This window comes from Astatotilapia calliptera, chromosome 23 (genome assembly GCF_900246225.1).
Source record: "Astatotilapia calliptera chromosome 23, fAstCal1.2, whole genome shotgun sequence".
In the NCBI taxonomy this organism is placed as follows: domain Eukaryota; kingdom Metazoa; phylum Chordata; class Actinopteri; order Cichliformes; family Cichlidae; genus Astatotilapia; species Astatotilapia calliptera.
Window position 1 is genome coordinate 43,163,542 of NC_039323.1, and position 109,682 is coordinate 43,273,223.

General features: G+C 44.2%; 3 protein-coding genes and 1 long non-coding RNA gene across 4 annotated transcripts; 2 read left to right on the top strand and 2 right to left on the bottom strand.

Moving 5' to 3' along the window:
- Positions 1–4,471: 4,471 nt before the first annotated feature.
- slx9 (SLX9 ribosome biogenesis factor) lies at positions 4,472–17,353 on the bottom strand. Its single transcript, XM_026158247.1, has 7 exons — positions 16,841–17,353; positions 16,183–16,303; positions 12,804–12,836; positions 8,566–8,634; positions 6,494–6,668; positions 4,836–4,901; positions 4,472–4,743 (listed from the first exon to the last, which is right to left on the bottom strand). The coding sequence occupies exons 1-7, from the start codon at positions 17,009–17,011 to the stop codon at positions 4,617–4,619; spliced, it is 762 nt and encodes a 253-aa protein (XP_026014032.1). The 5' UTR covers positions 17,012–17,353; the 3' UTR covers positions 4,472–4,616.
- A 6,725-nt stretch (positions 17,354–24,078) lies between these two features.
- plcd4a (phospholipase C, delta 4a) lies at positions 24,079–95,036 on the bottom strand. The gene is given in 17 exon segments (XM_026158256.1): positions 24,079–24,310; positions 34,798–34,947; positions 35,407–35,539; positions 35,652–35,830; positions 40,911–41,027; positions 41,112–41,268; positions 61,652–61,819; positions 61,963–62,115; positions 66,009–66,153; positions 74,055–74,256; positions 74,402–74,633; positions 75,186–75,315; positions 82,773–83,001; positions 83,207–83,365; positions 83,872–83,919; positions 94,861–95,009; positions 95,011–95,036. Coding segments are annotated over 17 exon segments (2,469 nt in total). The 3' UTR covers positions 24,079–24,218.
- LOC113015870 (zinc finger CCHC domain-containing protein 18-like) lies at positions 24,473–28,031 on the top strand. The gene is made up of 2 exons (XM_026158227.1): positions 24,473–24,821; positions 25,449–28,031. Exon 2 carries the CDS (start codon positions 26,182–26,184, stop codon positions 27,877–27,879), a length of 1,698 nt encoding a protein of 565 aa, XP_026014012.1. The 5' UTR covers positions 24,473–24,821; positions 25,449–26,181; the 3' UTR covers positions 27,880–28,031.
- On the top strand, positions 32,043–34,063 carry LOC113015889 (uncharacterized). Its single transcript, XR_003271171.1, has 2 exons — positions 32,043–32,944; positions 33,572–34,063. It is a non-coding gene; the product is annotated as an uncharacterized LOC113015889 (long non-coding RNA).
- Positions 95,037–109,682: the final 14,646 nt, after the last annotated feature.

Genomic DNA, 109,682 nt, shown 5'->3' on the forward strand with positions numbered 1-109,682 from the left:
CTTTTATGTCGGTCAGGGAAGAGGAAAGAAATAAAACGGAGAGTGGAGCAAGTGAGGAAATGAATTGACTGAAGTATTTCCTGTGGCACAGCACTGTGTAACCCTTTGAAATACTGTTTGAAAGTTTCTCTGGGTTTGTGCAGGTCCAACAAGTCCAGAAGGTTTTTGTTGATTGCATGTTTTGATCATATTTAGAGGCAGAGAAAGTATATTCAGTTTTTTACAATCTCATAAACTGACTCCAGTGTTTCCTCTGGTTCTGGGAGTTTATCTTAGAATATTAATGACAGCTGGTGGTTGTTCGAGCTGAAGGGTAAAGCTGGTGATTAGCTTTTTCACATTAACAGACAACAGATTCAAAGTAAATATATTTACTCTATGCATTTTCTGTTTCTCTCCACTTCCTTTCTGCTACGAGTCCATTTGTTGTTGGTTTGACAACAGTAACAAATTTAAAGCAGCATAGAAAATGGCAGCTATGACCGCATTCATGTGAGAGTGAAATAGAAACACTTTTCCTGCTTATTATAGGAAAAGTGTTTCTATTTTTAACAGTTTAACAGTTTTAGTGAAAACTGTTAAACATTAAGCTCGGTGAGGAAGAAAGAACATGTTCACTGATACTCAGCAGAGTAAACAAACGTTTGTTCCACTAAAGTGCTGTCATTTCAGTTTACTTAACTACACTGTGTGGAAGCTGTGGGCATATCCTGGTGTAGTAAGTCAACTTAAATATTCTACGGTTATACCACTTAAAACGGGTTTAGTAAAATAAAACCCAGCGACTGCCTCACTAGTGTCAGTCAGGTAAGTGTGAGCTGCAAGGTTTCACTGGTTTAACTAAAGTTGTCTTTACATAAGTGAGTTAAGCTAATGAAATATATTTATGTCTGGATTCATCAACACTTTATTTATGTGAACACAGACTTCAATCAGAGCTGAGCAGGTCCGGCTGGGATGACCTGATCTGGTTATGTTGGTTACACACACACACACACACACACACACACACACACACACACACACACACACACACACACACACACACACACAGGGAGTGCAGAATTATTAGGCAAGTTGTATTTTTGAGGAATAATGTTATTATTGAACAACAACCATGTTCTCAATGAACCCAAAAAACTCATTAATATCAAAGCTGAATGTTTTTGGAAGTAGTTTTTAGTTTGTTTTTAGTTTTAGCTATTTTAGGGGGATATCTGTGTGTGCAGGTGACTATTACTGTGCAGAATTATTAGGCAACTTAACACAAAACAAATATATACCCATTTCAATCATTTATTTTTACCAGTGAAACCAATATAACATCTCCACATTCACAAATATACATTTCTGACATTCAAAAACAAAAGAAAAACAAATCAGCGACCAATATAGCCACCTTTCTTTGCAAGGACACTCAAAAGCCTGCCATCCATGGATTCTGTCAGTGTTTTGATCTGTTCACCATCAACATTGCGTGCAGCAGCAACCACAGCCTCCCAGACACTGTTCAGAGAGGTGTACTGTTTTCCCTCCTTGTAAATCTCACATTTGATGATGGACCACAGGTTCTCAATGGGGTTCAGATCAGGTGAACAAGGAGGCCATGTCATTAGTTTTTCTTCTTTTATACCCTTTCTTGCAGCCACGCTGTGGAGTACTTGGACGCGTGTGATGGAGCATTGTCCTGCATGAAAATCATGTTTTTCTTGAAGGATGCAGACTTCTTCCTGTACCACTGCTTGAAGAAGGTGTCTTCCAGAAACTGGCAGTAGGACTGGGAGTTGAGCTTGACTCCATCCTCAACCCGAAAAGGCCCCACAAGCTCATCTTTGATGATACCAGCCCAAACCAGTACTCCACCTCCACCTTGCTGGCGTCTGAGTGGGACTGGAGCTCTCTGCCCTTTACCAATCCAGCCACGGGTCCATCCATCTGGCCCATCAAGACTCACTCTCATTTCATCAGTCCATAAAACCTTAGAAAAACCAGTCTTGAGATATTTCTTGGCCCAGTCTTGACCTTTCAGCTTGTGTGTCTTGTTCAGTGGTGGTCGTCTTTCAGCCTTTCTTACCTTGGCCATGTCTCTGAGTATTGCACACCTTGTGCTTTTGGGCACTCCAGTGATGTTGCAGCTCTGAAATATGGCCAAACTGGTGGCAAGTGGCATCTTGGCAGCTGCACGCTTGACTTTTCTCAGTTCATGGGCAGTTATTTTGCGCCTAATAATTATGCACACCTGATATAGGGTGTTGATGTCATTAGACCACACCCCTTTTCATTACAGAGATGCACATCACCTAATATGCTTAATTGGTAGTAGGCTTTCGAGCAAATACAGCTTGGAGTAAGACAACATGCATGTGGAGGATGATGTGGACAAAATACTCATTTGCCTAATAATTCTGCACTCCCTGTACACACACACACGCATGTATGCATGAAGAGAAAAGATTAAGGGTAAAATCACACAGCGCTTTATACAACGTGCCTCATTCACACACATCGCTTGAAACAAACAGAGAGAGGCAGTCTCACAGTTTGGGTGCAACAACCTCAAAAGCACATCTGGTTTTAAGATCAGAGCGAGGGACAGTTAAAGAGAGGCCAGCAGCACTGATACAGGCTTAGAAAGAAGCTCTGCTGTGTCAGCAGCGGTGTTCAACTCCAGGCCTCGAGGGCCGGTGTCCTGCAGGGTTTAGATGTGTCCTCGATCCAGCACAGCTGGTTCAAATGGCTAAATGACCTCCTCAACACGTCTTGAAGTTCTCCAGAGGCCTGGCAAGGAATGAATCAGGCCCTCGAGGCCTGGAGCTCCCCACCCCTGATGTAGAGAGTTATACTGCAGTAGTGAGAGAAACGTACCTTCAGGAGTTCTAACCTTGAAGTAAGAACACCTGGATATTTCATATTCTGAAAGTATTTATACTGAAACTTAAATCTTTTCCTAAACTGAACTAGGTTTGGTGCCTGAATCTGACTGTAACTTTAAAATAAGTCATTAGCACATGGGCTACAGACCCAGCCTCCACTAAATTCTCCTAACGCATTGGATCACTTTGCTTTGTCCTAGTGAACCCAGCATCTGTAGCCTTTCAGGCACTATTATTATTGTTGTTGTCACAGTTCATTCACTGCCACACTTGAATTGCGATTGTGTTCTTTCATAGCTGCGTTTGTGTCTGTTGGTCATGAAATATTTGTGCTTGCAGTTTAAGGCTGTGAGATCTGAGAACAGTGGATTCACAGATACAAGCCTGGGAAGCGCCGTGCTTCATATATTCACTTCATTTGGAGGCTGCTAACAATGAGCTCTGGTTACTTTAATTCAACACTGCGCTCGTCCCATAGATCCATTATTAATGAGTTCTAATGGCAGCACCGGACTTTGTATTGATTAGGTTTTTCTTGCCTCTAATTATAAAAGGGCTTCGGGTGGGGGGTGGGGTGCGATTCGATGACTCTGGAAACAAAGGAATACATTTATTAACTGGATGGCTTTCATACAGTAGCATTGTCTCTCTAACTGATCCATACTGTGAGAGCCTTCATATGGGTCACATGAGGTCAGACGGCTCTCAACATGATCCCTACGCTTATCCCCAGCACAGGTTCTGCAGCACATTGAACATATGCTGTAAATGTAATTGAATTATGAGGTGGTGCTTTTGGATTGAAACTCTAAATATAACCCGTTTAAGACCCGGTTTAGTGTTAAGCATAAACGACTAATGTGATTTAGCTGTTTAAATAAAAGCAGAAAGCAAAGCTCTGACTTACCATTAACCCCAGTTTGTAGTACAGCCGTGTACAGAATGACATGTAGGAGTTTGTTTGCATTTTGAACCACAGACAGAATCCTGGCATCACTGCCCAGGCCGTTTCCTGTTCACTGTGCTCTTCTTCTTTCTGTCATTCACTCCTGTAATGTTTGGTTTGTCCTTCGGTGCATTCAGAGCCTTGATCGTATGTTGTGGCTTCACATAAATGTCTTTAATTGCAAATTAAATACTTGGGAGTCAAATCCAGACCTTCATTCGTTCATTTCATTTATTAAGAATTAATGAAGAAGAGTCTAAAAAAGAGCAGAAGCTAAAATCACACATCAAAGCTAGCACGTTGCCTTGACATTACTTATGTCTTCTCTCTTCTGATTTCTGCATTTCCTGTAAGTCAGACTTGGGTTTCACACTGTTATTTCATTTGCATCTACAGCGGAGAGTCAGCACGGAGACATGTGCCACATTCCTGGGAACACACCAGGCTGAGAGAAAGGGGAATTATCAGAAGCATCCACATTTCTGTATGTTAGAGGTATGTGCATGTGGTGACAGTCTGAACACTACTGTCAGGTCACGGCCTTATTCACAGGCAAGCAGCTGAAAGTACACATCCTGGGATGTTATTATTATTTTTAATGAACACAGTGATTAAAGTTTGTGACCTTGTAGGAGAAATGAAACAGAACATGTTGGGTCTGAATGTTGTGATTTATTATTTCAGAGAAACCCTGCTGTGTCACTCACAGGTATCAGGGTTGTTGCTGTTCGCTGACAGTTAGAAATGTTCGTGTGTGGATACTCTTCAGCCTCCCACAGTCCAGCTTTGGGATCTTGCTAAACGCAGCTTTGCTCTTCCTCCTGTCTCATCTTCTTCCTCAGCAGCTCACCGATATCAGCCAGAGGGTTGGTTTTACCTGAGAGCGTCCTTACTGCTTTGCTGAACCTGCTGGTCTCAGTCTCCCTGTAAAAACAATAAAGAAGAGTGGCAGAGGATTTCCACACAGGAGTGTAGTCTGGCTCTCAATCACTGTAAGAAAGAAAGAAAACTCTTACAGCAGTCTGCGTTTCTGTGAGCGTTTCATCTGACTGAAATCTGTGGGCTCTGGTCTCTTCACCGGGCTAAAGGGAGGACATCGGACAGAGACATGGGGACACTTTAACACATCAAGAACAGTGGACAGTTTCTTCTAATGGTGTCTCCTACTGGTCTTCCACACAGCAGGGAAACGCTGCGGGGTTTATTTATCAGGCAGTCACTACTTTAATGTTGCTTTGACATCAGTGTGTGGTGGTCACATGACCACAGAGTGTAAATCAAACTAAAGATGTTTTTATCACAGTCTGTGGGAGAAGCTGCTCCTTCAGGTAGCTCCACCCAAACTCTGCAAGACATCTGACGTAGGCCAGGAAAAAGAAATGGAGCTGATGGGCACAGACAGGGACGGACGGGGACAGATGGAGACAGACAGAGACAGGACAGGGACAGATGGAAACAGACAGAGACAGGACAGGGACAGCCAGGGACAGGACAGGGACAGTCAGGGACAGGACAGGGACAGTCGGGGACAGGACAGGGACAGTCGGGGACAAATGGAAACAGACAGAGACAGGACAGGGACAGATGGAAACAGACAGAGACAGGACAGGGACAGATGGGGACAGACAGAGACAGGACAGGGACAGATGGGGACAGACAGAGACAGGACAGGGACAGCGGGGGACAGGACAGGGACGGACGGGGACAGATGGAAACAGACAGAGACAGGACAGGGACAGCGGGGGACAGACAGGGACAGTCGGGGACAGGACAGGCACATATGGGGACAGACGAGGACAGACATTGAAGCTCATTTAATTACTAAAGGTTCCCTCTCTCAGACAGACCTGTGGTCATGAGTCAGCTGACTGTACTTAGGAGATATCTGACACTGATCCAAATGAAAGCATCACTTAGTGTTTGCTTTTGATATTCTTCTTCTTATCATTGTTGTTGTTATTACTGAATAGTGTTAAAGTTGAACTTTGACCTAGATGAACCCAGGCCTGATTACTGCTGCTTGAATAACAAATTTACAGTTCAAGGTTTGTTTTTTTTGTCACTCATCATGAACACGACAGAACAAAGTGAAGTACAAATTCTCTAAAATACAAAGAAAGTGATTGAGACTAAAGATGTGAAAACCAGCACATCAGTGTACAAAGATGACAAAGTTTCTGAGGACTGTGGTGAACCATGGTGACAATGGAAAAAACTGACTGGACTGACGACTCATCCGAGTCCAGCAAAAGATGTAAGTGCAGGCCTGTGTCAGCAGTAAAACAGTGGTGCTCGTGCGATGGTCCATAATTCATTTTGTGTCAGTATAGCAGGCACTGATGGACACGCCTGCGGAAAACAGTTAAGCTTAGAAAATCTCTTTATTATTGAAATAAAACGTCTTATTTTGGCCTGATCAGCCCAAAGTAAGCTCCTTTTTCCAACCTCTGCTCATTTCTACTAAAATATTTGGTCATTAAGAAACGGACAGCGAACACAAGTGAGAGCAGCCAGTAGATGAAGCCTCATCAGCCACAAACATGCCATTAGTCCTGATTTGCTGTCTTCAAGGACAAAAGAAACGGGATCACTTTGGGACGCTGCACTTGATAATCAACAACTGTCATGTTGACACTTGATGCCTGGCTTGCTCAGCGGTCACCTTGGCACTTACACTTTGATTTTCCTGCTTTTGCGGCAAGCGACGGGGGCTGTGGAAGCTGGGGAGATGAGCTGAGAGAGATCCGGTAAGGCGTCAGCCAGCGGCCTCATGTCTCCCACTACAGGAGTGGCCTGTCTCCGGACCTCGGCTGCTTGGAGCTCTTTCGCCTGCTTAATGGAGCTGATCTCTGAGAAACAGCAGCAAAATTATTACAGTGAGACATATAGTAACAGGAAATGTCAGTACAAGATGTGAGGTTTCTATATAACATACACTTATTCTTCTTCATTTTATTACTGAAGTCACTGTGATGTGCCGTCGTGGGACAGTTATCAGTGTCGTTGTGCTATTGTACCACGTAGGACTGTGCAATGACACCGTTATCTCTCACATGTGAACTTAAACATGTCAAAGTTGATTTAAACTGAGATGTTACATTGAGTAACACACGCAGACAGTGTTTGCAGACTACAGAATAAAGACGAGGGACGGCTGACAACAACAAGCCGAACCTGTGAGCGACGGCGTTCTCAGCCGCTCTGTGATGGCAGCTCTGTGACATCACACATGCAGACCGTTGCACATGAAGAAAGCCTCTGTGGTACTTTAACAGGAGGGTTTTATCCATTTTACTGTCACTTAATTCTTTTCAAACTATTTTCTGGCATCACAGTGAAAATGAGCGGCGTGTCTACCAAAACAATAAGAGGTATTGATCCCAAAGGAACCTTCATGCCAACTAAACTCTCCACAGCTGACGACCAAGTACCAGGATTCATTCTCCTGTCAAACAGCTGAGCCCCAGTGATGTGGAAACAAACCATTAAAGTATGTACTGCATATTACAGGGGCGATCGTGGCTCAAGAGTTGGGAGTTTGCCTTTTAATCAGAAGGTTGCCGGTTCGAGCCCCGGCTTGGACAGTCTTGGTCGTTGTGTCCTTGGGCAAGACACTTCACCCGTTGCCTACTGGTGGTGGTCAGAGGGCCCGGTGGCGCCAGTGTCCGGCAGCCTCGCCTCTGTCAGTGCGCCCCAGGGTGGCTGTGGCTACGATGTAGCTTGCCATCACCAGTGTGTGAATGTGTGCGTGAATGGGTGGATGACTGGATATGTAAAGCGCTTTGGGGTCCTTAGGGACGAGTAAAGCGCTACATAAATACAGACCATTTACCATACTTCTTACTCCCCAAGCATCAGAATTACTTTAAGTTTAGCAATTCCTGGAAATGAATCTTCTTTCCCTAACGTGTCCATTCAAGCTGTACATTTAAAGTGAAAGCTGGATGTCCTTGGCCAGTGGAGCCCAGACTGTAACACTGGGACGATCCACTGTGGAGCTGGTTTAGGGTTTCAGCAGGGCTGAGACATGAAGCCATTAGTAACTAATTATACGCCTGAAGAGGAGACGTGTTGTGTTACTGACGAATTGATTGGCTCATCACAGGGCTACTGTTACAGGCTAATCCCAATTAGCTGAAATGATCACGGAGAGAAGATTCCTAATTGGAAGAAGATGTCGTTTTTAAAACCTTTAATAATCTGTGTTACATGAAAACAACTAAGATCACACAAACACACAGTTTCCAAACACGCGTGTCCACGGTGAGTGGAGTGTGACGGGTTCACCTTCTCCACAGAACGACGCGTCCGACTGTTTTTTCACGAGCTTTGAATTCAGTTCTAGCAGCACTGATGCGACACCTGGACCGTACACAGGTCCCTCTGGACGGCGGATCGAAACCTGCCATTGTTGTTTCTGATGTTTTTGAAGAGTTTGTGGACCACAGTGGGGCTCGAGCACAGAGCGATCAGACACCAGTACCTTCACCTCAGCCTCCCTGCAAACTAACCCTAACTCAGTAATTAAAACAGTGTAATAGTGAAGTGACACTGACAAAAATATTACATTAATAAGAATGAACACAGGTCCCAACGTGGCAGACTCCAGAGTGTGTTTGGACTGTTCACTCAGATGAAAATACGTGTTGGCCTGAGATTTTTGGTAAGAAATGGAGCTGTACGACTGAACCACAGCTGCCAGACTAAATAAGAGCAGGTTACATTGTTGTGTCCATGTGAACTCACTGCTGAGCCACCGCTCCCTCCTCTCCTTCATCTTTTCTTTCTTTGACTGCATTTTCTTGATTTCTGTGCCTGTAGAAACACAAACACACACAAACAGGAATATCAGTCGATATAACAGCACAGTGGGAGGGGCCTATGAGAGGCAGCTTTATGTGACTCATCATGGCTGCAAACCTTCCTTCGTGAACAGAAAACAAAGCTTCGTGCTGCATAAACCAGCGCTGACACTCCGTGCATGTGTCAGGACCAAAACCCATGCAGGGTTAACCCAACGTAGAAACACAGTTCTTTCCTTTTGGAAATGAAAGAGTGAAGACAAAAGGCTGTAGAGGCTCTGAGCAGTCCTGTCCCTGTAGCTGCAACAGCATCAGAAATATATTGAAGCTTATTGATCCATGCTTTAGCAGCAGCTTCAAACATGCTGTTCTTTGCTCTACGTCCCTTTTTTAAAATCATAGCAGTGCCCAGCACTAAAGTAAAAGCTAGGTCAACACTGACCCATGAAGCGCCCACACAGGCAGCTTTACCCAGTCAGTGTGTTCTGGTATACGGTGCACTACTGCTCATATTGGGGTTAATTACATTAGAGATGCAGTATTCTGTCAATATAAACACTTTTAAATAAAATCTACTGACTATATGTTGGTGTTTTAAATTCCATAACAACTCCCTCTTGTTTAACATTAAGGCTGAGTGAGTCCACATTTGTTCTGTGAAGACATGCGGCGAAATACGAAGCAAATTAAAAAAGACGAGGAACCATCATGGAAGGACAGGCCCCTGCATGTATGTACCACCGGCAGATAGAGGAGGTGGCTGATATCCAGAAATCCTACCAGTGGCTGGACAAAGCTGGACTGAAAGACAGCACAGAGGCACTAATCATGGCAGCACAAGAACAAGCTCTGAGTACAAGATCCATAGAGGCTGGGGTCTATCACACCAGGCAAGACCCCAGGTGCAGGCTGTGTAAAGATGCCCCAGAGACAATCCAGCACATAACAGCAGGGTGCAAGATGCTAGCAGGCAAGGCATACATGGAACGCCATAACCAAGTGGCCGTCATAGTGTACAGGAACATCTGTGCCGAGTATAACCTGGAAGTCCCGAGGTCAAAATGGGAGATGCCCCCAAGGGTGGTGGAGAATGACCGAGCTAAGATCCTGTGGGACTTCCAGATACAGACGGACAAAATGGTGGTGGCTAACCAACCGGACATAGTGGTGGTAGACAAACAGAAGAAGACGGCCGTAGTGATCGATGTAGCGGTTCCGAATGACAGCAATATCAGGAAGAAGGAACACGAGAAGCTGGAGAAATACCAAGGGCTCAGAGAAGAGCTCGACAGATTGCAGATTGGACTACTGCAATTCATTGTATTATGGCCTAGATCATGCCACCATCCATCGCCTTCAGATGGTTCAAAATGCTGCTGCTCGCCTGCTAACCGGTACCAAACGGAGAGAGCATATAACCCCAATTTTAGCCTCTTTACACTGGCTCCCTGTCCCCTACAGGATCCAATTTAAACTCTTACTTTTTGTTTTTAAGTCACTCAACGCCCGAGCCCCCCCTACTTGTCAGAGCTCCTCTCTGCCTATGCTCCAGGAAAACCCACGAGATCTAGTTCAAAACTATTGTTGTCCATTCCACGGACTAACCTCAAATCTCGTGGTGATAGATCCTTCTCTGTGGCAGGTCCCAGACTTTGGAATAGTCTCCCCTTTAATATTAGATCTGCTCAAACTCTTGAGCAATTTAAATCTTTACTAAAGACACACTTTTACGCTCTGGCTTTTAACACATTATGACCCAAGCATTTTGGATTTATTTGAATTAGTTAGTATTGTTTCAATTCTTCTATTTTATTGTTTCTATTGTTATTATTGTATTACACTGTAGTTTTTAATTTTATTGTTATTGTTAAGCACTTTGTGCAGCATCGGCTGTTGGAAATGTGCTATATAAATAAATTTGACCTTGACCTTGACCTTGACCTTGACAGGATGTGGAGGGTGAAGGTAAAGGTGGTCCCCGTGGTAATCGGAGCACTAGGTGCGGTGACTCCCAAGCTAGGCGAGTGGCTCCAGCAGATCCCGGGAACAACATCGGAGATCTCTGTCCAGAAGAGCGCAGTCCTGGGAACAGCTAAGATACTGCGCAGGACCCTCAAGCTCCCAGGCCTCTGGTAGAGGACCCGAGCTTGAAGGATTGACCGCCCACAGGGGCAAGTGGGGAATTTTTTTATATATTTTATATAACAGGAACTGCCAAGGACTTGTTTAAGCTAGCGATGGGGAGACATGCCTAACTCAACATCTTGTACGTTTGCTCACTTACAAAGAATGAGCTGTCTATCATTTTTATCATGTTTAAATGTAATGGAGAGACAAAATACCAACCAAGGCAACAACAGACAGGCTAAGGAAGAGGCCCATTAAAGGCTCCCCAGTCTCCAAACGTCAATGCTCCAGGACATCTGTGGAGGGAGCTGAAGCATGGAGTTGTTTGTCAAGTGGAGTGGGCCAAAATCCCCCCTGAGATGTGTGCAAACCTGCTGCTCATCCAATAATTATTTACCCCACTGTATGTCAGCCAGTGTTGTTCAGACAGGCATGTTATCTCCACACTGTGAACAGTGCAGACATCCTAGCAGGCCTTTATCTACCAGCACAGCACCAAACAACACAAGTGTTTCAACAGAACAGGCAAAGATAAGCATCTGCCACTGGCTACAACTGTGAGCACAGGTGGAGAAATCCAATCTTTCACAAGTAGGTGGGGGTTTCCAGTGTGTTTGTTAGGCAGGGGGCATGCTTTACCACCACTGTTCCCACTGGGAGCCTCATTTTTCCACTGTCAGATGAAATGGATCTCTGTGATTGAGGTGGGCAGAAGACGAGTTCTCCACCTAACCGTCGTACATCCACCACACCGCACACACTGCAGAGTAAGTGATATCGAACAGCTGAAGGCAAATGAGAAAACAACACCACAGCAGGGAGAGAGAAGACTGGTTCAGCACATCACAGCTTTGCAGCTGCTTTAGACGACTCTAAGTAGTGACGAGCATTTCAACAGTTTCATGGAGGCCTTCATATACACGGAAGAACCAAAACAGGCTCATTAAAGACACTAGGGCTGCCACAAACAATTATTTTGATAGTCGACTAGTCACCGATTATTTTTGCGATTAGTCGACTAATCAGATCATCATCCATTGGACGTACAGCGTACAGCTTATTGCACCAGCAGCATCTGCTCTTATATAACTATCATTAGCTTACAGCTTTAAGTGTTTAAGGTCTGTGCTAACTAAAAATAAAGACAAGATGGTAGTTTATTAAATTTTAATGAAATTTGCAGATTGTTTCGGTGAAGTTTAATAAACTCCTTGCTATCTAAAATATAACAGGACACCGGAGTATATTCTGGAGCATCTCACACTTCTGATGATCAGCTGTCTGCTTGACAGTTTTAGCTGTGCAAAAACTTTAATCTCAGCCAAACCGATTTACTCAGGAACAAATAAAACACTGAAAAAAGCCAAACAATAACATTGTTAAGTTATCTAAGTGACTTATATATATGTTTAACCTGAGTAGCGAAAGACGGCGGTGGGTTTGAAAAAGATTTGCCGGGAGTCCGGTGTTCTCACGGCTCTAGTGAGCCTAGCCCCCGGCTAGCTATCGAGCTAGTGGGTAACAGACGTCTCCGAAAACGTCGGAGCGCTTTTGAAAATATGTGGTGTCCTGATAAACTGAGCAGATATTTGAGGTTTACACAGCTACATTCTCGCCTGAAAATATGTTAAACGTTTATTTTGTGACCCAGAAAGAATAATAAGAGTAAAGTTAAAACTAACTAGCTGCTGCCATTGTTGACAACTGCGCTGGGCTGCGCTATGAATTCTGGGACACAGCTTCTTCTTCTTCGGGGTTTAACGGCAGCTGGCATCCTTGTACATGCAGTGCTGCCATCTTCTGTTTCAGTCCGTTATTACACTCTTAAATCCTGCTACTTATTCCTGCGTCCTTTGTGATCTTACAAAGCTTCAAACGATGCGTCGACTATTAAATCAGTCGTCGACGATTTTAATAGTCGACATAATCGTGACTAGTCGACTAATCGTGGCAGTCCTAAAAGACACACACAATTATGCTGTTTTTCTGCCTCTGTACAGTTCAAACTTGAAACTGCTCTATTCTCAAATTACAGAGATTCTGAAGTCTTCTTACCTGTTGTTGCTTTTTCTCTGTTGTTCTCAAATGCTGAAATAAAATCAAAACACTGAGTGAAAACCAGCATTTACACTCCGGGGCCTGAGCACATAAACCTAAGATTAACTGCAACTGGCTTCACAGCTGAGCAAGAGAGACACTCAGTCAGCTCAACAACTTGACTGAATTTCATTTTATTTCTAAATCACATCAACAGTTTACAGAGATTCAAGCATAGTTTGTTCCTGTCACACCATTTTTTAAAATTTTGTACATTTCTTAAGTAACCATATCGAGCAGCTCTGTTAGGTCCCAAACACAAAATATTTCTCTCATCAGCATTTTAATAACACTCATTTTAATAAGTCAGACACAAGGGGTGGGCGATAGAAACGATATAAATTTGGCCAACGATAGAGATTTTGACTATACCGCTCTATCGCGATAGCGCATGTTGATGATGTCATCAAGCTGCGCCTGTTTTGGTCAAAGCATGGCAGCGGCTAAAACCATTATCATCTGCAAATGATGGCGGCCGACGGTCACGGCAAAGAGATGAAGCACTTTTGAAATATGGGGGAAGCCAAAAACTGCGCTTCCTCCACTTCCGTAACATTGATTCATTAATGTTGAATTCTCTGCAGCTGCTCTGTTCCCATGTTGTTGCAGTATATTAATGACTAACCTCGTATTGTGGATGAATGATCTCAGTTGTTCTCCTGACTGAAGTTTGACCCGTGTACAGCATCCTGCTATGCGACTGCATTTGTCCCTGACCACCAGAATCCCTCACGTTAACTTTTATCGAGTGGAAAAAGTTGGTGTTCATCCTCCAGCTTCACTGTGCTAATGTTATGCTAACATGGCTGTGTCACTAGCAATCACGTAGCACAACATTATATACCAGCTAGCCAAACTTCAGTAACGCTACAAACATCACTGCTGTTTATTTTTCTGTCTTCATTTATGTTGGAAGTGGCAGCAGAGCTGTACGTTTGAATTAAAAAAATCTCAGTCAGAACATGGTATGAAATGTTTAGGTGGAAACTAGCGAGCTAACTTCCTGTTAACTTCTAACTCCGTTAAATGTCATAAATTCTGTTTTCATGGATGTTAAACTTAATTATTAGACCTGGTAAAGCAGCAACGCTGATGATTTAATTAAAGATGAAAGAATTTAGAGAGTTTTTAACTCTCAGTGTTCGTTTGACTTTGGGACCTGAAGTAGACGGAGTTTTGGACCCAGATTACTTCGCGAAGCTCCTCACTACGGCAGCCGTAATGCTCTGACGATCCATCAAGCAGTGCGACTTACCAAAGTGTGCCTTATAGTGTGAAAAATACGTTATACAGAAGAAAAGAGTATGTCGTGATATTAGGGGTGCAACGATATTCGTATCGATATTGAACCGTTCGATACAGTGCTTTCGGTTCGGTACGCATATGTATCGAACAATACAACATTTGTAATTTATTTTATCAACTTTCCTTCTGACGATGCTGTCTGTGTTGAGCGCTCAGTGAATCTGCGTTCGACTACTCCGCCTAGGCTGCACTGTCCAGCGCAGATCCACTGAGCGCTCAACACAGACAGCATAGTCAGAAGGAAGAGCGCAGGGCAAGCTAGCAAGACAGAAGTTAAGCTCTCCTTGCAACATGGACCCCCCCCACTCTCAGATCTGGCGTTTGGAATTATTTTGGTTTTCATGTGACGTATGACCCTGAAGGTAAGCGAGTCATGGACTAAAGTAAAACAGTATGTTGGATGTGCCGTGTAATGCTCAATTACATGGGTGGGAGCTAGTGTGTTAGCGCAGTTAGCTCATTAACGTGTTGGCCGTCTAGCCCCATGCACGGAGCGATCGGCGGTAGCTCGTTAACGGAGATTTGCCGTGTTGTGGCGTTAAGGTCATTTCAACGAGATTAACCTGAAAGCACTAGTGGGAACACAACGAATATGACTGCACATTTACGCTGACATCATCCTAGTGCAAAGACAAAAACAACAAGCATGCTACTAACTTTAGCCGAGTCATTTAGACAGCTGTTAGCACATGATTCTCCTCATGCTGCTGAGATTATAGCCCAGAAGAAACGGATAGTATAGCTTTTATTTTGGAAAGAGACATTTCTCTGTAATAAACTCTCTTTTCCAAAGATGAGTGATTCCTCAATCAGATACAGGGCTCGCAATATCGCTAGCCCGACGTCCTGGGGCTAGCGATTTTTTCAGTCGGGCTACCAAAATCTCTCTGCCCTGCCCGTCCGGCTATTGTAGGAAGGAAAATATATATCAATGCTTTTGCATTCTTTCAGAAATGTAGCTGGGTAATTATGTCATTGGCATCGGTGAGCCACTGTCAATATGTGACATATTGAAATCGCGTTTGAATTTGCGCTTGTTTTTTTGGTTTCACTTTGCAATCGCGCGAACTGTGTATAGAGAGCGACAGCACTGATCTGTGAGTGATGATAATTTGTGCACCAATTCCTCTGACATCGTCTTATTAATCGTTAGCTCACTATGCAAACATGACAAGTGAAATCTCCCGCAGCTTAAACATGTGAGAGGTTGATCGCGCAGAGAATCGCTGAGCTTATGTGAGTGCGTCTGTAAAAGCATTTTAGTTCTGCTGAGCCAAATAAGACAGGTCAGGGTGAAGAAGTGACAGCCAAAGAAAAGCTTACCACAAAATGGAGAAGTTATGACAAATCAGACTATAAGGCAAAAAGAAAGTGCAGCTTTATGGTTTCATGGACAAAATAATTTCTGTGGCTGCAATATGACGAGCTAAATAACCAGGGCTGCACATAAGTGGTCCGCAGGTGCGCATTCGCTGTCAAAATAAAAAACACGCACAAGGGTTAGGGTTAAATTTAAAAACTGTACTTTTGAGTTAAAATATATATTTATAATTTTAATAAATGACAAATTAAAAAGGCATGAACATTTTTTTTGTATCGAAAAAATATCGAACCGTGACACCAAAGTATCGAACCGAACCGTGAATTTTGTGTATCGTTGCACCCCTACGTGATATATATCGTTACCGCACATGCTTCAAATTATATCGCAATATGAATTTTAGGCCATATCGCCCAGCCCTATCAGACACCTTACAAATGTCACTGATATAAATAAATAATGAATCGTTTTCATTTAACTGTAGCAGTTTACCCGATTAGGAATACATTTTCTGAATTATTTACATGTAGGTTAAGACTCAGGCACAGAAGCAAAGGACACAGAGCTTTGTGTGCTTCAGTGCAGCTTTAGACCTGAGCCACACTTATACCGTCTTTACAGTTGATACCTTAATTTGCTTCACTGACCTCTGTGGGTCATAATACAATAATCAAATAAGCCATCACACTGACATGGACAAACGTCTCTTACCTTTCGTGACAGGTGTGGGCACATCTGGAGCTTCATCAAACTTGAGTGTCTGTACCAGAGCTTCAGGAGAGATCTTGGTGCCAGCAAAAACACTGGAGGGGAAGGATGCCAACGCAGGCGCCTGCAAGGGTTTGAAAGTGCATCTATAACTCAAAGACTTCTATCCACCACATTTGTGCTAGAATGGAGCCTAATGTGTGATTCTGTCTGTCTCTAAGTGTAATGGTCTCGAGCTGGTAATTAGTTACTCAGTAATTCAGTAATTACTTCCTCCAAACCATCAACGTGTCTTTTAGACCCATTCCTACAAAACTGCTCAAAGAAGTCCTGCCATTAATTAATGCTTCAATCTTAAATATGATCAACCTATCTCTAATAATCAGCTATGTACCACAGGCCTTCAAGCTGGCTGTAGTTAAACCTTTACTCAAAAAGCATCTCTAGACCCAGCAGTCTCAGCTAATTATAGGCCAATCTCCAACCTTCCTTTCATATCAAAAATCCTTGAAAGAGTCAAACAGCTAACAGATCATCTGCAGAGGAATGGCTTATATGAAGAGTTTCAGTCAGGTAAAGGTTGATATTGTCACGTCCGTCCCAAGAAAGTGGCAGTGACGGATTTGGACTGTTCGTTATGTCCATGGTTTTAAACACACACCTGTCTGTGAGGCTTGCTCCCCAGTCTTAGATTTGCTGTGAGTAGTTCACCAGGATCCTTCCGTACAGTAGAAGACACCAGTGAGCCGTGCTGCGCGAAGCCGATCGGCCCATCGACCTTTACGGCCTCGTGGTGAAGCTTCTGCCGAACATATTTTATCTTCCCAACCATTTTAATACCGCCGAACCAACTTTAAGTCCACTTCTTACACGAACTCCCTCGTGTTGATATTTCCATTAGAGAGCGTGCAATGTAGGTCAAGTCGTCCAAGCTAACACCGGAAATCGTTCTGTTTTGCCTTCAAAAGTGTTTTCTCTCCTTTGAACATGTTGCCTCAAACAAGGTTTTGGTATTTCCTTAATGGGAAACACGCCGCGTACTTAACTTCCCCCCTGTCATCGCAGCTGCCATCGACGGTGTTAACATTTTAACTGACTTAGAGAGCGTATAAGAAGCTTGAACATATTTTACTTTGGTAATAACTACCGGAAGTAGTTATAGTAGTTCTGAGGCGACTGGTGTACCAGCTTAGTGCCTCGGTGTAAAACGAGGAGGAGTGAAAGTTCCTAGTGATACTAATTTCCAAAAGTTGTTCTCCAAAACTTTAATATATATATTGGTATAATTTCCAAAAAAGGTTTAGTACCAAGTTATGTTATTTATTTATTTTTACCTTTTAGAAAATGGGAAAATAATTACTTCCTTAAATTTGCTGAATAACTTGGTTTGATGAAATAAAACAAATAGTAGTTAACATTGCAACTCGAGGAGAGTGCACAAAATATTTATTCTGATACATCTTTTTATATTTTATTTTCTATTTATACAATAGTTGGAAGTAAGCCACAAAGGTAGCCAACCAATTCATATTCACATCATCTGCACATTTAAATTCAGTATGACAAAACATTTATTTATGTGAATAATTTTAGTCTTCTTAAATATAGCTCACGAAACAAGTAAAAGTACAAATGCGTATACGTTACGGACGTCCTATTTAATAATTTGTGCATGACTATTTTGGAATGGTTTGAACTGTGGGTTAAAGGAGAAAGAGATTAGGGACTGAACGCATGTAAGTGTCAATGTGAGCATGTTTAACTGCCTCAGTGATAGACTGGTGTGCTTTCTCTCTATGACAGCAGGACAGGCTCCAGCGCCCCCACAAACCTAAAATAAGATGCAAGATTTAAAAAAGAAAAATAAGCGAATTATTACTGCCCTGAGTCTCTTATTAGAGTTTTCTCAGGATTTATTTGGTTAGAAGCAGGTTTTCCCTGTAAACCTCTGGCTGTTCAGCTCTGCCACTGTCAGGAATAATGATTTTGGACATTGCTTTATGCGAGTTGGCCCTTCATGTAATAAGAGTCAAAAGCATCGATTCAGCGCTATGACTGAAGTGAGTTATTGAGAATAACAAGTAGAGACCAGAAGGGATTTTGCAAACATACTTACACATCATAGTTAAAGTCAGGGTGATATTTCCTCTGGGCCGAACAGAATGCCCCAGACTTGGATTAATAGGTAATAAGATCATCAGCATGCAAGAAAATGAAAGATAAAATAGTTCCATCATTACGTGAAAACGATGTTTATTTGTTGCTGGATTTAGCAATAAAAAATAACCAGTCTTTTCAGCACTAGTGTGCTACACTGTACATTATGTGCCTGTGTAAACAAACACAGACATGGTGAAACACAGCTGGATAATAAGAACTCAAGCAAATCGTCTACAATCATTTTGACTTTTCTGAGAAACTCGTGCAGCTGGATGTGGGGGAAATGCACACAAGCAGTCGTGTTGGGAGGTGTGCTCATGCTTCTTCATTTCCAGCCTCCAGCTGGTTCACAGTGGGACAGTACAAAGCTTTACCAACTCAGTCTAGTCACTTACTGTTGTCAATAGAAAATAAAATAATTCAGCAGGTTTTTTATAATGACTCGTTTACTTTATAAGAAGCATTTCTAACGGGATCAGCTCTGCTATGATTCTGCTGTTATAAAGCTTTTACTTACACAAAGTGTCTTCCTAAACATTTGTATGTTGGCACTGGGGACAAAACATTAAGAACACGCATTTCAGTAATAGGTGTAAAGTAAAATATTCAACTTTACAACATATAATAACATAATAATCAGTTTATCATGAGCAGATGCTCTCTTCAGCTTCCACCCGCAGTCAAACACATGCATCCACATTTATGAGTGATTCCAAATCAATGGCAGGTGTGAATGGTTGTCTGTGTGTTAGCCTGGGACATACTGGCCTATGGTGTTATTTTTGTGTTACTACTCTGAGCGCACGTGAAAAGAATTTGAAAGTACAAGTGCTGCGTTTTGAGGAGAAATTTATTTTGAGCGAAGACAAGCTGAGTGAACAAAATTCATTGTTGCGTGCAAAAAATGTATTTCAGTGTTTGCTATTATCCACACACACACACACACACACACACACACACACACACACACACACACACACACACACACACACACAACAACCTCGCTCAGGTTTTGTATTTGCTCTTGCTTAGAAAAAGAAATATGAACATGCAGATGGATACACAAAAGTATTGCAATGTCTCCAAGTGTCAAGAGCTGAACTGATAAGTATCATTGAGATGCTCAAAGGAAGCCACACAATTAAGAACAAGCCTGGCAGAAGTAGGGGAAATAAATAGTGAGAGATGTATCTAAAGACTCCAGAACAGCTGCCAACACTGAATGACTTCAGGAACTGTAGTCTCAAAGCCAATGATCACCCAAACCCAGCAAAACTGCTGGTTAAGGACAGAAACTGATCGAGTAAAATCAGAATTCACGTCAACACCCACTTGTGTCAATTGGCGGTCTTCTTAAATAAGAAAAGATAATTCTTCTTATTAGGAAAGATTGGATGGAGAACATTTGATGTTTAGAAATCTGATGAAACTTATTAAACCCCCCAAAAACTATTGAGAGTTGAGACCAGGAAGCAGAGATGCAAAACCTCTTTTCAGCTTCTCGCCTCCTGCCATCCCCACAGAGACTGTCTGGGCCCAGACCACCAAAAATGATCACAAACAATCCAAGCATAAAATATCACCACAATTTAGAGAGAGAACAGTATTCAAAACAAACCAATAAAGAAAGTAAGAAAAAAGTTGAAAACACAGGAGCACCTGAACCAGGCTGCAGGCCGGCTGACTCGGGCTTGTGACACCCTGTGGGAACCAAAGACTGAAGCAGTTAAATGTGGACAATTAAACATCATGTCTCTGTCTTCTGATGACCTGTTAGTGAATGATTGATGTATTCTGCCTCACAGAGACCTGGTTACACCAGGATGAATCAGTTAAAGCACATATGCTGTAAAAGGAGGAGGAGCAGCAGTCTTTCAAACCTACGTATAGATTTACCAAAACATCCATCCATCCATCCATCTTCATCCGCTTTATCCGGGGCCGGGTCGCGGGGGCAGCAGCCTAAGCAAAGAGGCCCAGACCTCCCTCTCCCCAGCCACCTCCTCCAGCTTATCCGGGGGAATACCAAGGCGTTCCCAGGCCAGCCGAGAGATATAATCTCTCCAGCGTGTCCTGGGTCTGCCCCGGGGCCTCCTCCCGGTGGGACATGCCTGGAACACCTCACCCAGGAGGCGCCCAGGGGGCATCCTTGTCAGATGCCCGAACCACCTCAGCTGGCTCCTTTCGATGTGGAGCAGCAGCTGCTCTACTCTGAGCCCCTCCCGGATGGCCGAACTTCTCACCCTATCTCTAAGGGAGAGGCCAGCCACCCTTCGGAGGAAGCTCATTTCTGCCGCTTGTATCCGCGATCTCGTTCTTTCGGTCACTACCCACAGCTCGTGGCCATAGGTGAGGGTAGGGACGTAGATCGACCGGTAAATTGAGAGCTTCGCTTTTACACTCAGCTCCCTCTTCACCACGACGGACCGGTGCAGCGTCCGCATTACTGCAGCTGCAGCCCCAATCCGTCTGTCGATCTCCGGCTCCCTTCTCCCATCACTCGCGAACAAGACCCCGAGATACTTGAACTCCTCCACTTGTGGCAGGAACTCATCCCCGACCCGGAGTGGGCACTCCACCCTTTTCCGGCTGAGAACCATGGCCTCAGATTTGGAGGTGCTGATCCTCATTCCCGCTGCTTCACACTCGGCTGCGAACCGTTCCAGTGCGAGCTGGAGGCCCTCACCCGATGAAGCCAACAGAACCACATCATCTGCAAAAATCAGAGATGAGATTCTGAGGCCACCAAAGCGAAAGCCCTCCGCCACTTGGCTGCGCCTAGAAATCCTGTCCATAAAAATTATGAACAGAACCGGAGACAAAGGGCAGCCCTGGCGGAGCCCATCACCCACCGGGAACGAGTCCGACTTATTGCCGGCAATGCGAACCAAGCTCTTGCAACGGTTGTATAGGGATTGAATGGCCCGTAGCAATGGGCCAGACACCCCACATTCCCGCAACACCTCCCACAGGACACCCCGAGGGACACGGTCGAATGCCTTCTCCAAGTCCACAAAACACATGTAGACTGGTTGGGCAAACTCCCATGCACCCTCAAGTATCCTGGAGAGGATAAAGAGCTGGTCCAGTGTTCCGCGACCAGGACGAAAACCGCATTGTTCCTCCTGTATCCGAGGTTCGACTAACGGACGAACTCTCCTTTCCAGCACCCTGGCATAGACTTTCCCAGGGAGGCTGAGGAGTGTGATCCCCCTGTAGTTGGAACACACCCTCCGGTCCCCCTTCTTAAAGATGGGGACCACCACCCCGGTCTGCCAGTCCACAGGTACTGCCCCTGATCTCCACGCAACATTGCAGAGGCGTGTCAACCAGGACAGCCCTACAACGTCCAGAGCCTTCAGGAACTCGGGGCGGACCTCATCAACACCAGGGGCTCTGCCACCAAGGAGTTGTTTAACTGCCTCAGTGACCTCGCCCCCGGAAATTGGCGGGTCATTCCCCTCATCCCCAGACTCTGCTTCCTCCTCGGAAGACGTGTCAGTGGGATTAAGGAGGTCCTCGAAGTATTCCTTCCACCGCCTGACAATTTTCTCAGTCGACGTCAGCAGCGCTCCGCCAGCACTATACACAGTGCAGGTAGAGCACCGCTTTCCCCTCCTGAGACGTCTGACGGTTTGCCAGAATCTCTTCGAGGCAGTCCGAAAGTCTTTTTCCATGGCCTCTCCGAACTCCTCTCACACCCGAGTTTTTGCTTCAGCCACTGCCCGAGCCGCATTCCGCTTGGCCTGTCGATACCTGTCGGCTGCCTCCGGAGTCCCACAGGCTAACCAAGCCCGATAGGACTCCTTCTTCAGCCTGGTGGCTCCCTTCACCTCTGGTGATTTACCAAAACAGTTATTTGAAAGTGTGACAGACAGAGCAGCTGGTTAAACTCTGTTCCCACAGAGGTGGATTATATTGGTCATAGTGTTACATCCTCACTGCACACGACCCTGCACATTGTTGCCCGTCTGGAAAGAAAAGCCTCCGTTCAGAAGTGCTTGACTCCCTGTTCACAAATGTGCACCTTTAAAAACGTAACCTGTAAGCTGGAGAAGAAATGGTGCTGGACTAACCCAGAAGATCTTCATTTAGCCAGGAAAGAGTTTCTTCATCTATAAAAGAGGTCTAGGGTGGTGTGGGGTGCTGGTGGATGCTGCAGGGGAGTCTGGGGCCTTGGTGTTCAGGGTTACCCATTTCCTGGTTGATTCCCTCCCTCCATGGGAGTGATCTACCTCTCGGTCTCAAATATCTTTGTGTGTTCTTGTGTCATTCGTTTGTGTGTGTGTGTGTGTGTGTGTGTGTGTGTGTGTGTGTGTGTGTGTGTGTGTGTGTGTGTGTGTGTGTGTGTGTGTGTGTGTGTGTGTGTGTGTGTGTGTGTGTGTGTGTGTGTGTGTGTGTGTGTTTGTGTGTGTGTGTGTGTGTGTGTGTGTGTGTGTGTGTGTGTGTGTGTGTGTGTGTGTGTGTGTGTGTGTGTGAGACTATGCCTGGGTGGTCGTTTAGTGTGGGGAGGTCGTCCCTCCCTATTTCTCTCCCTGTAGGAGCCGGGTGACTGCAGCTCAGGAGCAGAGAGTGATTCTCTCGCCGCTGCCTCCCAAAGGATCCTCGATGACCCTGATCCTTTGTTTACTTGTGCTGCAATATGCCGAGGCTGCCGGGGGCTTCCCATGATGCACTTCTTCATCAGCCTCTTTTCACTCTGTGTTTATACACCACTTTGTATTCAGTCATTATTAAACTCTAGCTCTGCTTCACACTGTGTCTTCCTGCGCTCCCCCCAGACCGGTCAGGGCAGATGGCTGTCCCTCCCTCACTCTTCCTCCTGTTAAAAGTTCTTTCCATTCTTCTTTGGTGCAATGACTGACCAAAGAAGAATGGGCTGGGATTACTCAGGAGATGTGTGTGAGACACAACAAATACCTGCAGATACCTGTTATCAGCAATAAGCAAACTTGATTTTATTTTTGTGAACTAATTTTGTTTCTGTGTGCAAAGTAAAACGATACAGTAACAAAAATATAACTATGGTAAAATAACAGCAGTAGGAAAATAATCGTTAAAATAATATAAAAAATGAAATTTTCAAAGGGGGGCGAATAATTTTGTCCTGATCTTTGACCAGAGTTAAACCTGAGGACTGGAGAGTAGTCATGATTGTCTAAGTAAAAATCTACAGTGCACTGATAGAAAGGAGCACATTCACCTGTACAGCAGGTGCACACAGTCCACCCAACAGGAGCAGTAATGTTGGGCAGGGAGCAAAGAAGAAATATGCACATTTACTTACTAACCCTACGACCCACACTGGGCAGTGTATCAGTGATGTCAAATAAGACAACAAATACAAATGGTTCTATGATTTGGACGTATTCTCTCATCTCATCAAAGCACGAGTACAATAACTGCAGCTATAAAGTGAAGCCATCATATTATCCATGATTCCTTTCATATCAACTATTTTATAATGTGGTCAACATCATTACATGAACGTAGGACCATTTAAAGTTGAACTGGAAATGTTTCCTCCAGTGAAGGATCAAAAACAAACAGTACAACAGTACTATTACATCAAAATAGTTCTGATCCACCACTGAAACTATGATTTCTCATGATATCGATGTTTATATTTGTTCATAGAAAAAAATTCTGCACAAAATCGATATTTTGAGATTTTTTTTTTATTTCAAACATTAAAAGTATGACAGAGTAAGAATAATGCAAAAATCCTGTAACTTCATATTTTTCTCATCATGAATGTTTTGACATTTTGTGCAGCTTCATTAAATAAAGTGATTGTTAAAAAAATGATCTGAATGTAACAGGATCAGGTGGGAACTGTTTTCAGATTAATGTTATAGTATGAAGAAAGAATCCCACAGCTATTCCAGATGTTTGATCCTGAGGTAAACAAATAAGGAGGAGGGAGGTATACTGGTCCCATCTTTGGATAACAGGTGAATGTGACGATAACCTAAGAACACAAGAGGAAACAATTAGGAGGCAACGAGGTATATTTATACACGCCGACAGATGACAGACAAAATACTGCAAATGTCATGTTATGGTTCTACTAGTATCCTGATAAGTCTAATTGTTGAATGTTGCCATTGTGTTTCTTAAATTTGTACAACGTTATGTAACCCATGTGAAATACAGGGCTGCAAAATCCCTTTTTGTAATCTAAGGCTATAGCCTGTTATTGTCACAAGGGGGCGCTGTGATGCAGTCTTGTGTTCTGACGACCTTGCGTCTAGTGCGCAGGAAGTATTACCTCTCTCTTCCTGTGAGATATACCCTCTGATGGCGGTCAAGTACGTGTCGGAGCGCATGGAAAACGTATCTTGGTATGCAATACTGCAACCCGGTTAATGAGACCAGATTGTTTTACGTATAAATGCTAATAAGGTACTCTTTTATTAGGCCCCGAACTCTGACCACAAAGGGAATAACGTCTGTCAAGTTATTTGTGTCTGAAAATCCCGGTGAGTCACGTGTTTTCGTTAGCTACCTGTTAAGTTAGATAATGTATTTCACTAGCCGATTCAGCTCAGAAACCTTTGAACAAAAACCAATCGGGAGCTATGAGAATCTGGCGTGTTGTTTCACTTCTCCTGTTGTTCTTTACAGTGTGTTATAAGTGTTGAATGCTTTGAGCTAAACGATGCCGATGCTAGATGCGATGCTAGCTGCTAATAGCTGTTAGCCACCCCACCCCGCTGAAGCCATATTCCGATCGGGGAGGTATTCAAGTAGAAGCAATAGCTCTGTTTATATTAGAATGGTTATGTCTTAATAGATATGAGCATATTTCAAGTTTAATAGTATTTGCACTGAATTAAGTTACATTTTCTTGTAAGCCTTAAGGATGAATGTCGCTTTCATTGCTATGACTGTTTACATTACAGTTTAAGCTGCTGATGTTCTTTGTTGTGATGTAATTTTGATAAAATTGTTGATACTGGTACAAACAAATTACTGTAACTCTTGTAACTTGGTAAAGCTAAAGGGAATGCCATTTGTGATTAATACATTTGGAAAAGAAGTTAATGAGCTCATGTTAAGAACACAAAATGGGAAAAGAAATTGATTGTTCTGCACTGTTTGTGTAGATTGGTTTTTTTGAACTACTAGAAGAATTCTGGAGAACCACTGACGGCGAGAACAGCCCAAATGAGATCCTGGATGATCGTGAAATGGTGTGGCCAGCCATGCGATCGGATTGTGGGATTTGCCTGAGAAACTGATTCAAGCAACCCTGGATTACAGATAAGCCCTATGCACTACTTTTCCTACCCGGATAATAGGGTTTGCACACTGACAATTCCCCTACAGTACACCTGTTTGGGTTTTCAACGACTTTAAAGGACAATTCAGACTGGACAATTCAAACTTCGCAACAGGAACACTTTAATCTGTTTCATTCATTCCCAAGAGCTCTGATACTGTTCAGTATAAATCTTCCATTTAAATGTCTTTATTTTGTTTTGTTTTACATGTATTCACCTTTAAAAATGCACTATTAGCGTGCAATTTGGGTTATTGTGTTGTATATGTGTATAAATGGTACTGAGGCAATAAAGGTCCCAGTTATTCACTTCCAAGCCAACTCCTTTTGTGAGTCTCCAAAACAAAACCTCCTCCTGAACCTAGAAAGATGTCTAGGGTCTCTATTTGAAGTGAGAGTGTACTGGTCCTGAGTAGAGGCGCTACACAAAACGTGGCGAGCCAGCCAGGAGGTTTAATTCCTTTTATTTTGGAAGTTGAGCAACTGGTGCTTTCATGCCTTTTGGGTCAAATCATTACAATTGTCCATGACATTCTGGGTTGGAGCAATAAGACAACATGGATGTAATCCAAAGTGAAGGTGTCAAAGTACCTAACTCTGTCCTAGTAGGAGGGTTAACAGGCGATGAGGTTGACAATGAGGTTATTGATTACTTAGGGCAGTTTGGTTCTATTGGAAGAGTAATCAAAGTAACTAGCACAGAGGCACAGTTTAAAAACACAGCCATTGTGGAGTTCCAATCAGGTGAACCAGTCCAGTTCCTTAAGGATAGCTTGCCTTGCAAAAGACAAAGCCGTAACCCAAGTGTTGTCCATCATATCCAGCTTCTGTCTGCGCTGTATGCTGCAGACAGGGGTTCATGTTTAAGCCATTCTTACCTAACTGAACTGAAAGGGCTTGCTAAACTGAGTGGTGCAGATTTTGAGAAGGTTTTACTAGATGAGCTGGCCAGAATGAAGAAGTCCACTGAGAGTGATCCCGCAGTTGGACCAAATGTAACAGTGCCTAATCAGAATCTGCAGCTCACTAGTGACACAGACCAAGATGAACCAGCCATCATAGAGCATCAAAGTCCTCTTAAACTGGGCAGTGATTTAACCCACTTGCCTGAGCATGACTCTCACTCATCCTCTCCAAGTGTAGAAGTGACTCCCTCGCACAGAAAAACCACTATCTACTTACCACCTGAACAGCTCACTACACCTGAAGTACAGAGAGTAGTAGTTGAGCATGTCATTAAGAACAATGAAATGCCTTCTCAAGGTCATGCAAAGCTCAGGCCCTTCTCGGGGAAAACCCCTTGCTCTACTTTCGAAGCTGATTATGATACGTGGCGCAACAATGTTGAATTCCACCTCATAGATTGTACCATATCTGACAAACATATGGTAAGGAAAATAGTTGAGAGCCTTCTTCCACCAGCTGCTAACATTGTAAAGCACCTTGGTCATAACGCTTCTCCCCATGACTATCTCAGCCTTCTTGACTCAGCGTATGGTACTGTTGATGATGGGGATGAGCTTTTTGCCAAATTCCTGAGCACAAACCAGAACTCAGGTGAAAAGCCTTCTGCCTATTTACAGCGGTTGCAGATAACCCTGAGTAAAGTCATTAAAAGAGGTGGCATCACTACAAATGATTCAGATCGCCAACTGCTTAAACAGTTTTGTAGAGGTTGCTGGAACAACAGCTTGATCACAACCTTGCAGCTTGAGCAGAAGAAGGACAAGCCACCTTCATTTCCAGAGTTGCTCCTCATGCTACGTACTGAGGAGGACCGGCAAGCGGCAAAGTCCAGCCGAATGAAACAGCACTTAGGCATTTCTAAACCTAAGGCACATTTGAACTCCCTTGAAGTAGGAGAGTATGTCACTGATGATACAGACGTATCAGCTGTTAATGATAGGCTAGTGCCTTTTGATGCACATAAGTTAGAAAGGAAACTTGCAAAGCTACAAGCCCAAGTGGCTTCACTGAAAGCATCAGCTATTGACAGTTCAAGCCAGAACTCTGACAAGCCAAATAAGAAAACCAAACCTAAGTTCAAGATTCTTCCTAAAGAGAAATCTGACCCAAGTGAGACTAAGCCCACTAAGAAGCCACGCCCATGGTACTGCTTCAGGTGCGGCGAGGATGGTCATATTGCTCCCTCTTGCAGCAATGAACCAAACCCTGAACTAGTTGAAATGAAACGTAAGGAGTTCAACCAAAAACTACAAGTCTGGGAGGAACAGAATATGTCAGCTTTAAACTAAAATCAGTTTCTGGGGAGGGACTACCAGGAACTGAAAGTAATCATGAACGTCCCAAACCGGAACCTCAGAGCAAAGTATCTTCTCTCTCTCGTGCAGCACGACCCCAGATTAGGTTACCCAAGGGACTTGTAGGACAGAAATGTACAGCAAATGTTACCATGTCGGGAGTCAATTGCAGTTGTCTCCTTGACACTGGGTCTCAAGTGACCACAGTGTCCGCTTCATTTTACAACACCAATCTTTCAGAACATCCCATTCAGCCTATCAGTGGCCTGGATGTTGAGGCTGCTAGTGGCCAAAATGTTCCTTACTTGGGATACATACCCATCAGCCTTAAGTTTCCAAAAAGCTTTATTGAAACTGAGCCTGAGGTTTCTAGCCTTGCTTTAGTAGTACCTGACTTACGCTCTAACTGTGACTTGCCTGTGCTGATTGGGACAAATGCACTTGATGTTCTGTATGACGAATATTGTCAAGGTAAAGATCCCAATGATTTGTCGTCGGTCTATGGCTACAGGCAGATCCTCCGTACACTCAAGGTCAGGAGAGAGATAAACCTAGCCGGAAACAATGGCTTTGTAACTCTTAAGGGCAAGGTGCAACACGTAGTACCAGCTCAAGGGAGGGTCCTCCTTGAAGGCTGTGTCAGATCCAGCAGTGCTGGTGAATGTGCCATTGTTGAACAGCCAACGACATCCACCTTACCAGGGGGAATTTTTGTGGAGTGCTGTCTTGTCACTTTGCCCAAGAAGCATCCTCATAGGTTACCTATATGGGTGAGAAATGAAACTGAGCATGACGTAACACTGCCTTCTAGATGTGTCATTGCAGAGCTCCATAGTCCTGCAAAGATATATGACGAATCACCCATTTCAACCAAAAATGATGACACTGTGAAATGTTGTAATGTTACTGCACAGCCAGTTGATGAACCTGCTCACCCAGATTTGACATTTGACTTTGGCAATTCTCCCCTCCCGCAGGAGTGGAAAGAGAGGGTTACCCAGCGTCTAAGTGCCTATGCTGATGTTTTTGCCCAGCATGATTTGGATCTTGGACATGTATCTAAAGTCACACATCACATAAACTTAAAGGACGAAGCACCCTTTAAGCAAAAGTCCAGGCCAATCCACCCAAATGATTATGAAGCTGTGAGGAAGCACTTGCAAGCACTCCTTGATGCAGGAGTAATCCGTGAATCAGAGTCCCCTTATGCTTCACCGATTGTGGTGGTTAAAAAGAAGAATGGAGAGGTCCGTCTTTGTATTGATTATCGTAAGCTCAATGCGTTAACAATACGAGATGCGTACGCACTTCCAAACCTTGAAGAGGCTTTCTCAGCCCTTGCTGGATCCAAATGGTTTTCAGTAATGGATCTCAAGTCTGGTTATTACCAGATTGAGATGGAGGAATGTGATAAGCCCAAGACAGCTTTTGTGTGCCCCTTGGGATTTTACGAGTTTAACCGTATGCCCCAGGGGATCACCAACGCTCCCAGCACCTTCCAGCGCTTAATGGAACGGTGTATGGGCAGCCTCAATCTGAAAGAAGTTCTGGTGTTCATAGATGACATCATCGTGTTCTCCAGCACTTTGGAGGAACATGAAACCAGGCTTCTACGTGTCCTTCAGCAACTGAGAGAATATGGGTTGAAACTTTCTCCCAATAAATGCTCCTTCTTCCAAAGTTCTGTGCGATACCTAGGACACATCGTGTCTACCAAAGGTGTAGAGACCGATCCTGAGAAGGTCAGAGCTCTCAAAACCTGGCCAAGACCCCAGACGCTCAGTGACCTCAAGTCTTTCCTAGGCTTTGCAGGGTACTATCGACGGTTTGTGAAGGACTATTCAAAAATTGTCAAACCCCTGAATGATCTTACCAAAGGCTACCCACCATACAGGAAGGGCAGAAAGGTGACACCCGGTCCTAGCGGATACTTGAACCCTAAAGAGCCTCTTTCCAGCCGTTGGACACCTGCTTGTCAGGAAGCTTTTGAGGTAATCATAGAGAAACTGACATCAGCTCCAGTGCTTGGATATGCTAACCCAAAATTACCATATGTCCTCCATACTGATGCGAGCACCTCTGGGTTAGGGGCAGCCTTGTATCAAGAACAGGATGGTGAAGTGAGGGTTATTGCCTACGCAAGTAGAGGACTTTCACCCAGTGAAAAGCGGTATCCAGCTCATAAACTGGAATTTCTTGCATTAAAGTGGTCCATTGTAGAGAAGTTCCAAGATTATCTCTACGGGAACACATTCACGGTTTTAACGGACAACAACCCATTGACCTATGTTTTGAAGTCAGCCAAGCTCGATGCTGCCAGCTACCGCTGGTTGGCCGCTCTCTCCACCTTCGACTTTAATATTAAGTATCGTGCTGGTAAGAGCAATCAAGATGCAGATGGCCTCTCTAGGCGGCCACATGATACTGTGGATGATGACTATGCTTCTCTTGAAGAAAAAGAGCGAATGAAACAATTCGCTTCCCATCATCTCTCTTCATCTCCCAACAGACAAGATGTGACAGCTGACACATTCAGTGTCTTGTGCCACCGTCATCTCTTAGGTGAATCTGACAATAGCCTACCTTCTATCACTTTGGTAGAGTCCCTTGCTCTACATACCGATGCGGTGCCAGACGTCTACGCAGATGATGGAACATTAGGTTGTTCTGTCATACCTACCTATAGTGAGGTAGAACTCCAACAGCATCAGAGGTCTGACCCAATTATTGGGTATGTGGTCAACATGTTAGAAAATGGAGGTGAAGCAAATTCCAATCCGAACTCTGCATCCTTAGAGCTTAAACTAATGCTCAAAGAGTGGAAACGTTTGGAACTGAAAAATGGTCTCCTCTACAGAACCCGCAAATCAGGTGAAAATGTCACCTTTCAGCTTGTCGTCCCTGAGTCTTTAAGGTCCACCATTCTCACTTGCCTTCATGACGACATGGGGCATATGGGTTTGGAAAGAACCCTCGACTTGGTTAGGTCAAGATTTTATTGGCCTAAAATGGCAACTGATGTAGAGAGAAAGATTAAGTCTTGCGGACGTTGTGTTAGAAGGAAGACCCTTCCTGAAAGAGCAGCACCTCTTGTGAGTATCCAAACAACCCGTCCCATGGAACCCGTATGCATGGACTATTTATCCTTGGAGCCTGACAGTCACAACACCAAAGACATTCTGGTCATAACTGATCATTTCACCAAATACGCTGTTGCTATGCCAACAAAAGACCAAAAGGCTACAACAGTTGCGAAGTGTCTTTGGGAGCAGTTTCTGGTGCATTATGGTTTTCCTGAGCGCCTGCTTAGTGATCAGGGCAGGGATTTTGAGTCACAACTCATTAAAGAGCTCTGTGCCCTAGCTGGTATCACGAAGGTGCGCACCAGTCCTTATCATCCACGGGGAAACCCAGTTGAACGGTTCAACCGAACTCTTCTTGGCATGTTAGGAACTCTACAAGACAAAGAGAAAACTCATTGGCGCGATTATGTGAAACCACTAACTCACGCCTATAATTGCACCAAGAACGAGACCACTGGGTTTAGCCCATACGAGTTAATGTTTGGTCGCCAGCCGAGGCTTCCCGTGGATATTGCATTCTGCCTGCCAGTTAAAGATGGCTCTCCTACATCTCACTCTCAGTATGTGAGGGCTCTGAAGGCTCGCCTTCAAGAGAGCTATCAGATCGCTGCCAAAAACTCTCAGAAGGTTGCTGAATGGAATAAACGCCGTTTTGACAAAACTGTCAGGGAGTCAACTTTGGAGAAAGGTGATCAAGTGCTAGTGCGGAACCTGCGACTTCGGAATAAACACAAACTTGCAGATAAGTGGGAGTCAACCATGTACAGAGTGGTGGAAAAGATGGTAGACCTACCTGTGTATGTTGTACAGCCTATGAATGGAGATGGTCCTATTCGAACTCTTCACAGGGATCTCTTACTCCCTTGTGGTGACTTATCTGAAGCTGAGGAAGTTGACCAGGTCAAGCCAAAGAGTTGCAGGCCAAGAACGAGGCGCAGTCAGCCTCTGTTACTGGAGGAGCAATCAGAATCTGAAGACGACTCACCTGTCTATCCTAGGCAGTCTTCTGTCATTCCTGGAAAGTTGGTTCAGGTGTTTGAAATCCCGAAGAGACGACAGCAAACCGGAAAAAACAGTACCGGAGGGTAGTTGTATACCAGCTACGCCAGCAGACTGTGTAAACCCTCAGCCTCAGAATGAGCCTTGCAGAGGCAGCTCCCCTTTGCTGCCTGCAGAGCCTGTAGGGGTACCTCCTGAAGTAGCTGAAGGAGAGGAGCCAGATGTTGTGGCTGAGCAACACCCTACTGAAGACGATGTAACTTTACCAACTATGACTAATCAAAAATCAGCTGTGGCCGAAGACAGCATTGATGTACCGTCCATTGATGTAGAGGCTCCTATAGCTACGGAAACCATTGATCTGAACCCACAAACCCCTGAGGTAGCTCTGGAGCATAAGGAAACTGTTGACAGTGGAGAAAAAAATGACCATGTTCGTAAGTCAGAAAGGACACGTCGACCACCAAGGCGCTTCCATTATCCTGAGTTGGGAAATCCCTTAATTTCCTTTGCGCAGAGCCTCATAGAGAGCTTTAACCAAGCACTTTATACAATAGGTGACTATGAGAGTTCATCTGTAGACCACAGCGTGACGCATGAAGGGGCTCATGCTGGGTCAAAGGGGGAGGGTGTAACCCATGTGAAATACAGGGCTGCAAAATCCCTTTTTGTAATCTAAGGCTATAGCCTGTTATTGTCACAAGGGGGCGCTGTGATGCAGTCTTGTGTTCTGACGACCTTGCGTCTAGTGCGCAGGAAGTATTACCTCTCTCTTCCTGTGAGATATACCCTCTGATGGCGGTCAAGTACGTGTCGGAGCGCATGGAAAACGTATCTTGGTATGCAATACTGCAACCCGGTTAATGAGACCAGATTGTTTTACGTATAAATGCTAATAAGGTACTCTTTTATTAGGCCCCGAACTCTGACCACAAAGGGAATAACGTCTGTCAAGTTATTTGTGTCTGAAAATCCCGGTGAGTCACGTGTTTTCGTTAGCTACCTGTTAAGTTAGATAATGTATTTCACTAGCCGATTCAGCTCAGAAACCTTTGAACAAAAACCAATCGGGAGCTATGAGAATCTGGCGTGTTGTTTCACTTCTCCTGTTGTTCTTTACAGTGTGTTATAAGTGTTGAATGCTTTGAGCTAAACGATGCCGATGCTAGATGCGATGCTAGCTGCTAATAGCTGTTAGCCACCCCACCCCGCTGAAGCCATATTCCGATCGGGGAGGTATTCAAGTAGAAGCAATAGCTCTGTTTATATTAGAATGGTTATGTCTTAATAGATATGAGCATATTTCAAGTTTAATAGTATTTGCACTGAATTAAGTTACATTTGCTTGTAAGCCTTAAGGATGAATGTCGCTTTCATTGCTATGACTGTTTACGTTACAGTTTAAGCTGCTGATGTTCTTTGTTGTGATGTAATTTTGATAAAATTGTTGATACTGGTACAAACAAATTACTGTAACTCTTGTAACTTGGTAAAGCTAAAGGGAATGCCATTTGTGATTAATACATTTGGAAAAGAAGTTAATGAGCTCATGTTAAGAACACAAAATGGGAAAAGAAATTGATTGTTCTGCACTGTTTGTGTAGATTGGTTTTTTTGAACTACTAGAAGAATTCTGGAGAACCACTGACGGCGAGAACAGCCCAAATGAGATCCTGGATGATCGTGAAATGGTGTGGCCAGCCATGCGATCGGATTGTGGGATTTGCCTGAGAAACTGATTCAAGCAACCCTGGGTTACAGATAAGCCCTATGCACTACTTTTCCTACCCGGATAATAGGGTTTGCACACTGACAATTCCCCTACAGTACACCTGTTTGGGTTTTCAACGACTTTAAAGGACAATTCAGACTGGACAATTCAAACTTCGCAACAGGAACACTTTAATCTGTTTCATTCATTCCCAAGAGCTCTGATACTGTTCAGTATAAATCTTCCATTTAAATGTCTTTATTTTGTTTTGTTTTACATGTATTCACCTTTAAAAATGCACTATTAGCGTGCAATTTGGGTTATTGTGTTGTATATGTGTATAAATGGTACTGAGGCAATAAAGGTCCCAGTTATTCACTTCCAAGCCAACTCCTTTTGTGAGTCTCCAAAACAAAACCTCCTCCTGAACCTAGAAAGATGTCTAGGGTCTCTATTTGAAGTGAGAGTGTACTGGTCCTGAGTAGAGGCGCTACAGTTAGTTCAAGCAGTAGGATCAAAGCCATTCCTTTGATCCTGACCACCTCTCCAACCATTCTGTGCTGGGGAGGTTTTATTGTAGATACATCCTATCTGAAAGATCTGTTTCTTTTGATGTAAGCTTCCAGGGTTTACGACCCTTTGGTCAGCAGAAGGTCTGACACACACACACACACACACACACACACACACACACACACACACACACACACACACACACACACACTCTTACAGAAGTTCACACATATACATACAAATGCTTTGTCTCAGAACCAAGGGGGCGTGGCTTTGTTCTGACATGTTTTGTGTGAACTGTGTCTCAATAAAAAGGGCAGCGAGGGAGGTCGTGGTCGAGGTCATTTTCGTGGTGGACACAGATGCGGCCTCCCTTGCGCAAGTGTTTGATCGATCGACTGTCTTGTTTTCTTCATGATGAATAAGTCTCTAGAATTAGCGGGGCTTGTGGAAACACAGACCCAACATAGCCTTGTAGGGTCTAGCTCACAATATTAACCACCTTGAGGCAACTGTTGTTGTGATTTGGCGCTATACAAATAAAAATTTGTTTTAAATGTTAATGTGAATATGAAGACAAAGTTTAAAGAAGAAACTGATCCGTACCTTGCTGCATGCAGCTCAGAGGGAGTGTGTACTGGCCCACAAAGTCATTCTTAGATGTCTTGTCATAGTCTTCCACTACAAAGCGCACCATGGCCAGCTCAGGCGTGTGAATGGTGAAATGCAGAGTGTCATACCACATGGGGTTAAACCCTGTGAAAAGGATGAACTGCTCAGCACCAGCGCTCAGACAGGGTCTAATATATCACATTTAAAATGGTTTCTGATGAAGCTTAAACATAAGTGCAGTAAAGAAGGCCTGTAATCACTCATCTACCTGCTTTCCTGTTCTTTACATGACTACTGCTGTACCACGCTGTCAGTGTCAATGCTGACATCATTACTAGTCTAATCTGAGCCAATCAGCCTCCGCTTTGCACGGTTTAAATCTGTGCTCTCCGTCATTCTCCCTTTAAGACCCACCTCTTCCCCATCTCCACCTCATACACCTCAGCCAGAGCTCCTGGGGGGTCCGGTCCTAAACCTACCACGGCTGGGTTTCCATTCTGCCACGATGGGTAATCGCAGTCTAACTTTTCTATCTCTATAAATGATGTCCAATTCTTCCAAGTGATCTCTCCTTATCAAACTGAAGTCAGTGTGAGTATGTACCGTTGTTCTCAATATATCTCGTCTCTTGCTTGGCCTGGTCCATAGGAACTCCATGGACCTCCACTCTGACCAGAGGATCCACTATAGAGTCTTCTTTGATGTTGACTTTGGGTAACTGCTGACCACTGATCACCTTCATTACATTTAATGAAAACACACATTTTGTTCAGCGTGGTAAAGACGTCACTTTTAAAGAGATCCATCGATTTTTTAATGAAAATATATATAAAAAATCTCTCTTTCACCTGTACGGTGAGGACAACAGGATGGTAGTGATCCCGTTTCTGAGGCATCTCAGGGTCAAACCTTACGTCCGCCTCTCTCATGAAGCTGGGCTTCAACACATAGCCACAGCAGCCGTTCTGACTAAAAAGTCCATCGTTCACATCCATCCCCTCCCCTGCTGTCTGGAAGTTTAAAGCAACTGAGGGGAAGAGGAGAAAAATCATTTTTTGTGGGGATTTTGGGGAAATGTTTGGGTCTGTTCAGTTCTGATTAAGTGCATGATGTGCTGGGCCACTTGGCATTTTGTTGTTTTATTATTAAAGCTGCACAGATTTTAGCTTCAGCCAGGATCATTCAGTATAATAAGTGGTGACATTATGTGGACAGATATTATTTATGTTTTATTTGAAGGAAAAATATTTGTTTCATCTTAAAGTAATTTTAATTTTCCTTTCTGGATCTCCTTCCTCATCTGTCACTGACATTTGAATTTAAATGAATAAAAAGTGTTTTACGAAAGTCTCCTTACATTTGTAACAGTTTCTTCCTGGGACGCCTAACTGTCACATTTTGTTTGTCAGCAGGCTTAGTTGTGAATTTAATTATATTAATATAATATAATTATATTAATTATGAAAAAACTGAACAAAAATGTGAAATAAATAATTATTATATCCAAGCATATTTGTTAGAACTCAGAAAATCACAGTTTTGTGTAAATAATAATAATAATAATTCAATACAATTATTTGTTGGTGTCAAAGAAAAACACAATAAGATAAATAAAGGGTTCATTTTGCAAAGCTGAGTTTCTACTATGGAAACTTAATGACCATTGACGCACAAACAATACTTTAGACTGTGCTGAGCCTGCTGACCAACCCTGTTTCTAACCCTTCAAACACGTCATCAGTACGTCATTATAAAAAGCTGAAAAAGAGCATCTTTGTAAATGTACACACAGAACTCAGATTGTTAGGATGCCTGGGTCGTTGACCCAGGGTATTTGAGTTTATTATATTATTTATACTTTTTAGTCTTTGGTTTCTTTGAGTTCTGTCTTATGGTTTATGTCTCTGTCTTCTTTAGTTGCTCTGTCTCCCCTATCACCTGCATCCCCTTGTCTAGTTCGCGTCTCTATGTATCCTTAGTTCCTATATCCCCGTGTTCAGTCAGTGTTTGTATCTGCCCTGGTCCCACGTCTCTGTTCCCTCTGTAGTGCCTGCATGTGAGTCTGTGTTATGTGTTTCCTGTTTTACTTTGAAGGTCTCTGTCTTATCTCAGTGCGTTCAGTTTACGCTTCCTTTTGTCTCGTCAGTTCTGATTTGTCCCCAGCTGTGTTTCCCTCCTGTTATTCATTCCCTGATTGCTCCTTCTGTGTATTTAAGCCCTGTGTTTCTCTGTGTCCGTGTCGCGATCTACCGTTTATTTTGCTGTGTGTTTTGTCAAACCGCTGGTGTTAGTTTATTTTTGACCTTTTTCCCCAGTTATGTTATGTTTGAGTTCAGCATTAAAGCTGTTTTGGTTTAAGTTCTGTCTCCGGAGTCTGCACCTTGGGTCCTATTCCTGTCTGCACACAGCCACACCTAACAGAAGATCGCGACCAGAACATGGACCCTGCAGACTCTCAGAGTTCAGCGGCGAGATGGAGCGGCTGGTGAGCCTGCTCGACCGCATCGCCCAGTCCTCGGATTTAAGGACCATGGCAGTGGGGCTGAGCGCGGTGGAGGCCATCATTCGGCATAATCCCCGGCTTAGGCAGTTTGCTAAGGACACTGAGTTGGGGAACACCATAACTGCCTGGAGAGAGCAAGTCAGGGCTAGTGAGCTTGCTCTCTCCCTCACTACAGCTTCCCCACCGCTGCCGCAGGGCAACGCACACTCTGCCTCATCGCCACTGCAGGCTTCCTCCCCTTCCTCACGCCAGCCGGGACCTTGTTCGCCTGTCCGTTCGCCTGCCTTTTTCTGGCGGCTGTGTGGTCAGAGGATGAGGAGGAGGTCTCCGTTTCTCCACCGGTTCCTGTTCCCTCGTCTAAAAGGAAGCGACGCCACCGTCGCTCCTCTCCTCGGTCATCCGTTCAGCCTCACGCCACGTGAGCTGGAGGGCCCGGGGAGCCCGTTCAGCCTCACGCCTCGTCAGCTGGAGGACCCGAGGAGCCCGTTCAGCCTCACGCCACGTCAGCTGGAGGGCCCGAGGAGCCCGTTCAGCCTCACGCCTCGTCAGCTGGAGGGCCCGGGGAGCCGGTTCAGCCTCACGCCTCGTCAGCTGGAGGGCCCGGGGAGCCGGTTCAGCCTCACGCCTCGTCAGCTGGAGGGCCCGGGGAACCGGTTCAGCCTCACGCCTCGTCAGCTGGAGGGTCCGAGGGGCCCGTTCAGCCACCTGTCTCCGCTGGAGGGTCTGAGGAACCGCTTCAGCCACCTGTCTCCGCTGGAGGGTCCGAGGAATCCGGTCGTTAAGTCTGACGTCACTAGCCGTGTCTGGGTCTAAACTCCGCTGCAGGTCCATATATCAAACGATCACTATGGCATTACTGAGAGTTGAAAAACTGTCTAAAGTCTTTCATCTTTAATAAAATGATCAGCGTTCTGCTCTACCAGGTGTAACAATTGAGTTTAACATCCAGGCATCCATGAAAACGGAATTTATGACATTTAACGGAGTTAGAAGTTAGCAGGAAGTTAGCTCGCTAGCTTCTATTTAAATACAATATAGCATGTCCTGACTGCGGGGTTTTGGAAACAAATTAAAACGTACGGCTCTGTTATCACTTCCAGCATAAATGAAGACAGAAAACTAAACAGCAGTGACGTTTGTAGGGTTACTGAAGTTGGGCTAGCTGGTATATAATGATGTGCTACGTGACCGCTTGCGACATAGCTATGTTAGCATAATATAAACAAGCTAACTTTTTTCCACTCGATAAAAGTTAACATGAGTGTTCTCGGTGGTCAGGAACAAATGTAATCGCATGGCAGGATGCTGTAAAAGGACCAAACTTCAGCCAGGAGAACAACTGAGATAATCCATCCACAATACGAGGTTAGTCATTCATATACTGCTGCATGGGCTGGGCTGTAGTTACATCCTAAGGTTTTAAAAACTGAGCTTAAATAAATGATTAGCGGTAATAAAAGCCGAGGGAGGTCAACAGGGATCACTGACTGTTTTAGGAGCTTTTTGAGATCAAATAGAAGAAAATACATAACATTAAACATGTTAACAACACAAAAGCCATATTAAACGCAGACTGCTTTAGGCCCGGAAGTAGGATTCGTCGCGTCATCACTGAACAACCGGATTGCTTCAGCCGTCTCTTCCTGCTGGAGGATCCGAGGGGCCCGTTCAGCCACCTGTCTCTGCTGGAGGGTCCGAGGGGCCCGTTCAGCCACCTGTCGCCGCTGGAGGGTCCGAGGAACCGCTTCAGCCGACTCTTCCTGCTGGAGTATCCGAGGGGCCCGTTCAGCCTCTTGCCTCGTCAGCTGGGGGTCCGGGAGGACCCAGCCAGCACGTCCCAGTGTCTGCTGATGGTTCTGGCGAGGCCGTTCAGCCACCACTGGCTCCTCCGCCTGGTCCGGCCTCAGCCTCTGTAGCTCCGCCTGGTCCGGCCTCCGAGTGTTCAGCTTCGTCTGCTCCTGAGGTCTCCATGCTGTCTGTTCCTGCACGTCCTGCACGTCTTGTCCGGCCTGCACGGCCTGCTCGTCCTGCACGTCCTGTCCGGCCTGCTCGTCCTGCACGTCCTGTCCGGCCGATGACTGGACGTCATTGCCGTCATGGACGGCCCCCTGAACTACGTCGCCGTCGGTGCCTCCCGCCCGGCTGGCCTCCTGATCTGCTCGGTCGCCGTCGGTGCCTCCCGCCCGGCCGGCCCCCTGATCTGCTCGGTCGCCGTCGGTGCCTCCCGCCCGGCCGGCCTCCTGACCTGTTTTCTGGGCTCTTGGACCATCAGCCTCCGGGCCGCCCCCCTGACCTGCCCGGGTTTGGACTGCTGTGCCGTTAGCCTCCGGGCTGGCCCCCCTGAACTTTTTTGAGACTATTGCCTGGGCCTCTGCGCCTTTCGTGAGCTCTTTTGTTTGTTTGCTTTTGGACTGTGCCTGGGCCTTGGTGCTGTTGTTTTGGACTTTGTTCCTGTGTTTTGTTCTGTTGCTTTCCGGGCTCCAGTGTTTGTTGTTTTTTTTTTTTTTTTTTTTTTTTTTGTTTCTGGCTCCTTGTTTGGTTTTGTTTCGAGCCCTCCATCCTGTTTCCCCCGCCGCCCGCCCTGGTTGGGTTGTTTTTGTTTTGTTTTGTTTTTTTGTTTTGGTGTTTTGGTTTGGGCTGTCTGGAAGCCAGCCCTTAAGGGGGGGGGTACTGTTAGGATGCCTGGGTCGTTGACCCAGGGTATTTGAGTTTATTATATTATTTATACTTTTTAGTCTTTGGTTTCTTTGAGTTCTGTCTTATGGTTTATGTCTCTGTCTTCTTTAGTTGCTCTGTCTCCCCTATCACCTGTATCCCCTTGTCTAGTTCGCGTCTCTATGTATCCTTAGTTCCTATATCCCCGTGTTCAGTCAGTGTTTGTGTCTGCCCTGGTCCCACGTCTCTGTTCCCTCTGTAGTGCCTGCATGTGAGTCTGTGTTATGTGTTTCCTGTTTTACTTTGAAGGTCTCTGTCTTATCTCAGTGTGTTCAATTTACGCTTCCTTTTGTCTCGTCAGTTCTGATTTGTCCCAGCTGTGTTTCCCTCCTGTTATTCATTCCCTGATTGCTCCTTCTGTGTATTTAAGCCCTGTGTTTCTCTGTGTCCGTGTCGCGATCTACCGTTTATTTTGCTGTGTGTTTTGTCAATCTGCTGGTGTTAGTTTATTTTTGACCTTTTTCCCCAGTTATGTTATGTTTGAGTTCAGCATTAAAGCTGTTTTGGTTTAAGTTCTGTCTCCGGAGTCTGCACCTTGGGTCCTATTCCTGTCTGCACACAGCCACACCTAACACAGATGGTGGCTGCTGCTAAACATAGTGTTAAAATAAGGACAATACCGACTTTCTGCTTTAGTTTTGCTTCAGAAAAGATCTAAAGACGCTGAAAGGAGCCTGATTTAGGGGATTCCTGCCAGCAAACCTGGTATTTCTGTATTTTACCTGGACTACCATGAAAATAAAACTCCTAATCATTCCAAATTAAGAGTGAAATTATATCATCAAGCAAAACATATCACAGTGAGAAGTCAGGCATTAATGTAAATGATCTGAGAGCAGCGTTGAAAAATGCTTGATATAGACTTAAATCTGTCTTATTGTTGCATCACCAATTTGGCAACCAGCATTCCACATTTCCTGAGGATTAAAATTGGAAGAGTCTGTTCGAAAACCACTGGGATAAACTCTGCTCAGCTGCCGTGAGTTATGGTGCACAAATTCAGCCCCTGAAATAGATATCAGAAAAGTTACACTCTCGTGTGGTCAAAAACAAAATCTGTATCAGAAAACAAGCATGTGAGTGAACTAACCGGCGTCTCTAAGGTGTTTCCGGGCTTTAGACTCTGTGAAAGAAGCCACCTCATAGAACTTGGAGTGAATACGTGAGTGTTTGAAGCTAGTGAAATGGACACTTTTGCAGTAAACAACACAGTCTGACAGCTCCTTAGAGAGGCGTTGCTTTGACTTCTGTGAAAAACACAAAGGACAAATGAAGTAAGACACTGAATGAAGGTATATATAGTCTTTGCTATGGAGACGATACCCCGTTATATGAAACCAGAAACCTATCACAAATCAGTCAATTGAAATATATAGCATTCTTAAAGCCGTGGGTAAACTGTAGTTTTCTAAATTCAGACAAAAGTTCTTATTGTTCTTGGCCTTAAAATTTTTAGCAACCTGATGTGTAGCCAGATGCTAACTGTGGATGACCTTACCTTAGCCTCGAGGAACAATGTGAGGAACCTTGGAGTCATTTTGATCATTTTGGTCCTTCAGTGCACATATTAAACAAATATGTAGGACTGCTTTCCATCTCCATCATCTGTTCAGTTGCTAGTTTTGCAATAGTTTGGGGTCCTCATTATTACACAAAATTAGAAGCATCTCCAAGTGTTGCTGAAAAAGTAGTTCATGCATTTGCTACTTCTAGGCTGGAGTCCTATAATTACTTTATTATCAGACTGTTTTAAAATCATAATTAAAATCAGCCTAAAAGTTGATCCTTAACACTCCAGTGAGAGTAATAACTACGTGTAGAAAGAATCACCATATTTCTCTGATGTCAGTTTCTTTTCAGGGGAACTACATGTATGTGAATGAGAGGGAAACGGGTCGAAAGGTGAGCATCAAGGACAAAAAAACGGGGAAGATAGGTGAATTTAAATACCTGGGGTCACCCATTCAAAGAAACGCACAGAGCACAATAGATGAAGAGAGTGCAGGAAGGGTGGAGTGAGTGGAGACAGGTGTCAGGGGTAACATGTGAAAGAAGAACAACAGCAGGAGTGGAAGGGACTGTTTAAGATGGATATACTAAATAAAGGATTTTACATATGGAGTTGGCAGGCAGGAGGAAAACAGGAAGACCGCAGAGAAGATTGATGGATGTAGTGAAAGAGGATATGCAGAGGCTTGGAATTACAGGAGGGTGACAGGGATACGATGAGATGTAAGGAGATGATCGGCTGTAGTAACTCCTAAGAGGAGCAGCCTTTTAGGGGAAGAAGCTACTTCTCCTTGTTGGCATCTGTAAAGTTCATTTAAGATTATTTTCCTCCCAAACTAAATCTTGAATAATGACTCTAAAACACTATATTATCCAAATAAAGCACCCTAGGAAAAACTGATGCAGGCTTATTTGTTTGTAGAAGTAGAATGGGAGGCGGAGCCTTCAGCTATCAAACACCTCTCCTGTGGAACCGGTTACAATTTGGGAGAAAAACACAACTGCTACATTAAAGATTCGACTGAAAAAAACTTAGAACAGGACAGGCTGATCCTGAACCATCTGTTTGTTATGCTGCTAAAGATTGCTTTATCCTTGTCTCCTTATATTCTCTTTTTTCTATTTTCTTACCCATCTTCTCTTTGCTGAGCCTGGTTCTGCTAGAGGTCTCTTTGTTTTAAAAGGGAGTTCTTCCTTCCCACTGTCGCCAAATGCTTGTTTAACAGGGATCATGATTGCTGGGTTTTCTCTCTTGCATTATTAAATACTATGTTTCAGTAAAAACCAGTCAATATTCATTCCTTCATCCTCCATGCTCGTGAACAGCTCCCAGTCTCAGGTGGATACTCCTGCTACATGAGGCCTAGCTGGTTGAGGTCTAAGCATCCCCCCCAAGCATATTTCTTCCCAGATAATTAATGCCCCAACACAAAACATCTCATGCTGAACGACGTTACAGGCTACATGACTTTGGGCTTCCCCTGACCCTTTCATGTCTGTCACTTGTGCTCAGGGTGAACCTGCTCTCCTCTGTGACTCTGTGAAGTCTGTTTCTGATTGTATGGTCAGAGGCAGGTCCAGCACCTCCTGCCCAGCTGTCCTACAGTAACTGCTGTCTCCTCGAATTTCCTCCATGCTCTTGAGACTGTGCAGGGAGTGAAAAACTGGTGAAAGAAAAAAAAAAAAAACAACAACCCCAAAATCCAGAAAAGATGATGTGGAAAAATGTGTTGCCTCCACCTGTGAAACGTTTCCTGTTTTGGGGTTGTTTCATTGCTGCTCCTCTGGTGCACTTGTTGTTAATTTTATTAACACCAAAGCAGCAGAAAATGAAGCAAGCTCCTGTGCTACTTAACTACCAGGTCAGTATCCCAACAGTTTAACTGACTTGATGCTATACTTTTTTAAATAGTGCTCCTTTTCATCTTTTTCTTTTTTCTTTTTTCTGGAGCATTTTTTCAGTTGCTTTTTCTATGTAGGTGATTTCTATCTACTGTTACTCTTCTAACAAAAGCCTAGCTCCATCTGTGAAACATGGTGAAGGCAGTTTCATGGTTTCAGCTTTGCTGTATCCCGGCCACTACGTCTCAGCATCAAAGACAGAACAAAACAATGTTGAATTACAACCACTTCAATTTCTTACATAAAAGCTGTCTGACAAAGCAAAGCAGGCTAAGCGATCTCAAAAACAACATATCAAGTCATCATTTAAAGAAGCTATAAACTATAGAACAGAAAACGATAAAACAAAGTAATTGAGATCAACAGTCTGGAAAAGCTTACAAACCCACTGCTAAGACTCTGATCCTCCAGTGAACCATGGTAAAAGCCATTATCCACAAAGAGCGTAAACTGGAACAGAGGTGAACCCTCGTAGGCCTACAACAATTATTCCAAGAGTGCATCAGCGACTCATCCTGGAGGTCACAGAACCCAGAACAATATCCAGAGAACTGCCCCTCTACTTCCCACTGTTAACACAGTTAAAGGTAAGTGTTCATGAATAAGAAAGACTGGGAGACTGGGCAAGAATGGCATTCAGGAGTTCCAAGACGAAAACCACAGGTGACCAATAACACAAAGGCTCATTGGCCAATAAAACAACTTAACAATCTCCAAGACTTCTGGGAAGATATTATGTGGACTGATGAGACAAAAGCTGAATTTTTTGGAAGGTTTCCATCTCATTCCATCCGGTATGAAACTAACACAGCATTTCATAAAAAGAACATCATACCAACAGTCAAACGTGATGATAGTGTTATGGTCTGAGCCTGAATAGGTGTAAATGATGGATCATGTAATCCAGCCAATATTTGTCCTGGTTGTGAGAACTGGAATCGGATCCTTCTGATTGACTTACAGACTTTTAAGGATGACCAAATCTGGATATTTGGTACTCTAACTGAGATGCAACGAAAACGCTAAAAAAAAAAGACAAACAGATGGCAGCAAAAATTTGCTTTCTTAAATCTGCACACTATCGAAGTTTTAGAACACCCCAATCTTTCCAGTTATTTATTGCAATTCAGGTTGTTTCCCGTCCAATGAATAACTTGAAATGGTACAAAGGTAAGTGGTGAACTGCCAGAGGTTAAAAAAAGGTAAGTTTAGTTCTTACCTTTGCTTTAGGGCAAAGTGGGGTGATTTGTGCCAGCGGGGAAGTTGTGCCACCCCTGTTTCTAGGGAACCATAGAAGAAATTGGTCATGTGACCACACATTTTTGCAGAGCCAGCCATTTCACTCATCCTGCAAAGAAGAGAGCCTCATTGTAGCTCAGAGTAGCTCACAAGAGATTTATAGTTTCATTCCACTTAACAACAACATTGACTGTGAGAGTTCAGACACCCAGAATGATGATGATTGTGACAGGAATCTATCTGCTGGGAGTTTGCCATGATTTGCTGGTGGCTAATTGCCAATGTTTTCAAAGTATATTTTGAAATGTTTGAGTGTCATGCACCACTCTTTTGAAAAAAAAAAAAAGATGTTTGGCTTCAATTATTGTGGTCTAAATGTGCAGCAGGGCCCCAAAGCAGAGTTGGATAATGTTTTGCATAATGATGTTTAGGTTGAAGCCTAACATCAGGAAAAACCTCTAGCACTACCTGCCTATGATCATTGATTTTACACTCAAAGCAGCACAGTGCTGTAATTTTTGCCTCACAGCAAGAACGTCCTGAGCTTGATTCCACCCTCAGGCCAAGGCCCTTCTGTGTGGAGTTTGCATGTTCTCCTCATGTTTGCATGGGTTCCCTCCGGGTACTCCAGCTTCCTCCCACAGTCCAAAGACATGCAGTTAGTGGGGTTATGTTAATTGGAAACACTAAATTGCCCATAGGTGTGAATGTGAGTGTGAATGTTTGTCTCTTTGTGTTAGGCCTGCGACTGACTGGCGACCTGTCCAGGGTGTACCCTGCCTCTCGCCCTAAGACAGCTCCAGCACCCCCACAACCCTAACAAGGATAAAGAAGAGAATAGATGGATGCAAGTTTCATCAGTACTTCCATCAGCAAATGTAGGGTGCAATGCCAACTCAACCACAGCCCGGTACTCTGTTTCGTTCACCCTCACTGATGAGTCCAATCACCGCAGAGTCATCAGAAAACTTCTGAAGATGGAGGTCTCTGTGCAGAAGCTGAAGTCTGTGGTGTAGAGGGTGAAGAGGGAGGGGGAGAGGACAGTCCTTGTTGCTGATCACCTTGTCAGGCACACAATGTTGAAGACACATATTGTAGTCAGCAATGCAGGCCACGGAAAAGGCATCCACCTGCATCGCTGTCAGCTTATCACCCAAGAGGGTCAGGCTGGTGGTGTTCAATACACTGGACAAAAACATGACACTCACAGTGGTCACCAGCTGGTTCAGCTGGGTGTAGATTGAGCCTCCTTAGCTCGAGGAGACTAAATAGGATCCTGATGTGGTCTGACTATGGGTCGGGGCTGGTCCAGGATGAGTCTTTCCAGGGTCTTCATGACGTGGAAAGTGGGGGCCACTGGGATGTGGCGTATTTGGTACAGGAATCAGGCATGACATCTTCCACAGCACTGGGACGCTCGGACTCATCATGAACACTTTGTGAAAGACTCCATAAAACTGGGGTGCACAGGCCTGGAGGACTCACCCCGTCTGGTCCAGCAGACTGGCCTGATTGGAGTCTTCTCATTAGTCTCTGAACCTGGCCATGAGTAAAAGTGACCGGTGGGGGAGGGGTGTCAGGACTCTCACAGGAAGCTATGGTACAATATGGAGAGAGAGGGAGAGACACTGGAGCGGCTGTGGAGTGCTGGCTGACTGCAGTATTGAATCTGTTGAAAAATACATCCATGTTGAAAATTCAATTCAATTCAATTCAATTTTATTTATATAGCGCTAAATCACAACATAAGTCGCCTTAAGGTGCTTCATAGATACAGAGAAAAACCCAACAATCATATGACCCCCTATGAGCAAGCACTTTGGCAACAGTGGGAAGGAAAAACTCCCTTTTAACAGGAAGAAACCTCCAGCAGAACCAGGCTCAGGGAGGGGCGGGGCCATCTGCTGCGACCGGTTGGGGTGAGAGAAGGAAGACAGGATAAAGACATGCTGTGGAAGAGAGACAGAGGTTAATAACAGGTATGATTCAATGCAGAGAGGTCTGTTAATACATAGTGAGTGAGAAAGGTGACTGGAAAGGAAAAACTCAATGCATCATGGGAATCCCCCGGCAGCCTACGTCTATTGCAGCATAACTAAGGGAGGATTCGGGGTCACCTGGTCCAGCCCTAACTATATGCTTTAGCAAAAAGGAAAGTTTGAAGCCTAATCTTGAAAGTAGAGATAGTGTCTGTCTCCTGAATCCAAACTGGAAACTGGTTCCACAGAAGAGGGGCCTGAAAACTGAAGGCTCTGCCTCCCATTCTACTTTTAAATACTCTAGGAACAACAAGTAGGCCTGCAGTGTGAGAGCGAAGTGCTCTAATAGGGTGATATGGTACTACAAGGTCATTAAGATAAGATGGGGCCTGATTATTTAAGACCTTGTATGTGAGGAGCAGGATTTTGAATTCTGGATTTAACAGGAAGCCAAAACAGGAGAAGTCTGCTCTCTCTTTCTAGTCCCTGTCAGGACTCTTGCTGCAGCATTTTGGATCAGCTGAAGGCTTTTCAGGGAGTTTTTAGGACTTCCTGATAATAATGAATTACAGTCGTCCAGCCTGGAAGTAATAAATGCATGAACTAGTTTTTCAGCGTCACTCTGAGACAGGATATTTCTAACTTTAGAGATGTTGTACAAATGGAAGAAAGCAGTCTTACATATTTGTTTAATATGTGCATTGAAGGACATGTCCTGGTCAAAAATGACTCCAAGGTTCCTCACAGTGTTACTGGAGGCCAAGGTAATGCCATCCAGAGTAAGAATCTGGTTAGATACCATATTTCTACGATTTTCAGGGCCGAGTACAATAACCTCAGTTTGATCTGAATTAAGAAGCAGAAAGTTAGCAGCAATCCAGGTCTTTATGTCTTTAAGACATTCCTGCAGTTTAACTCATTGGTGTGTGTTATCTGGCTTCATGGACAGATAGAGCTGGGTGTCATCTGCATAGCAGTGTAAATGTATGCTATGTCTTCTAATGATACTGCCTAAGGGAAGCATGTATAATGTAAACAGAATTGGTCCTAGCACTGAACCCTGTGGAACTCCATAATTAACCTCAGTGTGTGAAGAGGACTCTCCATTTACATGAACAACCTGAAGTCTATTAGATAGTTGCAGTGAAGACGAGCACACCTGCGGATGACCTGGAAAAGTTTTATCAGATTACAGTGCAGTACCTGTAATACCTACAGCATGTTCTAATCGCTCTAATAGGATATTAAGGTCGACAGTATCGAACGCTGCACTGAGGTCTAGCAGGACAAGCACAGAGATGAGTCCACTGTCAGAGGCCATAAGAAGATCATTTGTAACCTTCACTAAAGCTGTTTCTGTGCTGTGCTGAGCTCTGAAACCTGACTGAAACTCTTCAAATAAACCTCTGAAGATGATCTGTTAGCTGTTTGACAACTACTCTTTCAAGGATGTTTGATATGAAAGGAAGGTTGGAGATTGGCCTATAATTAGCTAAGACTGCTGGGTCTAGAGATGCTTTTTGAGTAAAGGTTTAACTACAGCCAGCTTGAAGGCCTGTGGTACATAGCCGATCATTAGAGATAGGTTGATCATATTTAAGATCGAAGAATTAATTAATGGCAGGACTTCTTTGAGCAGTTTTGTAGGAATGGGGTCTAAAAGACACGTTGATGGTTTGGAGGAAGTAATTATTGAAGTTAACTCAGAAAGATCAATTGGAGAAAAAGAGTCTAACTTAACATCAATGGTACTAAGAGTAGCTGTAGATAATATTACATCTGTGGGATGATTATTGGTAATTTTTTCTCTAATGATAAAGATTTTATTTGTGAAGAAGTTCATGAAGTCATTACTAGTTAACGTTAAAGGGATGGTTGGCTCAACAGAGCTCTGACTGTTTGTCAGCCTGGCTACAGAGCTGAAGAGAAACCTGGGGTTGTTCTTATTTTCTTCAATCAGTGATGAATAGTAAGATGTTCTGGCTTTGCGGAGGGCTTTCTCATAAAGCAGCAAACTATTTCTCCAGGCTAAATGATGATCCTCTAAATTTGTGACACGCCATTTCCTCTCCAGATTACGAGTCATCTGCTTTAGGCTACGTGTTTGAGAATTATACCACGGAGTCAGGTACTTCTGATTAGAGACCTTAGTTTTCACTGGAGCTACAGTATCCAGAGTCGTACGTAGTGAGGAGGTGAAATTATTAACAAGATGATCGACCTCTGTTGGGGTAGCGTTCAGATAGCTGCTCTGCTCTGTGTTGGTACAGGACATTGAAGATGATAACAGTGGGTGGATTATATTCTTAAACTTAGTTACAGTGCTTTCAGAAAGACATCTACTTTGATAAAGTCTACTCTCCACCGCTGTGTAATCAATTATTGTAAATGTAAATGTTATCAGGAAATGATCAGACAGGAGAGGGTTTTCAGGAAACACTGTTAAATGTTCAGTTTCTATGCCATATGTTAAAACAAGATCTAGAGTGTGATTAAAGTGGTGGGTGGGTTCTTTTACATTTTGAGAGAAACCAATTGAGTCTAATAACAGATTAAATGCCATGTTGAGGCTGTCATTTTTAGCATCTACATGGATGTTAAAATCACCCACAATAATTATTTTATCTGAGCTCAGAACTAAATCAGATATAAAGTCTGAGAAATCAGACAGAAACTCTGTGTAAGGCCCAGGTGGACGATAGATGATAACAAGTAAGACTGGTTTCTGAGTTTCACAGCTGGGGTGGACGAGGCTAAGCATCAGGCTTTCAAATGAATTAAAAGTCTGTCTTGGTCTTTCGTTGATTAATAGGTTGCTGTGAAAAATTGCTGCCACACCTCCCCCTCGCCCTGTGCTTCGAGGTTTCTGGTAGTTAGAATGACTCGGGGGTGTTGATTCATTTAAACTAACATAATCATCCTGCTGCAACCAGGTTTCTGTAAGGCAGAGTAAATCAATTTGTTGATCAATTATTAAGTCATGTACTAACAGAGACTTGGAGGAGAGAGACCTAATATTTAATAATCCACATTTCACTGTTTTACTCTTTGGTTCAGATGTGGATACTGTATTGTTCTTTCTTTGTAATTGTTTATGTTTAAGTTGTTTGTTGCTGGTTTTTAGTTTATTTTTTGTCTGTTTGGGAGCTGACACAGTCTCTATGGAGATGGGTTTTTGGGGGGGTAGCAGGAGGAGAGAAGCTGCAGAGAGGCGTGTAAGACTGCAACTCTGCTTCCTGGTCCCAACTCTGGATAGTCATATTTTGGGGGGTTTAATAAATTTGTCCATATTTCTAGAAATGAGAGCTGCTCCATCCAAAGTGGGATGGATGCCGTCTCTCCTAACAAGACCAGGTTTCCTCCAGAAGGTTTGCCAATTATCTATGAAGCCCACATCATTTCTGGGACACCACTCAGACAGCCAGCAATTTAAGGAGAACATGCGGCTAAACATGTCACTCCTGGTCTGATTGGGGAGGGGACCAGAGAAAACTACAGAGTCCCACATTGTTTTGGCAAAGTTGCACACCGATTCAATATTGATTATAGTGACCTCCGATTGGCGTAACCGGGTGTCATTACTGCCGACGTGAATTATGATTTTACTGAATTTATGTTTACCCTTAGCCAGCTCTGCCCCTGGAAGACAACTGACTATGGTTGCCGGTGTCTCTAGCTTCACATGTCTGAGAACAGAATAACCAATTACCAGAGTTTAACCCCCGGCGGGTGTGTCGCCGAGTGGGGAAAAACGGTTAGACACATGAACGGGTTGGTGGTGTACCTGGGGCTTCTGTTTAGGACTATGCTTCCTCCTCACCGTGACCCAGCCGCCCTCTTTCCCCAGCTGCTTGGGGTCTGCCGGGGAACAGCTAACGGGGTCTACGCTATCTTCGGCTGTGCGCCGGGGAGCAAATCTATTGCACAATCATATGGCCTGTGAGGGGGCAGTGACTGAGCTTTGCTTTTATTAAGCACTTCACGTAAGTCATAGTAAATGGTGGGGACGCCTGTGAGGTCGGGTGACCTCTCACTCAAGGGAGTGGCCTCATTGGGCCTGGGCACACGTGCGCAGGTCAGACAGTTTGAATGGCAAAATAGACTCCAGCTTATCACCTTCTGTCCCTCCCAGTCCAGGTGGGGATTGTGGAGTTTTAACCAAGGAAAGCCTAGAGTGAGGGGCGAGTCTGCAGAAGGGAGAACATAAAAGGTGACGCTCTCTCTGTGATTACCTGAGGTGACTAAAGTGACGGGTTTGGTGATGTGAGAGATCTGGGCGAAAATCGGATTATTTAATGCACGCGCTGGAATGGCCTGCTCCAGTCGAGTCAGTGGAATTCCTTACTGTGTGGAAAGGCCTGTGTTGACTAAATTCTGCTCAGAACCGGAGTCCACTAATGCCTGCAGGGAATGGAGAGCTTGATTACTTTCTAGAGTGACTGTCAGCACCAGTCTGGGTTTCCTGGTGAAGTGTGAACCGCCCACCCGTACCCCCGAAACTACAGGTGGGTCGCTCCATCTCTTCCTGAGGCAGGATGCGACTAAATGCTCCTGCGAGCTACAATAAAAACAGGCACGAGAGCTCAATCTCCTCTCTCTTTCCTCTGGAGATAACCGAGAGTGGTAACCCTGAATGGGTTCGGGCTTAATGTCCACGACGGAGGTGGACGTTCCGGCATCCAGAGGCTGAGAGACCATAAGCATGGGCGCCAGCGAACGCGGCGGGGTGCGGGGAAGAGAGTACTGTGATTCGCGGCTTCTCTCCCTCTCTCTTTCCCGCAACCGGTTGTCAATGCGGAGAGTGAGAGAGGCCAGCTCCTCAAAGGAAGCAGGCTCATCACGGGTAGCAAGCTGATCCTTCATAGCATCACTTAATGACTGCAGGAATACTCCCTGCAGTACTCGCCCTGACCAACCAGCCTCAGTGGCGGCGGAACCCGATAACCAGACTCAAATGCAGATCACACAGAGGCACGGACGAGTGTGATAAACAGAACTTTATTTCCTAGGGCCTGACAAATACTGTGAACTATGAGGAATAACATGGGACTTCAATTACGGTGGTAAACAGGAGTGACGCTAAACTATGAGAAATACTAGACTTAGGAAAGCACCAGAGAATTGTGATGAGGAGATATGTACAGGGGCACGGGGCAGGAAACATGACCTGGAGGCTCTGAACACTAGAATGAGAGGAGACAAGTTTTAGTGACTGAGTCTGTGAATCCTGGTGAGTATGAACCATAAAGAAACATTCTTACTTTGGCAGGTGGAGGAATGGCAAGGAAGGAGTGAGTGGTCCGAGTGAGCAGTTTTTGGTCTCCAGGAGATGGTGGTCTGATTGAGTACTGTGACAGGAGGGCAGGCAGGTGAGTGAATCCGAGAGGTGCTGTGACGCAAAGAGCTGCCAAGCACAAACCAGCTTCCGGATGAAAGTGTGTATTGCCAGGAGATGGAGGTGGCAGACAACAGGATAGTGTGGTTAGCTGAAGACTTGGCGAAGAGGAGAGGTGAGCGCTGGTCTTAAGTACTGGCAGCTCAATTGCCAGCAGGTGTGGAGACATGCAGGAAAGCAGCAACTCCGCCCTGGGGTGGAACTGTGACTGAGTGGAAAAACCCCAGCACTCACCCAGACCACGACACCGTGATGTTGCCAGACCTTTGCTGCTGCAAGCCTCCACAATCCGGTGGGATATCCTCTGATTAGACAGAGCTTTACAGAGATGGCTGGATTAGCAAGAGCAATCAAATAAATATATAATCTGAGTGTGGTCAATATAGGTATGAAGCGCATACACCAGACACAAACTGTGCTGGGAAGGTTACTTTTAAAATGTATTCCACTGCAGATTACAGATTACATGCCCCAAAATCTATTTTACAACGTATTCTGTTACGTTACTCAATGAGAGTAACGTATTCTGAATACTTTGGATTACTTAATATATTATCATGCTTTTTACAACTACATGAATGTACTTCTGCTGTTATTACTATCACTGAAGGCTACTCACCATACCAATACCCAGCAGTGGCTTTTGATATGGGGGACATGGGCGGTTGCCTAGGGCGGCATCGTGATGGGGGTGGCATCACAGGCATTGGCAAAAAAAAAAGTTGCTCGTACTCATGCTGCCCCGACATCATGTCAGCAAACTTTGGGAATGTCATAGGCACTGATCGGTTTTCTATCGCCCATTTCCTGGGAGTAAGGACGCCCTCCGTTTGCGAGGTGCGCCTGCTGCTTGCGGCACAGGGAGGAGAGGGCGGGGCGGCGGGGATTCACTGGTGGCTGGAGCAGCGTCTAATAACCAACTCGCAAAATAAAAACAAAATACAAACAAAACAACAAAACACGAAAACACCAGACATCAGGATACAGACGTATAATTTGCACCGATGTTTTTTCGAAATTCTGTACACGAAAACTGAGCGCGAGAGCCCTCGGTGCGCCTGCTCGCTGCTGAAGTCAAAGTAAACTTTATTGTCATCTCCGCTACATACAGTCCAGTATCGTATTTTCACGACCATAAGACGCACTGTACTAAAAGGCGCAGTCTCAGTTATGTGTGCCATTACTGTATTTAACACACACATAAGGCGCACTGGACCATAGGGCGCATACAAGTACCGTATGCGTATTTAAAAATAAAGCGGGAGCAAACCTGAGTTCGGTACCTTACTCACATTTTTATTACCAGTAATCGTCATCATCAACAACACACAAGCATACAAGTGTGCGTATTTAAAAATAAAGCAGGAGCAAAACAAAGTTTGGTACTCACATTTTTATCATCAATCAAACCCATCGAAGTCCTCATCCTCTGTGTCTGAATTGAACAGCTGCGCTAAATCTCCATCAAACATGCCAGGTTCACTGTCTTCACCGTCAGAGTCACTTTCCGTGCCGTGCGGCTCCTCGGAAACGATGCCGGCTTTTGCGAAAGCTCGAACAACAGTGCCAGCAGACATGTTAGCCCAAGCATCTACAATCCATTGGCAAATTGTGGCGTAACTCGCCCGGCGCTGCCTTCCACTCTTAGGGAAACTGTGGTCTCCATCGGTCATCCATCGCTCCCACGCCGCTCGCAGCCTTACTTTGAACGGGCGGTTCACACCGATGTCCAGCGGTTGGAGTTCCTTTGTCAGGCCTCCCGGAATGACAGCAAGCTCACAGTTCATTTGCTTCACAAGTTTTTTCACATCGGCTGTGAGATGGGCACGCATAGAGTCACAGATTAAGAGCGATGGTGATGCGTGGAAAAAACCACCTGGTCTCCTTACATACACCTCCCTCAGCCACTCTTTCATCATTTCCTCATCCATCCAGCCCTTTTCATTTGCCTTAATGATGATTCCTGCTGGAAACTTCTCTTTAGGCAAAGTCTTTCGCTTAAAAATCACCATAGGCGGCAGTTTCTGTCCATTAGCATGGCAGCCAAGCACAACAGTAAAAGAAGACTTTTCAAACCCCGTTGTGCGTATCGCTACCGTGCTGGTCCCCTGCTTCTCCACAGTGTGACTCACCGGGATGTCAAAAGTGAGCGGGACCTCGTCCATGTTTGTGATGTGGCTGGGCTGGATGTGTTTGTCGCCGATGTGTTTGCTGCAGTAGGAGCGGAAGATGGCCAGCTTTTCCTTATAATCCGCTGGAAGTTGCTGCGCTGCCGTAGTCCTGGTCCGGATGGAAAAATGGCACAGTTTCATAAAAAGTGAAAGTGAAACTGCTTTTAGCCGAATGGTGACCGTCGAAACGCTTCTCCCGCTCGTTCTTTGCTCGATGATCCACCGCTCGAGTCTTTCCTCCAACTCGGGCCACCTCGCCTTATGTCCGCGGAAACTCAGCTGCGTTTTCTTGACCTGCCGGAGCTTGTTTTCTAGCTTCCTCCATTTGCGAACCATTGATTCGTTAATCTTAAATTCTCTTGCCGCTGCTCGATTTCCATGTTCCTCCGCGTAGCTGATGGCCTTCAGTTTAAACTGTGCTTCATAAGCGTGTCTCTTTGCCATTTTCAGGGTTGTTAAAACAACGATGTTCCACATAATGCACATACCTGTCCTTTTATACAGGTATGTGCGATTGTCCCGGTATATACGATCAACGCCCACACTTCACCCTTTAGCGTTCTCATGGTGTTCTCTACTACGTCCTCCTTACAACACACAGGGCGCACTGCGCTATAGGGCGCGCCGTACTTTTTGAAGAAAATCTAAGACTTTTAAGTGCGCCTTATGGTCGTGAAAATACGGTATATAGAGAGACGACGAGGCTCCAGTTACAGCAGTGCAAGTAAACAAACAATAAATATAAGAAGAGTAAGAAAATAAATATACACTTTAGGACTAGAGGTAAAGGATCAATAACAATTTAAAATTTATAATTTACAGTTTGATGATTTAAAGTCTCACACAACCTGTCGAAAGGGGCGGGGCCGGCTGCTTCCAAATAGAGCACATTTCATTCATAATGATGTAAATCCAAGCCCATTATGTATTCATGATTTCATTCCTGGGTTGTGTGAAACCCCAGAAATACAGCCTAGACAAAGCGAATCTGTGAACTAAGGTGTAGGTTTATTAGGTTATGTTGTGGGGATCCTCGAGTTGGGGGCTGGGTGTTCATACTTATTAAAACCAATGGAAGATGGTCAGTGTTGCTTTTTGGTAATCTCAGTCTCTCAGTGAACGTGCTCCTGTGCCCAGCCAGCACGTCATGGAGTAGCTGGGAGGAATTATCCATGACATCCAAAAACAGTCAGTGATCACTGTCAGCCTCTCTCGGTTTTTATTACCGCTAATCATTTTTAAGCTCAGTTTATAAAACCTTGTCATGTACATGTACATCTACAGCCCAGCGCATGCAGCAGTATATTAATGACTAACCTCGTATTGTGGATGGATTATCTCAGTTGTTCTCCTGACTGAAGTTTGGTCCTTTTACAGCATCCTGCCATGCGATTACATTTGTCTCTAACCATCAGGAACCCTCACGTTAACTTTTATCGAGTGGAAAAAAGTTAGCATTCATCCTCCAGCTTCACTGTGCTTATGTTATGCTAAGATAGCTGTGTCGCTAGCGATCTTGTAGCACATCATTACATGCTTCCCAACAAGCTCATCTTGTAACCGGAAGGTTTATGGTTCGATCCCCAGCTCTGTCTGTCTTGGTCATTGTGTCCCTGGGCAAGACACTTCACCTACCGCCCACTGGTGTTGGCCAGAGGGGCCGATGGCGCGATATGGCAGCCTGGCTTCTGTCAGTCTGCCCCAGGGCAGCTGTGGCTACAACTGTAGCTGCCTCCACCAGTGTGTGAATGTGAGAGTGAATGAATAGTGGTATTGTAAAGCGCCTTGAGGGTCTCGAAAAGCGCTATATAAATGCAATTCATTATTATTATTATTATTATTATTATTATTATTATTATATACCAGCTAGCCCAACTTCAGTAACCCTACAAATGTCACTGCTGTTTAGTTTTCTGTCTTCATTTATGTTGGAATAGCAGATAGAAGATAGCAGAGCTGTACATCTTAATTTGTTTCCGAAATCTCTCGGTCAGGACATGGTATATTATATTTAGGTGGAAACTAGCGAGCTAACTTCCTGCTAACTTCTAACTCCGTTAAATTTAATAAATTCTGTTTTCATGGATGCCTGGATGTTAAACTTAAATGTTACACCTGGTAAAGTAGCAACGCTGATCATTTTATTACAGATGAAAGGATTTAGCCAGTTTTTAACTCTCTGTGATGTCCCAGTGATCGTGTGACCTGCAGTGGAGTTTGGGCCCAGGAACAGCTAATGACGACAGACTTAAGGACCGGATAGGATGGTCATTTGTTTCCTGGCTTTTGGAGTCTCAGTCAAAGGCGTATCCTTCAACTGAAGCTGGAGTTGCTCCTGATGCATCTACTGGAGTTTGAATGTGTATCTAAATGTTAGAGAAGGCACTCGGGTATAGGAAAAAGCTTGCATGAATATGCGTGTCATTGGGTGAATGACACTTGTTGTAAAAATTACTTTTCAAAACATCAACCCTAGAAAAGGACAACATGCTAATCCTGGCAAACACTTGCTATTCATAAGCATGAAGGCCCTTGGTGGACGGAGCCCTTGCACTTTGGTTGCAGACATCTTATGATCACATTTGACCTCTAAAAAGACAAGACAGAAAAAGCACATTCGGATTGAAAGGGAGTGTCCCCCCGTTGCTCTATGTAACCACCGTTGGACTGTCTTTTCTTAAATTAGAACTGAAGAGAAACATCTCTAGAGCTAGAAAAGTGTCTAGCAGCTCTAAACAGCTGATATGGAGCTTGCATTGTGCTGTGCCATCACATATCACATTTTGAAAATTTCCCTGGCCAGTTGCATTCAAAAGTCACCAAACTTTATTGATCTCCATGGGGAAATTCCTCTCTGCATTTAACCCATTCACTCAGTGAATCAGTGGGCAGCCATTGGGCGCCTGGGGAGCAGTGTGTAGGGACGCTACCTTGCTCAGGGGTACCTCAGGGTAGCCATTCAGTGGATTCGAACCCCCGACCTTCCAATCATGGTGGTGTTTATTTCCTCCCATAGTAATGCTGCTGCCTTGTCTACCACAGGAGTGTTTGTTAATGGGAGGAAACATGGTGGCCTGACCCAGAACTGTAACCATTAACCTTGAGACAGTTCTCGCTGCCCACAGTGGGTGAGGGGTTGTCACTCCCTAAAACATCTAGAGACAAAGAAGATCTGCAAATGCTATTTGATCTATTTAACTATTTAAATAATATGCAAATATAATACTGTCATATACTGGGATTTTTCCAGTGTTTTCTCCAGCCACCAAGTCCAGATCCAGCCAGATTTTCTGCTACTCTTTAGTGGTAACTTGGCTTCTCTATGTAATTTCTTAGATCTTTTGACTTCTCGTGGCTAATGATATTCTCTCCCTGTTTCCAGTCTGTCTCAGTTTGGGTCCAGGTTATATCACTTACCTGCTTGGTTCACCTGTTCACTCAACACTGCTCTTCTTCTCTCCACCGCACTGGTCTAAGCTCGGTCACTGTTTCATTACTCACCTGTCTGCCCTCCTGGACCCTGTCTCCCACTGGAATCGGAGAGAGCGATTGTTGGAGCTGAGAGAGTCTAGCAGTTGCTTCCCCTCCCTGAAAATCACTTTACTCTGCTCAAGTAAGCAAAGTTCACCACCTCCAGTCAGTGTAACTGGAAGGTTTTCCCCTGGACCAGTGACACCAACTCTATTTCCCTCTCTCCTAGTGAGCCCCCTCCTTGTGAATCCTGTTCTGTTTCCCTGGGTGGGTCTGCCTTTGAGTTCCATTGAGTGCTCATGGCTGTTTCAGCCTTGTGACAAACTTGTGTGAGGTGTTTGACACTTAGGAAATGAAAAACAGGAAGAAACCTCCGGCAGAACCGGGCTCAGGAAGGACTGTCATCTGCTTTGACCGATTGGGTTAAGAAGACAGGATAAAGACATGATGTGGAAGAGAGACAGAGATTAATATGATACAGTGCAGAGAGGTCTATTAACACATAGTGAGTGAGAAAGGTGACTGAAGAAGAAACACCCAGTGCATCATGGTAAATGGTAAATGGCCTGTATTTATATAGCGCTTTACTAGTCCCTAAGGACCCCAAAGCGCTTTACATATCCAGTCATCCACCCATTCACACACACATTCACACACTGGTGATGGCAAGCTACATTGTAGCCACAGCCACCCTGGGGCGCACTGACAGAGGCGAGGCTGCCGGACACTGGCGCCACCGGGCCCTCTGACCTCTGACCACCACCAGTAGGCAACGGGTGAAGTGTCTTGCCCAAGGACACAACGACCGAGACTGTCCAAGCCGGGGCTCGAACCGGCAACCTTCCGATTACAAGGCGAACTCCCAACTCTTGAGCCACGATCGCCCTATGGCCATGGGAATCCCCCAGCAGCCTACACCTATTGCAGCATAACTAAGGGAGGATTCAGGGTCACCTGGTCGAGCCCTAACTATATGCTTTAGCAAAAAGGAAAGTTTGAAGCCTAATCTTAATAGTAGACAGGGTATCTGTTATCCAAATCCAGACCTCAGAGAAGAGTGGTCGGAAAGCTGAAGCCACTGCCTCCCATTCCCATCAAAGTCATCTGTTTGAGTGGTACAATGGCGGGTGACGGATGCAATTGGGAGAGGGTAAATTATTATATATCGTGTATGTATTAATAGGGTTACACCCATGCCTTGGGAAACCGCAGGTGGGAAGCAAATACAATGTAAACAAAATTGGTGTTAGCACGTAATGCTGTGGAACTCCAGTTTGCCCATGTAAACAGGGAACCTTCTTCACACAATAAGGTTAATTATGGAGTCTATTATTCCATAATTGGTTGGAATCATATATAGATATGCGAATAAAAGTTTACAGATTTTAGCAAGGCTATCTCTCTGCTCACTGTAACTTCTCCCAAGGACTACTTCTGATAAGACTCATGGTTCAACCAGCATTTGACTTCCTCAGGAAACAGTTTTTAATGCAAGCGATTTATCGTAGAGATCAAAACAAATGATCCTGAATAGGGATGGGTATCGAAAACCGGTTCTTGTTGAGAACCGGTTCCCACTGTTTCAGTTCCTTGGAATTGTTTGCCATTTTTGCAAACGATTCCCTTATCGATTCCTGCCAGGTAAATGACGTCACCACGTTGCGGAGCGTCATTTACCTGGCAGGAAACACGGCACGTAAGCGGCTCAAACGCTCAAAAGTTTGGTTATACTTTACGAGAACGGATGACAACAGGGCAACTTGCAATACTTGTAAAGTAGATATTTCATTTAAGGGAGGAAACACTACGAATATGCAAAAGCATTTGCTCACAAAACACACGATGACATTAAATGAATGTCGTGTTTTTAATTCGCTCCGGACTCGTGAATCTCAACCCAGCAGCAGCGGTAACGTTTGCATGTCCTCTCCCGTTAATGCGGCAGGTAAATAATCACCTAACAGTGCATATTATGTTAGCGCGATCTGCCTTATTACAAACCTGCCATTATGTGCATTTAGGTGACCATGATGAGACAGACAGAGTCTGGCTCAGATGCTGGCAGTTCTCGCTGCAGTCTACCGGTAGCGTCTCCTTTCAGGCCAGGATAGACGAATGTCACCGAGCAGTGACTAAGTTTGTGGTAAAAGGCTGCCGCAGCAGATGCCCCCAATTTTCGGTAAGTGAATGTGTTTAATTGTAGGCAGGGACATTTCTGGATATTCTTGTGTAATTGCTACTGAATAATTTATGTTATACTTTGTTATTGCCACCGAAGAATATTTATTTTATTATTTTACATTTACAATTTTTTTTCCTGGGGACCCTGTGACACCCATTGAAGAGCTGTAGGCTGGATCTCTTAAGATCTCACTGTTGGGTTTGTAAGGCAAACTCCTCAAGATGGGTGGTGACCATGATGGCCATTTAGAAGTCGGCCATCTTGGATATAACTTTTGTTTTTCCAATAGGAAGAGGGCCATGTGACACATCAAACTTATTGGTAATGTCACAAGAAAAACAATGGTGTGCTTGGTTTCAACGTAACTTTATTCTTTCATTAGTTATTTACAAGTTTCTCTTTGTTCACAGCCATTGACATGTTGAAGAGGTTAACACGTGAGGAGCGGATCGAAATTGTGTTGCTATCTGGTGAACGCAGTAACCGGGTCATTGCAGCAGATTTCAATGCAAGACACCCTACGAGACCACCCATCTCCCATGCTACAGTCAGCAAACTGCTTGCTAAGTTTCGTGAAACTGGTTCAGTGTTGGATTTGCCAAAATGTGGACGCAAGAAAACTGTGACTAATGAAGAAACATCAGTGGCTGTCCTCGCTTCATTCAGCCAGAGCCCACAGCATAGCACTTGGCGCATGTCACTGGAGAGTGGCATTAGTCGAACATCCCTCCGGCAGATGTTAGCTACTCACAAATGGCACCCTTACAAACTCCAGCTGCTGCAGCATCTCAGCAAGGATGACCCAGATCGGCGCACAGAATTTGCAGAATGGCAAACTTTTATGTGAATGGTGACGTTAACAAACAAAAGCACCGCTATTGGTCTGACACTAACCCACATTGGATGGATCCCTCCAAGACTGTTGGAACAACAAAAGTGATGGTTTGGTGTGGTATATGGGGCACAACGATAGTGGGTCCATTCTTCATCAATGGAAACCTCAAGGCCACTGGATATTTGAAATTGCTACATGATGATGTGTTTCCCTCTTTATGCACTGAAGCTGGCACGTTCCCTGAGTTTTTCCAGCAAGATGGTGCACCACCACATTATGGGTGCAGGTCTGAGCATTCCTAGATGAACAGTTTCTGGAAAGTGGATTGGTCGTCGTGAGCCAATTGAATGACCCCAAGGTCTCCCGATCTGACCCCCTTAGACTTTTATCTTTGGGGTCATCTGAAGGCAATTGTCTATGATGTGAAGATACGAGATGTGCAGCACCTGAAACTACGGATACTGGATGCCTGTGCTGGCATTTCTCCTGCGGTGTTGCTATCAGTGTGTGAAGAGTGGGAGAAGAAGGTTGCATTGACAATCCAACACAATGGGCAGCACATTGAACACATTTTATAAGTGGTCAGAAACTTGTAAATAACTCATGAAAGAATAAAGTTACGTTGAAACCAAGCACACCATTGTTTTTCTTGTGACATTACCAATAAGTCTGATGTGTCACATGGCCCTCTTCCTATTGAAAAAACAAAAGTTGTATCCAAGACGGCCGACTTCTAAATGGCCACCATGGTCACCACCCATCTTGAGGAGTTTGCCCCCTCACATATACTAATGTGCCACAAACAGGACTTTAATATCACCAACCATTCCCATGTTATTACGGTGTATCCATATAAATGGCCCACCCTGTATATCAGACTGGATCATCAGCACATGCACAGTGGGTTGTCTGAGAGTTGTGAGACTGTGTCAAACATCTAGACCCACCTTGAGTCTGCAATGGATACTCTCATGGTGTGGGTGATCTTCATCAATTTCAGCTGCCTCATCGTCATCGCTGACCTCCCCATTCAGAGAATCTTCCACCATCCCACTTAAACTCTGCTCTAAACCACCATCTTTCTTCGCCTTCACAAGAATCTTCCCCTTAAGATCCTAACATAGGGGTCAAAAAGTCATCTTTAACATATACCATAGGTGTTCGGGGTTTCTTTGAATTTAGCATTCTAGTAGTTGATAATTTGCATTTCTATCAAATGATATGGCATTAGAGTTGGACAATAGATTACAGCCCTCACCTCAGGAGAGGGCAGTCTGATGGGGGCCTTGCCATCCAGTATAGTTTTCAACAACCTGTCACCAAGAATGTGGTTTAGATGATGTGCCATGACTCTCTGTTGTTCAACACTGCAGTGGTTCTCAATGGACAGGATGACTGGATATTGTGATACCTGAATGGGGGAGAGGAGGAGGAAGAGAGATGGAGGGAGTGAGTACCTTTTGTAATTGAAGACTGGAAACAGTTACAGTGAAATAGTAAAAATAGTAAATGGCCTGTATAGTGCTTTACTAGTCCCTAAGGACCCCAAAGCACTTTACACAACCAGTCATCCACACACACACATTCACACACTGATGATGGCAGCTACATTGTAGCCACAGCCACCCTGGGGCGCACTGACAGAGGCGAGGCTGCTGGACACTGGCGCCACCGGGCCCTCTGACCACCACCAGTAGGCAACGGGTGAAGTGTCTTGCCCAAGGACACAACGACCGAGACTGTCCAAGCCGGGGGTCGAACCGGCAACCTTCCGATTACAAGGTGAACTCCCAACTCTTGAGCCACGATCACCCCTACAGTGGTGTGAAAAAGTGTTTGCACCCTTCCTGATTTCCTATATTTGTATGTTTGGCAAACTTAAATATTTCAGATCAAACCAATTCAAATATTATAACACAAGTTAACACAAAATGCAGTTTCAAAATGAAGTCGTTTATTATAAAGACAGGCCCTGTGTAAAAGTGACTGGACCCCAAACCTACTAACTGGTTGGCCAGCTTAGCATCTTAGCAGCAACAACTGCAATCAAGCATTTGTCATAACTGGAAGTCTTTTACAGCACTGTGGAGGAATTTTTTCCCACTCATCTTTGCAGAATTGTTGGATTTCATTAACATTGGAGAGTTTTCAAGCATGAACTGTATTTTTAAGGTCAAGCCAGAACATGACAGTTGGATTCAGGTCAGGACTTTGACTAGGCTACTCCAATATCTTCATTTGTTTTTTCTAAGCCATTCAGGTAGATTTGCTTGTCCATTTTGAATCCAGAGCCAAACCCAAGTGCACATTAGCTTCAGGTCACAAACAGATGGATGGACATTCTCCTTCAGGATGTTTTGCTACACAGCAGAATTCATGGTTCCATTTACCACAGCAGGTTTTCCAGGTCCTGAGGCAGGGAAACAGCCCCAGACCAACACACTACCACCACCATATTTTACTGTTGGTATGATGTTCCTTTTCTGACAATGTGTTTACAGCTGTGTTACTTTTATGCCAGATGTAATGGGGCACATGCCTTCCAATAAGTTCAACTTTTCTTCTCGTTATTCCTCAGAATATTTTCCCAGAAGTCTTGGGCATCATCAAGATGTTTTCTGGGAAACCTGAGACTAGCCTTTAAGTTCCTTTTGCTCAGCAGTGGTTTTTGTCTTGGAACTCTGTGTCAAGGTCTGACTGTGTGGCAGCCAGGATGAGGACCCAAATGCAGGACTCTGGAGACAAAACCTGAACTTAAGCAGCTTTATTGCCAATAACTACAAACTAAAAATACAAAACACTAAACTCTTGGCATAGTAGCTAGACACTAGAAAGCAAAGCATGGAGCACACAGCACAGGGGTAACATGACCGGAGGACTACCTGAAGACTGATGATGTGATGAGGAGCAAATACAAACTGAGGACTTAAATACACTGGATAACGAGAGGATGGGCAACAGGTGGTAACACAGGTCATAACAGACAGAGGAGACAAAGGAAGAAATATAAGGAGAGTAACATGGGAACAGGTAAGGGAGACGAAACAGAGACATGGCTAAGAAACAAAGAGAGAGGGAGCGAGAGACACAACAGGCCAGGGAGACTAAGGAGTAAAGACAGAACACAGAGACAAAGACTGTGGGAAATGAGAACAAGACTGACATACACAGGAAACAAAGGGAAAGGAAAACACTCAGGGAACTAGACCAGAACCACAAGGGATAAACACAATCAGAAAATCTCAAACACATAAGAAAACTGAACTAGGAAATATAAGTTACCCTAGGAATACGACAATAATGAATAACCAAGATTCAAAAGTCTTCAAATGCAAAACACTGGGTCAAAACCCAGGACCATGACACTCTGCCATGCATGCCATTTTTGCTCAGTCTCTTTCTTATGGTGGAGTCATGAACACTGACCTTAACTGAGGCAGCTGAGGCCTTGTTTGGATGTTGTTCTGGGGTCTTTGTGACCTCTTTGCCATTTGTGGACAATGGCTCTCACTGTGGTTCACTGTACTCCCACAGCTTTAAAAATGGCCTTATAAGGCCATAATAAAGCCATATAATGGTTTTCCAGACTGAGAGATCTCCATAAATGTGTTTCATATTAATTCCTGAATTTCCTTGGATCACAGCATGATGTCTGGCTTTTAAAGGTTCTATTGGTCTACCCCACTTTGTCAGGCAGGTCCTGTATAGTGATTTCTTGAATAAGAACAGGTGTTGGCAGTAATCAGGTCTGCGTAGAGAAACTGAACTCAGCTCTCCAAAGATGTCAGTTTATGTTAAAACGAGGGAGGGTCAGTCATTTTCACACAGGGCCACGCAGATTTGTTTTCTTTCCTTTTAATAATAAACACCCTCATTTAGAAACTACAGTTTGTGTGTACTTGTGTTATCTTTATCTAAAATTTAAATTTACTTGATTATCTAAAACATTTAAATATGACGAGCATGTAAAAAAATTGGAAATCAGGAATTGGAAAGACACTTTTTCACACCACTGTATGATAACAGAAAACTTAAATGTCTGCACATCATCTCGGGTTGTGCCTGACTGGCTGTAAGACCAGCAGATGGATGGGCAATATTGAGTTTCCAACAAATATGAAATTTGGAATTAGATTCCTTTCATGTCAATTCAACAACCCATGCGTATAGAATTCAGCAGCCTTGCATACAAAGAAGCCATCATGCCTGGGACAGTGTCTGCTTTGCACACGCTGCTATACTCTTAGGCTCTCACAGATAGCTCTCTGCACCTTCTGCTTGTATGAATAAACTTACTTTTGACTGTCTGGAGGCAGAGCCCAAAGGAAGACGAGGTCTAATATGATTGGCCACTATGATAGACATTTCAGGTTACATTAAACTGAATTATACTGTGGCAGCAACAGAAACCATCTTTTAAACTGTATTTGTTTACAATTTGAAAAATGAGATTTGCCAAATGAACTATTAACAATTATTGTTTGCTGTGCAGTAGTGGAAATACTGACAACTGTCACTGGGTTACTTTACTGTTGAAGAAATATTTTAAACCAGAGGCTTCTAAGGCAAGTTCTGAAGCCACTGCACTGCTGTCCCATTAATCTGTTATACAGTATAACATACAGTGGCTTGAAAAGTATTCGGCCCCCTTGAACTTTTCCCACATGTTGTCACATTACAGCCACAAACATGAATCAGTTTTATTGGAATTCCAGGTGAAAGACCAACACAAAGTGGTGCACACGTGAGAAGTGGAACGAAAATCAGACATGATTCCAAACATTTTTACAAATAAATAACTGCAAAGTGGGGTGTGCGCCAGTGATTGTGGAGTGGCTCCCACAGACAGCCCACTGCAGCCTCTTAATGGGTTCAGAGTCACCATGGGTTACATTCTCCATGTAGCTTACTGTGCAGCTCTCTCTTTCAGCACGGAGGGATGTCTCTCTAATATCCAAAGGACAGGGAGGTAATGAATATTAGTAAGGAGTAAAGCCATGTGAGTGGTCTGGAATAAAAAAAAAAGAGGTTGGTTTATGACTGTGATGACGGGGATGTATATGTGCAGGCAGGGCCTCACATGTGCCATTACAGGTCATCTGCTTTAAAGGTGTGAGTAGATGTTTCTTCAGCCAGGACACATGGGGGTGTGATATCCTATACTAAATACATTGTACGTTGTTCTGTTTCTCAGGGAGCAGAGGTTTTAGGCAAAGCATTCTGCTTAAGCTGTAGGACAGCTATCAACCGAAACACTGCTATTCCCTTATAAAAGTGTAAAATAACCCACTCAGGTGATCCTACCTTGAAGGCATAGTTTCCAACTGCACTAACCACATCCTTGAAAAGTATCTTGGAGGTGAAAGTGTGTCCATGATATACAATGGGCTCTCCATTGGCACCATCCCAGCAGTCTACTTCAACACATCGGCAGCCACGATTCAGAGCCCTGAAGAACAAGGACAAATACAATCTTTCCTTTATTATTGATTCTGTTCTGGTTCACAGAAAGGTAAAAAATACAATGGCCATGAATATATCCTTCATCTTCTTCTTCTTCTTCTTCCTTCGATTGCTCCTACAGTGGATCATCTGCCTCCGTGTCACTTTATTTTTAGTATCCTCCACTGTCACACCAACCCTTTATATGTCCGTCACTACATCCCTGAACTTCCTCTGAGGTCTTCCTGTGTTCCCCCTTCCAAGCAGATCCATAATCATAATCCTTTGTCTAATATATCCACCATCTCTCCTCTGCACAAACCATTTCAACCTTGCTTCTCTAACTTTGTCTCCAAACTCCTCTACATGAACTATCCCTCTAATACACTCATTTTTTTAAAATGAAAATGTTATCATTGTCAACTCTGCCACCTCCGGCTTACCATCCTGTCTTTTTGTCAGTGCCACTTTTTCCAAACCATACATCATAGTCTGTCTCACTATGATCTTGTACACCTTCCCTTTCACTCTTGCTGCTATCCCTGTGTCACACATCATCCCTAACACTTCTCTCCACCCAGACAACCCTGCCTACACTCACTTGACCCCGTCTGCCTTTTATTCACACATTCTGGATTCTGGATTGCTTCTACTGACTTTCTGACAGGATCCTGTGTGAAAAAATCATTGCAACCCCCTGTTATAACTTAAATTAATGGTGGTGTATTATATCTTTGGAAAGCCGAGTTCAATTTCTCTAGCCACACCGAGACCTGATTACTGCCACCACCTGATCTCAATCAAGAAATCACTTAAATAGGATCTGTCTGACAAAGTAGAGTATGCCAAAAGATCCTCAAAATCTAGTACAGCGATGAAGATGTTAGAAAGACCCAAGAGAAACATCCAAAGACCCGAATGCCTCGCTTGGTTGAGGTCAGTGTTCGTGACTCCACCATGAGAAAGAGATCCTTCATGACAGAGTTCAAAAACCACTGCTGAGCAAAAGGAGCACAAAGACTCATTTCAGTTATGCCTGAAAATATCTTGATGATCCCCAAGTCCTTTGGGAATATACTCTGAGCTGACGAGACAAAAGTTTAACTTTTTGGAAGGTGTGTGTCCCATATCGACATCCAGTGTAAAAGTAACACAGCATTTCAGAAAATGAACATCATACCAACAGTAAAATATGGTGGTGGTAGTGTGTTGGTCTGGGGCTCTTTTGCTGCCTGCCAGGACCTGGAAAACCTGCTGTGGTAAATGGAACTCACTCCACGGTTGATTACATGGTCCACTATTGTAGCTCTGATGTCATCAGTAATTCTATTTCTTACTCTTCTTACCCTTCCTCTTCCCCCTCCTCATCCTTGTCCTTGTCCTCTAACTTCACCTCCTTGTCCTTGTCGTCCTCTTCGTCCTACTTCTTCACCTCCACGTCCTCTTCCTCGGCCTTCTCTAATTCTCACTCTTCTCACTCTTCCTGCTCCCTCCATTGTACTCCACACGCACAGCTTACCTGTAGCTTATTTATAGTGCGTAGGCTGATTGCAAAGTGAACTAATTATCTAACACAGTTTTCACATGAGACAGTGTGCCAGACAGTTGGCAAAATACTGTAAATAACAGCCATAAATGTGTATAGTTTTGCTAGGAGTGTGTTGATCATTTGGAAGCTGAGTGCAAAGCAGTGTTTGTGCTTTTAGTTTTGCAAACTCAGTGAGTGGTTTTGCTATAAGTATTAATAGTTTTAGGAATTGTGCTATAAGAATCACAGTTAGGGTTTAAGCATTCAGAAAAAACTGTATTGCTTCAATCTTAAATATGATCAACCTATCTCTAATAATAATCTATGTACCACAGGCCTTCAAGCTGGCTGTAGTTAAACCTTTACTCAAAAAGCATCTCTAGACCCAGCAGTCTTAGCTAATTATAGGCCAATCTCCAACCTTCCTTTCATATCAAACATCCTTGAAAGAGTAGTTGTCAAACAGCTAACAGATCATCTGCAGAGGAATGGTTTATTTGAAGAGTTTCAGCCAGCCTGAGGTTAATTATGGAGTTCCACAGGGTTCAGGACCAATCCTATTTACATTATACATGCTTCCCTTAGGCAGCATCATTAGAAGACATACATTTACAGCTCGCAAGCTACTGTAGCCAAACCCAGGCAAATATCCCAGAATGCATTTTGTCCAAAACTTAAACAAGGCAGTTGCGGAGGAACGCAGAGTGGCGGAGTTTGAAATATTACTCTTTCTGGGTCACAAAATAAATTTTTAAGATATTTTCACGTCAAATCCCCTGATGAAAAATGTTCTGTTCTTATTTAAACAGCTGACTTTGAATTTAATCTAACACTAAAAAGAAATATTTAAATTAAGGAAGAAACATTTTCATAATATCTTATCTTAATGACCTTGTAGTACCATATCACCCTATTAGAGCACTTCGCTCTCGCTCTGCAGGCCTACTTGTTGTTCCTAGAGTATTTAAAAGTAGAATGGGAGGCAGAGCCTTCAGTTTTCAGGCCCCTCTTCTGTGGAACCAGCTTCCAGTTTGGATTCAGGAGACAGACACTATCTCTACTTTCAAGATTAGGCTTCAAACTTTCCTTTTTGCTAAAGCATATAGTTAGGGCTGGACCAGGTGACCCTGAATCCTCCCTTAGTTATGCTGCAATAGATGTAGGCTGCTGGGGATTCCCATGATGCACTGAGTTTTTCCTTTCCAGTCACCTTTCTCACTCACTATGTGTTAACAGACCTCTCTGCATTGAATCATATCTGTTATTAACCTCTGTCTCTCTTCCACAGCATGTCTTTATCCTGTCTTCCTTCTCTCACCCCAACCAATCACAGCAGATGGCCCCGCCCCTCCCTGAGCCTGGTTCTGCTGGAGGTTTCTTCCTGTTAAAAGGAAGTTTGTCCTCCCCACTGTCGCCAAAGTGCTGCTCATAGGGGGTCATATGATTGTTGGGTTTTTCTCTGTATCTATTAGTGTACGATCTACTGTGCAATATAAAACACCTTTAGGTGACTGTTGCTGTGATTTGGCGCTATATAAATAAAATTGAATTGAATATTAATTTCCAACACTAAGACTATTAGCAAATCTTTCATGGTATCCCTTGTGTTATTCTAATGTTTTCATTGATACATTTAATGGATGAGAAATAATCACTTAAAAATAATATGATGTCAAGGCCCTGTCTTTATTTTATTAAACTCAGCGGAGTATAGTGATAAGAATGTTTTCCAGTTAGAAAAGCTAGTCAACTGTGGGCACGAGTGAGTGCCCACAGTTGCAAAAATGAGTTTTTACCAGCTATGCCAAATTTCCAAGGCAAAGCCCTATATTCCACATTAAGACTTTGAAAAGCTTATCCACGCCTTCATTAGTTCTAGATTGGACTATTGCAACTCGCTATATTTCGGCCTCCAATTCTCTCTCCTCCAACACTTGCAATTAGTTCAAAATGCCGCAGCACACCTCTTAACTGGCTCCAGAAGGCATGATCACATCACCCCTGTTCTAGCCAATCTACACTGGCTCCTCATCAAATACCATATCGTTTTTAAAATCCTTTTGTATACTTTTAGAATTTTAAATAACCTGGCACCAAGTTACCTAACTGACCTCATCGACTTGTATAGCCCCATAAGAGCATTTAGATCCTCTAACCAACTGCTCTTAGTGCAACCAAGGCTCCGCCGAAAGACTAGAGTTAGACTTAAATCGCGCTTAAAAACTCACTTGTTTAATCTAGCCTTTTAAGCACATTAGTTCGGACTTCCACCTGGTCTGCATTTGTGCTACATAACTGTAACTGTTTTTGTTGTCTTTTGTTGTAACCTGCATTCCGGCACTTGTGTGAAGCACTTTTGTGGACACTGGTCCTTTCTAAATGTGCTATAGAAATAAACATTGATTGATTGATTGATTGATTGATTGATTGATTGATTGATTGATTGATTGATTGATTGAGAAAATTCTGAAATCAATTAAATCATTGTCTACTTACTTTTAAAATTTAGAATTTTACATTTAAATTTAAAAAGTAGACGTTGTGGGAAGCATTAAGCCACTTTGCTCTGTTTTAAGTGTCGTAATAAGAATTGAATTGAATTGCCCTTTATTTCCATTGCACATGTAAAATTTAATTATGGGTGCTCCACACCAACTGTGGATAAATAAAATATAAATAGTAAGACAGCAGGTATAATTAACAAACAGGAGAAATATATACAATCAAGACGAATCTATTAAAAACAATAGAAAAGGAACACGTTGGATAAAAGGTCTCAAAGTGCTTGAAAGTAGAGCAAAGGACTTGGTCTGAGTAGAGTCTGTGTGTGATTGGCCTTAGTGATGAGAGTTACTCAGACCATGGCTCATATTGATGAGGTGGGTGGGCAGGGGTGGGTTTTGCGAGGAAAGTGTTTGCTGATAGTGTTTGACCCCTGTGTACCAAACACCATAGCAGTAGGAGAGAACGCTTTCCATTGAGGAGTCGTAGAAGGCCAGTTGCATCTTCCAGTACAGGTTATTCTCCCTGAGGACACAGAGGAAGTGAATCCGCTGCTGGGCCTTCTTTACCGGGGCGATGGTGTTTGTGAAGCCATTCTCCATTTGTAAGGTGGGGAGTGGACCTGCCTGTGCCTCCCAAAGTTCATGATAAGTTGTTTCAGGTCCTCCCTGGACGACCTGCTTGTGGTGTGCTTGTGTGCTCTCTCCCTTTTTTTCTTCTCCCCGCCCTCTGGGTCTGCTTCTGGGAGAGTGAGAGTGTGGCGACCCCTGACCCGGAAGTGTCTCCGCTCAGCAGACAACACACCTGTACCTAATCTTCAACCCAGCTGTCACTAATCAGCCCCCATTTTGGGCTGAGGTAACGGTGTGTCCGGATGGCAGTCGACGCTGGTTTGTACTCGTAAGTAAAGTGTGCTCGTTATTGGTGATGTAGCTTTAGCTGGTTAACCTGCTCATCTGTTGTTGTTGCTTGTCTTTTAGGAGGAAAAGTACGGGGAGGAGGGTTGGAGAGAAGAAGCTTGCTAGGATTACCACTGGGGAGACTCACCTGCACCACTACTGGGAATTTGGAGAAAAGCACTGTTGGACTATTGCACTTCTTTTCATGTTTAAGACTGTTTTTTTGGGACTGTAAATAAACTCACTGTCTGCTTTGCATCCAGAGCTTCACGACTGAGTCTGTTTTTCCCATTACCCATGATAGGATGTTCAGTTTTCGGTTATTTTCTGAGCACCAAGGGGACAAGTTCTCCAACAGAAACCTGGACTCTCCGTAGCAAGTGTCCAGTTACCAAGACCCTCTGAAGGTCTACTAGAAGATGTGGCCTGGCTCAAAAATGAACAGCTACAAGAAGAAGTGCCCTCCATGGAGAAGGAGACAAGAAGCCAAGATCAAGCCATAATGGAGGGAAGTTAGCCAACTATCGGAGCTGTAGAAAGGTGCGATGATAAAAGAGGTACCTAAAAAGTGCTGTTCATAACTGAAGCCTTGGAAACTCCCAACCAAAGACTCACAGCCTTGGCCAGCTGCTTAAAGAGGTATGCCAGAGAGAAAAAAAAAACAAGCTGAACTCCACTGAACCACCCAAGGAGTACTCTTAGTGGCAGAGCACACTTAAAGACAGCACACTTAAAGGAAAGAGGAACAATTTTTTTTGACTGACCAACGCGTTTCGGCTTGTGGCCTTCATCAGGGTCATAGTAACACATACAGGGAGTGCAGAATTATTAGGCAAATGAGTATTTTGTCCACATCATCCTCCTCATGCATGTTGTCTTACTCCAAGCTGTATAGGCTCGAAAGCTTACTACCAATTAAGCATATTAGGTGATGTGCATCTCTGTAATGAGAAGGGGTGTGGTCTAATGACATCAACACCCTATATCAGGTGTGCATAATTATTAGGCAACGTCCTTTCCTTTGGCAAAATGGGTCAAAAGAAGGACTTGACAGGCTCAGAAAAGTCAAAAATAGTGAGATATCTTGCAGAGGGATGCAGCAGTCTCAAAATTGCAAAGCTTCTGAAGCGTGATCATCGAACAATCAAGCGTTTCATTCAAAATAGTCAACAGGGTCGCAAGAAGCGTGTGGAAAAACCAAGGCGCAAATTAACTGCCCATGAACTGAGAAAAGTCAAGCGTGCAGCTGCCAAGATGCCACTTGCCACCAGTTTGGCCATATTTCAGAGCTGCAACATCACTGGAGTGCCCAAAAGCACAAGGTGTGCAATACTCAGAGACATGGCCAAGGTAAGAAAGGCTGAAAGACGACCACCACTGAACAAGACACACAAGCTGAAACGTCAAGACTGGGCCAAGAAATATCTCAAGACTGGTTTTTCTAAGGTTTTATGGACTGATGAAATGAGAGTGAGTCTTGATGGGCCAGATGGATGGGCCCGTGGCTGGATTGGTAAAGGGCAGAGAGCTCCAGTCCGACTCAGACGCCAGCAAGGTGGAGGTGGAGTACTGGTTTGGGCTGGTATCATCAAAGATGAGCTTGTGGGGCCTTTTCGGGTTGAGGATGGAGTCAAGCTCAACTCCCAGTCCTACTGCCAGTTTCTGGAAGACACCTTCTTCAAGCAGTGGTACAGGAAGAAGTCTGCATCCTTCAAGAAAAACATGATTTTCATGCAGGACAATGCTCCATCACACGCGTCCAAGTACTCCACAGCGTGGCTGGCAAGAAAGGGTATAAAAGAAGAAAAACTAATGACATGGCCTCCTTGTTCACCTGATCTGAACCCCATTGAGAACCTGTGGTCCATCATCAAGTGTGAGATTTACAAGGAGGGAAAACAGTACACCTCTCTGAACAGTGTCTGGGAGGCTGTGGTTGCTGCTGCACGCAATGTTGATGGTGAACAGATCAAAACACTGACAGAATCCATGGATGGCAGGCTTTTGAGTGTCCTTGCAAAGAAAGGTGGCTATATTGGTCGCTGATTTGTTTTTGTTTTGTTTTTGAATGTCAGAAATGTATATTTGTGAATGTGGAGATGTTATATTGGTTTCACTGGTAAAAATAAATAATTGAAATGGGTATATATTTGTTTTTTGTTAAGTTGCCTAATAATTATGCACAGTAATAGTCACCTGCACACACAGATATCCCCCTAAAACAGCTAAAACTAAAAACAAACTAAAAACTACTTCCAAAAACATTCAGCTTTGATATTAATGAGTTTTTTGGGTTCATTGAGAACATGGTTGTTGTTCAATAATAACATTATTCCTCAAAAATACAACTTGCCTAATAATTCTGCACTCCCTGTAGTAGAAGTGTGCTTCAGAAAACAGAAAAAAATTCAAATGAACCAATCACATCTTCATAGATAAATCAGCTGATATATAACAGGTTGGTATTGGTTAATTGGTTAAGTCATGCCCAAGTAAATACTGGCCTAGATCATTAATGATGAAGACGGGGGGGAGGAGACATAATCCCCACCCGTCTTAAAATAATACATGCATGAAATACATAAGAAGAATATTACAAATATACAAAAATGATTACAAAGGAAAGCATTTAATTATTAATGATCTAGTCCAGTATTTACTTGTGCGTGACTTAAGCAAACCAAAATGATCAAAATTGATGATAATCCAACTTTGGACTACGAATACGTACTGATAAATCTCAACCTGATGAATTAGCTGTGAGCAACCATGTTTTGGCTTACTGTGCAATTTTACAAACCCCTACTCTTTCAAGGTACTACTCTCTAGAAGTATCTCTGGACAAGCTAGCATATTGCAGACACGCTTGTTAGAAGGAGTGGTTCACTAGCTACCCCAGCTCTTCATGTGCAACATATTTTAGAATAATGTTGGGGTGAATTTGATCAAAGCATGGTAATTTTAAGCCAGTACTGCTACCTGATGTATCCCTCCACACTGCTTTGTCCTCTGAGCTGGTCCTCCATCAGGTAGGTGTTGTGGGACGATGAGATGAAATAATGACAGAGTGGCTGAGTCATGTCCTGAAAGATCCCCCTCTGCTGTGGGTTAAAAATGGAGCCTTCAGCTGAGCCGAGGTACATCAAAAAGCCATCAAATGTCATGGCATTCATGCGCTTGGCTGGAATGACAGTAAGATGGTGTCAATGGTGTAATGTGCTAACTGTACCATAAAATCTCATGAGGGAATAGACTGATCCTAATGTCATAAAAATTATATTCAAACAAAACATCAAGATGCAGTGTATTCTTTACAATGTGTGCACCTTTGTCCGAGGGTTCATAGCACTCAATGAGCTGCTTAGCATGCAGTTGGATATCATCCCCCTCAAGCTGTTCCTCTCTAAGGAAGTCCTCCAGGTTGCTTTGGGATAGCTTCTGACCATCAACAGAGTATTCCTGAAATACCTTCAGTACATCCTCTCGCTGAGTCAACATCTTGTAGAAGAGCACAAACTCATCATTCTCCAGGGTACCTGATTGGGACTTATCAGCCATCTGAGACAAGAGGCAAAAAATGTGTACTGTAGCCAGGTGGACAGATGCATCAAAGTGTAAGATCTTGTTGAGAAATAAATATATATTCTTAATGCTTATTTGCTGATTAGATTGTTTTATGAGAGGCCCAAACTTCAGTGTAAAACTAGGTCGCAGGCTGACAGGAAACTGCATGCTTTTGCAAAAATAGGAGCTGCAGGCCGAAAGTGAAACTAAGTAGAGTGTTTGATCGAAACTTAAAGTGTGTTTGACGTCTAGATGAAGTATATAAATAACCAAGCTTCCTGTTTTTGCCTGAGACTTGAGCTGGCGTTGCTGTGTGTGCCTAGTCTCCATATTCTGGAATATGTCAAATTAAAGATCTTTTGAGTTAGACCACTTTGAGCCGTGTCTTTCTTGTTCGTTGAAGAATACAAAGAACTGGATTTAATAATCTCCTAATCCTAGTACCAAGAAAATTACAACAGAACCCAAACAACCTTAATACTGAATATTTAAATCACAGGAATGTGTATACTTTGTTAGTATACACATTTAGTACAGGTCTCTCACTGTAAAAAGGTGGTGAGCATGATGTTCATTCATGTCCACATTCATCATCTTCAGCAGGTCTTGCACTTCCTTAAAGTTCATCCTGCCATCATTGTTCTTGTCTGCCTTTTTGAACCATTCACCAATCCATCTGAGTACAACAATCAAGGAACTTTCTAATAAAACTTTTTTTTTTGCTACAGTAATGGTACAATGGTCACTGTAAAGATAGACAGAGAGATACCTTATTGATCTCACAAGGGAAATTGTTACCTAACAGCATCATGACAAAGAATAAAAATAGTAAAGTCACAATAAACACCACAATTAAAAGAGTCACAGGGGCCTGGTAAGGGCCTATACTATGACAAAGTGCAGTATGTATATCTATCTATCTATCTATCTATCTATCTATCTATCTATCTATCTATCTATCTATCTATCTATCTATCTATATATATATATATATATATATATATATATATATATATATCCCAAGGTCCCAAGGTCAAAATGGGAGATGCCTCCAAGGGTGGTGGAGAATGACTGAGCTAAGATCCTGTGGGACTTCCAGATACAGACGGACAAAATGGTGGTGGCTAACCAACCGGACATGTGGTGGTAGACAAACAGAAGAAGACGGCCGTAGTGATCGATGTAGCGGTTCCGAATGACAGCAATATCAGGAAGAAGGAACACGAGAAGCTGGAGAAATACCAAGGGCTCAGAGAAGAGCTCGAGAGGATGTGGAGGGTGAAGGTAACGGTGGTCCCAGTGGTAATCGGAGCACTAGGTGCGGTGACTCCCAAGCTAGGCGAGTGGCTCCAGCAGATCCCGGGAAAAACATCGGAGATCTCTGTCCAGAAGAGCACAGTCCTGGGAACAGCTAAGATACTGCACAGGACCCTCAAGCTCCCAGGCCTCTGGTAGAGGACCCGAGCTTGAAGGATAAACCGCCCGCAGGGGCGTGCTGGGTGTTTTTTTTTTTATATATATATGTACAGTACCTCTATTGCTTAAGCATTAAGCATATTGCTACTATCTCTACTTTCAAGATTAGGCTTAAAACTTTCCTTTTTGCTAAAGCATATAGTTAGGGCTGGACCAGGTGACCCTGAATCCTCCCTTAGTTATGCTGCAATAGACGTAGGCTGCCGGGGGATTCCCATGATGCATTGAGTTTTTCCTTTCCAGTCACCTTTCTCACTCACTATGTATTAACAGACCTCTCTGCATTGAATCATATCTGTTATTAACCTCTGTCTCTCTTCCACAGCATGTCTTTTATCCTGTCTTCCTTCTCTCACCCCAACCAATCACAGCAGATGGCCGCCCCTCCCTGAGCCTGGTTTTGCCGGAGGTTTCTTCCTGTTAAAAGGGAGTTTTTCCTTCCCACTGTCGCCAAAGTGCTTGCTCATAGGGGGTCATATGATTGTTGGGTTTTTCTCTGTATCTATGAAGCGCCTTGAGGCGACTTATGTTGTGATTTGGCGCTATATAAATAAAATTGAATTGAATTGAATTGAATTAAGCCACTGCACTGAGCAGCGGTCACAAGGTGGTTGGTGTCTGTCGTGGTGGTAACCCCCGAACCAAATGGTGGACACCAGAGGTGAAGGGAGCCACCAGGCTGAAGAAGGCTTGGCTAGCCTGTGGTACTGTGGAGACAGCTGATAGATACTGACAGGCCAAGCGGAACGTGGCTCAGGCAGTGGTTGAAGCAAAAACTTGGGTGTGGGAGGAGCTTGGAGAAGCCATGGAAAAGAATTTTGGACTGCCTTGAAGAGATTCTGCCAAACTGTCAGGCGACTCAGAAAAGGAAAGTGGTGCTCTACCTGCACTGTGTATAGTGCGGGTCGAGCACTGCTGACTTTGACTGAGAAAATTGTAGGAAGGAATACTTTGAGGACCTCCTTAATCCCACTGGCACATCTTCCGTGGAGGTGGCATCTGGGAACGAGGGGGGCAACTCGCTTATCTCCAGGGGTGAAGTCACTAAGGTAGCTAAACAACTCCTTGGTGGCACGGCCCATTGGGTGGATGAGTTCCTAAATGATCTGGACGTTGTATGGCTGTCTTGGTTGACATGCCTCTTTAGTGTTGTGTGGAGCTCAGGGGCGGTACATCTGGATCGGCAGACTGGTGTGGTGGAAAGGAAAGTCCTTGGATACAGGAGGAACAATGTGTTTTTTGTCCTGGTCGTGGGACACTGGATCAGCTCTTTATCCTCTTGAGGATACTTGAGGGTGCATAGGAGTTTGCCCAACCAGTTTAAATGTTGTTTGTGGATTTGGGGAAGGCATTCAACCATGTCCCTCGGAGTGTCCTGTGGGAGGTGCTTCAGGAGTATGCGTTGCCATTCAATCCTTACACAACTGTTGCAAGAGCTTGGTCCACATAGCCGGCAATAAGTCAGACTTATTTCAGGTGGTTGATGGACTCCGCCAGGGCTGCCCTTTGTCACCTATTCTGTTTGTAATTTTTAGGCCATGGTCCTCAGCTGGAAAAGGGTCCCCACTCCGGGACAGTATCTTGGGGTCTTGTTCACGAGTGACAGGAGCAGGAGATAGATTGGTGGTGCGGCTGCAGTGATGCAGATCCTGTACTGGTCCATTGTGGTAAAGAGAGCACTGAGTGTAAAGTAGAGCTGTTGCTCCTCTACATTGAAAAGGTGGTTTGGGCATTTGAAAATGATGCCTCCTGGGTGAGGTGTTCTGGGCATGTCCAACCCGGGGCAAACCCAGGACATGCTGGAGGGATTATATCTCTTTGAGGAGGTGGCTGGGGAGAGGGAGGTCTGGGCTTCTCTTTTTAGGCTGCTGCCCCCCTGACCTGGGCCCAGATAAGCAGAAGAAGATGGATGGATGGTGATAAAAATTAAAGAAAGGTAGAAATGAAGTTAGTTAAAAACAGTAAAAGTAAGACTGATAATTTGTAAGAGAGATGTGCAAATTGCATGAAGGTATAAATACAAAAATAAGTTTGGGATCTTATGTGTGACAATGTAGTAGTACAGGTAAAGCAAAGCCGGGAGCATTGAAGGTGGATTCAAGTACGTCCATGGTGTAAATATGAAGAGAAATGGAGTAGTACTCTTGAGTATATGAATAATACTATGGCAATGACAAGACTGTCAGAAAGAATCACAAGTTTGAAACAGGCCATCTGTTCCAGCTTCCCAAAAGGCACCTGAAGGACTCCTTGTGGGACACCACATGCCAGAGAGGCTGAGGAAGATACAGAGTCACCAAAGTGGACTGAGAAAGTTCTCTCCTGAACCACTCAAAAGCTGTACCTTTGATGCCCACATGGTATTCTAAATGGGACATGAGATGGTCTACTGCAGGAGTCCCCAACTCCAGGCCTCGAGGGCCGGTGTCCTGCAGGTTTTAGATCTCACCCTGGGTCTGCACACCTGAATCAAATGATTAGTTCATTACCAGGCCTCTGGAGAACTGCAAGACATGTTGAGGAGGTAATGTAGCCATTTGAATCAGCTGTGTTGGATCATGGACACATTTAAAAACTGCAGGACACCGGCCCTCGAGGCCTGGAGTTGGGGACCCCTGGTCTACTATATCAAAAGCAGCAGTCAGAGCAGGTCAAGGAGAAACTACTGTTGACCAATAAGGACATTAAAGGCTCACCTCAGTTTTGCCAGAAAACATCTTGATGATCCACAAGACTTTTGGGAATATATTCTCTGGACTGATGAGACAAAAGCAGAACTTTTTGGAAGGTGTTTGTCCCCATTATATCTGGGGTAAAAGTAACACAGTTGTAACACACCTTTTAAGAAAATGAACATGGGGGTGGGGGGTCATAGTTTGGTCCCGCCTTCACTGTTGTGATTGGTGTGGGGGTAGGGACAGGCTTAGGGCGTCGGGGGGTTCCCCGGAGGCATCTTCCTTGGGGGGCTCAACCCGGGGTAGCGGTTATGTCCGGTTGGGGGCTCTTTTGGCTCTCGAGTGACTGTTTCCTCGTGGCTGCATGTAGCGGGGCTAGGGGAGAGTCTGTGCTGACGGACGTGGGTTACTGACCTGGTAGCCTGGCTGCCCCTGGGTGGGTCCGGGATGGGCGTGAGGTTCTGGGGGCGCTCCGTCTCTGGGCTGGGGCCCTGGCCGGGCCTCGGGGCCTTGGGTCCTGGTTTGTGTGTTGCCGGGGTTGTGGGCAGGTGGGTGCATGGGGGCCCATCCCTGGCGCAGGGTGCTGCCGGTGCGTCGAGCCACCTGGGGGGCTCTTCAACTGGTGGGGGAGATTGTCACACCTTGCAGGAGCTTTCCTCTCCTCAGGAACTCTCTGCAGGAGGGGGAGATACAGGAGAGGTGGAGGAAGATCTCAGCCTGGGTGTTTATTGTCTCATGTAGTCTGGAAGATGAGTGGATGGTGGGGTGGGTGCAGTTTTCTCTGTGGTGGGGTTGGGTGGACTGTCCCGGGCTCTGTGGGGCCGGGGGGCGCTGCTGCGCTGGGCCCCGGTCTGGATGGGCCTGGGCCCCCTTTCCCTGGCGGGTCGCGGAGTATGGGAGTGCCTACTGGGGTCAGCGGGGGAGCTGGCCCCAGGGAGGGGTCACCTGCCCCTCCCTTCCTTCCCTCCCCATCTCCAGCTGCCTCCCTCTTCCCGCTCCACCACAACCACCCACACATGCAGGGCCTTGGAGTAGGGGTATGTCACCAGGGTGCAGAGGAGGCTACTCCCCCCTCTGTCCCCTTCTGGCTGCCTCTGCCTCAATTTTATCCCACAACTTAGACATTCACATTACTCACACTCTCATTACACATACATATAGGATCTTGGGGGTGGGCACGATACACGGAGTCCAAATTACCATCAGGGTGTACACCCCACCCCTGGCGTCGTTGCCCACCTCTCAATTTTAAATACACGTAGACATTGAGGGCTAGCAGGAGTGACCTTGCGCTTACCTGCTGCTCTCTGGCAGGTAGCTCCATGCCCTCCTGGGTTTTAAATGCACCTTAGAACACACATGCATCAACACTACAATGAGCGGGTGGAGGGAGGTTTGGAGTCTTCTCTCATCCCCGTTCTCTGCGGCCTGCTAGAGCGGGGGGGCTAGGAGGAGGAGTTGGCCGTCCGACTGCGGTCTGGAGTGTGGGGCCTTCCTGCTGCTGCGGAGTCGGGGCGGTCTGCCTCCCCCCACCGCAGGGAAAAGGGTAACACCACCTGGGTCTGGGTGCAGTTCCCCCCTCCAAGGGCAAGGGTACCTAGACCCGGTTCGTAGAGTACGCTTGGGGAGTGTGATCGTGTGTACAGCGTCTCTTTATGTCTGTCTCCACGTTGGTTGAGTGTGGAGTAAGTGCATATGAGAGCATGAGGGTGGGAATGGATGTTTGTGTCTGTGTGTGCCTGTATTTCTGTGTCTATATGTCAGGCTGGGTATCAGACGCCACCTCTCTGGGGACATCTCAGGCCCTCCAAGGTTTGGAGGCCTATCTCCACCCACCACCACTTCCCCTGCCAGTGGCGGACTCCCTCAGGTGTCGGTGCGTTGGTGGTTCTTTGTGTCTGGGGGTGGGCGTCCAGGTACACACCGGCTCACTCCTTGGCGGCGACTTATCGGGGCCTGGAGCCTGGGGCTCGCTCGGGCACTTCAGGGGTGGGGTGCCCTTGGCCTCTTGGCCTGGGGCTCGGTCACTCAGGCGCGGCTGGCTGCCGGCGGAGCTCACGGGCGCGTCACTGCAACTCCCCCTGGCTTCTGCTCTGCGGCTGCTGAGTGAGCCCTCATCTGGGACTCTCCTAAGCTCTTTCTGGGACAGTGGCGCGGCTGCCCCTCTGTTGGTCTTCCTTGGTCTCTTGTGTTCTGGGGGCCTCTGGATGTCTGGAGTTTTGATCTCCTCCATACCTGCTTCATACCCTGGAGGACGGGGCTAGGGCCCCCCCACACTCCCTAGCAGATCGTTACATGGAGAAACCTTTGGAATGCAAGCATGCTGATCCACACAGGTATGCACACAGGTGTACACACTGGTATTCACAGACGCGGACTACAGCTTTCCTGGCTGCTGCCTCAAAGCACATTGTGCGCTGTCTATCTTGCGTGCTGCACAATATCGTTTATTATTTAGTATCTACTGATATCTACTGCTAGCTAGTTTATTGTGATGGTGCTGTTTTTTTTATTATGTTGCTCTTTGTTGTTTGCTTTCTCTTCTGTTTTTTTTCTCCATACAGGTGACCCAGGTGTTTGTTTGTTTTTTCTTCCCCCCCTTCTCACCGTCTCTTCTCCCCTTTGGTTTTCTTTCTTTCTCTCCCTCTCTTTCTTTCATTCTTTCTCCCTGTCCTATCCCCCAGTCATGTCTGTCCCGTTTATAGCAACTGAAAATAAAATAAATTCATAATTATAATAAAGGTCAATCAAATGGACCAATATGGCAAGACCATGATGATCCACTTGGTAAAATAAATCCGCTTGGCATCTTTCTTGGCCTTAAGACAACAATTCTGATGCTAAAGATCCAAACGGGACACAAAAAAAAAAAGAAAAAAAAAAGAAAAGAAAATGAACATCATATTAACAGTAAAAAAAAATGGTGATGGTGGTCTGGGGCTGTTTTGCTGCCTCAGGACGTGGAAAACTTTCTGTGGTAAATGAAACCATGAATTCTGCTGTCAAATAAAACATCCTAAAAGAGAATGTCCGGTCATCTGTTCATGACCTCAAGCTGAAGTGCACTTGGGTTCTACAGCAGAGTAATGATCCAGCAAGTCCACCTCTGAATGGCTTAAGAAAAACAAAATGAAGACTTTGGAGTGGCCTAGTCAAAGTCCTGAGCTGAATCTGATTGAGATGCTGTGGCATGAACTTAGAAAGGCGGTTTGTGCTCGAAAACCCTCCAAAGTGGTTGAATTACAACAATTCTACAGAGATGAGTGTGCCAAAATTCCTGCATCACGCTATAAAAGACTCATTGCCAGTTACTGCAAACACTTGATTGCAGTTGTTGCTGCTAAGGGTGGCCCCACCAGTTATTAGGTTTAGGGGCAATCACTTCACACCAGGCCATGCAGGTTTGGAGTTTTTCCCCTTTAGGGTTTCCCCCTTAATAATAAACACCTTCATTTAGAAACTGCATTTTGTTTACTTGTGTAAACCCGACTGCTCATCACTTCCATGTTACCTGCACTGGCTGCTGGCTGAGGTCAGCATACATGTAGCTGTAAGATCACACTGGGTTTTTCGCCAGTTTTGTGTTCGCCTGCTATCTGTTCAGACGTTTGCAAAGAGCTGACATTTTGATAGCAGTATACTGCAGTTTCTTTCCTTGACATACTTTATTACTGTGTTTTCATGCAATAAAAATAAACCCCAAATCTCCACTCCCGAAACGTTGTAGACCCGGCACTATAGTTCTCCTCTCTGCACACAAAAGAGTAGCACATGTCTGCAGGAAGAAGAAGAAGATATGTTTATTTTTTTTCTCTTTCTATCTGACATGCAAATGTGATTATAAGATTACTGAGTTTAGTACAGTAACTCATTACATTACTGTATTACTGAAAAATGTAATGTGATGTAATGTACACCCAACACAAATTCTTTATATATAGTTAGGTTGACCGCATATGTATGTAAACTGAGTGAAGGATACTGATCGAGTTTCTCCCTCTCACCCATGTTTTCCACATTCTCAATCAGTTTCCTCATGCCCCATATCCAGGACTGTGCTTCCTCAGCTGACTCGGCCACCAGGTCCAAATTGCCCCTGCGACCGCGAAAGACCAATGTGAAGCATCTGTCAGGTGGGAACTCATCTGCAATACTGAGGAGGACCTCACTCTGGTGCCCCTCTCGAACTGCTTCCACATCATTCACAGAAACTAGGAACAAAGAAAGTGGAATTTAGGAGGTTTTAGACACAAAAATAAAGCAAAAAAAAGAAAAATTGTGCCAGATTGTGAGCATGCTTAATGCCAAGAGCTTGTGACCCGCACACACATATACTTGTAAGCAAAACGCCCACTGTTGGATCAGGTCTATTAGGTCATTTTTCCACGGGTTCTTTAATTATAACTGTTCTCTTACATGTGGAGCGGACATTGCCAGCCTTCTTAGACTGGTACCAGATGGTCATGAAGTCATCCTCCAGCTTGAAATATCGCTGCTTCTTCCAGTTACGAGACTTAATTTTCCTCATCATCGCCCCCACCAGCATGGCCTGGAGGTTATCATCCCCCTGACTACCTGTGTAAAAGAGACAGTCATGACAAATAAAAAAATAAAGCATGGTTCGAAGAAATTTAAATGCAAACATGCCATGTTTAATTTTAATTTCAAGTTTCTGACAGGCTAATGTGAAGTTCCATCACACATCCAAAGCGTTATGACACTGTCTAGACATCTACTACTGAATAGATATGCTAAACAAAAAAGATTATTGTGCATCTTAAATGTGAATTTAAAAAAAAGAACATTTCATTTAAGTCAGGTTTAGCAAAATAAGATTTAGTTTGTTTCATCTGTGAATCAAATATTAAGCAGATATTCTACTCACATTTGTATCATTTGTGTTCTTTGATTATCTTTCTAAAATCAGAGTGACAAGAATGATGCTATAATGAACTGTTTAAAATGAATCAGATGTTCCAGTGTACACACACAGGAAAAAGGTCAGGGGGGAAAAGGAACATGTACTTATTAATCAAACAAAGTTACCCCAGCAGGCATAAACAAGACGTGAGCTGACTTACGGAGGCCATTTCCTGTGGAAGCCATTTGTTGTGTGGTCACTCTGCCATCTAAAGGGCATAACATAGCAGTCAGTGCAAGGAAAGGAGAAAAGCTCTGACTGTAAAAAATGCCTTGTTTCAAGTCACTCTTAGACGTCCTTTCTAGACGTCACATGTGCCGAGATGACCTCTGGCATCAACTTTATTGACATCCAATCACCTGATGTCCAGCCACACCCTGTTACCCTCTTTCTCTCTCATTTTTCAGCTACCAGGTCAGAGATTACTTCATTTAAATCATCTTATTACTCTGGTTACATTTCTCATGGACATAATGTGCAGACTCTCAGCGTTCATCCACATTCGAATTGGATCAGCGGTTTGGGCCTCTTTTTAAAGGGACGACAATTAACTGGACAGTTGACTCAAAGGCCATTTTATGGGCAGGTGTGGTCAGCTCCTTTGTTATGTCATTGTCAATTAAGCAGATAAAAGTCCTGGAGTTGATTTGAGGTGTGGTGCTTGCATTTGTAAAATGTTGCTGTAAACTGACAACATGCAGTCAAAGGAGCTCCCCGTGCAGGTAAAACAAGCCATCCTCGAGCTGTGAAAACAGAAAAACATCTAAGAATTTGCTACGATATTAGGAGTGGTAACCAGCAGTTTGTTAAAGCAAAGAAGTGGGATATTCTTGAATGGTCAAGTCACTCGCCTGATATTAACCCAATGAACAGACAGAAAGGCCCTCAAACAAGCAGCTCTCATTAGCTCAGTCACAGATAGATTCAAATGATTTTTTTCAGCGTAATCATATATTTATATACTTGACATGACATGAATATACCGTTTCTCTTTATGATTGTATGATCTCTCAATACTTCCTTTTAACGCAACCCCATATAAATATCATGATTCCAATATGATTACGTTTTAACTCAGTTACATAGGAATACTTGTTCTCTTCATGGGTCTGTGGTTCAAACACAATATACTCTATATGGTTCCTTATATTAAATCATACATGGTAAAGTCAGACATTCCCTAAATGTTTGCTTAGTCATTCTGACCATACACTAAAAGCTTGTCCGCCTCAGACAAGATGTGGGCGTTGTGCCATTGCTACGTTCTCAGTTAACACAAACAATAGCAGCACAGAAGCACACAGTGTCATGGTCCTGAGTCTGTGTGTTGTGTTTTGTGTTTCTTTGTGCTTTTGTTATTCTGATTAGGTATCCCAGTATTATTCGCCGTTTTGTTAGGTTTCTGTTCTGTGCCTGTCCTGCTCCCTCCTTCCATGTCCCCCCCTGTCTGTCCATGATGTCCTTAAGCCTGCTTATGAGTCTGCGTCTGTGTCTCTGTCTGTCATAACACGTAAGTAACGCGTAAGTAACGCGTTACAGTAACTAGGTTATTATTGTGGTAACGAGCACGGTAACTAGTTATTATGCCAAAACCGGGAACGCGTTACTCGTTACTGGGATTTAGATAGACTCGTTATTCGTTACTTCGTGTGGTGGCTATCACGGAGCTTCCACAGATTCAGCAACATTAGCAAGTGGTGGAGGCCAGCAGGTGGATGAGAGAAAGGGAGGAAGGAGGAGGAGAGACCCGAGGCGGCCGCCGGTCCGAGTATCAGGTGAAGTGAACTTCAGGTAAGAAGTTATGACCTGCAGTCTATCTGGGTCAGATATGAACCAAGTTTAGGTGGAGTTTATTTTCGTTATGCTGGGTACTAGCTAGTATGACGGAGTTTCTATACAGCTGGGTGGTGCTATGATGTTACTGATAGTTAACTGTGCTGTGCATCTGTGCTGGTCCAGTTGACTGCTATCATCCCCGGTAGGGCACAAGCATCGAAGGCGTTGGAAAGGGAGGGGGATGAGTGAGTGCTTATCAGTGTAAGTGTGTGTGTGTGTGTGTGTCCATAGTTTAGCTGAGACAGTGTCCTTCGGCCTATCAGGCTAAGTAAACAGTCCTCCAGCCAATCCAGGTGTCCTTCATGGGGCGGGAAGAATAGTCATCACACAGTCGTTATCAGGGAGTTGTTTTGGTGGGCTCCAGCCTTGGGCCTGCAGCTGGCGCCGTGGTGTCCAAATGTAGAATATTGTTGATTTCTCCTTTGTGAGCAGCTCGAATTCTAGCACTCCGAGGCTGGTCTCTCGATCTCCCGTTGAAGAGCTGCGAGCCTCCCCATGATGGTATCAAACTTCTGTTCCGTGGTGTTGTCAGTCTTTTGATTCTGAGACCTCACAGCTGCAGTGATCCGTTCCGCGATGTTTTCCAACTGTCGCTCAAGGGTCTCATTTTGAGCAGGCTTCTCTCTGATGTTTCCCCTCATACGCTCAGTGGTGTTGTTTTGAGCCTTCACAGCAGCTGTAAGCGTCTCCAAGGTGTTGACCATATTACGTTCACACACACACACACACACACACACACACACACACACACACACACACACACACACACACACAGACAAAAGACCAGAACTCTGGTATCAGAAACATTTCATTGTGGTGATTCTAACTTTATTGATTACATTTTGATTAGATCTATTTAGTGTGTGAATGTGTGGATGACTGAATGTGTAAAGCGCTATACAAATACAGGCCATTTACCACTTATTCTATCATATTCTGATTAGATTTAAGAATAATTAACTATTAGCAAAACCACACACTGTACAGATAAACTCTGGTATGTCACTCTATATAACTTTAATCATAAAAGGCTGTATGTAAAGTCCTTTTGCCCTCCCTCAGATGTATTGAGAGATAAGCCGGAGGAACCTGTCTAATCTCTTTCACCTGAATAGCTGTCTCACTAGTACCTGTGAGCATTGCTACAGTGTTCAGCGTTCCATGCTTCAACAGAATTACTTACAAAATAAATGCATAGAACAGGCCTGGACAAAAATGATGGTACCCACAACTTAATATTTTGTTGCACAACCTTTTGAGACAATCGCTGCAATCAAATGATTCCTGTAACTGTCAATGAGACTTCTGCACCTCAGCAGGTATTTTGGCCCACTCTTCATGAGCAAACTGCTCCAGTTTTTTCCAGTTTGAAGGGCGCCTTTTCCAGACGGCATGTTTCAGCTCCTTCCAAAGATGCTCAATAGGATTGAGGTCAGGGCTCATAGAAGGCCACTTTAGAATAGTCCAATGTTTTCCTCTTAGCCATTCTTGGGGGTTTTAGCTCTCTGCTTTGGGTCATTGTCCTGTTGCAAGACCCCTGACTGCGACTGGGACCAAGCTTTCTGACACTGGCCAACACATTTCTCTCTAGAATCCCTTGATAGTCTTGAGATTTCATTGTACCCTGCACAGATTCAAGACACTGTGCCAGATCAAGCAAAGTCTGTGAACATAGACCCGATGTGCCTTGGCAAAAGGTTCCATTTTTGTCTCATCCTTCCATAGGACTTTCTCTCAGAAGCTTTGTGGCTTGTCAACATGTAGGTTGGCACATTCCAGTCTGGCTTTTTTATTGTTTGTTTTCAGTAATGGTGTCCTCCTTGGTCGTCTCCCATGTAGTCCACTTTGGCTCAAACAATTCAATTCAATTCAATTTTATTTATATAGCGCCAAATCACAACATAAGTCGCCTCAAGGTGCTTCATAGATACAGAGAAAAACCCAACAATCATATGACCCCCTATAACTACCAGAAATCTCGAAGCACAGGCCGAGGGGGAGGTGTGGCAGCAATTTTTCACACCAGCCTATTAATTAATGAAAGACCAAGACAGACTTTTAATTCATTTGAAAGCCTGATGCTTAGCCTCGTCCACCCCAGCAGTGAAACTCAGAAACCAGTCTTACTTGTTATCATCTATCGTCCACCTGGGCCTTACACAGAGTTTCTGTCTGATTTCTCAGACTTTATATCTAATTTAGTTCTGAGCTCAGATAAAATAATTATTGTGGGTGATTTTAACATCCATGTAGATACTAAAAATGACAGCCTCAACATGGCATTTAATCTGTTATTAGACTCAATTGGCTTCTCTCAAAATGTAAAAGAACCCACCCACCACTTTAATCACACTCTAGATCTTGTTTTAACATATGGCATAGAAACTGAACATTTAACAGTGTTTCCTGAAAACCCTCTCCTGTCTGATCATTTCCTGATAACATTTACATTTACAATAATTGATTACACAGCGGTGGAAAGTAGACTTTATCAAACTAGATGTCTTTCTGAAAGCACTGTAACTAAGTTTAAGAATATAATCCACCCACTGTTATCATCTTCAATGCCCTGTACCAACATAGAGCAGAGCAGCTATCTGAACGCTACCCCAACAGAGGTCGATCATCTTGTTAATAATTTCACCTCCTCACTACGTACGACTCTGGATACTGTAGCTCCAGTGAAAACTAAGGTCTCTAATCAGAAGTACCTGACTCCGTGGTATAATTCTCAAACACGTACCCTAAAGCAGATGACTCGTAATCTGGAGAGGAAATGGCGTGTCACAAATTTAGAGGATCATCATTTAGCCTGGAGAAATAGTTTGCTGCTAATATCCTGTCTCAGAGTGACGCTGAAAAACTAGTTCATGCATTTATTACTTCCAGGCTGGACGACTGTAATTCATTATTATCAGGATGTCCAAAAAACTCCCTGAAAAGCCTTCAGCTGATCCAAAATGCTGCAGCAAGAGTCCTGACAGGGACTAGAAAGAGAGAGCATATTTCTCCTGTTTTGGCTTCCTGTTAAATCCAGAATTGAATTCAAAATCCTGCTCCTCACATACAAGGTCTTAAATAATCAGGCCCCATCTTATCTTAATGACCTTGTAGTACCATATTATCCTATTAGAGCACTTCGCTCTCGCTCTGCAGGCCTACTTGTTGTTCCTAGAGTATTTAAAAGTAGAATGGGAGGCAGAGCCTTCAGTTTTAAGGCCCCTCCTCTGTGGAACCAGCTTCCAGTTCGGATTCAGGAGACAGACACTATCTCTACTTTCAAGATTAGGCTTCAAACTTTCCTTTTTGCTAAAGCATATAGTTAGGGCTGGACCAGGTGACCCTGAATCCTCCCTTAGTTATGCTGCAATAGACGTAGGCTGCCGGGGGATTCCCATGATACATTGAGTTTTTCCTTTCCAGTCACCTTTCTCACTCACTATGTGTTAACAGACCTCTCTGCATTGAATCATATCTGTTATTAACCTCTGTCTCTCTTCCACAGCATGTCTTTATCCTGTCTTCCTTCTCTCACCCCAACCGGTCGCAGCAGATGGCCCCGCCCCTCCCTGAGCCTGGTTCTGCCGGAGGTTTCTTCCTGTTAAAAGGGAGTTTTTCCTTCCCACTTTTGCCAAAGTGCTTGCTCATCATATGATTGTTGGGTTTTTCTCTGTATCTATGAAGCGCCTTGAGGCGACTTATGTTGTGATTTGGCGCTATATAAATAAAATTGAATTGAATTGAATTGAATTATGAGCAAGCACAAGTTAAATGTTAATTTTACTCTTAGCTTTAAGGCCTTAAGCATTTAAACTGAATGGAAAGTATTTGATGCTTTCATTCTGTATCTATCAATCAGCTCCACAATAATATGCCTGAAGATCAAGTTATGAGCTACACTACCAGTCAAAAGTTTGGACACACCTTCTCATTTAATAATAATAATGGATTGTATTTATACAGCGCTTTTCGAGACCCTCAAAGCTCTTTACAATGCCACTATTCATTCACTCTCACGTTCACACACTGGTGGAGGCAGCTACAGCTGTAGCCACAGCTGCCCTGGGGCAGACTGACAGAGGCGAGGCTGCCATATCGCCACTCTGGCCAACACCAGTAGGCGGTAGGGTGAAGTATGTTGCCCAAGGACACAACGATCGAGACTGTCCTAGCCGGGGCTCGAACCGGCAACCTTCTGATTACAAGGTGAACTCCCAACTCTTGAGCCACGTTCGCTTTAATGGTCTTTCTTTATTTTTAATAGTTTACTTTGTAGATACAAAGTGAAGCCATCAAATATATGAAACAAGATATATGGAATTATATAGCAAAAAAAATTGATGAATAACTCTAAATATATTTTATATTTTACATTCCTGACAGTAGCCGCCCTCTGCTGTGTTGACAGCGCTGCAAACCCTCGGCCTTCTCTCAGTGAGCTTCATGATGTCATCACCTGATATGGTTTCACCTCACAGGTGAGCCTGTCAGGGCTCATTGGTTGAGGACTCAAAGCTTGTGAAAGATGCTAGGATTTGGCGTTGCAAACAAAAATGGTTGGCGGACCCTGGTTTTGTCTCACTTTTGGATGAACAAATTAGCCTCTATTTTGAAATGAATAAAACAGAAACTTCTGCAAGCATAAGATGGGAGGCTTTTAAGGCTTTTATTAGGGGCCAAATAATTAGCATCACTAGCTCTAAAGCAAGATTGACTTTCCAAAAGGCAAAACGGATAGAGACAAAAATAAAGGAATTAGAAAATGAATACTATCAAACAAGGTCCCCTGAAATACACCAAAATTTATTGCTGCTTCGGGCCCAATGCAATGCTGAGAACACTAATTTACTATTCAGAAGAGAATGTGCCACTGTGGATATGGGGAAATGATAATTTCCCCCCAGAACGGGGTGAAAGGGGGATTTAAAATATGGGCTGAGAGGGGGTTACAAAAATAGGAGATCTTTACAATAATAAATAAACATTTACTGTCCTTTGATGAAATGGTTGTAAAGCATGACATAGTCCGCAGCCAGTTCTTTAGATATTTACAGCTGAGAGATTTTATTAGAGCACAGCAAAACCAGCCCTTGTCCATTCCTGGCCTATCAACACTTGAAGAAATGATGGTGAAAGATTGCCGGGGAAGGGGCTTGATTTCCAAAACCTATAATGAACTGGTGGCTGCCTCTACAGAAACGTCCGTAAAGAAGCTTGAATCCTGGAAAGAAGACTTACAGGAGAACATCTCCCTTGAAGAGAGGGAGAGGGCTTGCGCCAGGGCACAATCACAAACAGTGAACACGCGTTTAAATCTCTTGGTTAATGCGTACGTACATGACTCCAGTCAAACTTAATGCTTTCTACACTACCATCCCGGATGTTTGTATAAAATGCAACGAGGAAAAGGGCACACTTCTCCATTGTTTGTGGCAGTGTCCTGAAATTAGGAAATTCTGGGAAGAAGTGAAACAATGGACTGAAGAAATATTAGAAATAAAAATGCATTTAGAACCAAAACTTTTTCTGCTGGGCACCTGTCCAGCTAACTGTAATATAACAAGGAAACATCGCTTATTTTTAGACATAGGGCTGCTGATGGCTAAGTGAGTGATTGCCATTACTTGGAAAGAGGTGGATAGACCAAGAAGAAGTAAATGGATTTCAGAGTTAACGTCTACTCTGCCCTTAGAAAAGATCACCTACGCAATCAGGGGTAAGCAACGATGCTTTGATAGCATCTGGGGCCCCTTCAAAAACTTCCTTGCTAATAAAAACTTGCCCCACTTGGTGGAAATTTTTGGGGAGGATTCATAGGTGGCCCTCTGCAGTCCATTTGGGAATATGTTTATTGCTTGACATTAAACAACTACTTTCTAATTTACATTGAACATATACCTGTGAGGGTGCATAATTTTTTTTCTTTTTTTCCCTCCTTGTTTGTTTTGCTTTTGTGTTGTGTTGTGTTGTTTTTTGTTGTTTTGTCGTTGCTGGTTTTTTTTTTCTCATCCTCTCCTATATGGTGTTATGTGTATAAAGGCAGTATGTGTAGCTTGTAGTCTCTGTAAGTGTAGCTACTTGAAGTGCACCTGCTGATGGTTCCAACACCATCATTAAGTTTGCAGATGACACCACGGTGATTGGCCTCATCAGTGACAACGATGAGGCCGCCTACAGGGAGGAGGTGGATCGTCTGGCTGAGTGGTGCGACACAAACAACCTGCTGCTTAACACCGAGAAGACCAAGGAGCTCATCGTGGACTACAGGAGGAATGCTGACCCACATCCACCCATCCACATTAAGGGGACGGCTGTGGAGCGTGTGAGCAGCTTCAAGTTCCTGGGAGTCCACATCTCCGAGGATCTCACCTGGACGACCAACTGCTCCGAGCTGGTAAAGAAGGCTCACCAGCACCTCTTCTTCTTGAGGACTCTGAGGAAGAACCACCTGTCCTCAGACATCCTGGTGAACTTCTATCGCTGCACCATCGAGAGCATCCTGACCAACTGTATAACAGTCTGGTACGGGAACTGCTCTGCCTCGGACCGGAAGGCGTTGCAGAGGGTCGTGAAAACTGCCCAGCGCATCGCCGGAGCACCACTTCCTGCCATAAAAGACATCTACAGGAAGCGGTGTCTGAAAAGGGCTGGGAAAATCATCAAAGACCCCAGTCACCCATCACATGGACTCTTCACCCTCCTGCCCTCTGGGAGGCGCCACAGGAGCCTCCGGACTAAGACCACCAGGTACCGGAACAGCTTCTTCCCCACAGCTGTCAGACTCCTGAACTCTGCCTCCTGACATCTGACCCACGTTAACTCATGGACTGAACATACACACACACACAATGGACAACTGTACCCTCAAACACAATAATAACATGGACTGAACCACCACTCACAACCACTAGCACTTTATATAGCCTCTGTAGAAACTATCTACACCCTCACTTATCTTAACTGCACTACTGTATAGCTCTGTGTAAATAATCATTCTGTACATTCGATAATCTTTAATTCTACAACTGTTTACAACTTGCATAGTTCCCATTTCTGTATAGCTGTATATCTCAGATTCTGTAAAGTTATTTATTTCATATTCTGTATAGTTTTTCATATTTATATCCTGTTCATAGCCTGTACATAGCTTGTACTCACTACAGCCTGTACATACTTATAGTTATAGAATATTCACAACATACTTCATACCGTGTACATTATAACATAATAGACCCATTTCTGTAATATACTTACATATCTATATTATTGCTAATATATATTGTAATATATCTATATCACTAAAGCACTTCTGGATGGATGCAAACTGCATTTCGTTGCCCTGTACCTGTGCATGTGCAATGACAATAAAGTTTAATTCTATTCTATTCTATTCTATTCTATTCTATTCTATTCTATTCTACTTGTTTGGTTACGCTTCATAGATGTGTACACTACTATGTTCAAAATAAATAAAGACACTGCTGGAAAAAAGAAGAAGCAGAAAGTTAGCGGCCATCCAGGTCTTTATGTCTTTAAGACATTCCTGCAGTTTAACTCATTGGTGTGTGTTATCTGGCTTCATGGACAGAGCTGGGTGTCATCTGCATAGCAGTGAAAATGTGCACGGTGCCTATCAATCCTAAAAGCTTTTAGAGCTAAAAATATCCTCCCAACTTGCATAATCTGCAAAGACTGTGATAGTGTTTGCAGCTTATGCAGTCCTTCTACCAACTGAAAACATTTCACAACTAGACAAGAGTGCAACAACATATCTCTCCTAAAAGTCCTGCAGCTGGTCTCCTCAGACATTTATGGACTCTTGTTTAAAGAACAGGGTGTGGTACGCTGTCCCAACTTTTGTTGATATGTGTTGCTGCCAAAAGAATTCAAAATTAGCCTATTTTTTTTCTTAAAATGGTACATTTTGGTGGCTTGATTCCAGTCTACATGCCAAATATCCTTAGGCTAGATAAGGATCTGGATGCATCCATTGGAGTGTGAACATTAGATAGAAAGAACATAGAGAAAGTGCTTGTGTGAATGAGGCAAGTTGTTCAAAGTGCTTTGAGTGCTCAGAGTAGAAACGTGTTATATAAGAACCAGTCCCTTTACTTTTTAAAAGATCGGTTTTTGTACCACTGTATTAATACGATTCTGTAGGATTTTCTTATATTATTAATAAATAAATTATTAAATAAATCAAACCAGTTCCTGGCCCGCATATCATTTTAGGCTGTTAAAGAAAACAACAAACAGTAAAGTGGATGCTGAAGATAAACAATCTGAAGGTGTAAAGAAAGGCTTGTTCATCCATTTACCATGAGACAAAGTTGTTTTGTATTTTGGAAGATCTGTGTTGTCCCCTCAAAGAAAGAAGGTCCTATAACATCTCCAAAAGTTGATTCTGTTCATCTGGACGTTTTCAGTGGGAGAAACGTTTCATCATCATCCAGGTGACGTCTTCAGTCTCAGCTGACTGCAGGTTTCCCCAGCCTTATAAACAGTGCATAATAACTGACACCAGCCCACTGAAGGAACAGTTTATAAGATTGGGGAAACCTGCAGTCAGCTGGTCACCTGGATGAGTGACAAAACGTTTCTCCCACTGAAAACGTCCAGATGAACAGAATCAGCTTTTGGAGATTTACTCACCTGGATGATTGAGCGTGGATCAAGACATCCTATTCACCAGCCAGCTGTTTTACTTCATGAATGAATGCAGACTCACTTTCTCCGAGTGCATATTCATGAGATGCCTGCTCCACGAAGAAGCTTCCTGCCCTGTGCTGTTTATGCTGCTGGGAGTTATTTTGCTGGTCTTTCATGGTTTCATGTCTCATAATACATTTTTCATACTGTCTTTGTTAAGCTCTTTAATCCAGCTACGCTTGACAAATCTCTTTTTTTCATTACCGTTAGTCATTTATTTCTTTAACCAAGCTCTTTCTGTTTCACAGAATCAGTTACAGTTGTCTCTGACATTAGTAAAGTCATTTGCTTTACCTAAACCACTGGCAGAGCTACACTATACTCTGACTACAGCAAAAACCACAAAGCTGCTGTGTTACATATTGGTAAGTGCAAGGTGTTGTTTTTTATCAAGTGATAAAAGGTAACATTTTACTAGAAAACAAAAAATATGACAAAGATTCAATTCAAGTATTCAAGTATTACAGCAAGTAAGTGAGCGTGCTCCTGCGTTTCTGAGGAGTATGTGTCCTTTACAGTTCATACATAAGGAATGTAAACGAAGCCATGGAAGAATAAAACTGAGGCTGGGAGGAAAACACTGGAAAATGAAGGTGAATCTGACCTGTTGCAGGATCATCCCGGTGTCCAGCTGACTGCTGCTGTGCTGTTAAAAGATCATAAAATCTGGGAGCCTCTGCTGCTGCTGTGTATCTGCATGCCACAATGCACTGATAAGAGAACAAGTCAAACCTGGGTGAGCAGGTGAGTGAGCTGCCCCTCCTCCTCACTATTCCCCATCTGCTTCCTGTCCCCTTTCTTAAAGTGTTCTGCAAGCTGTGCATGCATTACATGTGGAGCTGAAGAAAGACTTCATTTGGATGCAAAAGTTCAGCTCCTAAAACATCATGAATAGCACAGAGTTGGGTTGAAAGCGCCGTAAATAGCCTGAATTGTTTGGTGGGGAAGGGTTTCAGTACAGTGAGTTTCACTGGCATTATGAATCCATGTGAATACTTGCACCTTGGCCATGAGCATAAATGTAGTTTTGACTCACCTTGATTGTGCTCATTTCACATTTAAATGTAATAAATGATTTTAAGAATTTTCAATGCCTATTTACCAAAAATGATTTACTGTGCATTTTAAATAAACATTTTCCAACTAATTGAAAGTTTTCAATATTTAGGAAGTTGTTGAGTGAGACTGACTCACAGCAGCCAGACTCGTTATATCTCTTGTGTTGAAATATTACAGTGTTTTATTTTTATTAAATATTTATTGTTGTCATTCCCCCAAACTCTTTGGCAGAGAATTGCACACAGACTACGTTGTCTGTGATGGCAGGTTTAGGAGCAGCAGAACTCAAACTGATAGTGCAGCATGTGTTCTGCCCTGTGTCATGTTACCGATCCCCAATCATCAAAGTTTGATCAAGTCAGTTTAACAGCAGGCTTGTGGAGAGAATACATCAGGTAATGTTTTCCTATCAAAACAATAAACAATGTGACAGATTACCAGTTGCCTGATTACTAACATTACTTATGCAACGGAGAGCTGCATTACAAATTTGCCAGTTTACAACATGAATATTCTCTCTGTGCTTTTCATCTGTGTTTCTGCTCAGGTTCAGGGGCATCAATAATTTGTGGCTTCAGATCAGCTCCTCACCTCAAATTACACTCACTAAGCCAATGTTAAAATGGATGGGCTCCCTCACATCAAGCACAAGCTGTAGAACCCAGTAGGTAGAAGGCTAGAAGAACTGAGACTATGCATCAGGGGGTTGGCTAGTTTATTCATCAGTAGAGTCCAAAAAGAAAACTACATTCAGAAAGCAGTGCATAACAAATTCCTGCATACACCAATAAACTGGCAGTTACTGCTGGTAAAGGTGGTTCCATAAGTTACTGAATCATGGAGTCAACTTATCACAGGACTCTCATCATGGTAAAACCTTATTTTTAGATGGACTATAACTACAATAGCATCTTTAGAAATATATTTACTTAAAAAGGTAACTTGTTACCAAAGTGTCACACGAGAAATGATGGGTAAAACCACTGAGCTCTCTCAAGACCTTTGCAATCTCATGGTTGCAAAACATACTAATGGCAGTGATTAAAGAAAAAAAATGAAACCACTGAAGATTTCCTATAACAAAAGTTCCCAGAGTTGTCAGACAAATGTAGATAATATGCACCACAAGCTTGAACAAGCGGGCTGAAGTCTCTTTGGAGAGTTGGAGGACCATTTCCCCTGAAAAATCATCTTTATTTATTTTTCTTTGGACCAGTAAATTGACATTGACATAATACAATGTGACGATTTTGTCTCTCCCATTTTCAGTAAAACCTGTTGAGTAAAACTGGCAGGACAACCTATATGCTGAGGAATTCAGACAGGAACTATGGGACAGTATTCCCAAGATTCCAGTGCAATTTGAGCTCTGCAAAGTTAACAGACAGTGGCTCATTCTTCTGCTTGAAGAGGTAACACCCACAAAAACTGGAACCAGAAACCTTCTGGGTCGCTGCAATCCTTACATCTGTTTAAATGTTTTCAAATGTTTCATTCAGGTGGTTGATATGGCAACATAATTTATTGTTATTACACTTACTGTAACTCAGTGGCTCTCCAGTCAACAAAAAATTGTCTGAGCCATTTTTTAAAATGTCACTGTTCAGAATAGTAAATGCTGTGATGCCCATAAGACTTTCAGACATTTCTCTGATCACTCAAGTCTCAGAGAGACAGCAGTGTATGAACATACTCCGCTCAGACCACGCCCCGCTGCAGCCGCCCCAATAAAAGTGATTTGATTTGATTTGAGATATATATATATATATATATATATATATATATTACAGCTGGATAGCGTAGTGGTTAAACTACACGCCTTTGGAACAGAGGATCGCAAGTTCGATTCCTGCCTGGGGCGTCTGTATCCAGTAAGGGTCCTAAGGCTAGACCCCCTATGCTAAGCAAGCCTACCGCAGACATGAGCGAGACAGATAAATATGAAGGCATGCCGGCTCGGACGTCGCCCGGATCAACAAGGTCCGCGTCAGGTGTTGAGGAACCAGGGCACCCTGACGAAAAGTGGGCTACTGGAACAAGAAGGCATCGGTGGGCAAGGGACGAAAACAGGGCGTTGTTGGAATGCTACTACGCAAGTAACCCCGGCGGAAGGGGCTACATGAATAGGATGAGGGACCTATGGATTCTTCGACACCCAACATCCACAATGACGGCGAAACAACTAGTAGCTCAGTGTTCCAACATTCGAAAGAAGGGACTGCTCTCACAGCTAGAGATTGACGAGGTACAACACAAATGCTACGGCAAGGAGGAGTCAGGACGCCAGGTCAGGGGGGCGATATCATCACTCCCACCCGAGATTGGGTACATAGCCCCAAGTGCGATAGGAGAAGGATCGTTGAGTGCGAGAGGAACTGACCTGAAAAATAGGATCATGGCCAAGCTTGAAACCTGGATCCCCCGTAGCCGGTTACCAAGATTACGTGAAGTACCCTCAGAAGGTCTGCTAGATGATGTTAATGCAGCACTACGGGCAATACCTACAACCACGATTACCGACACTAACAAGCTGATCTACAATACGGCAGCAGTGATCAGTGAGATGCTTGGCTACAAGTTGAACAGCCACAAGGGGCAGTACCCTCCATGGAGAAGGAGGCTAGAGGGCAAGATCAAAGTAGCACGGAGGGAGGTTAGCCAACTAACGGAGTTGCAGAAAGGTGCGACAAATAAGGTGCCTAAGAAATACAGCAAGCTGTCCATACCTGAGGCCTTGGAAACTGCCAAGCAAAGACTCACAGCCTTGGCCAGCCGCTTGAGGAGGTACACCAGAGAGATAGAAGGCAGGAGAATAAACCAGCTGTTCTCCACAGAACCAGCAAAGGTGTACTCTCAGTGGCAAGGGAACAATAAGAGAACAGCACCACCAAGGCTGGAGACGGAGCAATACTGGAAGAGCATATGGGAGAAGGATGCAACCCATAACGGCAATGCTCAGTGGCTAGAGGATCTGAGGGCAGACCACAGCGACCTCCCTGAACAGGGTCCAGTAACCATCACAGTGGCAGATATCCAAGAAAGGGTCTCCAGTATGAAGAGTTGGACAGCACCAGGGCCCGACATGGTTCACGCCTACTGGCTGAAGAAGCTGACTGCACTCCACGAGCGTCTGGCAGCACAAATGAACCAGCTGCTAGTTAACGAGAGACACCCGGAATGGCTAACTGAAGGCCGGACGGTCCTGATCCCCAAGGACCCCAAGAAGGGACCGGTCCCCTCCAACTACCGACCAATAACCTGCCTCAGTACTACATGGAAGCTCCTGTCAGGCATCATATCGGCTAAGATGAACAGGCACATGGGTCAATACATGAGCGGGACACAGAAAGGAATTGGCAAGAATACCAGAGGCACAAAACACCAGCTACTGGTAGACAGAACAGTCAGCCGAGACTGCAAGACCAGACTGACCAACCTGTGCACTGCCTGGATTGATTACAAGAAGGCCTATGACTCAATGCCCCACAGCTGGATACTGGAATGCCTAGAATTGTACCAAGATCAATGGGACCCTAAGAGCCTTCATCAGGAACTCAATGGGGATGTGGCGTACAACACTAGAGGCCAACTCCAAGCCCATAGCACAAGTCACCATCAAGTGCGGGATCTACCAAGGAGATGCTCTGTCCCCACTGCTGTTCTGCATAGGCCTGAACCCCCTCAGTGAGATCATTAACAAGACTGGCTACGGATACCGACTACGGAACGGAACAGTTGTCAGCCACCTCCTGTACATGGATGACATCAAGCTGTATGCCGAGAGTGAACGAGACATCGATTCACTGATCCACACTACCAGGCTATACAGCAATGACATTGGAATGTCGTTCGGACTGGAGAAGTGTAGTCGGATGGTAACAAAGAGAGGGAAGGTAGTCAGAACTGAGGGGATTGAACTACCAGAAGGCAACATTGCAGACATAGAGGACAGTTACAAGTACTTGGGGATCCCGCAGGCGAATGGGAACCATGAAGAGGCCGCTAGAAAAGCTGCAACCACCAAGTACCTGCAGAGGGTCAGGCAAGTCCTGAGGAGTCAGCTGAATGGTAAGAACAAGATCCGGGCCATCAACACGTACGCCCTGCCCGTGATCAGGTACCCTGCTGGGGTAATAGGCTGGCCAAAGGAGGAGATAGAAGCCACTGACATAAAGACAAGAAAGCTCCTTACCATGCATGGAGGGTTTCACCCCAAGTCCAGCACCCTGAGGCTGTACGCTAAGCGGAAGGAAGGGGGCCGGGGACTGGTGAGTGTCAGCACCACAGTCCAGGATGAGACAACGAACATCCAAGAATACATTGGGAAGATGGCCCCAACTGACCGAGTGCTCAGTGAATACCTCAGGCAGCAAAAACCCAAGAAAGAGGAGGGAGACGAGGAACCATCATGGAAGGACAGGCCCCTGCACGGTATGTACCACCGGCAGATAGAGGAGGTGGCTGATATCCAGAAATCCTACCAGTGGCTGGACAAAGCTGGACTGAAAGACAGCACAGAGGCACTAATCATGGCAGCACAAGAACAAGCTCTGAGCACAAGATCCATAGAGGCTGGGGTCTATCACACCAGGCAAGACCCCAGGTGCAGGCTGTGTAAAGATGCCCCAGAGACAATCCAGCACATAACAGCAGGGTGCAAGATGCTAGCAGGCAAGGCATACATGGAACGCCATAACCAAGTGGCCGGCATAGTGTACAGGAACATCTGTGCCGAGTATAACCTGGAAGTCCCGAGGTCAAAATGGGAGATGCCCCCAAGGGTGGTGGAGAATGACCGAGCTAAGATCCTGTGGGACTTCCAGATACAGACGGACAAAATGGTGGTGGCTAACCAACCGGACATAGTGGTGGTAGACAAACAGAAGAAGACGGCCGTAGTGATCGATGTAGCGGTTCCGAATGACAGCAATATCAGGAAGAAGGAACACGAGAAGCTGGAGAAATACCAAGGGCTCAGAGAAGAGCTCGAGAGGATGTGGAGGGTGAAGGTAACGGTGGTCCCCGTGGTAATCGGAGCACTAGGTGCGGTGACTCCCAAGCTAGGCGAGTGGCTCCAGCAGATCCCGGGAACAACATCGGAGATCTCTGTCCAGAAGAGCGCAGTCCTGGGAACAGCTAAGATACTGCGCAGGACCCTCAAGCTCCCAGGCCTCTGGTAGAGGACCCGAGCTTGAAGGATAAACCGCCCGCAGGGGCGTGCTGGGTGTTTTATATATATATATATATATATTAGGGGTGCAACGATACACAAAATTCACGGTTCGGTTCGGTTCGATACTTTGGTGTCACGGTTCGATATTTTTTCGATACAAAAAAAAAATGTTCATGCCTTTTTAATTTGTCATTTATTAAAATTATAAATATATATTTTAACTCAAAAGTACAGTTTTTAAATTTAACCCTAACCCTTGTGCGCATTTTTTATTTTGACAGCGAATGCGCACCTGCGGACCACTTATGTGCAGCCCTGGTTATTTAGCTCGTCATATTGCAGCCACAGAAATTATTTTGTCCATGAAACCATAAAGCTGCACTTTCTTTTTGCCTTATAGTCTGATTTGTCATAACTTCTCCGTTTTGTGGTAAGCTTTTCTTTGGCTGTCACTTCTTCACCCTGACCTGTCTTATTTGGCTCAGCAGAACTAAAATATATATCTGTCTGTGAAGGTTCTCAGTCATCCAGGTCATTGTAGTCAAATATATATCCTGCTGCTTTTACACACACACTCACATAAGCTCAGCGATTCTCTGCGCGATCAACCTCTCACATGTTTAAGCTGCGGGAGATTTCACTTGTCATGTTTGCATAGTAAGCTAACGATTAATAAGACGATGTCAGAGGAATTGGTGCGCAAATTATCATCACTCACAGATCAGTGCTGTCGCTCTCTATACACAGTTCGCGCGATTGCAAAGTGAAAGCAAAAAAACAAGCGCAAATTCAAACGCGATTTGTAATTTATTTTATCAACTTTCCTTCTGACGATGCTGTCTGTGTTGAGCGCTCAGTGGATCTGAGCACAGGGCAAGCTAGCGAGACAGAAGCTAAGGTCTCCTTGCAACATGGCAAACTGAACCTCCCCCACCCTCATTCAGATCTGGCCTTTGGAACTATTTTGGTCTTCATGTGATGTATGACCCTGAAGGTAAGCGCGTCATGGACTAAAGTAAAACAGTATGTTGGATGTGCCACGCAATGCTCAATTACATTGGTGTGAACTAGAGCGTTAGCGCAGTTAGCTCGTTCCAGCAAAGTATCCAATAGCAGTGACAACTCCTCCACAGTAGCAGGTGGGATTTTTCTGTTTTGAGGGTGGCTCCTTTTACCTGTCACTACGGATGGTCTGTTTATGTTTTGATTAAGAGCCTTTTTTTGGGCAGCTGAAGAGGAGAAGTCTATCTTATGGCCAACCTCTCGCTGTATCTTGGTCATATTACCCAGCAAAACCCAGTATGCAGGTTCATCTGTAACAGTCCTTGTGCCATGGATCAGCACTGTTGCTTCTACATTAAAATGAAGAGCAGCAACATGGCTGCAGGTCTCCGCGACTCCGGCCATACAGGTGCAGCGGGCGGCTTCAACCTTTCCTGTGATGCTCACAGTGACCCATGGCTGCAATGCTGGTTCATTCAGTCTTTGAGAGTGCAGGACCTGAAACACACACAAAGTTCATTTAAAGACAAGAACTATGAGCCAAGGCCGACATAAATGTGTTTAATCTACTTTATCATAAATGTAACAAAGTGTTTAGAAAGTTAGCACATACATGTCATTTTTCATTTTTTTATGTATCCATCTACAGGGAGTGCAGAATTATTAGGCAAGTTGTATTTTTGAGGAATAATGATATTATTGAACAACAACCATGTTCTCAATGAACCCAAAAAACTCATTAATATCAAAGCTGAATGTTTTTGGAAGTAGTTTTTAGTTTGTTTTTAGTTTTAGCTATTTTAGGGGGATATCTGTGTGTGCAGGTGACTATTACTGTGCATAATTATTAGGCAACTTAACAAAAAACAAATATATACCCATTTCAATTATTTATTTTTACCAGTGAAACCAATATAACATCTCCACATTCACAAATATACATTTCTGACATTCAAAAACAAAACAAAAACAAATCAGCGACCAATATAGCCACCTTTCTTTGCAAGGACACTCAAAAGCCTGCCATCCATGGATTCTGTTAGTGTTTTGATCTGTTCACCATCAACATTGCGTGCAGCAGCAACCACAGCCTCCCAGACACTGTTCAGAGAGGTGTACTGTTTTCCCTCCTTGTAAATCTCACATTTGATGATGGACCACAGGTTCTCAATGGGGTTCAGATCAGGTGAACAAGGAGGCCATGTCATTAGTTTTTCTTCTTTTATACCCTTTCTTGCCAGCCACGCTGTGGAGTACTTGGACGCGTGTGATGGAGCATTGTCCTGCATGAAAATCATGTTTTTCTTGAAGGATGCAGACTTCTTCCTGTACCACTCCTTGAAGAAGGTGTCTTCCAGAAACTGGCAGTAGGACTGGGAGTTGAGCTTGACTCCATCCTCAACCCGAAAAGGCCCCACAAGCTCATCTTTGATGATACCAGCCCAAACCAGTACCAGTACCTCCACCTTGCTGGCGTCTGAGTGGGACTGGAGCTCTCTGCCCTTTACCAATCCAGCCACGGGCCCATCCATCTGGCCCATCAAGACTCACTCTCATTTCATCAGTCCATAAAACCTTAGAAAAACCAGTCTTGAGATATTTCTTGGCCCAGTCTTGACGTTTCAGCTTGTGTGTCTTGTTCAGTGGTGGTCGTCTTTCAGCCTTTCTTACCTTGGCCATGTCTCTGAGTATTGCACACCTTGTGCTTTTGGGCACTCCAGTGATGTTGCAGCTCTGAAATATGGCCAAACTGGTGGCAAGTGGCATCTTGGCAGCTGCACGCTTGACTTTTCTCAGTTCATGGGCAGTTATTTTGCACCTTGGTTTTTCCACACGCTTCTTGCGACCCTGTTGACTATTTTGAATGAAACGCTTGATTGTTCGATGATCACGCTTCAGAAGCTTTGCAATTTTGAGACTGCTGCATCCCTCTGCAAGATATCTCACTATTTTTGACTTTTCTGAGCCTGTCAAGTCCTTCTTTTGACCCATTTTGCCAAAGGAAAGGACGTTGCCTAATAATAATGCACACCTGATATAGGGTGTTGATGCCATTAGACCACACCCCTTCTCATTACAGAGATGCACATCACCTAATATGCTTAATTGGTAGTAGGCTTTCGAGCCTATACAGCTTGGAGTAAGACAACATGCATGAAGAGGATGATGTGGACAAAATACTCATTTGCCTAATAATTCTGCACTCCCTGTATAGAGCGCTGCATGTTATATTCTAAATCTGCCTGTTCTCTGTCAGAAACCTGCCTGCAGAAAATGAACCTAAAGTATGTAATGCAAGGATGTGATCACTTTCAAGATGGAGAAAGCATAAAGTGACAATTATGAATCACTTAATATGATAATGAGATTCTGCAGGTCATTAATCAATATATGAAACTAAAATAAAATGTATTTTTAGTGACACAGGATACAAACATGGAAGCAAGATGTATAATTAGGATTATTTATAATAAACATTAATAAATCATTGCAATTTCTTTAACCATAAAGAATAACTAAATCCTTCAGGACAGTGTCTCATCAATGCACTGAACTCACTATGTTATCCCTCTAACAGCCTCCATATGTTCTCACTGTAATTTCCCCTCATGAATGAATTTATGCTGCACTAATGTGAATGTTTGCAGGGAAATCAAACGCATTTTACTCGCAGTACTCGAGCTGACTTACCTTTGTTTGAATGACGACTTGTATGCGCTGACTCCACAGACAAGGTACGAAAATATGTCAGGCTACGTCAGTAGCGGTTGGTCTTCAGGGTTTCTACTCCACGGCCGTATTTCATATGGGTCCACATTTCCAATGCATGCTATTTTCTGCAAGTACCGCTGCTTCGCCTCTGGACGCAATCGGTCTCTATACAGTTCATTCTCTTTTGAGCTGCTTTTAAGCATCTTTCTTGTAGTCGTCGTTCCAACACAGTGTGTTTGTTTTGATTCGTAGACCCCGAAAATGGCGCTGCGCTCCCATAATGCATTGCGGCGTGACGTCAACTCCAAAGCCCTATATAGCCCAGAAGAAGTGTATAGTATAGCTTTTATTTTGGAAAGAGGCATTTCTCTGTAATAAACTCTTTTCCAAAGATGAGTGATTCCTCAATCAGATAGATTTATTATTTTATTACTTTGTTGTTTCAGCAACATTAAATTTAAAAACTGTACTTTTGAGTTAAAATATATATTTATAATTTTAATAAATGACAAATTAAAAAGGCACAAACATTTTTTTTTGTATCGAAAAAATATCGAACCGTTACACCAAAGTATCGAACCGAACCGTGAATTTTGTGTATCGTTGCACCCCTAGTAAAAGATGATTGTTGGGCTTCATTTCTGTACTGAACAGTCATTTTAAGGTTTGTTAGTAAATAACAATTAGCTGATGTTGTTCATGAGACTAAAATCATCTCACTTTGGTAATGTAAATACAATGTGGCCAATATTATATTTATTGTCAGATTATTATGAGATATTACAGCAGTGAGCTTGAACTCTGTGTCAAAGATTCAAGCTATTTATTTAAAGTTATTTATATTTCCTATCACCTTAAATCTTCACTCAAAGACAAGTATCTTTGACAGTGTATGTATAGCTGTATTATATATATGAGACAAATATTGTTCGTTTAATATGTTGTCATTATTATAGCCGATTATTAGAGATAGGTTGATCATATTTAAGATCGAAGCATTATTTAATGGCAGGACTTCTTTGAGCAGTTTTGTAGGAATGGGGTCTAAAAGACACGTTGATGGTTTGGAGGAAGTAATTATTGAAGTTAACTCAGAAAGATCAATTGGAGAAAAAGAGTGTAACTTAACATCAATGGTACTAAGAGTAGCTGTAGATAATATTACATCTGTGGGATGATTACTGGTAATTTTTTCTCTAATGATTAAAATGTTATTTGTGAAGAAGTTCATGAAGTCATTACTAGTTAACGTTAAAGGGATGGTTGGCTCAAAAGAGCTCTGGCTTTTTGTCAGCCTGGCTACAGAGCTGAAGAGAAACCTGGGGTTGTTCTTATTTTCTTCAATCAAGGTTCAAGGTTCAAGGTTCTTTATTTGTCACATGCATAGTTATACAAGTATAACACACAGTGAAATGTAGCCTGACACGCTCCTTGACATGTGCAAAAATTGGGGGGGGGGGGGGGGGTGTAAAGGAAGAACATTATATATATCTACATATAGTATATACACTGGGTGAATGTGCAGTAGTAGCAGCAAGCAGGTGAATTCTGTACATTAATATGAATAGACATCTGACTATTTTACAGGATAGACAATATAAACATATTTAAAATTAAAGGAATTGAAATGTACATTGTGCCTTGGTTTAGAGTGTCTGGAAGAGTCCTGTCTCAGTCAATTATAGATGATGTGAGAGGGCGGGTGTGTGTGTTTAGGGCACGGATGGCTTGGGGATAGAAGCTCCTCTTGAGTCTCTCTGTCCTTGCCCGGAAGATGCGGAACCTTCTACCAGATTGCAGAAGTTGGAACAGTTTGTTGCCAGGATGGGACGGGTCCTTCAGTATCTGCTCTAGTCCGGCATCTCCTGGTGTAGGTGTCCTGAAGCGGGGGGAGAGCAATCCTGCAGCAGCGTTCTGCTGTACAGATCATTCTCTGGAGAGCTTTTTGGTCCTTCACACAGCTGTTCCCAAACCACGATGTCATGTTCTGTGTGAGGATGCTCTCCACAGCGCCTGTATAGAAAATCCTGAGGATCTCTGGAGAGACCCTGAACTTCCTCAGTTGTCGTAGGTGATACAGGCGCTGCCTAGCCTTTTTGGTCTGGACCTGAATGTGGGCAGCCCATGCCAGGTCTGAGGAGATGTGGACACCAAGATACTTGAAGGACTGCACCCTGTCCACTGGAGCTCCATTGATGATAATGGGCTTGTAGTCTCTGTGCTGACCCCTTCTGAAGTCCACCACCAGCTCCTTGGTCTTGCTGACGTTCAGCTGGAGGTGGTTGTCCTGGCACCACGATGCCAGATTCTTCACTTCATCCATGTAGGCCGCCTCATCATTGTTGGAGATGGCACCCAACACCACTGTGTCGTCAGCAAACTTCACAATGGTGTTGGAGCCGTGGGTGGCCACACAGTCTGAAGTGTAGAGGGAGTAGAGCAGTGGCGAGAGGACACATCCCTGAGGAGCTCCTGTGTTGGTGGTGATGCTGTTGGAGAAGCACCTGCCCACCCTCACCACCTGAGTTCTGCCAGTGAGGAAGTCCAACACCCATGCACACAGACGGCTGTTAAGTCCCAGATCCCTCAGCTTTGTGAACAGTCTGCAGGGCACTATTGTGTTAAACGCTGAACTGTAATCAACAAACAGCATTCGCACATAGTTACCCTGTTTCTTGTCCACGTGGCTGAGAGTGGTGTGTAGGACGTGGGCGATGGCATCCTCGGTGGATCTGTTGGATCTGTAGGCGAACTGCAGCGGATCTGTGGTGTCTGGGATGGAGGAGGAGATGATGTTCTTCAGCAGCCTCTCAAACACCTTCATTACTACTGAGGTCAGTGCAACTGGCCGGTAATCGTTCAGGGATGAGGGTTTGCTGTTCTTGGGCACAGGGATGATGGTGGATCTTTTGAAGCATGTGGGGACCACAGACTTCGCCAGGGACTCGTTGAAGATGTAAGTGAACACACCTGCTAGCTGGTCAGCACAGCAGCGCAGCAGACGGCCGGTGATGCCGTCTGGCCCCGCCGCTTTCCTTGTGTTCACTCTCCTCAGTGCCGCTCGGACGTCATGCTCCGCGATGCTGGTCACCGGTCTCTCGCTGATGACGTCACTGTCCTCGGTAGTCAGGCGGTAGATAGCATTAGCCGCCTGGCTAACCTCGAAATGGGGGTAGAACCGATTCAGCTCGTTGGTGAATGCAGAGTCGGCGTTGATCGGCGCAGTGTCCCTGGCTTTGTAGTCCGTAATGGTGCGTAGTCCGTGCCACATACTCTGTGTGTCGCCCTGGTGGAAGCGGGACTCCACACGTTCCCGGTACCGGCGTTTGGCATCTCTCACCGCGCGCCGCACGCCGTATGAGGCCGCTTTGTAGGCGCTCATATCGCCAGTGGCGAGACCCGCGTTGTAGGAGGCGGTCCTGGCGTCAATCAGTGATGAATAGTAAGATGTTCTGGCTTTGTGGAGGGCTTTCTTATAAAGCAGCAAACTATTTCTCCAGGCTAAATGATGATCCTCTAAATTTGTGACACGCCATTTCCTCTCCAGATTACGAGTCATCTGCTTTAGGGTACGTGTTTGAGAATTATACCACGGAGTCAGGTACTTCTGATTAGAGACCTTAGTTTTCAAGGAGCTACCGTATCCAGAGTCGTACGTAGTGAGGAGGTGAAATTATTAACAAGATAATCGACCTCTGTTGGGGTAGCGTTCAGGTAGCTGCTCTGCTCTATGTTGGTACAGGGCATTGAAGATGATAACAGTGGGTGGATTATATTCTTAAACTTAGTTACAGTGCTTTCAGAAAGACACCTACTTTGATAAAGTCTACTCTCCACCGCTGTGTAATCAATTATTGTAAATGTAAATGTTATCAGGAAATGATCAGACAGGAGAGGGTTTTCAGGAAACACTGTTAAATGTTCAGTTTCTATGCCATATGTTAAAACAAGATCTAGAGTGTGATTAAAGTGGTGGGTGGGTTCTTTTACATTTTGAGAGAAGCCAATTGAGTCTAATAACAGATTAAATGCCATGTTGAGGCTGTCATTTTTAGCATCTACATGGATGTTAAAATCACCCACAATAATTATTTTATCTGAGCTCAGAACTAAATTAGATATAAAGTCTGAGAAATCAGACAGAAACTCTGTGTAAGGCCCAGGTGGACGATAGATGATAACAAGTAAGACTGGTTTCTGAGTTTCACAGCTGGGGTGGACTCGGCTAAGCATCAGGCTTTCAAATGAATTAAAAGTCTGTCTGGGTCTTTCATTAATTAATAGGCTGGTGTGAAAAATTGCTGCCACACCGCCCCCTCGGCCTGTGCTTCGAGGTTTCTGGTAGTTAGAATGACTCGGGGGTGTTGATTCATTTAAACTAACATAATCATCCTGCTGCAACCAGGTTTCTGTAAGGCAGAGTAAATCGATTTGTTGATCAATTATTAAGTCATGTACTAACAGAGACTTGGAGGAGAGAGACCTAATATTTAATAATCCACATTTCACTGTGTTACTCTTTGGTTCAGATGTGGATACTGTATTGTTCTTTCTTTGTAATTGTTTATGTTTAAGTTGTTTGTTGCTGGTTTTTAGTTTGTTTTTTGTCTGTTTGGGAGCTGACACAGTCTCTATGGAGATGGGTTTTTGGGGGGGTAGCAGGAGGAGAGAAGCTGCAGAGAGGCGTGTAGGACTGCAACTCTGCTTCCTGGTCCCAACTCTGGATAGTCATATTTTGGGGGGTTTAATAAATTTGTCCATATTTCTAGAAATGAGAGCTGCTCCATCCAAAGTGGGATGGATGCCGTCTCTCCTAACAAGACCAGGTTTCCTCCAGAAGGTTTGCCAATTATCTATGAAGCCCACATCGTTTCTGGGACACCACTCAGACAGCCAGCAATTTAAGGAGAACATGCGGCTAAACATGTCACTCCTGGTCTGATTGGGGAGGGGACCAGAGAAAACTACAGAGTCCCACATTGTTTTGGCAAAGTTGCACACCGATTCAATATTGATTATAGTGACCTCCGATTGGCGTAACCGGGTGTCATTACTGCCGACGTGAATTTTACCCTTATTTACATACATTTACCCTTAGCCAGCAGTTTTAAATTTCCCTCAATGTCGCCTGCTCTGGCCCTTGGAAGACAATTGACTATGGTTGCCGGTGTCTCTAGCTTCACATGTCCCCGGTGGGTGTGTCGCTGAGTGGGGAAAAACGGTTAGACACATGAACGGGTTGGTGGTGTACCTGGGGCTTCTGTTTAGGACTATGCTTCCTCCTCACCATCACCCAGCCGCCCTCTTTCCCCAGCTGCTCGGGGTCTGCCGGGGAACAGCTAGCGGGACCTACGCTACCTTAGGCTGCACCAGCTACAGGGGCCTGGCTAGCTACGGGTGAATGAAGGGTGCGAAGCCGAGTCTCCAGTTCAACAATCCTGGCCTCCAGAGCTGCAAATATGCTACATTTGTTACAGATA

Excerpts from the sequence above, each read along its gene's own strand:
- slx9 (XM_026158247.1), bottom strand. The coding sequence starts at position 17,011 with ATGGTTGGGAAGATAAAATATGTTCGGCAGAAGCTTCACCACGAGGCC. Across the intron at positions 12,837-16,182 it reads GCCCACACCTGTCACGAAAG|CATTTGAGAACAACAGAGAA; the intron begins GTAAGAGACGTT and ends ATTTTATTTCAG. Across the intron at positions 8,635-12,803 it reads CAGAGAAAAAGCAACAACAG|GCACAGAAATCAAGAAAATG; the intron begins GTAAGAAGACTT and ends GTGTTTCTACAG.
- LOC113015870 (XM_026158227.1), top strand. The coding sequence starts at position 26,182 with ATGGATGTAATCCAAAGTGAAGGTGTCAAAGTACCTAACTCTGTCCTA.